Below are 144,179 nucleotides of genomic sequence, written 5' to 3' on the forward strand. Positions count from 1 at the left end.
AGTAAAAATATTTTGCTTGCACATCTATATTCATTGGTGTCTGGGAAAGTGAAAGCCCTCTGTCAAAGTTTTGGTGGCAAAGTGGGTTCTTGGTTCAGTAGCCTCAGTTCTTGAGTATGAATTCAGAGCCAAGACTCTAGTGCAAGAGGAAGTTTATTTAGCACGGAGGCAGAAGAAGTGAGCCAGCTGGGCTGCATGGTCTCAGGAAACAAGTTACAGAGGCAAAAGAAGGGCCGATGTTAGCCTGAGAGGAGCTACTCCCCAGTTTGTAAGTCTTCTAGAAACCTTTAGAGTTTAGGAGAAATACAAGCAAAGAATTGTGCTGAGTAAAAAGGGGCCAAGGAATAGATGCAGATGAGGAGGGGGAGGGATTGAGAGAGAGAAACAAGTGGGGGGAGAGAAAACATGCATTGGGTCTTTTGCCTTAGGGTTTTTATCTATTTTTTAAAGGCCAGAATTTTAGGGGAGGTCTCAGGGGAGGATCTCAATAGATCACTCATCCATTTTAAGGTGTGCCCTTTCTGATTGTGATCTCTACTGCTTGGTTGGGAGTTAGGATAGGGGAGTCACTAGTCATTGCATCTGGTCTTGATGTCAGTCATGATGTTGCTTCCTCTGGTTTTGCTGCTTTTCTGGGCCTGGAGCCGAAGCAAATCTGAGGCTTAGATGTTATCTATAGTTTGACCAAAACTGTATCTCTGTGGTTAACAGACCTGAGGCTTTGTTCCTAAGATTATTTGATGCTGATCAGAACCTCACTGTTTTGAGGGCTTAATGCTTAAAGGAGTGGTAGCGCAAGGCAGAAGGAGGCAGGTTTGTCAGCGTGCTGGATGAGGCAAGTTTGAATCAACCATCTGTCTCAGTTTCCTCATTCCACTTACCAAGGAAATCTCCTAGCTTCTTGCTACCCTGCTTCAAAGGGAGGGGGAATCTTTGCTACCCTTAAAAATATCATTAAACAGTTATATTGACAGAGGAGCTTTGTTTTAACCTGTTTACTAATTCTGCCTCTATGTAGAGAGAATGAAAAGACTTCCCTTTAGAGAATGTATTTGCCTGGATTAGTCATATGTGTTAGAGATTGTGTATTTTGTTTGGTAAAAATACCATTTAACACCCTGAAAGTTCAATATTCTCAAGGAATACTTTTGTTCATCCACCTGGAGCTAAATAAAAGTGATACTTCAAACAAAGCCATGGTATTGGGAAGAGGAACACAAAGATTGGCAGGGCTCCCAAACTATCCTCATCTCATCTTGCTGGATAGTTCAGAATACCCCCTAAGAAGTATACCTTTAATATGTGATGTTTAATTCACCCTCACAGAGTTGAGATCAGAATTAAAGGAGGTGATCATATATATAAATGTACTTTGCTTAATGTAACCTAATAATTTCTCAAGATCTAGCTCCAATATCTCCTGTGGGGTCTCCTTTTTATGGGTGTCCCTGTCATTCCATTTACACCTACAACACAAGGGGTGTATTCATTCACCTGCCCATCCTCAGTCCTCTGCACATAGTAGGTGTTCAATCAATATTGAATATGAAAATCTCCCACAATAAGAATGACAAAGCAGGAACTGGTATAATTCTTCACTGTTGCTTTTGTTCCTAGTATTGTCCTACTCTTAATAGGTGCTAAACTTTCTTGTTGAAAATCAATTTTATACTTAAAAATAAAGGAAACAGAAACAGAAGTTAAACTAGTATCTAGACCCAACCTATATTTTTTTTAGTTTTTTCTCCTATCCTCTTATTATTATTCTAATTATGTTCCAGCAAAACTAAAACAAACACTCTCTGTTTTACAAATATTTGCTTTATTCATTTTGTGACTGAAAAGGCACTTTTCATCCTTTTCTATCTAAACTTTACTCTCCACTAAGACTCTCTCAGATGGTACTGCCTATCTGCACACCAAAGGAGGAACTCCAGTATAAAAATTTCTGTTAATCATCCTCATCAGTTCCTAGTCTACTGCCATCACCATTCATAAAGGCCCCTCTGTAGCTTTATCTAGTTACTTATTCTCTTTACCCCTCTCCCTGTCACTGTTCCTATGCAGCCTCTCAAGAGCAAGCATGACAAGGGGTTTTACATGTATCCTTCTATTCATATGTATTCTGGTCAGGTCATCATTATGTAAATGGCATGCTATGGAACACAACCTATCTTTTCATTTTCCATTCAGATCTATGATTTTTTTTTATATCCAACTACATTTCAGTATGTATATCCAGTCTGTTGCTTTTTATTTTACCAATACACTAATTATGCTAAAGCACAAGAAACCTTTAAGAACACAAATCTGATCATGTTATTTAATTGTTTAATATCCTTCAGTGATTTTTTTTTTTCATTCTAGCCACACTGACTTCAAGTTTCTAGAGCTTATTACACTTTCTCTTTTGCACTTTGCACATGGTATTCTCTCCTCTTTTGGGTATCAGCTTAAATTTTGTATCCTCAGATAAGACTTCTAGAACTATCACAATAAATCAATGGTCCAAGTTTTAAATATTATTTTATACCAAATGCTTTTTATTATACTTTATAGTTTGTGCATGTACTTATTTCTGTGTTCAATTATTTTTTAATATCTATCTTATCCACTATAACATTAGCTCCACCAAAGCTGGGAAAGGTATATTCCTTCCTCAGTCCATCTTGTTTATGGTCCATGGCCCATGGGAAGTCCTCAATAAAAAATGTTGAATGATTGGATGGCAGAAGAAAAGTGACTTACCAAAGGATCCAAAGGATATAAAAGTAATTAAAGTCAAGGTGAAGATAGAAAAGTTGCATCTTTCCCTTTCTTGGACTTGATATTCTTTGAATGGAGTACCATCATATATATCATGATGTTAATATATATATATATTTTTTTTTAACAACTCAATGCCTGGCTCATAATAGATGCAAAATAACTATCGCAGGAATACACAGAAATAGAAATGAATGGAACCATTAAGTATGTGCTTATATATTTACACTGAAGCACTACTGACTATTATGCTAAATCTTGGAACTTAGTGGTTAAAAATAGTTCTGATTGTCATTCTCTTGAGTTTATAAGCAGACACTATATTTTCTTTAAATTTTTACCAGGTTGAAATGGTTTTCTTTGCTGTCATAAGGTCAGAGTTACATTTTGAAGGTGTTGCCAGGAGATTCAAACTCAAAAAATTCCTGGTAAAATGTGTAGAAAGCTAAGTTTCAAAGTGAAGCTGAATAGGATCAATTTATAAATGTTCAATTTGTGCTCATTTTAATAAAGGAAAGGAGACTAATGACCTATCTGCTTAAAGGAAGATGGGTGGGTTTTTGTTTCTAAGGTATATTTCCTTTACTTTAGGAAAACTAGAATAACAAACTGTCATTTTTTCCAACTTCATTTCTGCCTGAGCAGATTTTATCAATGAGCCTGTCACAATGCTGAAATTGGGAGCTTTTGCTGTGTTGTGTCATAAATCTATCTTGAATCCTTGCAATATAAAAAAACAAACAAACAACAAACAACTCTTAAGGAAGGCTCCAAATAGCATTTTTTTTCTTATTTAATTTTAGAAGTATCAGTGAAATTGCCACATCTTTACCAAGTGATAAAATTATATAACTTATTGGATCCAGGCTTTGAAAACCAGGGATAATTTTCCTGTTATACTCAAAAAGCTAAATTACTTAGAAAGGAGTACTGTTCTAAATTTTGGCAATGCTAATAGGTAAGTAAATAGAAAATATATCCCCTATTAGTTTTGACTAGGGGTAGAAATTCATCTCTAGTCCAGTTAGTCTATCTCAGCACCTGTTGTTCCTCTATCCGAGACTTACTCTTTGGCTTAAGGTATTATGTTTATAGGATTTACTGATTGTAAAGCTCTATCCAAATTTCAGTATTTACCCATTAATTATTTTTTTCATCTTTACACCATACTATAGCCAGATACATTATTAATACCCAATAATAAAAAGGAAACTAAAACTAAACAAGGATAAAATATTTCTCTAAGAACTCAATGCAAACACTCAGAAGATTCCAACATGATAGCCAACAGGACAGAGGTGAGGGAAAGCATGTGAGTGAATAAAGGAGTGAGAGGGGAGTGTATGGACATGTATGTTGTGCATGTGGGTGAGTGATGGACAGTAAGATCTCGCAGGAGTCTTGAGGACTGGCACAATGGAATCTCCTGGATGCGGAGCTCCTGCTATAGCAAGGGTACTCCCAGACAAGATGGGCTTGATCCCAGATCACATGCCATCTTGAAGGTGAGAGCAGCAGAGGCCAGAAATATAGCCACATCAACATCCAAGACTTCCCCCAGAAACCACCTGGAACCCTCACAGAGAGCTGCTCGCCTGCCCTCTCTGCAGTGAGTGGTGCCTTACATCACTGCCAACTCCTAGTAGGGACCACAAGACTGAGAGACCTCCCTCATTGGGCCTCCTGACCTGCACACCAAGCACCCCACATACCAGGACCCAGCTTGCCTGGACCCCGTGTACACCCAGTGGCTGCCCAGACTTGGTGCTTTAGGGACCCCCATGTCCCAGTGCCAGGTATTTGCACCAGCAGCCTGTATTCCTGGTCACCACATGTCCAATCCCCACACCTGGAACCTGCATTTCAAGGACCCTGCATGACTGAACCCAGTGCGCTTGGTCATGGTGACCAGAATCAGTGCTTCAGGGACCTTGCTGAGTCACACACTACAAGAAGTGTGCACATGTCCCACCAACCCCAAGCACCTGCATCAGGCAACTGAGGAACCAAAGCCACAGGGGAAAGGAATACAACTTAGAGCAGAGACAGGCATGGAAACTTAAAGCAGACCCAGCTTCAGAGCTAAGGAATCCTGGAACATTGGAACACTAAGGGCTTCAACTTCTCAGCCCTAAAGCAGGTTTCCCAGGGCCAGAAAGTGACAGCAACTCACATTACATAGAAACAAATACAAAGAGACAGAAAAAATGAGGAGACAAAGAAACAATTCCCAAAGGGGGTGGGGGGGAGGAATCACCAGAAAAGGAACTAATGAAATGGAGGCAAGCAATTTGTCAGAGAAAGAATACAGAGTAATGGTTATACAGATGCTGCAAAGGCTGGACAGGAAATTCACCAACATGTGTAAGAATCAAGAGGAAATGAAGAATGACATAGTGGCAATAAAGAACACAATGGAAGTTTTCAACAGCAGATGAGAAGAAACAGGATTGAATCATCAAATTAGAAGACAAGGTAGAAAAAAACACCCAAGCAGAGCAGCAACTGGAAAAAACATGAAAAAGCAGGAGGAGAGTCTAAGGGAACTTTGGACAACATGAAATGAAACAACATCTGCATAATAGGGATGCCAGAAGAGGAAGAAGCTGACCAAGGAATAGAAAACCTATTTGAAGAAATAATGACAAAAAACTTCCCTGACATGGGGAAGAGAAAAGTTAAACAAGTTCAAGAAGCACACAATCCCAAACAAGATAAACTCAAAAAGATTGACACCAAGACACATCGAAACTAAATTGGCAAACATAAACGACAAAGTAAGAATCTTAAAGGCTGCAAGAGAGAGACAGAAGTTACCCACAAGGATCTCCCATTAGACTATCAGCTGATTTCTCAACAGAAACATATCAGTCCAGAGGGGAATGGGATGAAGTATACAAAGTAATACAAAACAAGGAACTGAATCCAAGAATACTTTACCCAGAAAGGCTATCATTCAAATTGAAGGGGAACTCAGGAGGTTCACAGACAAAAAATGGCTAAGGAAGTTTATTACCACCAAGCCAGCAATGCAAGAAATGCTAAAGGGACTGTTATAAAAAGAAGACATAGATAGGGAAGAAGGAACACAGGCATAAAGAATAAAAATGGCAACAAACAGGTACCTTTCAATAATAACATTTAATGTAAATAACTTAAATGCTCCAATCAAAAGACATAGAGTTGTGGAATGGATAAGAAAATATGACCCATATAGTATGGGCTCTCTACAAGAGACTCACCTCAGAGCTAAGGATTGACACACACTGCAAGTGAAGGGATGGAAAAAAAAATTCAGGAAAATGGAAATGAAAAATAAGCTGGGTTAGCATTACTTATATCCGACCAAATTGAGCTCAAAGTGAAGGGCATAACAAGAGATAAGGAAGGCCACTTCATAATACTAAAGGGATCAATTCAATAAGATGATATAACTCTGTGGAAACAACTAAAAATGAAAACTCAATAATCTAAGATCTATGGGACACAGTGAAAGCAGTCCTGAGAGGGAAGTTCCTAGCACTATAGGCCTACCTCAAAAAAATAAGAAAAAAATTGTAATAAGCTATCTAACCCTACAACTTTAGGAACTAGACAGAGAACAACAAGAAAAGCTGAGAGTAAGTGGAAGAAAATAATAAAGATCAGAGTGGAAATAAATGAACTAGAGGGAAAAAAAAAGGATACAAAAGATCAATAGAACCAAGAGCTGATTCTTTGAAAGGATAAATAAGATTGATAAAATACTAGCCAGCCTCACCAAGAAATAAAGAGAGAGGATCTAAATAAATAAAATCAGAAATGAAAGATGAAGTAACAATCAACCCACAGAAATACAAAGGATTATAAAAAAAATACTATTAATAACTCTATTCCAACAAACTTGACAACCTAGACAAAATGGACATACTCCTAGAAAAATACAATTTTCCAAAATTCAAAATTCAATCAGGCAGAATAAGAAAACCAGAATATGCCAATAACAACAGATGAAATTGAAGCAATAATAAAAAAAATTCTAACAAAAATAAAGCCCTAACCCGGATGGCTTCACATTGGAGTTTTATCAAACATTCAAGGAAGAACTAATATCAGTCCTCCTCAGACTATTCAAAAAAATTCAAGTGGAAGGAATACTTACAAGCCCTTTCTCTGAAGCCAGCATTACTCTAATCCCAAAACCAGATAAAGACACTACAAAGAAAGAGAATTACAGGCCAATATCCCTGATGAACACAGATGCTAAAATCCTCAACAAAATTCTAGCAAATTGGATCCAGCATTACATTAAAAAGATCATACACCATTACCAAGTGGGATTTATTCTGGGGATGCAAGGATGGTACAGTATCAACAAATCAATAAACATGATACGTCACATACACACATTGAAAGACAAAAACCACATTATTATATCAATTATGCAGAAAAAGCAATTGATGAAGTCTAATACCCTTTGCGATAAAACCCTCAGCAAAGTGGGAATAGAGGGATCATATCTCAACATAATAAAAGTCTTATATGATAAACCTATAGCCAACATCATACTCAATGGGCAAAATTAAACCATTTTCCTAAGAACAGGAACAAGACAGTGATGCTCACTTTCACCACTCATGTTCTACATAGTATTGGAAGTGCTAGCCATAGCGATCAGACAAGAAGAAGAAATAAAAGGCATCCAAATTAGAAAAGAAGTAAAATAGTCATTCGCAGATGACTTGATAATGTACATAGACAACCCTAAAGACTCCATCAAAGAACTACTAGACTTAATAAATGAATTTGGCAAGGAGCAGGATACAAAATTAACACCCAGAAATCTATGGCATTTGTATACACCAATAATGAACTCACAGAAAGAGAAACTAAACAAAAACAATCCCATTTACCATTGCAACAAAAATTTTAGATATCTAGAATAAACTTAACTAAGGAGGTAATAGATCTGTACTTGGAAAACTACAGTACATTGGGAAAAAAAAACACATAGAGGGAGATATAACCAAGTGGAAGAATATACTGTGTTCATGGATTGGTAGAATCAAAATCATTAAAATGTCCATACCACCCAAAGCAATCTATAGATTCAATGCAATCCCCATCAAAATACCAACAGCATGTTTCACAGACCTAGAACAAACTCTCCAAAAATTCAGATGGAATAAAAAAAGGCCCCCAGAAAAATACAATAATCCCAAGAAAGAAGAACAATATTGGAGGGGTCAAAATACCAGATATTAAGCTATATTAGAAAGCCACTTTTCTCAAAACTGCCTGGAACTGGCACAAGAACAGTCATATAGACCACTGGAACAGAACAGAGAACCCAGAAATTGACCCAAGTCAGTATGCTCAATTAATATTTGACAAAGGAAGCAAGAGCATACACTGGAGTCAAGACAGTTTCTTCAATAAATGTGGTTGGGAAAATTGGACAGATACATGCAAAAAAATGAAACTAGACCACCAATTTATACAATAAACAAAAATAAACTCAAAATGGATAAAAGATTTTAACATAAGACAGGAAACCATAAAAATCTTAGAAGAATCTATAGGCAGCAAAATATCAGACATATCTGGTAGCAATATCTTTACTGATACATCTCCTAGGATCATAGGAACTAAGGAGAAAATCAGCAAATGGGACTACATCAAAATAAAAAACTTCTGCACAGCAAAAGAAACCATCAACAAAATAACAAGAGAGCCCACTGCATGCGAGAACATATTTGCCAATGTTATATCTTGATAAGGGTTTTATCTCCAAAATTTATAGGGAACTCATACAACTTAACAAAATGAAGATATACAATCCAATTTAAAAAAATGGGCAAAGGAACTAAATAGACACTTTTCAAAGGTGGACATACAGAAGGCCAAGAGACATATGAAAACATGCACAAAGTCACTAATCATCTGAGAGATGCAAATCAAAACAACAATGCGGTACCATCTCACACCTGTCAGAATGGCTATCATCAACAAATCAACAAAAGACAAGTACTGGCGAGGATGCGGAGAAAAAGGAACCCTCATGCACTGCTGGTGGGAATGCAGACTGCTGCAACCATTATGGAGAACAGTATGGAGTTTCCTCAAAAAATTAACAATGGAACTCTCATTTGATCCTGTCATCCCACTCCCATAAATATATCCTAAGAAAATTGAAAAACTCATCAGAAATTATATATGCACCCGTCTGTTCATAGCAGAGCAATTTACAATAGCTAAGACTTGGAAATAGCCTAAGTGCCCATCAGCAGACGAGTGGATTGAAAACTGTGGTACATCTACACAATGGAATACTATGCTGTTGTAAAAATGAAAGAATTCTTCCCAATAGCACGGATGGACCTGGAGAGCATTATACTAAGTGAAATAAGCCAGTCCAAGAAAGATAAGTATCACATGATTTTACTCATTTGTAGATTATAATGAAAATATAAAGTGATGGACAAAAATTGATCCAGAGACGTACTGTAGAAGCATTGAACAGAGTATCAAACCTCAGTGGGAAGGTGGAGGTAAGAGGTAAGAGATTAACCTAAGGACTTGTATGCATGCATATAAGCATAACCAATGGACACAGAGAGTAGGGGGATGATGACATGTGCTGGGGGGTGGGAGTGGGTGGCAAGAGATTAATGGGGGAGAAAGGAGACATATGTAATGTGTTCTACAATAAAGAATTAAAAAAACAAAATTCAGGCCTTCTGATGATGTGCTAATGATTATTTACTATAAGTGTTTTGATTGGGACGATTATGAGGTGTGTTGTTTGTTTTTTGTCTAATTACTTTTCCTTTCCTACAATTTTTCATTGGATAGCTTATTTCTTTTTTTAATGTCTTCGTTAATTTCAGAAAAAGGAAGGGAGAAGGGGAGAGAGATAGAAATGTCAAAGGTGAGAATAATTGATCAGCTGCTTCCCACACACCCCCTACTAGGGATTGAGCCAGCAACCCAGGCATGTGCACTGACTGGGAATCAAATGGTGACCTTCTGGTTCATGGGTTAATGCTCAACCACTGAGCCAAGCAGTCAGGCTGGATAGCTTATTTCTTATCTTGTTACATAACTTTTCATTTCACCAATAGCTGGTTTTGTTCACCAAGAATTATTTCTATTTAGTATCATCATAATCTCTCAGTGCTCTTGGAAATTCCTATTCTTGAATTTGAAAACTGTTGACAGTCTACCTGTTGGGATTCAGAAAAAAATAAACAAGTCAAGCTTTATATAATACAATAATGAAATTAAGGACAGAAAAAAAGGCTGTGCTGGGCCTTTGACTCTGACCTCAGGGTGATTTCCAAGAGTAATCAAGGGATAAAGCTGTAGTTATAAATATGAAGCAGGTCTTCAAAGAGTTGGCAGAAAGGAATAAAGCCAGGGAGAGAACTAGAGAACTGGTGATTTGCACTCCTAAAAATTCTTTTTCTGTTGTTGTTTTGTTAATCCTAGGCCAACGATATTTTCCCATTGATTTTAAATAAAGTGGATAGAAGGGAGAAAGGGAGGCAGGAAGGGGGAGGAGAGAGAGATGTGAGAGAGATACATCCATTGCCTCCCACACATGTCCAGACTGGGGCTAGGATTGAATCTGTAATCTAGGTATGTGACCTTGACAAGGAATAAAACCCGTTACCCTTTGCTGTGTGGGCCCACACTCTAACTAATGAGGAACACAGGTCAGGGCTGTCAAAATTCTTTAGTTATAAGTGACAATACCTCAGTACAGTGGTTGAAGTTAAAACAGGAAGTTCATTAGATCATGCCACAAGATGGAAATGCAAAGAGTGGTAAACTAGATGGAAGCTAGCATTAGAGACAGCTTTAGTCAGGCACTTCTATAATCAGGATGGTGTACACTTCTCATTTTACTTTTCTTGGTGAAATTTGATCTTACTCTGCTGCAGCATAAGTGTGATATGGAAGATATGGTCTTTAAAAGTGAACTTCAGTTCCATTGTCAAGAACATTAACTACATTTTTTATTTTTTGAGAGCCCTTCATACTGTTTTCTGTAACAACTGTACCAATTTGCATTTACATTGTAGTTTTTATTTGCATGAAATAGAGATTTTAAAAACAAGAGATAGCTATTTTAGGAGACTATTTTAAAAGTCTAGCTAAGATTCATTGATGGACATAAGGAAGGCAGTAGCAATGGGTGTATAGAGGTGGGGACAGGCCTGAGGAGTGTTATGAAAATAAAATCTATAGAATTCTCAGGGCTTGGGAATAGAGAGTAGAAGAATATGAGAACGAAACTTAACTCCTATATTTTCAGCTGTGTGATTTCATAATGGTACTATAATTAACAATGTATTGCAACCATGAAGAAAAACAGATCCAGTAGCAAATTATTTTAAATCTCAACCCAAGGATATGTTTCTATTGATTTTAGAAAAAGAGGAATGGAAAGGGAGTGCAGAGAGAAATATTTATGTGAGAGAGGAACATTGATCTGTTTTCTCTGTATGCATCCCAACCAGGATCAAACCTGCAATCTGGGTATATGTCCTGACTAATAATCAAACCCACAATCTTTCAGTATTTGGAATGACACGCCAACAAACAGACATACAGGCCAGGGCTAGCAGCAATTTTCGATAAAATCAATGTAATATCTGCCCAATTTCCATCTGTGGGTTACTGGTCAGTAACCACAATGCCCATAGAAAAAATGACTACTACTCTTATTTTCTTTTGTCTTTGATGTAATTGAGCTTGTACAGAAGTTGACATGTGGCCAAAGAGAAGGTATGAACCTTTCCGAAGTGTCTGTGATCAGAGGCTCAACAAGGAGGTGCTTTCAGTAATGGCCTTTTCTCTTCCCATTCACAGAACTTAAGGTCTGTATTCTCCATGGTACCTTTGTGCATAAAGGAGCTAGTTCTTTAAACAGTACATTTTTTCTTACATATATGTATATGTATATATAGGTGTGTATGCATTGCAAATGACTGCGCGCTAATTTTCAGAACTACCAATGTTATAGTAATAGCAATAGCAAGAAATAGTAATGTTGGACATGAGACACGTGTCTGTAAGGGCCTCAATAAAGAACTTATATATTGTCCATATTCACACATTTGAGATTCTAAAATGGTCTCAAATTCAATTAACATATTTCTATGTGGATATGTTTTCTTAAAAAGATCTCCTGTTCATATTTTCATAGTCTCTAATAATTACTTTAGCCCACAAGCTGTGTGATGATATTGTTTTGACTTCATTAAAAACTTCTCATTTTAATTGGATATCACTGCCTCAAGCTAGGAATACATTTTTTTCTGTTTATACCCATAAATAATATAAAATATGTTAGCACATATTTCCTTAGTAATCATTTTGACAAGCTATCTAGTGTGATATTTTAAGATTTCATTATTCAGTACTATCTCTCTCTCTCTCTCTCTCTCTCTCTCTCTCTCTCTCTCAAATACTCAGGAAGATTTGTTTATGAATATTTATCTTCTAGACCAGAGATTGTCAAATGATGGCATGCAGACTGGTTGTCAGTTTTTCTTTTAATACAGTTTAATGAAACATAGTCATACAAATTCATTTATGTATGTCTATGTCAGCTTTTGTGCTCCAATGACAGATTTCAATAGTTGTAACAGAGACCAACTAGCATGCAAAGTCTAAAATATTTACACTCATTCATTAAAGAAAATGTTTGCAAAACTCTGTTTAAACTATAATTTCTTGATAATGGGTGATCCTTACTACAAATAACATTCTCATTAAAATATATATAAGAATGGAATGGTGAGATACTCTTTAAAAACTTTTCCTCCTTTCCTCTGTCATTTTATTTTTCTTCATGCAATACCTACTTTTATATTATGTATGCATGATGTTAAATAGAATAATATTCAACATAACTCATTTGATATACTGCATTATCCCCCAAAATAGTGGTAAAAATAAACTAGCACCACCAGTGTATATGTGTTTTAAATTTTGATTTCTTCAGTAAGATTTTTAAAGCAATTAATAGAATTATTTTTCCTACTGTTCTGCTATACTACCTACTTTGAATAATTTATTTTCAGAATTTTTTAAAAGAAAAATAACAAAATTCAAATATTATGTCTGAGGTAATTCCTTATTGATATTCTCTGTGTCTTCTAATATCAATTTATTTCCAGGGAAACAGAAATGTCACAATTATGTCACCCTAACACGATGAATGTTTTCTTTTTGTATGAATGTATCTGCCTACATATGATTCATAAGGTCTTTGGACTAAAATCACATTTATTGATATGACCTATAAAATATTTCATAAAATGTTTATTTTTATATAATTCTAGTCCTCCCTTAGGGAGAATCAGGTATCTTTCTGAAATAAATACAAGTTAAAAGAGAAATACAAATATAAACTAACAAACAAATAAATTATTTCTTTTCTAAACCAGAAAAGAGAAAAGCCAGTAGTTAGAATTACAATACATAAAAAGCACTTTCACATAGTATTCTGGGATTACCTTGAGTCTCAACTCTATGACTTGGCAGCTGTGACACCTATGATACAATTCTTATTTGTACTATGGTGATAATAATAGATCCTATTTCATAGGGTTTTAATGTATATTAAAAATTAATTGCACGTGAAGCACTTAGCATAGGAGTACCCAGCACAGATGACCAAGGACTGTGCCACTGGGTCCCACAGGACTCCTACTCTATAAGGCCACCCTATCAAGACTGGGAGAAATAGCAGATCTACATAATACACAAACACAAATACAAAGAGGCAGCCAATATGGGGAGACAAAGAAACATGCCCCAAATGACTCATAATCAAAATGACAAAGGTTAAACCCAAAGAGAGAATTTTGAAAGTAACAAGAGAAATAAAGTTATCAACAAGGAAGATCCTATAGGATTGTCAGCTGTTTTCCTAACAGAGACATTTCAGACCAAAGGATTGGCATGAAATATCCAATGTGATAAAAAGCAAGGACCTCCAACCAGACTACTTTTACCAAAAAGGCTGTCACTTAAAATTGAAGGAGAAATAAAGAACTTCCCAGTCAAGAAAAAGCTAAAGGTGTTCACTAGCACCAAACCAGTATTTCAATAAATGTTGAAGAATCTTCTTTAAGAAGAAGAAAGGAAAAAAACAGAGGGACATAGTTAAAAAGAATGAAATGGCAAAAAATATGTATATGTCAATAATCACTTTAAAAGTAAATGGTTTTAATTCTCAAAAGATATAGGGAAGTTGAATGGATAAGAAAACAAGACCCATATTTATGCTGTTTACAAAAGACCTACTTTAGAACAAAAGACCCACACAAACTAAAAGTGAAAGGTATAAAAAGGTATATTATGCAAATGGAAATGAAAAAAATCTGTGATGGTATACTTACATCAGACAAAATAAACTTTAAAACAAAGTATATATTAAAAGGCAAAGAAGGACCATGTGTAATAATGAAGAAATCAATCCAACAAAGGTATATAGCCCTTTCAAACATTAAGCACCCAACATAGGAACACCTAAACATAGAGAACAAATTTGATGGACATAAAGAGTGATATCCAACAAAGGTATATAGCCCTTTCAAACATTAAGTTAAGCACCCACACACAAAAAAAGTAATAAATTTAAGAAGATTGACATCCTCTGAAACTATAGAGAACAAATTTGATGGACATAAAGAGTGATATCAAAAGTAATGTATAACCCCAAATGTATGAGGAACAGTGAATACAGTCCTAATGGGGAAATTCTTAACATTAGGAGTCTACCTCAAGAAACAGGAAAAATCTCAAGTAAACACACTAACCTTACACTGAAAAACTAGAAAAAGAACAGCAAAGTCCAAAGTGTGCAGAAGAAAGGAAAAAATAAGTAACAGAACAGAAATAAATGAAATAGAGTCTATAAAACAAACAATATAAAATATTAATGAAACCAAGAGTTGATTCTTTAAAAGATAAACAAGACTGATAAAACTTTAATCAGACTCAAGAAAAAAAGAGAGAGAACGCAAATAAATAAAATCATAAATGAAAGAGAAATAACAATTGAAACCATAGAAATAAGACTATATTATGAACAACTAAATGCCTACAAATTGGACAATCTGGAAGAAATGTAAATAATAATAATAATGGAAATAATAAAAGCATAATATACTAATGAGACCGGATGTCCTTCTGGACTTCCTTCTGTCCTTCCAGACAAAACCCGGGCTATGAGGGAAGCCTGGGTACCAGGTGCCAGAGGGAAGCTGGTGATGGCAGCTAGGGAAAGGGAAGGCCTACTCTTGCATGAATTTATGCATCAGGACTCTAGTAGCAACATATAATCTAAAACTGAATCAAGAAGAAACAGAAAATCTGAATAGACAATTATAACTAATGAAATTGAAGCAGTAATCAAATAACTTCCAAAAACCAAAAGTCCTGGACCAGATGGCTTCACAAGTGAATTTTACCAAACATCCAAAGATAAATGAATACTTGTCTCTTTCAAACTATTTCAAAAATATCCAGAGAAGGGAAAATTTCCATGCTCATTGTATAAGGCCCATATTATTCAGATAAAAATACTACAAAGACAATGTAGGCCCACATCCCTGAGGAATATAGTTGTAAAAATTCTCAACAAAATACTAGCACACCTAAAACAGCAATACATTAAAATAATCATACATGATGATCAAGTGAGATTCATTCCTGGAATGGAAGGTTGGTACAATATTCACAAATTAATTAACGTGATATACCACATTAACAAAATGAAGGCTAAAAATCATATGATCATGTAAAAAGATACCAAAAAAAAAAGCTTTTGACAAAATCCATCACTCATTCAACATATTACTGGAAGTCTTAAACACAGCAATCTGACAAGAAGAAGTAAAAGGCATCCAAGTTGAAAATGATAAGTAAGTCTGTCATTATTTACAGATGATATGATACTGTATGTAGAGAACCCTAAAGATTACACACACACACACACAACACACACACAAATAAACTGAACTGATAAATAAGTTTAGTAACATAGCAGAATACAAAATAAGTATCCAGAAATTGATTGCATTTATATATACCGATAATGAACAAAAAACAGAAACTAAGAAAACAAACCAGTTTACAATTGCATCAAAGAAAAATACATAGAATAAATTGAACCAAACAGGTAAAAAAACCTATACTTAGAAAATTGTAAGGCACTGAAGAAAGAAATTAAAGAAAATGGATACAAATGAAATCATATTGTCTGTTCATGGATAGGAATAATTAATGTGGTTAATATATCCATTCTACCCAAAGCAATCCATAGATTAAATGCAATTCCAATGAAAATACCAATTGAACATTTAAAGAATTAAAACAATCAATCCAAAACTTTATATGGAACCACAAAAGATCCTGAATAGCCACAACAATGCTAAAAAAGAAGAGCAAAGTTGGAGGAATCAAGGAATCACAGTACTTGATATCAAACTACACAAGGCCATAGTAATCAAAATGACATAGTACTGGCATAAAAACAGTCAATTAGATCATTAGAACAGAATAGAGAGCCCAGAAATAAACCTATGCCTACATAGTCAATTAATAATTGACCAAGGAAACAAGAACATACAATGGAGTAAAGACAGTCTATTCAATAAATGGTGCTGGGAAAATTGGACAGATATGTACAAAAATATTGAAACTAGACAACCATCCTATACCATATACAAATAATAGACCCAAACTGGATTAAAGACTTAAATGTAAGACTCCATACCATAGAAATCCTAGAAGAAAACAAGCAGTAAAATCTCAGACTTTTCTTTTAGAAATATTTTGTCTGATATATTTCCTCATGGAAAGGAAATGAAATAAAAAAAAAAAAAAAAAAAGAAACTATATCAAACTAAAACGTTTCTACACAGCAAAAATACCTTCAATAAAATGAAAGACAACCTACTGTATGTGAAAACATACTTGTCAAATATACATCTTATAAGGAATTACTATCCAACAATTATAAAGAACTTATACAACTTAAGACCAAAAAAAAAAAAAAAATCCAATTTAAAATGTGCAAAGGACCTCGATAGGCACTTAAGCAAAGAGGACATACAGATGAACAATAGACATATGGAAATATTTTCAACATCAAAAATCACCAGATAAAAGAAAAATAAAACCACAATGAAATATCACCTTATATGTCATAATGGCTTCATCAACAAATCAACAAATAAGAAATGTTGGTGAGAATGTGGAGAAAATGGAAACCTTGTGCAATTTTTGATGGGATTGCAGATTGGTGCAGCCACTATGGAAAACAGTATGGAGTTTTCTCAAAATATTAAAAATGGAACTGCCTTATGACCAGCTATGCCACTCTGGGTATATATCTAAAGGAAACCAAAGCACTAGTTTGAAATAATATATGTACTCCTATGTTCATTGCAGTGTTATTTACAATAGACAAGATATGGAAGCAACCCAAGTGCCCATCAATAGGCAAATGGATAGCCTGGCCTGTGGTTCAGTGGTTGAGTATTGACCTATGAACCAGGAGGTCACAGTTCGATTCCAGTCAGTCAGGGCACATGCCTAAGTTGTGGGTAGATTCCCAGTATGGGATGTGCAGGAGACAGCTGATCAATGATTCTCTCTCATTGTTGATGTTTCTATCTCTCTCCCTCTTTCTGAAATCAAGAAAAATATATATTTTAAATAAGCTAGTGGATAATAAAGCAGTGGCACATATATACAATGGAATATTACTTGGCCATAAAAAGAAAAAATATTATTTGTGGCAGCATGGATAGACCTTGGATATACTATGCTAAGTGAAATAAGCCAGTCAGAGAAAGACAAATGCTATATGATTTCACTTATATCTGAAATATAAAGACCAATATAAATGAGCAAACAAAACAGAAATAGACTCATAGATACAAAGAACAGACTGATGTTTTCCATCTGCAACAGGTGGGGTTGAGGGGAGGCAGACTGGGCTTAGGGAGGGGAAACTAGATGAAAAAGATGAAGGGCTGAGAAGTACAGATTGATATTTACAAACTAATCAAGTGTACGCAAAGTATAGCATAGGAAACATAGTCAATAATCCTATATAATAAAAAGCTAATATGCAAATCAACTAAATGGCAGAATGACTGGTCGCTATGACACGCACTGACCACCAGGGCCAGACACAACACAGGATCTGCCTCCTGGTCTCAGTGCACTCCCACAGTACGAGCACTGCTCAGCCAGAATCCCTGAGCCAGGCTCACTGCTGGTGAGCACGGTGGTGGCGGCAGGAGTCTCTTCTGCCTCTGCAGCAGTGCTAAGGATGTCCCATGGGGAGCAGGCCTAAGCCATCAGTTGGACATCACCTGAGGGCTCCCAGACTGTGCGAAGGTGCAGGCCAGGCTGAGGGACCCCCTCAAGTGCAAGAATTTTGTGCACCGGGCCTCTAGTATTGTAATAACTGTGTATGGGATCAGTTGGGTACTAGAAATATCAGGGGGATCACTGTGAAGCATATGATTGCCTATTCACTATGCTGTACACTGTAAACTAATATGAAAGAATATTTAATGTAAACTATAATTGGAAAAATATATAAATACAGATAATTTTAAAAGCACTTAGCTTAGAGCCTGTCATTTACCAAGTGTTCAATAATAATAGCTCTATTAAAAGTAATAATAATATTTATTTGTAAGACTTTCATCCTGTCTTAGTTCTCTTGGCCTGCTATAGCAAAATAGCATAAATGGGTGACTTATCAACAACAGAAAATTATTTCCATAGTTCTAGAGTTTGGAAATCTGAGATCCAGGTACTAGAATGGTCAGATTCTAGTGAGAACCTTCTCTCAGGTTTCAGATGGCTAACTTTTAGATATGTTGCCAAAATAAAGAACATATAAAGAGACATCTCTGATCTGATTTTAATCTGCATTTTCTGATTATATTCAGTGTTGATCATATTTTTATTTTGTTGCATGGTGTTTTAACATATATTCTGAATGTTAAATTTGGTTTCTTATATAAGATTTCAAATTATTAATTTTCTTTTAATTTTTCTATGATGCTTTTCCTCTTACAGAAGTGTATATTATGTCAGTTTTTCTTCCTTATGGTTTTTGGTTTTTATATCTAGTTTAATAAGACCTTCTTTATTTTAAATTATAATACTATTTCCCCATACTGGCTATGCATTTTAAATAACTCTAAAATTACTTTTAATTTATAGTAGTAGAGGCCCAGTGCACGAAATTCATCTCGGGTAGGGTCCCTAGGCCTGGCCGGCGATCAGGGCCGATCTGTGGGGCGACCAGCGGAGCGATCCAAGCCCCTGCTCACACCCGCCTTGACCTGGTGCTAGCCACTCGCCTGCCCTGTCCCCAACCGCCACCTCTGGTCGCCATCTGTGGGGCGACCAGTGGGGAGATGGGGGCCCCCACTCACACCCGCCTTGGCCTGGTGCCACCGGCTTGCCAGTCCTGCCCCCCACTGCCGCTGCTGGTTGCCATCTGTGGGGCAACTGGTGGGGTGGTAGGGGATCCCCATTCATCCCTGTCCTAGCCTGGCACTGCCCGTTCACCTGCCCCACCATCCTGCCGCAGTCCTGCTCTTGTCAGGGCCCATCAGGGCCAGCAGCACCTCCACTGCCACCCACTACCGGTGCCATGTCACCGATGCCCACCATGTTCTGCGCTGCCCCCTGGTGGTCAGCGCATCTTTAACTCCTGGTCAGTTGAACTCTGGCTCATGGGGACAATTTGCATATTAGCCTTTTATTATATAGGATTAAAGAGTAATAAAACTTCATAAGTATTTTTTTTCAACTGGTTGGTCACATACTTCTTTCAATAATTTGTTTTTTCATTGATTTGAATTTCTTTTTTGTTGTTTAAAAGGATCTGATTATACACCCCTTATTTAGTTCAATTGACTTGTAACAATACCACAATTTTATAGTTTTATTGTTGACCTTTGTTTTCATTGTCATGTGTGTTCTTGAGCATTTTATCTTCCAGATGAACTTGAAAATCAGCTCAAGTTGCATAAGCACTCATTTAGAAATTTTCATTGGTATCATATTGAATTTATAAATATATGTTTGGACATTTCACTTTCCTTGTAATTTATTATTATTGAGTCTTCTTTGTCTTTTTCAGTAAAGCTTTGTCATTTTATTATACGCATTATAGCCATTTCTTGTTATATTTATCCCTAGATGCTCATATTAGTTAGGATTTTAGGTTGAAAAGAATAAAATTCCCTGAACAAAATAGGCAATAAAGACTTTTTCTGAGGATATTGGAGGCTCACAAATCACAATAGGAGCTTGGAAGATTGTTAATTGGCAATATCCAAAATACTTTTGGAGTGCTAAGAAAAAGTAAATACCATGACACAGACCCAGCCAAGGAAAATCAAGCATGTACTCTGCTGTTATAATAAATCTAAATCCAATCATTCTTTCTGAACCTGAGTCATGAGCAAGATTCAAAACTCTAGAGAGTCAATAGGCTGAGCTGAGATTGGATACTCATCCCCTCTGTATTACAAGGAGTTCGGAGGGAGAAGTTTGTTTTATTTATTTATTTATTTATTAAAATATATTTTATTGATTTTTTTTTACAGAGTAAGGAAGAAGGAGGGGGATAGAGAGTTAAAAACATTGATGAGAGAGAAACATTGATTCAGCTGCTTCCTGCACACTCCTTACTGGGGATGTGCCTGCAACCAAGGTACATGCCCTTGACCGGAATCAAACCTGGGACCCTTCTGTCTGCAGGCCGATGCTCTATCCACTGAGCCAAACTGGTCAGGGCAAGAAGTTTAGATCTTTTCAATTTCCACAATTGAAGTTGGATTCCTAGGATTATTTCCCACAAAATTACATTACATGGAGAAACATTTCCCTTAGATAAAAGGAGGGTGTGAGCAATAAATGGGAAATTCAGTAAATTCTTATTATGTAAGAATTTAGGTAGGAAAATTGGACAATTTATAACTATAATATTTGCTGTGGTATAGGAAAACTACTAAGTTTTATGTGGCCATCCAATATTTGCTTACTTCTCTTAATGTTTTTATTAATTCTAGGAAATTTTTATTAATTCATTTTGCAGACAAGCTATCATATTATTTAAATATCAATATAAATAATATAGATAACATAAATAATACAAATATAGACATAGATGAAATAGATATAGATATAGATATAGAAATGTATCTCTATTTCTAATACTGCATCTCAATTTTTTTCTGAAATCATTTTGTTTCTTTTTTCTTTTATAGTTATTACTAGAGGCCCAGTGCACAAAATTTGTGCACTGGGGTGTGTCCCTCAGCCCAGCCTGCACCCTCTCCAATCTGGGACCCCTCAGGGGATGTCCAACTGCCAGTTTAGGCCCGATCCCTAGGCAGTCGGATATCCCTCTCACAATCCGGGACTGCTGGCTCCCAACCGCTCACCTGCCTGCCTGCCTGATTGCCCCTAACCGCTTCTGCCTGCCAGCCTCATCACCCTCTTACCACTCCCCTGCCAGTCTGATTGTCCCCAACTGCCCTCCCCTGCTGGACTGGTCACCCCTAACTGCCCTCCCCTGCATGGCTAGTCCCCCACAACTGCCCTCCTCTGCCAGCCCGGTCACCCCTAACTGCCCTCCCCTGCCAGACTGGTCACCCCTAACTGCCCTCCCCTGCAGGCCTGGACTCCCCCAACTGCCCTCCCTTGCTGGCCTGGTTGCCCCTAACTGCCCTCCCTTGCTGGCCTGATCGCCCACAACTGCCCTCCCCTGCCAGCCATCTTGTGGCAGCTATCTTGTGACCACATGGGGACAGTCATCTTGTGACCACACGGGGACAGCCATCTTGTGCGAGGGTGTGACAGTCAATTTGCATATTACCTCTTTATTATATAGGATTTTCCAAGCCATACTTCCATATTGTTTATAAAATTCAAATCTATAATAATAAAAGCATAATATGCTAATTATACCAGACAGCCGAAAGACCTTCTGGACATCCTTCTGGACAACCTTCTAGACAAGGAAACCACTGCAGCAGTGAGAGCTGAGCCCTTGCACAAATTTTGTGCATCGGCCCTCTAGTAGTTCTAAAAGCTTCATATTCTAACAGATTTCCCCAAGTCCTTCCTTCTTATCTTCCAATCACTCTTTGTCCCTAATGATAATCAATTTGATTTTTAATCTATCTTTCCTGATATTTACATCTTTATTTCTGGGCAATATGTCCTCAGAACTTCTGCTAAATTTTCAACTTGAGGCAGAGATTAATGATTTCTCATTGTAGTAGCTGAGGCCTTAGCTGTCTTAAATAATTTATTCCTTATTTCCCTACTCTTATCTTCCCAATATACTTATAGTATAATTAGTTAAATTAGTATCAAGCTCTTACATTAATTTGCCTAGGTGAATCCATTTTTTTTTTATCAATAAGGGAAAAAAAAAGTAGAATTAATCACTGCCTCATTGCTTTTATTTCCATAATTATCTATTTATCCACCACTACTTTTTCCAAAAGCAATAATTTTCCAACCACAAGTCATATTTGTTTTCAGTACCTACACACACCAAATAATATATCTGGTTCTTTTTTAAATTTTATTTCTGGTTCTATCTCTCCCTCAGCAATTTTCCTTTCTGCTCCAGTCTGGACTGGTTGATCCTTAGGTCTGCTACAGGATAGTTATCCTGGAACTTTTAAAAATCATCCTTCTATATTTCAGGCCCACTTTTCTGAATTCCATATCTTCCTCTTGATTTACTTCTCACAGCATACTTGCTAAAACCTCCTAGGACAGGGTATTTGGAAAATTAAATGTTAAAATCTTTATTATGTAAGAATTTAAAAGTGTCTCTAATCTATTTTCTGATTGTAATGGAATTGGATCTGGGTAGAGGAAGAAAAATTAAAAATAATTCTCATTGGTATATAGAAGACATTGTTTCATTTTACTGTAGATCCAGATTTCTATTGAGAAAGCCAATGCCATTTTGATTCCCACTTCTGTGATATGCTCACTTCCTGATCCCACCTCCATATGCTTTTAAAATATTCTCTTTATCCACAAGATTTTGAAATTACATGACAATGTACATGGATAAAAATTTTATTCATTGGTCTTTCTTCAAATTCTTTCACTATTGAGATCTAATGTGTGCTTCTTCACTTCTAGAAGATTTTCTTTCTTTAAAAATATCAAATATATATAATACATGTTAATTTTATAAAGAAACATACATTTTTGTCTCCTCTTTTATACTCATTCTACTTCTCTTGGATTTCTTAGCCACACCTAATAAGTTTTATCCAGCTCCACTGCCTCCCAACTTTGCTCCACAACAATCTTTTAGTAGATGTCATTATATTTTAGTTTTGTCCTTCTCTTTGTCTGCTTCTATGACCTAGACCTTCTTCTATGACCTAAGAACTGATTTTATTATTTTTTGCCAAAATTCTTTCTCTTCTTAAAGAAAAATAACTTTCGTATCTGAGAATATACACAACCATCTTATTAAACTTTGAATCTCACAAGCACACATGGATAAAGGGGAAAGAAGCTATAGTCTGCATTCATATTATTTGTATGTCTTTCATAACATGAAAGTGATTATATTTGTTCTGAGATGAACCTTGGTACTTTAAGAAATAATTAAAGTCCATTACCACACAGTCATTTATTAATGTTTTATTTACTTTTTTACAAGAAAATGAACATGTTCTTAGATTAGATATTAGTAAGCCGTGTCTTTGGTTAAACAAAAATTAAGACATGTTGTCTGCATTTGAGGAGGTTTTTAAAATATATATATATCCTATCTAATAAAAGAGAAACATGCAAGTTGACCATACCTCCGCTACACCCACAAGCCATGACCACCAGCCAATCAGGATCGAGTATGTAAATTAACCCAACCAAGATGGTGTTTAATTTGCATATCCAGATGCAGAGCGAAGACTGAAGACAGCGTAGAAGGAAGCCAAGCACTACAGAAGGGAGCGAAGCTGCAGAGAAGCAAGCGGGGAGGTGGCAAATGGAGGGAAGCAGGCAGGGTGGTAGAGAAGGGAGGGAAGCAGGCGGGGTGGCGGAGAAGGGAGAGAAGCAGGAGGGGCAGTGGGGAAGGCCACAGGAAGCCCTATTCTTGCAGGAATCTTCCTGCAAAGGCCCTCTAGTATATATTGATTTTAGAGAAGAAAGGAGAGGAAGAGAGATAGAAACATCAAGGATGAGAGAGAATCATTGATTGGCTGCCTCCTGCATGCCCCCTACCTGGGATCAAGTTAGGAACCCCAGCATGTGCCCTAACGGAATTAAACAGTGACCTACTGGTTCATATGTCGCTGCTCAACCACTGAGCCACACCTTTCTCTAGAACAGCAGTTTGCCTCTCTGTTGACTAATGAGTTTGCCGACCACTGACCTTGACTCTCCATTCCAATAATTACAGGCTGTTGTTGTTCTTTGTGATTAAGCCCCTATCCCAGTGGTCAGCAAACTCATTAGTCAACAGAGCGGCAAACCGCAGCTTGCGAGACACAGTTTGCCGACCACTGCTCTAGAACAATGACTGGCAGTTGGTCAAACTCTGCACAGTAGAGATAATCAGAATTAAAAGTCACTCTCCTTGATTCTATGGTGCTTAGTCTGGTAAAATGCCCACTAAAATAATCACAAAAACAAGTAAAACGTGTTAGTGTTTAGGAGGCATGTTACATGCTGCTGTCAAGGTATGAGGTAATCGGATTTAGTCTTGTCATTCATTCAAGAACTATTTTGAAGTTTGGCTAACTGCCAGGCATTGTCCTAGCTGCTGGAAATGCCACATGAACAAGCCAGACACAGTTTTTACCCTCATGAAAATTACCAACCAGCAGATTCTCTCAAGGAAATGTGTTGGTAGCATTTTTATTAAGTAGGGGAGCCAAAATTCACATTTATCTCAATCCGATGCCAAATTTCATCATCCACTATATCATTCCACCTTCACAAATGTTATCTGTATCTAGTTCAGTGCTCATTTGTCTCTTCTGCTGTTTGTTTATCTGCCCAATGACAGTAAAAAAAAAAAAAAAAAAAAAAAAAAAAGTCAGGTACATTTTCCGAGTCACCATGCAGAAATTGGTTGGAAACTAATCTAGTATCCTTACCCTGCATTTTAATTAGATTTACGTATCTCAAAAAAGGAGGAGACATCTTTGAAGGAAGTGGCAGAGAAAATACCTGGTGTTCAGGGCTCACAGCCATGGAAGTGCAATCTGTAGCTCCAATATTAACAGTGGCAACAGCGATGGTCTCCGTATGCTGTGGTTTTGACTCTGGTCTTTCATTTTTTCTTACTATTTTCTGAATCTGGTTCTCCCACCTTTCTGTTGACTGATTAAATCATCAAAAATTTCCCCCTATTGCTTGCAACTAAGAGCCCATGCTAATTCAATTTGAATTATTTAATCAAGAGCACTGAACTTGCCTGACCAATAGAGGATTGGATGATAATGGAATGAAATGATCATGTGCTTATGCAAAATTCTATACATCTTCCTCCATCTTCTTCACTGTAGGGAAAGGTAAATTAATAGGAATTAGAATATTCATCATGCTTTCACAACCATTAATAGGTGTGATGGTAAAGACAATTCACTTAAAAATTTGGATTATTCAAACAAAAATTGATTAGGCCAAAATGAATATCTATAAATATCCAGACTCTAATTAATAGCATTTCGAAACACTTGGAAACAGGAATAAAATTGAGATATTTTACTTTTCCTTTTAGTCTACTTCTAATAGTTATCAACCTTTCATTCTTACATTTTATTTTTTCGGATTTTTGTGTGAACATAATTCTAAAAATGTGAACTAAAAAATTCTGTCAAAACATTTAACCCTAATGACCACCAAATAACCAAGTACTGTGTTGTTGTTTTTTCTCATTTTTTTTTTTTTTTCAACTAGTTACTCTGATATCATATGCACAAAATATAAAGAAACAGTTTATCAAGGAATTTGTTAATTCTCAAAGTTGTGATTTTAATCAGAGAGGTTCCCTTACCATGCCTGCATTTGTCTTTGGTGACAATGCTTGTTTTCCTTGTAATTCATGAACAATTTCTGCTTCTCTGAGGTTTTACTACCATTAATGTACACAGACATTTTTTTTCTTGTTAAAGTTTACAAGAGCTTTATGTTTGTTCCAAGAGAACTTTGTCAAATGGATGCATACCTAGCTAAGTAGAAATTTTCTGTGATATTTATTTATGATAGAAATTATTCATGAATCTGTTGATTTAGTATCTTTAATTATAGGAATACATTACCAGTTCTAAAAAGGAAAATGATTCATCTGTCCACATTTTTCATTCTGCCAATGTTTCAAAATTTTCAAGGATATTAGAGAGCTTGGCCATTGCAGATGTAGCTATATCAATTAATACTAATACACAGTAACCACTACATATTAATTACTGAGTGGGTTAACTTTATTTCAGATATCTCATAATACCTGGAAATTTGATGGTTGGCAGATGGATACCTAAGCATTTTTTAAAATTCTAAATAAATATTTATCTTTATTAATATGAACTGATGCCTTCAGTGATTACTCAAACTTAATTGAGAATAAGCAAAGCATTTTATATCTGTGAGAGCTTGTTACATGGACCCACAGTTGGGAAGAGCTATTTCTGTCACCTCTGACTCTAAGTTGAGTGACCTTTCTAGTACACAACAGCATCTCACTATCAGTTGTTATACTTAGAATAAATGTTTATTAAGCCAAACTCCCATATTTCAAAACATTTTTATGATGGTATGGGCCATCAGGTAATCTGAATTTATATTTGATAGTAAAGTATCAAAAATATTGGTGTTAAATAAATGCATGGCAAAAACATTTTGGAAGATGGTGGCATAGGGAAATGCAGTACTCGGAACCTCTAACAACCACATCAAAATTGCAACTAAACGACAGAGCAGCCATCACTCGGAAATGCCTGAAATGTAGATGAACAGAAGTCCTATAAGTAAGGATATAAAAAAGAAGCCACATCGAAGCTGGTAGGAGGGGCAGAGATGCAGAGCATGCTGGTTCCATACCTACGTGTGGTGGTTAAAAATAGGGAGGAATATCTCAGCTGTGAAAATCCTTTCTGAGGAGCCAAGGTCCAAGACTAACACCACACCCACCAGCCCAAGATTCCAGTGCTGGAGAGACAAGTCCCATAACTTCTGGACGAATAGCTCAGTCAGTTAGAACTTTATCCCATTATGCCAAGGCTGGGGGTTTAATCCCTGGTCAGGTCACATGCAAGTACGTATCAACCAGTGAATGCAGAGATGAGTGGAACAATGGGTCGAAATCAATAATTTAAAAACAAAACAAGAAACAGTGGGGATTGTGGCTGAGTGAGACAGTGGCTTAAGAGTCCCTCTGTTCCTCTTAAAGGGCCTGTGCACAGACATATTTGGATTCACTCCCTCTGAGCTGTAGTGCTGGGGCAGAAGCTTGAAAGGCATCAGGATCATATGGGGAGCAGCCAAATCATTCAGAGACAGCTGGAGGGACAGCTTCCTGCAAACAGAAGTGTTGGCAGAGCCAACCGTTCCTTTTCTGAGCCCTCCCCCAACAGAGCCAGCAGGCAGGTGCCATATCTGAGTCACCATAGACATGGATAATACCATTCACCCCTCCCTGGTGATTCCCCAATTGCATGTCCACCCGAACAGTTTCCAATGGCTTTTCCATCCAATGGCCTGTACAGATTTATGTCGAGGACTTTCCTAAAACCTCTTAAACAAGCAGTCTTTGGCCTCTGGATTCCTTCTACCTCTTCCCTTTTATTTTAAATTTATTCTTATTGTTGAGAGTTTTACATTTGTCCCCATTTTCCTTCCTTTGATCCCCTCCACTCAGTTACCGCTACACACCAGGCTTTCATCACACTAATGTCTATGTCCGTGGGCTATGCCTATATGCATGTAAGTTCTTTGGTTAATCTCTTCCTGCCTCCCTGCCTTCACTTTCCCCATTCTCTCTGAGATCTGTCAGTCTGTTACATGCTTCCATGTCTCTGGAACTATGTTGTACATCAGTTTATTTTGTTCATTAGATTCCATATATAAGTAAGATCATGTGACACTTGTCTTTTTTTCTGACTGACTTATTTCAGTTAGCAGAATAGTCTCCAGTTCCATCCATGCTATTGCAAAGGGTATGAGATCCTTTTTGACAGCCGCATAGTATTCCATTCTGTAAATGTACCACAGCTTTTTTGTCCACTCATCTACTGATGGGCACTTGGGCTATTTCCAGATCGAGCCTGCAACCTGGGCATGTGCCCAACCAAGAATCAAACCACGACCTCCTGGTTCAAGGTCGACACTCAACCACTGAGCCACACCAGCTGGGCCCTAATCTTTATTTATGCTCTTTCCACTGCTTAATGCTTTGTCTCTACTCTGGATCCCTACACTTTATTCTTCCTTGAAGTTCCCATTCAAAAAAATCCTTTCTTAAAGTACTTTCTATTTCCAAATAAGCACATCACCCATTTATTTCTAATTACAGACATCTGCAGGAGGTTGCAGCTAACAAGAGTTTTTGTGAGCAATATCTCTTTATTCCTTGTGTCTTACCGAGAGCCAGAATAGGCAAGGACTTCAGGTGTTGGTATCTACAGAGGCAGTCATTTTATGAGGCTGAAAACAACTAACGTGATAGTGCTTCCTTTATGTTCATGGAGTAATTTTTGAGAGCCCAAGTAGCATTGAAGTAGAGTTTTAAAGGATAGCACTACATTTCAGAAAGATACAGGTTGAATATCCATTTTTATTAGCAATATTTTTATTATTTTAATGATTATGAAATCCCTAGGTTGTTTCTGTAAAATGTTCAGGCTCAAATGGTTGCCACATCAAAGACCTTTATTTAATGACGATATTCCAAGAATCTGATGATCCTCGGTATATATTGTTTAGCTCTCACAAGATTTCCATTCTAATTGTTTTTACTATTTTGAATTCCAGAGATTATAAGTAAGTCTTAAAGTGTAACTTTATTAAAATTGAAGGAGATATTTGGATGTTTTCTTGGTTTGGGGATGCGAGAACATATATTCATTTGTTCAGAAAATAAATATTAATGAGCACCCACTTTTTTTTTTTCTTAATATATCACGTATTGTGGGAACTCAAGAAAGGTTTACTTTACCTGGGGAATCTCTGTTTAAATAATTTATTTTTTTTATTTTTCCTTTTATTGAGAAAATTATATGTTCTTAAATAAAAACTTTAACATGACTTTCATGTAAAGTGATTTATAATCTTGTTAAGACATAAAATTTTTCAAGCTTTGTGCTCATATTTGGCCCTGAAGAGTTTACTTCATTTTCTACTTACTGGAACTTTTCTTATCTACAAAATAAAAGGGAATACATGGTATTGCTGCAGCTTGTTTTTTCAACAAGCTTTAGTGAGCACTTACTTCTATGTTTCAGAATTGCTGGCCTCTGATATATAAATAAAAGTAATATTAGCTATTGTAGCTGCTACCCTTTAGAAGCTCAGACTAGTGGGGGAAAATAATAACATCTAAGGTCTAAATAATGCTTTATTGATTATATATCTTACACATTTTGTATTAGTGCTATTTTAGAGATGAGAAGATTGTCTTTCATGAGTCAAGTTATTTGCCAAAAGTTACACAGTAAGGCAATGGCAGAACTTACCTTTAAACCAAGGTCTTATGTCTGAGTCACAGGCACCCCTGTTACAGATTTGATCTCATATTAAAGGGTAGTGAAAGCCTTGAGAAAATTAAAACCTGTCTTCTCTCTGATTTTTTAATTTAGAAATGTTTACTCAATGACAAATTCATTCTCAATAAACAATTATAGTCTTCAAATTATCTTTATTCATCTTTTCAATTTGATCTGAGTGTTTCAAAGATTTTTAGGTAAGGCAGGAACAGAATAAATACTGTACTACCCAAATACTCTGGAAAAGCAGCAAAGAATTATGGGAAAACCCAGAGTTGACCATAAAGGGAGTCCAAAATCAAACAGGTAGCCAGGCTTCATTATTAAATAAGTAGAGGCCCGATGCACGAAATTCGTGTAAGGGGCTCAGCCCTCGCAGCCCTGGCTTCGTCCGGAAGGTCGTCTGGATGGTTGTTCTGCTGTTCTGTCTAATTAGCATATTAGCTCTTTATTATATAGGATGCGTAATCCAATAATCTCTGGAATGCTTGTGAGTGAATGTTAACCTAACTTTCCACTTGCTACAAAAGATTTCCTTTAAAAAAAAAAAATAGGTCTGTGCCCATTTTGGATCTTGCAGCACCAAAAGTGTCACTCACCTCTCAATGATTATGACTGAGGGTTACGTTAAAAACAATACAAATTTTAGTTTTGGAAACTTTATGACTAATATAAAGAGAAGTAAAACTGATTTAGGCCAGTAAATATGCCAGAAATAAATTTGAGTCAGTAGAGCTAACTAGCCTAAATTTAGAAAGTGACAAATTTTAGCTCACTATAAGAAATATTTCTAACAATTATAACTGACTGTGAATAGAATAAGCTGACTTTGAAGTAGTGAGGTTCTTATTATTGGATGTTTGAATAAGGGATATATAAAAGCCCTTGCAGGTGTTGCTAAGTGGTTAGAGCATCAGCCAGTGCACTGAAGGGTTGCAGGTTTGATGTTTGATTCCTGGTCAAGGGCACATACCCAATTGATCACTGACCCAATTGGGGCATGTGAGAGAGGTAACCAATTGGTGTACTTCTCACACATCGATGTTTCTCTCTCTCTCTCTCTCTCTCTCTCTCTCTCTCTCTCTCTCTCTCTCTCTCTCTCTGAATCAATGAAAAAGTATCTCCTCGGGTGAGGATTAAAAACAAAAACTATATACAAAATGGTTTAGGTTGTGGCAGAGGCGGTCATTGTGTATGGTACTGGGTTGAAATAGATGAAATTGAATTCTCCTTCCATCCCACTTTTCTAACCCTTTACCTAAGTTCATGTTTTAAAAAACTATATATTTTATTGATTTCAGAGAGAAAGAAAGAGAAAGAGATAGAAACATCTGATGAGAGAGAGTCATTGATCAGCTGCCTCCTGCACTTCCTCCAACTGCTGATTGAGCTGCAACCCAGGCATGACCTCCGGGTTCATAGGTCAATGTTCAACCCCTGAGCCACACCGGCTGGGCCTATGTTAACTTTTGATCTTTCACCTTTAAAAAGCTGGTGATTTTGAAAGAAGAAGAAAGAAGCCAAAAATGCAAAGATAAAGATAGAGGGAGAAAGAGAGATACAGAGCAATAGAGGAGTAAATCAGTAGACAGAAATAGAAAATTAGGTAAGGGGATGCATAATGTTAAGTCTAATGATACTTGTTTTGTTTTCAAAGCAGGAAGAGGCCAGTACAAAATGACTAACATCTGCTAAATACATTTTGGATGTGTTTAAGCAGCAAACTCACAGTTTAGATCTCCATAATGTTAGGGTGTTAGGTCACTCTTTCCATGATGCCAGCATGACTGCTGACCTTCATTCTGACCCCTTACACATATACTTCTGCATCCATGGCCTGCACAGAGCACAGTATGTGAGTAACGCTCCAGCACATATGGCTTGTTTATGAATAAAAATGCAAGCTTCTGTACACAGTTGTGGCGTGTTTCTCCCCTCTCCTGCTTTCAACTCTCCATTGACTCTCATCCTCCTGTTTTCTTCTGTCTTTTTCTGTTTAATGCAAGGGTTTCCATATCATTCTAACATTTTTCAGAAAAATTCTGCATTTTTTCAGAAAAAAATTATCATTGTTTAGAGAGAATGTTGTCTAAGTTACATCACCTCTATACTTGACTTAGTATAATAACCCTTTACTTGGAAAAGACATGGTCTGATGACCCATCCTCATCACTCTTCAAATTCAAACTCTTTCTATTTCTCAAAGGCCTACAGAAATTTGCTGATCCTCTGCGTCATCCTACTCTAAAGGGGATGCATACCAGACTTGCCCAAAACTTTCTTTGAGACAAGGAAAGTGAAGAAACTCTATTATTAAGAAATTAAGCATTGAAAAAAACCTTTCTGTTCTAGTCTGCTTCTAAAAAACAATATACTGCCTGGCTGTTGTGGCTCAATGGTTGAACATTGACCTGTGAACCTGTCAGGGCACATGCCTGGGTTATGGGCTCAATTCCCAGTAGGGGGCGTGCAGGGTGAGCCAATCGGTGATTCTCTCTCATTGATGTTTCTATCCATCTCTCCCCCTCCCTTCCTCTCTGAAATCAATAAAAAAATATTTTAAAAAATATTAATGTGTAAGGCATTGAGTCTAAGGGTATTATGACATAAATAAAAGAGCATTCACACTTCTACTACTCTTCTTTTCAGTCACATCAATTGATTCATCCTTTGTTGCAAATCATAAAAATAGTATACCTAACACACACAAATACTGAACGCACGTAAGCGCCATGCTGTGGGTGGATTCTATCATGCATCCTAAAGTTTACACAGGGGTTTTAGAATGCTCCTTTTTATATTGCAGCCAACAAATAAACTATTTCAGCAATGTTCCTGAAATTATTATATTTCTGCTTTTGGCTTTTCCTTTTAACCTTTTCTCACTGGACAATAAGAGCTAAGATCTTTCTTCAGAGGTCATAAAATGTTTTAAAAATTGCTATGGTATGTTGCTGGAACCACAGGACAAAACATTTTCTTTGAAATTTGGTATTTTGCTAACAAAACACAAGATTAGCAAATATGTCTAAACTGCTAAGATATTACATTGGAAGCAAACACTCTTACATGTTTTATTTTTAAAACCAGAATTGGAATTTTGTTTCTCTTTTGTTTTGCTTTTTCTAATTTGAAAAAAATCTCAACTCTTTTGATAGATGATAAGCAATAAAATTTTACACATAATTCTTGTATGTCTATATTAATGTTAATATACATCTTTGACTTAATGACAAAACTATTAAAAGATTTACATTTTATCAAAATAAAATGTTCAATCCACCAGAAAGTTATAATAATTCTAAATTTGTATGCATCAAATAATTAGATTCAAAATATATAAGACTAAAAGAAAACTTTAAAAATGTAGAATCATATTAGAAGCTATCTTAGAACAAGAAGAAAATGAATCAAGGTTTGAAAAAAGAAAAATACAGCACTCATAAATGTTGACATGGTAAAATAAATAAAATACTGTATCAAATAATTGAATAACATTATTTTTAAGTATACATAAAATATATTCTAAATAGAGACAAAGAAAATCCTAACACATTTCATAGGGTTGAAACTCTTCAGAGTATGTTCTTGTTCTACAGTTAAGTTATACAAAAAGGCAAAGGCAATACAAGAAAGGTTACTTGAAAAGGTTCAAATACATATAATTAAGCAATAAACTTCTAAATAACCCATTAGTCAAGGAAGATATTAAGTTATAAACCTGTCTGATGCTGTTAATCTGTTCCTAGTAGGAAATATCTAGGTTTAAAAGTTTCTAATAGACCAAAATAAAAACTTTAATATTAGTGGTGAATGTGTACATCTCATAAAGCTAGAAAAATAACAGGAAATTAAATGTAAGTAAACCAACAGAGAAGAAATAAAATAAGAGCAGCAGTCAGTGAAATAGACAATAGAGGCAATTAACAAAGCCCACAGCTGTTTTTTTGAAAACACTAGTACAGTAAACGTAGAAATGTATAGAGGGAGTTCTCCTGCAGAGGACTTTCTGCCTAGCTGTAGGGAATGTGGTAAGTAGAAAGCATTCAATTCTTATCCCCTTTGTGGTCTGCTCAAATGTAGAGAACTATCTGCTCTAAATCATAATTTTCCAGAGCAACCCATATCTGATCAAAGCAGCATATAAAATCTCCACAATTTCAACCTGATATGGGGGTAACTTGGGAAATGCTTAATGCTCCCTGCCCTGTTTTTTTAAAAATATATTTTATTGATTTTTCACAGAGAGAAAGGGAGAGGGACAGAGAGCCAGAAACATCGATGAGAGAGACACATCGACCAGCTGCCTCCTGCACACCCCCCACCGGGGATGTGCCCGCAATCAATGTACACGCGTTGACCAGAATCGAACCTGGGACCCTTCAGTCTGCAGACCAACGCTCTATCCACTGAGCCAAACAGGTTTCGGCAGCTCCCTGCCATATTGATCAAGGTTTTGGCAGGCCAACATCATAATGTTGATCCTTAATAAAGTGTGAACATTTGTACTGGGAATGGTTCAAGAAAGCAGGTGAGAAGATGAATAATTTTTGAAGTTAGGTTTTGAAGTTGTATCATTCACCACCTCTCTGACAATCAGTATCCTAAAGCTGGTAGGTGGAGCAAAGACAAACCTGCCATAAGGTGGTTGTCCAGTTGTTAAACCTTTCACTGAGATGGATTTGGAGGGTATGCTGGAGAAAGGGAAGCATTAGTTAATCCTAAGTATTAGGTCTTTGAAATGTACAGAGGAAATGGTAGCCATAAGAATGACATACTTGCCTGGATATTGCCAAACACCACTGATGTTCCACAGAAAGGCAATGAAGAGCTGAGGGAAGTACTGGGCAATTGAATTCCAGGTGTAAAAACCTTTCTTGCAGTGAGGGGTAGAAAAAGCCAAGGACTGGCTCTCAGTCAGACTGGCCTGGAGATGCTTCTGGCAGTAACATCACTATGGCTGCCCAAGGAGAACCCCAAGTTCAATTCAAACTTGTATTGGTTGGTGACGGTGGGGCTGGGAAAGCGACATTCATGAAACTTCATCTGACTGGTGAATTTGAGAAGTATGCAGCCACTCTGGGTATTGAGGCCCCTGTCCTCATGTTCCAATAAAATGCCTATTAACTTCAATGTGTAGGATACAGCGGGCTAAGAGAAGTTCAGGAAATTGAAAGACGGCTATTACATCCAAGCCCAGTGTGCCATTATAATGTAACTTCCAGAGTTACTTACAAGAATGAGCCAACTGGCATAGAAATCTGGTACGAGTGTGGGGAAACATCCCCATCATGTTGTGTGGCCACAAAGTGGATATTAAGGACAGGAAAGTTAAGGCTAAATCAATGATCTTCCACCGAAAGGAGAATCTTCGCTACTATGGCATTTCTGCCAAAAGTAACTACCACTTTGAAAAGCCCTTCTCTGGCTTGCTAGAAAACTAATGGGAGACCCTTCCTGGGAGTTTGCTGCCATGCCTGCTCTTGCCCCACCAGAGGTTGTCCTGGACCTGGCTCTGGCAGCACAGTATGAGCGCAACCCAGAGGTTGCTCAAACCACAGCTCTCCTGGGTGAGGGTGATGGCCTGGGAGAAAGGGAAGCTAGAGCCCAGCATCAGAAGACTAGATCATAGGCAACTGTCCTGTGATGTCAGTGCAGAGCAAAACTTTTGCTTGATCTTTGGGATGCTGAAAGAGAGGAATAGACTTTGGAATGAATGTGGCATATTTATTTGGGAACGTAGTTGTTTCCTTATTGAGTTCCAAATATAAAACTGCTAGTCACATCACAATATTCAGTGGTAAAACCTTGCTTGTTACTGTCATTCTCATTCCTTTCTCCTTCAGAATCAAGTTGTATTTCAGAAAAAAGAAAGAAAAAAACAGGACCAAGTCTAAAACAAATCAGAGAGAACAAATTTAAAGAGGTTGAATGTCAAGATCATTTACAATGGTTGGAAATCATAGGGCTTTGGATGGAGACACCAGGGTATATGCTTTGGATGGAGACACCAGGGTGTATTTCAGATCAGGAAACAGGTCAAGATGGGGAACTGTGCAAGAGATCATGGCTTTTTATTGAGGCAACTTCCCTCAATCTCCTTCTGAGTCTACAAAAGAAGCACCCCATCGAGAAGCAGCATGCCGCATTCCCCACTTTTCATTTTGAAGATAACTCTGAGGCTCTTTCCTGTCAGTTATAAGATATGCTCCAAGATCTGCTCCCACCTTCCATCATAGCCACTATTTCTATAACTAGGGTTAAGTTGTAGCATAACCTCGGTGGTTCTATAAAAGAGCTGTAGATTTTATATATCAATAGGTACTGGGGAAGTATGAGTGGGACTGTATTCTGATGGTGCTTAATCAAGGGGCAATAAAATAAAATAGAATACTTTTTTTTTTTTTACTTGAAAATGCTCTCCTGTGATGTAGTAGTTATCACTGAGAAAAATACTCCAGGAAATGGGGCAAACTTGCTACTGATATGTTTCTGAGAAGCATGTAGAAAACAATGGTCTATACTGAGTGAAGTTAAAAGGTCAGATTGCCATACCAGAAATGGGAAAAATAAATTAAAATGCTCATGGAAGTGGGAAGCCAGGAATAGATACAGTATATATGGCCAAAACTCTGCCAGATGATTATATTCCATGGGAAGGCTCAGATGACATATCATTCACAAGGGCTATGAGAAGCATCAACAACACTAAAATTTTCAGTGATGGCATTAATCTGTAAGCAATGGCTGTCAGTAAGAGAAAGTATTATAAAATGTGGCTCACTGACAATAATTGGAATAATAAGACTTTCCCCCAAATAGGGGACAGGTGGTAGAGTTAATTACTAAATCTAGTAGGCTACACATATCATATTATCTATCAAGTCAAAGTGGAAGCCAAAAGATCTAACCTACAAAGAATTTTGAACATGAGCATCCTTTTGGGCATAACAGATAGGAAGTCAATGGGGATACTACTTAGCTTGTACCAGCAGAAGAAATCAAGGATGGATGACCAGGAAGCTGAGGGAAGTTGACTCAATAAAAAGCCATGATCTCTTGCATAGTTCCCCATCTTGACCTGATCTGAAATTTCCTGATCTGAAATTCATTGATTGAAGAGGAGACCCAAGTCCTCAAGACAAAGGATTCTTTAAAAACAACAAGTATCTTACCTAATAATAGACAAACATGTAAATTGACTGTACCTCCACTATGCCCATAGCCAATCAGAGTGAGTATGCAAATTAACCCAACAAAGATGGTGGTTAATTTGCATACATAGGCGCCCAGCGCCTGGGTCCCGGGAACATCCTGGCACCAGGTCACTCTGAGGTAAGCCCCGTGTGGGCCCTGAGCAGCCTGGGAAGGGCCTGAGCCAGGGGGCTCCTGGGCAGGGCCAAGCCTGCGATCAGAGCTGAGGGGGCAGGGGCGGAGACAGAGATCAGAGGGAGCTGGGGGTCCCCTGCCCAGGCCTAAAACCTTGGCCAGAGGATTTAGGCCTGGGCAGGGGCAGAGCTGGTGATTGGAGGGAGCTGGGGGTCCCCTGCCCAGGCCTAAAGCCTCTGCCAGAGGCTTTAGGCCTGGGCAGGGCCCAGCCAGCGATTGGTGTGAACTACAGAGGAAACACCTTTTCTGACTGCTCATGGGCTAAGCTTCCTGTATGCCACTGGTAATATTCTTAGTAACTTGGGTAATAAGAATCCAAAAAGGTGATCTAGGGTTTTTCCACCACACTTCTGGAGAAAAAAATGAAGGTCCACTGCTGGAGGGCTAAGAAATGTCATATCCTGCCCTAGCCAGTTTGGCTCAGTGAATAATGCCTCAGCCTGCCGACCGCAGGGTCTGGGTTCAATTCTGATCAAGGGCATGTACCTAGGTTGCAGGCTTCTCGCTGGCTGGGGCCCAGGTCAGGGCTCATGCAGGAGGCAACCGATCAAAGTGTTCCTCTCACTTTGATGTTTCTCTTTCCCTTTCTCTTCCACATTCTCTAAAAGTCAATGGAAACATATCCTCAGGTGAGGATAAAAAAAATAATAAAGAAAGAAATGTCATAGCCTATGAAAGACACATCTTGAAAATGCCTAAAGAAAGTTGTCATTTTTTCATGGTGAAGGGACTGGAGTCGTGTTGATGAAAACACCTTGGTGGCCATGGTGACTGGCAGTGGCTGCAGCAGCGGGGTGATGGGGCTGGTGCCTTCCCCTGATCAGCCCGGTCGCCTCCCACAAAGGGAGGCCAGACTGTGGCTGTCAGTAGGACATCCCTGAGGGCTTCCAGTATATGAGAGGGGGCAGGTTGGGCTGAGGGCCCCCACCCCCACCCCCAGTGCACAAATTTCATGCACCGGGCCCCTAGTATGCAATAAATCTCATAGTCTTTCCCTAAGGGATCTACAGCCATTTACTCGGGTTAATCAATAAGTAAAAAAAAACAAAAACACCAAAAAAACCCTGTATTATTCAAACATTTCAAGGACTATTAGACAACTGTATGCATTGATATGGATCCCTGGATGCCCAAAATATTATCAAGGTACCCCTGATAAGAATTGGGTCATATGGGGACAGGTGATTTTATATACATTGGCAAAGTTCTGGCTTATAATGGATCTCTTGGGTCTGTAAAATAATCCAGTGGCCATTTTTCTGTTTCCTAATGTATAATTAACCCTTTGCACTCGCTTGCTTTTTTCTCGATTCCTTTATTCTACTCGGGATTTAATTTTTTAAATACCCCAGATTTTACAAAGCTTGGCAGTAGAATAAAAAACTGGAGTTTCTTTTCATACAAACTTTTTTATTTAATGTAAGAAAAGCCCAAATAAAGGAGGAGGGATGGAGGGAGGGAAGGGATGGGCTACCGATGCTAACTGTGTTGAGTCACACTCGACATCCGAGTGCAAAAGGTTAAAATACTTGGCAGTTGGTGGAATCTGTATTATGATTCTTTAGACTTTGGGGTAAGAGTTATCAGATGGGGGAAGACCAAGAAGAAGTCTCCATAACTACTTCCATTCCTCAGACAGGACAGTAACTAAAACACAGTATCATACTCCTTATGGTATTGCATCTGCCTTATGGTGAGTTTGTCCTTTTTAAAATTCACTATGTTCCCCTCCTCCCCATGTTCCAGGATCTCAAAGTAATTCATCTAGTCTATTTCAACATACTCCTTAAAGGGTTTTAAGGAAGTCTTACCTCTCTTTATACTACAACTAGAATGATCATTCTAACACAAATCCAATCACGTAATTTCTTTTTTGAAAAATCCATAAATGCTTTACTCTTGGATTAGGTCAAAACTGTATAACCTGGGGTGAGGGGTAGTAAAGGGCAAAGGGCGTGAAATATATGGTGACAGAAGACTTGACTTTAGAAGATGAATACACAATGCAATATATAGAAGATTTATCATAGAATTATATACTTAAAACCTATATAATTTTATTAATCAATGTCACTCCAATAAATTTAATAAAAATAAATTTATAACCTAGCATATGCCAATGCATGTACTTTTGAGGCTTCTCCAAAAACTTCTTGTACTGTCACAGTACCCTCTTTCATATATTTATAAACCCATAGTTTAAGCTTGTGTTACCTTGTCTATTTCCTTCAGCTGTCCTGCCCACAGTAAATTATATTCAGAGGCAAGTGACTATGTCTTATTTTCTTTCTTCCTAGTCACTTATTTAGTGACTGATGCATATAAGGTGGTCAATACATGTAAGACTGGATCAATGTTTATAAGAGTACCTGGCCCACATTAGCAGTAAGAATCCACAATGGCCAGTTAAATCTATTAGTTGAGTGCTGCCAGGAGGCATACCAGGGCAATATTTGCATTAGGGATGCAGGATTGGCTCATTGTCTTTTGCAGAATTTATTAGCTTTTATAATTAATTTTATCCTAAGCTAGCATTAAAATTAGTTGTCATTCCCAAGGGCATAAAAGTGCCAGTAAATGATGTCAGGGATAATTTTCTTCGAGCAGAAAATGCAATAATCCTGCAGTTAAAAATTCACATGCCTATACTGTAGAACTGGCTATCATAGAAATGCTGATCAGTAATAAAGAGGCATCCTTCGTTCTGCTTTTCTGTGCAAATGAAGTTGCCCATAAATTCTTGCCAAGTCAGTATTCAGAGGACATGTACATAGTCCTAGGCTAATTTTTAAGCACGGAGATTGGGCAAATAATCACTTATCCCTCACAAATTTCTGGAAGAATCATATGTTAGAAATGGAAGTATTTTTATATCATTCTTATTTGACCCTGTCATTTATAGCTCAGCAAAGTTAATCTATATAGAGAGGAACATCAAAGTGAGAAACAAACATTGATCAATTTGGATCAACCCACAACCTAGGTATATGCCCTGACTGGTGCACAGGATGACACTCCAAACAATTGAGCAACCTGACCAGGGCCGTAGCGCTGATCTTACTTTGAGATACAGTAACATCAACATCAACCACCCTCTCCATACAATTGTAATGAGCAAAATCCTAAGAATCTATTTATTTATTTATTTATTTATTTATTTATCTATTTATTTATTTTTAAAAAAAAAAATATTTTTTTCCTCTCTGTCTATTTAAAACTGTGGCTTCCATCCCCTTCCCATCCTAGCATAAGATGGCAAGTTTGCTGCCCAGAGAATCTGAGGACACCAAGTGCAGCAGGAAAGAAGTATCTGGAAGGTTATAGGCAAGAAGAGAGGAAAAATAGAAAAGAAAAAAAAAAAATTAAGATCAGTTGCACTATTAATGAGCCACTGCACCAGCTCTGGAATCCCTATTTTGAGATCTCTAGTATATTCAAAATCATTAAACATATTTAATGCTTAACCTACTATTTTCTTTCATTTCTGAACTTCCAGAAACACTTCTGACCAGTTTTGTAGTATCCTACTTGGGAAAATAAAGGACTGGTTTCTTGGGAAATCACAGTCAAAATATCCTCTGTGCTTTGCCTACTCTCCCTCTCTTCTTCCAACTGAAATCCCTGGCAACCACTGATCTTGTTACTATGCTCACAGTTTTGTCTTTTCCAGAATGTCATGTAGTTGGTATCATACCGTGTATAGCCTCCTCATATTGGCTTCTCTCACTTAGTACTCTGCATATAAACTGCCTTCGTGGCTTTTCATGGCATGATAGCTCCTTTCTTTTTGGTGTTTAATAATAACTCACTGCTTCATCCTACTGGAGGCTTCATCTCTGATGGAAGGAACTGCAAAGTGACATTGCAAAATTCATGGATATAAACAAGAAAATAACTGGGATCATCTTCTTTGAATATATTTTAACCCAGCACGGCCAATTTATCTCCTCATATCATTGCTTTGTGTTTTCTAAGAGAAATAATTAATATACAATAAGCTGTTTAGAAAGAATATAATTTTGCTTTAACTGGTTTGACTCAGTGGATAGAGTGATGGCATGTGGAATGAAAGGTCCCAGGTTCGATTCCTGGTCAAGGGCATGTACCTTGGTTGCAGGCACATCCTCAGTAGGAGGTGTGCAGGAAGCAGCTGATCAATGTGTCTCTTTCATCTATGTTTCTATCTTTATCTTTCTCTCTTCCTCTCTGTAAAAAATCAATAAAATATATTAAAAATATAATTTTATAAGTGTAAACATGTTGTATACTCATAAAACCATCACCACAATCACAATATCAAATATATCATCTTCAAAAGTTTTGCTTTGTCCCTTATAATCCCTTTCTTTCTCCACACTCCATCACTCACATCAATTACCAGTTTACCACTGATCCATTTCCTATAACTGTGGATTAGTTTGTATTTTCTATAAGTTTATATAAATTTAATCGTACATGTGTATTCATTTTTCTCTTGCTTATTTCAATCAGCACAGTTATTTTGAAATTAATTAATGTTATTTCTTGTATCACTGTTGGTTTTTTTATTTGTTTTATGTTTTTTTACTTAGGCTGAGCGGTAGTTCATTTTTCTACCATGGTTCATTCATTCATTCACCTGTGGATGAAAATCTGGGTTGTGTTCAGAATGTGTTCATATATTGTTATGAACAAAGTTTTCTATGGACGTATTATTTTACTTATCTGTGCAAATGCTTATGAGTGGTGGATGGCTCCACATCCTTCTCAACACTTGGCCTAGTCAGTAGTTTTAAGTGAAAACATATCTAATTGGTGTGTAGAGATATTTCATTATGGTCTGTATTTCCCTAGTGATCAATAACTTGAGCAGCTTTTCCTGTGTTTATATAGCATCCATATATTTCCCCCCTAAAACAACAGAAATTTATTTCTCACAATTCTGGAGGCTGGAAAGTCCAATATTAAGGTGCTGGCAAGGTAGGCTTTTTCTCAGGCCTCTTCTCTTGACATGTAGGCAGTTGCCAGCTCCTGGTGTATTCACGTGAACTCTTCTTTGTGGGACAGGCAAGCAAGAGAGTGAGCTCATCCATCCATGTTTTGTGGAGAGTCTGTTAAAAAATTTTGCCCAAGATTTAATGTGCTAGAAAGTTTTATATTCCAGATATAAGTCCTTTGCTGACTATATGGATTACAGATATTTTATCAGTCTGTGGCTTGTTTTTTGTTTTTGTTTTCTTTTACCTATTATAAGTATCTTTTGATGAGCAAATGTACTTAATTTTGACCACATATGATTTATCTTTTTTTTTTCTTATGTATATTTGCGCTTTCGTTTTTTTGGTGTGTTTTTCTTTTCTTTTCATATTATTTTTTTTAATTTCTTTATTGATTAAGGTGTTACATATGTGTCCTTATCCCCCATTACTCCCCTATACCCCCCCTCCACTCATGCCCTCACCCCCCTGGTGCCTGTGTCCATTGGTTAGGCTTATATGCATGCATACAAGTACTTTGGTTGATCTCTCTCCCTTACCCCCACCCTCCCATACCTTCCCTCTGAGGTTTGACAGTCTGATCGATATTATTCTGTCTCCGGATCTGTTTTTGTTCATCAGTTTATATATTATTTTTATTATTATATATTTTTTGGTTAATCCTCACCCAAGGATATTTTTCCATTGAGTTTTAGAGAAAGTGGAAGGAAGGGGGAAAGACAGAGAGAAACATCAATGTGAGAGAGACATATTAATTGGTTGCCTTCTGCACGAGGCTCAAGGGTCCGAGGGCTGATGCCCTATACACTGACCCAAACCTGCTAGGGCTATTTTTTATTTTTTATGTAAGAGATCCTTCCTAACCCAAGATAACAATGAATATCTCCTTTTTTCTTCTAGGAATTTTCATAGTTTTAAGTTTACTTTTAAGTCTCTGGCCCATTTATTAAATTTTTTTAGAGAGAGAGGAAAGGAGAGAGAGAGATAGAAACATCAATAAGGAGAGAAACTGATCAACTGGCTCCTGCATACCTCCTACTGAAGATCAACCCTACAATCCAGGCATGTGCCCTGACCAGGAATTGAACCTGTGACCTCTTGGTTCATGGGTTAACAACCACTGAACAACACTGGCCTGGTGTCTCTGATGCATTTTGAGTTAATTTTTTACATGATATGAAGTATGGATTAAATTTTATTATTTTTTACCAAGATGCTATCCAATTGTTCCAGTATCATTTTTTGAAAAGACTATTCTTTCTCCACTGAATTGTCTTTGCACTGTTGTTGAAAATCAATTTCTGGATTCTTTAATCTGTTCCATTGATCTATTTGTCTATGTTGATGCCAAGTTACATTGTCTTGATTACTATAGCTTTTATAATCTGTATTAAAGTCAGTATTGTATAATCATTCAACTACATTCTTTTTCCAAATTAATTTAGCTTTTGTAAAACCTTTCAATTTTCATATAAAAACTTAGAATTATGTTTCCAAGTTCCATAAAAAGCCTGCTGAGTTTTTAACTAAAATTGGATTGACTATGGATCAACTAGTGAAGAATTAATATCTTAAAAATATTGTGTCTTCTGATCTATGAACATGCATTGATGTCTATCTATGAAAATGTCTATTCATTTATTTTTGTCTTCATAAATACATAAGTTTTCAATGTCAAGGTCTACACATTTTTTACTACATTTATCCATAAATACTTTACTTATTTTTATATTATAACAAATCCTATTTTTAAATTTCTGATTGTTTATTTATAGCATATGGAAATGCAATTTATTTATTCATGTTGACCTTACATCTTGCAAATATTCTAAACCTAATTATTAGTTCTAATAGCTATTTTTTCTGTAGATGACAATGAACTTTCTACATAAAGGATGATTATGTTGTCTCCATAGAGAGAGTTTGACTTCTTTCCAATCTCAATATGGTATATTTATTTCTTTATTTACCATCATGCATTGACTAGGACCTCCAGTACATTGTTGAATAGAAGTATTGAGATTTTCTTTTTTATGATCTTAGAATAAAAGCAATCAATTTTTAACACCATGCAGGTTTTATAAGATTTTTTTTTATCAAGTTTATGTCTTTTTCTCAAATACTGAGAGTTTTTTTTTTCTTTTTAATCAGGAATGTATATTGTATTTCACCAAGCATTTTTTTTTATTTACTAGTAATGAGATTATCTTATGGCTTTTTTTCTTTATTCATCTGTTAATGTTAAATTATTAATAAAAATTTAAATGTTAAAGCAGACTTGCATTTTCTGGGATAATCTCTACCTGATAATGATGCATTGTTCCTTTTACATATTGTTGGATTCCATGTACTTATTATATCTATGTTCATGAGAAATACTGGTCTCTAGTTTTCTTGTGGAGTTTGTTTCTGGTTTTGTTCAGGGTAATTCTGTCATCACTAAGCTAATAGGAAAGTATTTCTTCTTTAATTTTTAGAAGTCTTTATAGAACTGACAATACTTCTATCAATTATTGAAAGCAGGGTGTTGAAATCCCCAATTATAATTGTGGATCTATCTATTGCTCCTTGCAGTTATATCTACTTTTGCTTCATGAATTTTGAAGGTTTGTTACTACATGCAGATGTTTAGATGTGTTAAAGCTTCTTGATGAATTGATTCTTCTGTCTGGTGGGAATAGGCTATATTACTGGCTCTGTATGAACTACAGTAGTTGTTCTCCCTAATTCTTTCACATATTTTTTTTTTCCCCTAAGCTACAGGAAGATTCCTACACAAATGTACAGATCAGTCCTCTACTCAAAACTTGAGCCATACCTTCTACATACATCAGAGATTTCTTTCCTTGCAACTTTTTACTCTTTGGTAAGGGCTCTGTGACTCCTCACTGCTTTGGCCTCTGACCTCACAACTGTCTCCTCAAGTCAACCAGAATGTTACACTCTGGAATTGTTTATTCTGGTTCACCAAGGTTAGAAACTATATTTATACTTAAAACAAGTCATGTTAATTTATATTGAGAACTGGAACCTCATTTGAAATTATCTTTATTTAAGAAAATATGTCATAATTCTGTAACAATATAAAATATAATGGTAGAAAAAATAAAGTGATAAATAACATAGGAAATGTGAATACCACTATTGAACTAATTTGTCCTTTTGATGTCAAAGAAATAAAGTTTCTACAGGCATTTTAAAACTTAACTACTCTTACAATGTGATGCATTGTCACCATGTTGTAAAGAGAAGCAGATACAATTATTTTGTGATTGTTAGAGATGCATGTGCTTTAAATAGAAGAGAGCTAAAGAATATTATGTTTTTGTTACTACTTTCAAAAAGTTTGTGGGTCAGTTTACTTCAGATAAGTCCTTCAAACATCTGTCTCCTCATGCAAGCTCACACCAAAGATGTTCAAATGCTTTGACACCTTCTATCTATTTCTTCCCTTTTTTCTTATCACCTTTTGTCTTCTCATTTTCTAAGTGTTCCCTGACTTCACTCTTATTTTCCAATATCTATTAGGCCTTCAATAAGGACTGAACATGTATGTGGAGGCCAGATTTCTGGTGACGTTTTCTCTCTGTAGACTTTTCAATTAAAATTCCACAATGTTCTGGTTTTACTGAGTCAATATTTCCCTAATGTTTCAATTTTTAATATATCTCCACTCGTACGTCCACTTTTTGTAACTTTCCACAACCTCTTGATATTTAAAAAATGTGGAAACTACATCATTTCTCATTTCTGCCTAAGATGACCTCAAAATAAGATATGTCTATAAATATTTTGATGGACAAATATAGACATTTATTCCAAATTAAATGAATGGTCTTTTTCAGATTTTATCTCAAATGATAAACTATAAAGGATTAATTGTAAAGATAAGAAAATTCTTTCGTGAAAATAATTAAGTTGTCATGAACATAAGCTTTTATATCTTAAAATAATAGAAATAAGTTCTATATTCAACATATCTTAACCATGATGTCTGCAATGCACCATCTCAAAAAGCAACTTTTCTAAATACCTTGACGTAGGATACAGACAGGTAACCAGAGTGGCATAGATTTCTCTTTGCTGCTGTTGGAGTTACTCTTGAATATGTTGATTCTGTATTAAGATATTGTGAACGAAAGAAGCCACCTGCTAACCTGACAAGCTCAGGGGAGGCCTGTGTGGCAGTCTTGAAAACTCAGAGACCTAAAATAACCACAAAAGATGGTCTGAAAATTAAATATTTAACTACAAACAGGTTATAGTGGGCAGTCATTCCTCGGCTGATATTTTCCCTGACAAAGATCAACTTAGATCTTTCCTGAGCCCATTTGCCTTTTTTTGCCTCTAAGATAACATATCTGTGAGATATCTGGGTAACTTGTAACTTCCTCTTTTGCTGGAGCCCCTGGGGCACAACCAAATGTGGTGGGCGCCAGGACAGATGCCTCAAGTTCCTTCATTATCATGTTAATTGTTCCTGTACCCACCTAAGTATGTGTCCATCATTTTACTTTTTATCCAATCCCAGGGGTTTCCCACCATTTGACTTTATCCCACCTCCTTAATTCGTCACCAATGAATTTCATGTAACCCACCTATGTCCCTCCTTTGATGGCAATGTATAAATACAGATGTAACCCGCCATTCTTTGGAGCATTATCTCAATTCATTGAGGTTCTGCTTCCCGGCATATGTCGACAGTTTGGCTCAAATAAACTCACTAAAATTCTTTACTGGTTTCAATGTGTTTTTTTTTCGTTAACAATATTAATCTTATTCAATTTTTCTCATCAAAAAGAGGTATCTTTTAGATACATTTCAAGTATCTAAACTCAACTTTTTTCTTTAGAGACAATGAACTAAGTACAATGATGAGCAACAGAGCAAGGCAAACATCGTAACTTTAACTCAACTATTTTAATGAGATTAAATAAATAATTGTGTTCACTATAACCTAGTTAAGTCTGAAATACATTATCCTACATAAAACGCAGGCAGGATGTAAGGGGTTGGTGTGGTAAAAGAAGATACTAACAGAGTTACTTGGAAAATAATAGCTTGGCTCTGAACAAAGGGAATCTTGTTGAAAATATATTTAGAATCACGTTCTCCTATTGTTAGAGCCCTTTCAGGACATTTTATGGTATCTTATACAAGCACCGGTCTGTGGCTATTTATGTTGGTTTCCTATTCCTTTCTTAGTACCATGCAGGATAGATAACTAGCACATCTCCTAGAACCCTGGTAAAAGACAATATAGACAACACAAACATGGTATGGCATTGCTCAAACTCATTTTTTTTTGTGTGTGTGAAACAAAAAGGTTATTTTAGAATATTCAAACCCTTAGAAGAGTATGTCAAAATAAAGAAATGGGGAGGAAGATGACTTCAAGGATATTCTGTGCATATACAACATAGCATATTGTTGCATTGTTGTATAGATATTAAGAATGTTAAGTATACTAATCCATTGATGGGGAAGGAAATATTCTAAATATGTTTATCTCTTACATTACTCTTCTACATAGTCCAGGAGACACAGCTCACTGATCCTGGAGATGGACTTCTGAAGGGAAAGCAGTGCCTTCCTTGGTGGGTCAGTAGATGGCAGTATGTCTGAATCTAGTCTTGTAGTAAGGGAAAGCTTTTTAGCATTTTCCAAGAAAATGAAGGTTTTGAAAGCTGTGAGGCAGCATGGGGCCTGGTGCATGGGCCAGGAGATTTGATCTTTATTTCTGGCTCAACTCCTGAATAGCTCTATGTGAATAAATGGAGAATAGCCACTTAACTTTTGTGTTTCTTATTTTCTTGAGCTTGAAATTAGAGCAAATACTCTGCCATTTCCCGTCTCCTTCACAAGGACACTGAGTATTAAATCAGACTTCAGAATCCCTTCTGCTCCTTGAAGAAAGGCTTCTTTATGAATCTGCTATGCTATTTCTTAATGTGGGTAGCAAAGCTGATCTGGGTTGTCCATCTAAGACTTGAAGTAAATAAACATAGAGGCAATTACAAGGAGGGTCTTTATTTCAGTGCCATAAATATTGGTGTATTTTGATTTATTTAGCAGCTTTTGACCTCAGGATGCCAAGTAACTCCTGTTACTTGGAATTGAAATAATTTCTTCAATGACATGAGACTTGACAATTATGGAATAGAGCCAAAGGTCCCTGGCAACTTCCCAATTTAAATGTCCACTCTTCACTGCAAGTACAGATTCAGTCAGATACAATCATTTTCACTTGTGCTGCTATTGAACATGATAATTTTTACTTTGGTATTTTACTCCATAGCTGGCACTGTGATAAATATGAAATGAAAATATAAATTTGAAATAGCATGGGCTGACTGAACAGTTATTCTTTTTCCCACTGTGATTTGGCTATGCGTGAAGTTAGAATCCTCAACTGTAACATCCCTGTAGATGCATGGAACCAAATGGGTCAAGACAAGATTATGTTGGGCAAAACATCTATGGCATCTGACCTGCCATTCTGGCTCTGGCCATGGTTACAGGCTAAGTTCTCTGCCAGAAACCTGCTAATCTGAAGCTGGCAACATTGATCAAAATGGATGAAGATTGGCAATACTCTTCTGGACAGGTGGGTTCTGTAGAGTGAATAATAGAGTACTGACTTCTATCTCATCTGATTTTATTTTTGAAGCAAAACTCTGTATTGTGTAGGATAAACAGAAACTACCTGCCACACAAAAAGTAAAATTATAAAACTAAATGGATGTCATGACTTGAATACATATTATACCATCATTTTTACCTAGCACTCATTTAGTATGGACAAATATTTGAAGCAAATTCTTGCTGTATAACCAGTCAGAAAACCTGTGTTAATATCAGAAACTACTGTCAAATTGTTAGCAAACAGCTAAGTTTTTTGGAAGTCTCTTGTGCATTAGCATAGATTCAAAACAAGTGATTTTTACTCTGTGTCATCTTATTTGTCAGGCATGCCTCTCTAGCTGGATGGTGAATGGCTTGTTGGTTTGAATGTCAGGAGGTTAAAAATTTAATTTAAATATGCATAAGCATTAAAATATGTTCAAGGGGATGTCACATCAACCTCAATCTCAAAGTACAAATTATGTTGTTTGGGTTCCACGTTTGACACTGTTCTGACTCAACTGATATCTCCAGCTCAGAATTTCTGAAAATGTTCAGATCTAATTTCACTATACATTACATTTAATGTAGAAACATGAAGAAGAATTGAATTATAGGAACATTATTTCATAGTTTCAAGAACATAAAATCCAAAACATATTGTTTGCAACTAATGAACAATAATAAAGATATGCAAGCCAGCATATAATTTATTATCATCAAGATAGAAGAAATATACTTGGACAATTCTGTACCCTCTTAACAGGATGAATTCAAAACAAATGAATTTTTAAGGTTGGAGTTTAATTAGAAACACTAATTTATAAATTGGATGAGAACCTATTACCCATACTCAGTAAGTTGAATTTTATCTGAACTACTTATTTAAGAAAAGCAATGATGCAAGAAAAACAAAGGGAGTAAATATTAATTAACATTTGTATTATATATTAATATAGAGAACTTAAGTGAAAAAACTGGATGATAGTAAGTCAATTTAAATAGATAAAGCTTTACTTTTCTAAGCAGTCAACCAGAATTCTCTATTAAGAATTCCATTATAAATTAATAGTAAAATGCTAATTGCTGTTCATTGATGACTCTAAAGCACTTTCAGATTCAGAAAAAAAGTTAAAGTATGCACCATTTGTTTTTAATGATATGTATACTTTATTATAGTTTATAATTTTGAATTTGGTTATTCATACCAAATTTGTGGAAATCCTGAGTTTTATCAGTGGTAAATTGTTATACTTTTTTCCAGATCATTTTTTAAAATAATTTCTATATTAATGTAAATTTAAACTTTGGTACAATGATGTTTAGAGATGGTTGTTTTCACAGTTTAGTAGTTACCTAAAAACATGGGTCACAAGAATATGTTTCTACATTTTAGCTTAACACATCCATAAAATAAATCTAAAATAAAAGTGGTATAAATAAGATAACAAGAAACTGAGGAACTGAAAGCCAGCAGGAGACCCATGGAAATGGAAATTGGCTTTCTGAGTCAGAGAGGAAAATTAGTAAAATGAAGGAAGAAAAGCAAGTTGGCAACAAGCATCAACAAACATTGCACTTACATTCTCTCAGTTATGTGGATAATGATGCCTGAATTGGCCTGATTTTGTGAAATGGGTGGAGAGTTAATAAAAATAGACTTTCTACAAACTGAAAAGGTCACAAAATTTGGGAAGTCAAAAGTTACAGACTCACACCAAGGACGAACTGCAATTAGTTGACAAAAAAGATAATGGTATCTTTCAGACCAGATACTTCTGCTCTAAATGGTCAACAGTTAAACTTCATTTGGAATAATAAACTTGGAGTCTTATTGGTTAATGCAAACAAATAGTTTAGTTTAATTAGAAACTAGAATCCTCATGATAAGAATTTCTCCTTTACGTTGTCCCCTGCTCTCTGGGCTAGCTCAGCTCTCAGGACGTTGCCTCCCATGGATGTTAATGGCAGTAGCAGCAGCAGCAGGCCTAACATTCTCATACCAGCCATTGCAGAGAGAGAACTGTTGTCTGGCATGCTTAGTTATTGTTCTGAGGAACACTCTTATGAGACCAGAGTAAATTACTGGCCAATGCCTGAAACAATCCTGATGGCCAGGAGAATTATATTGTCCCTATTGGCTGAAGTCTGTATTTATCCATTGATTTATGATCTCATCCAATAATTAAATCAATATATTGAAATCTTTCCTTGACCTCAGTCACTATGGCCAAGGGAAAGAGTTGCACCTATAAAATCCTATGAAATGCCACCAACATTGCATAACCAATAATGGGAAAGTGGTAGTTTTCCAAAGGCAGATGACATGTTGTTATTTGAAGAATGGAAAATGGATACTGAAAAGCAAGAAACTGCAGGGGAACTCATAGCTGTTTTCATGATTCAATATGTTTATATATATATATAAATATACATATACATACACATACACATACACATACACATACATATACATATACATATACATATACATATACCTGTACATATATATTACATATACATCAATATATACAAGCTGCAAGGAAGCTGAATATAGAAAGAGAGTTCAAGTCAATATTTGCAATGCTGTCTCAGAAGAAGGGGGTGTATCTGTGGTTGCCAATAAGTTGAACTATTTGGTTAAATCCAGGTCACACCAATATTTTTGAGTCTGTGCACTGTCAATGCCATCTATGAATTCTTTATTATTTATGGTTCAGTAAGCCTCTACATATAACTGTGAGGCAGTCCTGTTTCAGATCTATCCAGGTGTGGCCCTTATATTGAGAACTTCTGCCTGTCCTCTCAGAGCCAGGCAAGTGTCATTTTTTCTGTGCTGACTGAGCTGAGTTACCTTCACATCAGTCACAAGTACACATTACACATATGTATATGTGTACAACATGGTCTGTTAAAATCATTTGTTTCAGTTTCTGTCTTCCCTACTTAGCATTGAGTTAGTGCATGATATGGTTATTCATTTTGGCTCCAGAATATGGAACAATAGGATATACTGCTTATCCAATGCTTGGTTTAAAAAAAACAACAGACTGCAAGTTAGGACTCCAGCCACCTCTATAGTATTTCTTATCTTATTTGGGGTCTTCAAACTGAGCTCTTGTACAGTTATAATTACTCCAATCTCAGAAATTTGTGTGGGAAAAACTCTTCAAATATGGAAGCTGATGCATATAACCTGTGGCAATAATAAATAGCTTTCATTGATTTAGTCCCAATTAGATATCAGTTATATGCTTTACATATATTATATCACTTAATCATCCTATGAAACTTGGTTAGTAGGTGTTGCTATTGCTTCTGCATAGATATGAACCTGAAGTTAAATAACTTGCACGACAGACTGCAAGTTAGTAATTGGCAAAAGTTGGATCTAGCTCATTGACCTTGTCTGAATTAAATATAGCTCCTAAAATTTCCTGCTTTGAAACTTTGCAGAGAGGGAAAATCCCATCTAATCTAATAATAGACAAATATGCAAATTGACCGCACCTTCGCTACACCTAAGCCATGCCCACCAGCCAAGCCACGCCCACCAACCAATCAGGATGACTATGCAAATTACCCCAACAAAGATGGCGGATAATTTGCATATCAAGACAGCGTCCAAAGAAGAAGGGAGTAAAGCTTCGAAGAAGCAAGCAAGCTGGGGGGGAGGAGAAGGACAGGGCGGAGGCGGGGCCGGGGGCTAAGGGAAACGTGGGCGGGCTGGAGGAGAAGGCGGGGCAGGTGACAAGGGCGGAGCGGAGGCGGGGTAGAGTGCAGCAGGAAATCCTATTGCAGGATTTTTCCTGCAATGGGAAAGCTAGTAGCAAAATAAGCAAATAAACAAACAAAACCTTTCACTCTGAAACCAGTGAGAAAAGTAACAAACACAAATGGAAAATCATTATGTGAATGTAGAAACTCATGGTATATATATAAAGAAACTTAAAAATCCAACTAATACTGAAAGCATGTTTAGCTTGTTATTAAAATTTTTTTTTTTCTTTTGTGATTTTGCCTGTGTGAGCTGTTAGCTACTCATGTTCACATTGATCATGGCACTGCTCAGGAGAGCTGGCCTACTGCTCAGACTATGAAAACTAGAAGGGGGTCTAATAAAAATTTCCAGAAAATAAGCAATAAGGGAAATTGTAAACATTTTTTTCTTTTCTGAGTTCCTTTGTACAGTATCTCCCTCTATGTATATTAATATAGATAGATACACCTATAAAGATATACTATAGATAAAACTGTATAAAATGCAGTGTTTAATGGAAATGAAATTCCTCAAGTTAGTGTGAAAACTGAAACTGCTTAAATCCTTTTTCTTCCTTAGAAATCATGTTGATTTCTTAGGATTTATTTCAAAAGTGACCTCTTGAGAAGAAAGTGAAATATTTTGTAGGTTTTTTGGAGAAGATTGTGGTTATATAAAACCTGCAGTCAGAAAGACTATATGTGAACTGAGTATAAATGACAGCTTTGTGAAGCAATTATAACAATGTTTGGACAGACTTATAGATAGAGGGCAAGCAGACAGCTCTGGGGGTTGGGAGTGGTGGGGGTGAAGGGATTGAGCAAAAAAGAAAAAATAGAGAACTCACGAATATGGACAACGGAGTGGTGATTGCAGGAGTAGAGTGGATCGGTGGAACTGATAGAGGGCACAGAGGGAATAAAAGGTGATGAAAAAATTAAAATAAAATAAATTTTTAAATAAGAAAGAAATAAAACAAAAGGATAGAAAGAAAATCAATAACAATAAAAAAAAACCCACAAATAATATTTGGTCCTTTAGGACTCCCAGGGACCTCTATAGTATTTATTATCTTAACTAGAGGCCTGATGCATGAAATTCGTGCAAGGGGCTTGGCCCTAGCAGCCCCAGCCGGCCCTCACAGCTCTTCACAGCCCCAGTTGGTCCTCGCAGCCCCTCGCAGCCCCAGCTTCATCTGGAAGGTCATCCGGAAGGACATCCGGAAGGTCATTCAGCTGTCCGGTCTAATTCGCATATTACGCTTTTATTATTATAGATTGGGGTCCTCAAACTGCACTCTTGCTAACTGATCTTGGTGTCCTCCCTTTTTCTTGCTGTGTGACTTTTCAATCTGCTTGTCAGTAAACCTTCTCTTCCAGGGTAAGTTAACCCAGCTCTCAAGTTGGTGTTGGGTCTTAAAATTTCTTATCACATATAGCCCCCAACTAACAAACTATAATAATAAAAGCATAATATGCTAATTAGACTGGATGACCTTCTGGACAAAGCCGAGGCTGCGAGGGAAGCCCGGGTCCCGGGTGCCAGAGGGAGGCTGGTGCCAGCAGCTGGGGGAAGGAAGGCCTACTCTTTTTTTTTTTTTATTTTTTTTTAATATATTTTATTGATTTTTTACAGGGAGGAAAGGAGAGGGACAGAGAGCTAGAAACATCGATGAGAGAGAAACATCGACCAGCTGCCTCCTGCACACCCCCCACCGGGGATGTGCCTGCAACCAACGTACATGCCCTTGACCGGAATCGAACCTGGGACCCTTCAGTCCGCAGGCCGACGCTCTATCCACTGAGCCAAACCGGTTTCGGCGAGGAAGGCCTACTCTTGCACGAATTTTGTGCATCAAGCCTCTAGTTAGGTTTACAAGATCCAATCTTTGTAATTGCTTTTTACTCTTCCAAAAAGTGGTAAAATTATTAAAACTGCTCAGTAAGTTGCTGATGTGTTTTTTTCCTCTTTATTACTCTGACAAAGCAGTTTTCTGTTTTATTTCATGTGATTCTAATTTTGCACAATGGACATGGAAGAGAGAACCAACTCATTAGAAACTGTTAATAAAGCTATCCTTAGAATAGACTTAGTAATAGCTACCTCATCTTGTCTGGTTAAGAGAAAAAGTTGACCTTAGAGGATGATGGGAGCTGGCTGGGCCCCCTTGCAGTGACTGATTCTGCTGTGTGGACTGAGTGGATTTACTGGCAGGGGTGGAATACCTCCAGATATTTTCTCAACCACACTGGGGTGAGCCTCCTTCTCAGCTTCTGTTCCAATGCATCCACTGCTCCTCTATTGGTATATTACTCCCAGATGAAATCTTGTGTTATTGCACTGGTCAAAGGCAATGTAATATCTGCAAATTAGTGCTAGGGACCAAGTGGAGGGAAGAAAAGAAATTAGGTAGCAAGAATGAAGGCAAATATAGGGTTAAAGAGGAATATGGGCTAAATTTCAAAAATTATGGGATGATGTGGCCAAAAAGGACACCTTGATCCTTCTTTATTTTTTCATACCTCATATCTTTTCCCAGGGCTATTCACTGGCTTAACCACCAATTAGTCATACACAAGCAAATTCTCATTCATGCCAAGGCTGCCAGCTCACAGGCTCACATCTTTAAGACAATAACATTTTATGACATTGAAAACTGGCTAAAGGGTGAAGAGATTTATAAGGCATCCACCAGGGAACTGAAAATTACACATTTTAGAAGGACAAGGTAAGGACTTGGTCCCTCGGAGCAGAAAAGAGCTAACTAGATAGAGAGAGAGATACCACATGAGAATCGGGGTGGAATTCAACAGAGAGAAAGGCCGGCAAACCGATGGGAAGGAGGGAGAGGGCAGGAATTAACCTAAGTCTTAAGAATTAGCTTGGACAAGAGTAAGAAGGGAGTGCCACTGGCATTAAAGAGCAAGCTCAGGGAAAATCCCTATTTTCTACTGATAATGAGAGGCTACAGGTGGGCCTTGAGATAAACAGAATACCTGATAGTATGGAAATTTGATGGAAATGAGTCATAGCAAATATATTATTGCTACAGCTAGTTAGAAGGAAGGAAAAGTGTAATTATATTTGTATATGTATTCTTAGAGATTTCTATTAGGTCCGTTGGAATAGTATGTGAAACTCCTATTAGCTACCTATCACATACGTTAAGTTTGGAGGAGGTAAGCAGTGGAAAGGGTCATTCTTTTTTACACTCTGTGTCCAAGAGAATTACTGGAGGGAAAACTGGTGCAACTAAATATATGTATACTTCCTCAATTCACAGACTCTTCCTTGGACGGGAGAAAGAGTTCTACTTAGCAGGAGGATGTTGCTAAGGCTCACATTTGGTTTCACCCAATGGAGTCTCCCCTGAGGACATCGCATGTCTAGCAGAAAATAAAGCCTTCCTAAGAAGCACATTTCATACAGATGCTCAATTCCTGACCTGATCATATGTCCCAGAACTTCTCCCCGTCTAATGCAGGAGGAGAGGCTGGGAGTCCAGGACATATTACAAACCTCAGTATCCCCCAATCTCAGTATAGGAAACAAGCAAGAGGAAGACAGGGAGAATGAGTGTTTGAAGGAGGAAGGGGCAGAGAAATATTCCAGCATCTGGTGCAGCAGGAAGACAGTGTAACACACAGAGTTGGGAACAGCCTTTGTTGAAAATGGTTTAAATAGAGAAAATAGAATAAATTTTGGCTCTCAAACAGAACTTCCCCATTTGCGCCGGATGTTTGCGAATCTCTCAAAGACACTATTCATCTCCTCTTGGCAGCAGCCTATGAAAAGGGGGGAAAGTTTCAAAGGCTTTTTTGTATTGCAGTCATAAAAAAGTTATTTTCATAAATTTTAAATAAGTATGTGTGTTAAAATATCCCTCCTATTACTTTCAAGGACCTGTAATTCAAGGAAAAATATTTCAATTTTTTAGTTGTAAGAGACATATTAAATACATGTTAAAACCATAAAAATCTTAACATTATCAATTTTAAATACTACCAGTTTGCTTTTGTGTCATTGAATTAGTTTCCATAACTAAAATGCTGTTACTATTTTTATAGAAAACCAATATACTATCTTTCATATCAGTATGGATTTGTGGTTTGTTGCCTTCTGGGGACAGTCTCCTTTTACTGAGGAGTATCTGCAGTTATTATGGTCTTTCATTAGTCTTTGTGATATTCTTTATTGCATCTCTTTGTCAGAGAATGCAAATGCAGGGATCAAAGGGCATAGCAGGGTCTAAGGCTAGATTAAGTCTACGAATCATGTAATTCCAAAATGATTTTATGTCCATAGAGAAGCTAATACTAAATGTACCAAACACTAAAAATTCATTATGACATTATTAGGTGATTTTCCTTGAGTGCATAGTATTAATTAAATAAGTCAACAGAGTTAACCAGCCAGAGTTTTCTCATACACCCAAGAGCTTTTAAAGGGATATTCTCAGCTAAGAGGAAACCTTTGTGGGAAACCTCCAAGCAGTCTTTGCCCACCTAGCACTAAAATATCTACAGTGGCTCAAATGACCAGCAGAGTCACAAGACTAGTGGTCAAATGATTGTCATATTTTAAGAGATATTTTTACCTATTTTCAGGACAATGCAGTGGGACTGAGGCAAAGACTGTGGTCCCATCTTGTTTTACTCTAAGAAATGCAGCAGCAAACACTGGCCACCTGGGAGAAGTTAGAATGACAGTCCATTTCTCCCTGTCTGGCCAGTGACTCAGCAATGTGGGAGGGCATTTAGCTCTCTCCTAACTTGTCAGTAACCTAATGAGCACCATTTTACGGGCATAAGGGGAAGTCACATGTAAGTGGATACAAAGCTCTGACCCAACCCGTGCTTTCTATTCTCTCCTCCAAGCCTTGCTGAGACTGGCTGCACTGGAGGCAGCATAACATGTCAAAAAAAGACTGTCTTGTGCCCTCACTTGATTATTCACTAACTCCATGACCTTGGGCCTCTGTGTCTTAGTCCCTATATGTAAAATAGGAATAATAAAAGTGATAGTACCACCTCCTGGAGCTGTTGAAAGATTTTTTTTAGCCAGAGGGGAGATTTTTGTAGTGCTTTGAAATATAATTTTATGAAGTTACTTAATCCTAAAGTACTTCCCTTCACCCCACCCTATAATAACAAAGGCCAGAATAATTTAAGTAATTGTTCTGCTGTCTCAGTGGAGAGGGATAAACCAATTTTACACAGTTGTGACAGGGATTTGGGCAGAGGACAGGCTGAAGGAGAGTTAACATTGTTAAATCCTGTTATCACAGATATCTATGTGGGGTGGGAGCAAATTCAAGTAAACAGCTAGAAAAATAGAAATACAGTCCATAAAGAGAGTACTTTAAAGTCTGAAATTGAACTACTGCATACAGAGACCAAGAATGCTGTTGCTGCTGCTTCTCTTCCTCTTCCTCTTCCTCTTCCTCTTCCTCTCCTCTTTCCTCTTCCCCTCCTCTTCCTCCTCCTCCTTTATCTTCTTTTTCTTCTCCTTCTCCTTCTTCTTCTTCTTCTTCTTCTTCCTCCTCCTCCTTTATCTTCTTTTTCTTCTCCTTCTTCTTTTCTTCTTCTTCTTCTTCTTCTTCTTCTTCTTCTTCTTCTTCTTCTTCTTCTTCTTCTTCTTCTTCTTCTTCTTCTTCCTCTTCTTCTTCTCCTCCTCCTCCTCCTCCTCCTCCTCCTCCTCCTTCCTTCTTCTTCCTCTTCTTCTTCTTCTTCTTCTTCTTCTCCCTCTTCTTCTTTTTAAATTTCCTTCAATACAGGAAGTCACCAGGTCATAGAGGGATGTGGGCCATTGAACCCTGTGAAGTGCAGAATCAGGAAGTGGTCAGCATAGTTACCCCAGCAAAGGCAGGACTGGAATATCTTATATGCTACAAAGTAATATTAGGTCATTGAGATAAAAATGTAACCTTTAGAAAAATATATGAGTTATAAGTTAATTATGAAACCAATATTTACCTTTCTAAAGTATTTACTTTGTCTGGAGGCAGACATTCTTTTAGAAAAAGGGAGTAGTTATCACAATAATCTTACAAATTAAGTTTGAAGCATGAGTAACTTCTCCTTTAGATGTTTATATGAACATCTGGATCTCTAATTTGATACTCTAAATGATAATTAATATTGAAGATACTTTGAATATCATTAGATATTCATAAATCTAGTATACTTCATACTTAATTTTAAAGTTTAAAATAATTGGTTATTAATTATGATGATAAGATTTATATAGCAGAAGAAAAATAAATTAGATTGCAGAATAAAAATGCAGTTGAGACATCAGCTAAATAACTTAATTAGCATCTTAAAGTTAATAGTTAATAAAATTATTTATCAAAAATGCCACAGCCATTCTAGACACATCCATAAATCTGTCTTCACTCCCCTTTTCTCTTTGCTCTTTTCTTCCTAAGTCTCTATCAATTTTTTTTTTATCCCTCCACACTCCCTCAAACCCCCTTAAGAATGAATGGACCGTCCTTCACCCACTGATCTTTTTACTCCCATGATGTCCTTGAGAAATCACATCTACTCTCAAATTTTTAACTATTGTCTATATCAGTGATGGGCAACCTTTTGAGCTTGGTGTGTCAAACTTCGCCAAAAAACTGAGCATAACTCAGGTAGTGTGTCACTTTGAGGAAAAAACATTATTTCGCAAATGTTTCATCCTCAGGAGCAGCAAATGTTTCATCCTCGGCATGCGGCCGCCTCAGCAGCCGCGTGTCATCAGAAATGGCTACGCTTGTCAGTGCTGACACGTGTGTCATAGGTTCGCCAGCACTGGCCTATATGCTTAAATTTCCAAATTCAAAACTGATTTTTTTCCTAAACTTAGGACTCCTGTATTCAACCGGACATGCCCACCTAGAAGTTGTGTAGGTGACTCAAAGTCAACATGTCTAAAAGTAAACAAGAAATGATTTTTTCAGTCAGGCTTTGTCATCCTTCCCTGTTTCCTAGTTCATGGGACCGCAGTTAGCTTCTGAAATTCAAGCTAATTATACTGTATTTATTTCCTACTTGCGTGTCCATTTATCTTGGTTTGACTCCTTTTTTAAAATTCTGAATGTGCTTATCTCCCATCCATGCCTCTTTTCCTTTTCAACTAGAATGACATTGGATTAACACACAACTATTTTTTACTCTAAAATCTGTTTAGTTTTTCAAAACAACTGGCTCCAAATATTTGGTTTTCTAAGGCCCAAATCTTGGGTTTTAATTAGTGAAGACATCAAGGATCTGAAACATATTCTTCAGGTTTCTTCAATTCCCTTGACCACCCTGGACTTCAGGAATGTTTATTCTTTGAATTTTCAATTCAGAATCCATTCTGGACAGTAAACCTACTCTGTTTAAGAAAACTTTATGAATATGCCGATCTGATTCATTGAGGAGTAAAATTGCTCAATGTAGATGAATCTTTAAAGTGCACAATTTTTTTATACATTGCTAATGGGAATGTAAAATAGTACAACTTTGGAAAACAGTTGGGCAGTGTCCCAAGAATAGCAGTATTATCATAATCCAGCAATTCCATTTTTAGGTATATACCCAAGAGAAAAAAATATTTTTTTCTTAATCCTCACCTGAGGATATTTTGTCCATTTTTTTTGTTTGTTTATTTTAGAAAGAGTGGAAGGGAGGGGGAGAGACAGAGAGAAAGAGAAACATCAATGTGAGAGAGGAAAAGATTGGTTGCCTCACACACACACACACACACACACACACACACACACACACACGCGCGCGCGCGCGCCCCAAAGCGGGGGTGGGAGGGTGTGTGGGGGAGGGGCTGAGATCAAGCCTACAACCAAGGTACGTGCCCTAGACCAGAATCAAACCCATGACCCTTCAGCCCGTGGGCCAACACTCTAACCACTGAGCAAAACCAGCGAGGACTCAAGAGAAATTAAAATATACATTCACACAAAAACATGTACACAATTGTTCAGAGTTGCATTATTCATAACAGTTTAAAAATAGATACAACCTAAGTGTCCATTAACGGATGAATGAATGAATAAAATGTGATATATCTATATAATGGAATTTTATCTGGCAATAAAAATGAATGAAATTCTGATATATGCTACAACATGGAGCAACCTTGAAAACATTATGTCAAGTGAAAGAAGACACTCTCAAAAAACATATTATATTCTATTTTTATGAAATGTCTACAATGGGCAAATCTATAGAGACAGAAAATAGATTAATGGTTGCTGAGGATGGAGGAGGAGGGTGTAAGAGTGACTGTTCAGGGTATAGAGTTTTTTGGAGGGGATGAAAAAATGTTCTGATATTATATTGTGGTGATGGACCCACAACTCTGAATATAAACCATTAAATTGTACACATTAAATGGATAAATTTTATGGTACATTAATTATCTATATATATAACTATCTATACATTAGGTAATATGCTAATTTGTCCGTTATGGTGTCCCAGTTATGAACAGTCTGTGGGCGGGGATGAGGGTGGGGACTTCCACCCCCAGTGCTAACATCACGCTGCCTGCCTGCGTCCCCGCCCAGCACCCGCCCAGCACCCGCCCAGCACTGAGATGAAGCTGACTGCCTGCATCCCTGACTAGGGACTTGAACCTGCCTGCGTGCATCCCTGTTCAGCACTGATGTGACCCTGCCAGGGGAGGGGGGGAAGAAGAGAGGAGGGACTGAGCTTGATGGGGGACCTCAGGCCACATCCCCTGCCCCAGCATCAGGCCAGCAGACCGCAGGCCTTGCCCCCCACCCTGGAATCAGGCTAGGAGACCTCAGGCCACACCCCTCACCCCGCAGGGCTTGATGGGAGATGTCAGGCCACATCTCCCGCCCCTGCACTGGGTGGGGGGACCTGAGGCTGCGCTCCCTGCCTGGTGGGGCTTGACGGGGGACCTGAGGTTGTGCCCCCCCGCCCAGTGGGGCTTGACAGGGGTGGGGCTGGGTGGGTCTGGGTCTCACCCAATTGGGGTGGGGCCGGCCTGGTCTGCATCTCCTGCTTTTTCGAAGTGTGCGCAGGTGGTGGGCAGGAACTTGACTCTAGGTCCTGCAGTGTGTCCCAGATTCTGACAGGAGGCAGATTTTATATACATTTTACTAATGTTCTTTTATCTCTGACACTTCTATTATAGAGAAAGGGCAAATAGCAATATTAAAATATTTCTTCTAATTAATTCTCTTTTATTATTCACAAATTTCATGCACTAGGCCACTAGTATCTCAATAAAACTATTTAAACAAAAAATGCACAATTTTATTTTACATCATTCTTTCTTCAATCTCTAACAGTTATACACTTTCACTTCTCAGTTTAAACTGGTATCTTCATGTCCAGTATCACCTCAACTTTTATTTCCCACAGAAACAAAATCTAATGCGTGCCAACTCTCTTGATTTCTTCTCCCCCCTCAAAGCCTATATCTTTATTCATTCTTATACATATTAAAGAAATGAATGGAATGTTCCTGTTTCAAGGTGTTGCTAGGGCCCAAAGTTAATAACAGAAATTCCTAAATACCACACATTCCAAACTCACTGACCTTCTTCCCTGGGGGTTCCTGAAAGATGCCACCGGAAAACCATTCTACTTTGCCTCACAAAACCCAGCTAATAACTTAAGAAAATTGAGAAGAGAGAGATGTGGATTTTTCAGAGTGCAATGCTCTTTAAAAGAAACTGCTCCCTTTACCCTCTTGCCTATGGAGAGGCAAAGCGCTTGCTTCCCTTCCCCAAACAGGGAGAGAAAGGGCACAAGAAAATCACTCACATAATGGAGAGTACTGTAAATGTAGCACACTAGCATTTTGTTTCCAAACGGGAAATTTCTTTATCTTTTGGACATATTGATTTGCTTTTTGATGCTGGAACAGAGAGAAAAGCCCTGGAGAGACAGGAGATGAAGAAGAGAGAAGAGAGCAAGGAGATTCCCTATATATCCTAGTTTTTAAGAGATCTAAAAAAATGCCAATCTGGCCTTTTGATCCTGAAATTGGAAGTCCTGGGAGCACAGTGAGATTGTGGACTCAGTAATAAATAACATGGATTGACGCAGATTCTGGACAAACAAGGAGAGTAATGATCTTTAACCACAGCCTACAAGCAAGTGGATAACCAGTCTTTTCCTCCTCAAACTAACAGCAGTGGTGGAGCTCAGAAGAGAAGGTAGTCAGAGTAAACTACACCCACTTCCAAGCTGATAGAGCTACCAAGGATCCTTCTGTTGGCAAGAGAATACAAAAGTTCAAAAATACATATATTTAAATAAGTAATTACATTGATGATTTTGAATGATCAGTTATCAAAATTAAAATTAAAATTTTAATAACAAATTAACTAGAGAGGGCTTAGAATTGAGCTAAATTTTTTAAGGGGACCACTACCAATCAGAAAGAATATAGTTGAAAGCAGATTCAAAAAATTTTAAGCTGTGTAATGTTTACGTGGTTAAAATATTTTTTTAAAATCTTATTTTCTTCAATAGAGAAAGACTTTTCTCTAATTCTTAGATTCAGGCTATTTCTGACATTTGTGATTGCCATCCTAAAATATTCTTTCTAGACCTTGCATCCTTTCGGTGGGGCTTCTACTCATTAGCCAAACATCTACAAGCTTCACTCTTAAATTCAGTATAATACAACGCATAATGCAATGCAATACAAAGTAACCACTCCATAACTCTACCTTGTACTCAGATTGCTAATATATTCTATTATGATGTTCTTGGTAATAAAATCGACAAATATCTATTTTCAAGATCTCTTGATCATAAGCTGAGGGGTTTTATGAGCACATTTGTTGTATTAAGGAAATCTACTTTAAAGCTTGCTTCTATTTTATTATTATTATTATTGCATTAAGATCTGGGTCTACAGGCATTTTGAATTAGTCTAATATTGTCTGGGTGATGCCATCTATTTCATAATTTTGGTAACTCTTTTATGCTGCCATTTTCCAAATCTACATCTCCAGTCTTGACCTCTATTCCAAGCCCTACATGGATATATATGGTTTTTGTATTCATCTTCTCTACCTGAATCTTGCATAAACAACTCACATTTAATATGTCCAAAATTGAACTTAGTCACAGAAACTAAACCATCTCTTTCTGAGGTTTGTATATCAGTAAGTGGCAACAGCACCTATTTTTTTCTAACTTGTTATTGGCATTTAATAGGTGCTCAAAAAAGTGATTAAATGAAATTAATAGATTAGTGAAGATTCAATTTAAAAAATCATATATAGCATGATGACCTACAGCTGTATTTTTGTTAACATTTCTCCTTAAATTCTGATTTCCATTTCTTTGAACAAAGATCTGAATCATTTTTTTTAAATTCATAGAACATTTAAGTATTCTATTCATCACTATTTCATATTTTATATTTAAAATTATAGACTTTAGTTTTCCTCTTACATCAATGCAGATTATTACTACCTATGCCTATCACACTCTCCACATTTTCTTTTCTTCCCAAAGTTTGTACATCTAGTAGGATCTAGTTCCAATCCTTTAATTTTATTTTTTAATATATTTTTATTGATTTCAGAGAGGTAGGGAGAGGAAGAGAGAGATAGAAACATCAAGGATGAGAAAGAACCATTGATTGGCTGCTTCCTGCATGCCCCTTACTAGAGATTGAGCTCACAACCGGGGCATATGCCATGACCAGGAATTGAACCTTGACCTCCTAGTTCATAGGTTGACACTCAACCACTAAGCCACGCCAGCTGGGCTCAAATCCTTTTTAAATTGAATTTGTTGGGGTGACATTGATTCACAAAACTATATAGGTTTCAAGTGTACAACTCAACAAATCATCATCTGCACACTGCATTGTGCACACATGGGTTCCCCAAGCAAAGTCTCTTTCTGTCCTCCTCTATCCCTGCCTTGCCCACCTCTACCTATCCCCCACCCCCATTCCCCTTTGGCTATCATAACACTGGTGTCTGTGTCTATCTGTTTTCTATGTTTTTTGCTTATTCTCTTCACTTTCTTTCATCCTTCCAACCCCTCTTCCCTATGACAATGGTCAGTCTGTTCCATGTATCCATGCCTCTGCTTCTACTTTGTTCATCAGTATATTTTGCTCATTGGATTTCACATACAGGTGAGATCATATGGTATTTGTCTTTCTCTGGCTTCTTTCACGTAGCATAATAATTTCCAGCTCCATCCACGCTGTCACAAAGGTAACATTTTCTTCTTGTTGGCAGCTGTGTAATATTCCACTGCATAAATGTACCACAGCTTTTTTATATACTCATCTACTGATGGGCACCTGGGCTCTTTTCAGATCTTGGCTTTTGTAAATAATACTGCAATGAACACAGAGGCACATATATTCTCCCAAATTAGTGTTTGGGGTTTCTTCAGATATATTCCCAGAAGTGGTATTATTGGGTCAAAAGGCAGTGCCATTTTTAATTTTTTGAAGAAACTCCATACTGTTTTCCACAGTGACTGCACAAGTCTGCATTCCCACCAATAGTGTAAATCTTTTAAACTCTCAGAAAATTCACAAATTTTCCCTCTTTGATAATTGGCTTTTAAAGTTCATCCTTATTATGCTTATTATTTAATATTAAATTCAATGCTTAATTATTGTTCTTCACTATTTTATGTGGGCTTGTCATATTTTCCATTCAATTTTCAACTCTTGGGTGTGAAAAATATAATTTACATGTCTCTTAGGACAAATCTAAATATGCAAGTAGGTGTTTAAAAAAATGCATGACTAGATCATGCAAATAAGATCTATTTTTTTCCAGAATTGCTTAATGTTGTTTCATTATACACCCTTTCTTGAAGGTTAAGAGTTACTGTTGTAGACCAAAAAAGTCATGAAATATGTTCAAAAATGTAACTATAACAATAATGAATAATGCCATTGGCATTCATCTGACATACTGACTCACTATTTTAGCTGAAGGAAATCAGTTCACATTCTTCACAGCAACATTACCTTAAGTGCCATAGAGCCAAAATAAGATGAATTGAAATAGATATATACACAGAACTCATCCAGTCTCCATCTAAAGGAGGCTTACTGAAAGAGAGATCCCTTATTCAAGGGTAAATTTATCTTGTTAATTAAAATATTAATAAACTGTATTCAAATATTTTTCTGGGGGTTGATACCAGTTTGATGCTCTATTAAAAAAAAAGTCTTTGCACATGTAAAATGGGAAAATTGTATTGCAGTGTACAATGACAGTATGTGTTAAAAGAAGTGTCTAAAATATCTGTAGGACAAAAAAAGTAAATGGAAATAAGCTGCTTTCTAAATTAATGATAAGCTGATCACTTTTTGACACATTTTTAATGATGTATTTCTCTTAGGGTTTGAAAGAACTTATAATCTAGCTGCTTTCAACTCTAGGTTGCAAAAGATTCAAAGCTCTATTAGTCCTGGTTTCCAATATGTTAATTCAGAAGTAAATGGTAGTTTCATTTCTAGGTGCTCAATTTCCGTAAGTGATGTGTAGGCAAGTAGGCAGACTCATTAAATGAGCAATCTGTTCTAACCTCCCTTGATAATTGCTACAAAGCTTCTATCTTTGCTTTCCTTCTAAAGATTCTCTCTGACCCTTCATCCATTCTGTTCTATACAGGTCAAAGGTATGTTTATTTTTCCTAGAAATGCTTCTTTGGGGGATCATTTTAATTTGTGTTTTAGAAGGCATAGAAGGGAATCCACTAAACAGCTCTTCGCTGAATATGATCATAAGAGCAATGCAAGCCACCTCAGCAAATCACATAAAGCAGCGACACATCCTCACTAAATCCTGGCCAGACTGCAGAGTAATGGCCCAATAGTTCTTGCTGTTTTAGGGTGTTTTGTTATACAACAATAAATCACTGGATTGCAGGAGCTACGGTGTTGTCAGGATATTGGTGCAGGGTAAATATCATTGGGGTAAAAACAAACATGGGAATGTTGTAAGTGTAAGGATAAAAAAATTATATTATCAGAGGTAATGAAGAAAATGTGATTTTTATACCTGAAATTAACTTTATATGTAAACCATGCTTTACCTAGGAGGAAATTGATTACAGATTAGATGAAGGGACTAGCTATGTGTCAGCATGTTAAATTTCACAATAATGGCTGCTTTCTGAATTCCTGTAAATGTTCTATGTGGAGGAAGATAAGAATTAAAGCTCTAATCTTAGTAACAAATAATATAAAGGTTAATACAGATTTAAAAGTCATGGGTTATTCAAATATGAATTTATATTATGTCCACTATAGAAATATAGGCATATACCATGTTGTTTAAAAGGAAAACCAATACAATATATCTTTAGGCAGTGTATCTCTATTTTGACACTCATTACATATTTTGGAGCACATCCTCATGGTACCTTCATCATACACTCATAGAGTAGAAAGACGTTCTCAGGCGTCAGGCGTCCGTACTGTCTTCTTCACCACGCTAGCAGTAATCAGCTGTACGGTAATATTACCTGGGACAAATGTGGAAGTGTTTTGGACTTATGTTCCTGACCCTTCATGGGTAAGACCCCTTACGTGGGCTGATTCCCCCGCCTAATGTAGTCACCAATAATACCAAACACCTTGGTCATCCAGGAGGAAAATGGGTGGGGCAAGGAAGTTTAATTACACAGGTGCAGCCACCCAGCCTCCCTTTTGTATGACACAAAATCAAACCACTGCCTCTTTGTGTGTAAAATTAAAGAGAGGTGCAGAAAATGTAACTAAGACCTTTGTCTATACAAAAAGAAACTGACAGCCAGTTTGAAATTGAATTGCCATGCCTAGAGCAAAGTATCCTTACATGATATTTTCTACAATGTCATTATAATTTTTGATATTTTACAACAGCATATTGTACAATTATCCCAAACAAACTTAAAAATCTAATTTTTTGAATGTTTGGCAGCAATTTAATAAGGACATGAAAGGATTTAATCCCTTCCACTGTGTGGAAGGCCCCTGGGAAGGCACTTGAGCATTCTATATTGGCCCCTCTTGCTCTTTTTGCCAAGAGGGACCCTCTTCTCACAATCCAATTGCCCACAGCTGTTGCCTGAGCTCTCTGTTCCTGCTGAGGTTGAAGCCTCGTGGTGGCTGGTACCATGGATCTGTCTCTTGCCCAATGGCGTGAGCTGGGCCCTCCCTGGAGAAGAAACCTGGGTTCCCCAAGATATGTGATCAATGCTGGGGCCCCGCCAGCAGGCGAGGGGATCCCAAGGCAGGTGCTGGGCATGGAGGCCACGGGGGCATAGGCGACCAAGGAGACAGAACTGAACCTCACGTCACCCTGCTTGGCCCCAGAGGATGGCTGGTTAGTCAATGACGGGTAAGATTCCTCAAGGGAGGAACAACCTAAGACAGGCACAGTCACAGAGGGGCCATCAGGAGAGAACTTGGGGGTCAATAGAGGTGGGGCACAGATCCTCACCCCCCCAACATTGCAGGGGCTTGAACACTCGCCCCTTCTGAGGGAGGTCTCCTGCCCCATGGCTGCTTTGCGCTTCCCATGCCAGCTCAGATTGGGACCCAGGCAACATACAGAGACTTGGCCCAACTCAGATCTGGAAGAGACCCAGATAACAAGAGACTTGGCCCAGCTTGGATTGGGACCCAGGCAACAGAGAGTTGGCCGATGGCAGCTGCCCTATATCTAAATCCAGGAATGCTCAGGGCTTTCTCAAGGATGCAAAATAATCCTTTCCATTAATATTTACAGTGTAAACTAAGATTTTTGTTAGAGTATTAAATTTGACAGTAAAATAGTCAAGTTTTCAGATTAATTTAAATTGGCTAAATGAAATAAGTGAATATTTAAGAAAATTTAATTGTACAAAAAGCTGTTCCTAAAGTATTAACCAAAATTTCTATTGGTAGTTTATTTCATGGTAAAATTGCTTAACATGCAATGAACCTAAAGCAGTCATATTTTTGCAATTGTACCATTTCATGTTTTCAGGATTATATGGATTCTAGAGTCATACTCCCTGAGAATTAGCCATCTGACTTTGGCAAGATACTTCTCTATGACTCAGGTTTCCCCTCTGTCAGGTTAATATATTGATATATATTTTATTGGGTTGCAGTAAATATTAAACAGGTTATATGTATAAAGCATTTGGAACAGTGTAACATTTTAAATGCAAAGTGAATATTATTTATCAAGCCATTACCAGCAGCATAGGAAAGTTCCAATGTTTAGACTGAAATTGATTCATTTTTCCCAATCATTTTGTGTGAAATAATACTTCATGTTTGCTTTAATTTGCTTTCCTCTGATTACTAAATAGGTTAAGTTATTTTGGAGGAGCCTGACTTCACCTTCTGTTTTCCACCACACAGACAATGATTTTAATCCTTGAACTGCTCTGAAACCAATTCCTGGCCAAACCTCCTGCTTCCAGCTGACCAGAGGATAGATACATCCTTATTCAACTCTTTCCTCTCCATGCAAAATCATGTATTCATTTAATGTGTTTTTTTTTATATATTATATTTTCATACAATTTTTTGTCACTGTCATCCCATTTCTTTTGTATTGAGACCAGAAGGTTTGCTCCCAATCAAGGATTTACAGGCTATCATGACTAGAAAAATTTTTTTCTTGGAAAAATAGTTTGTGTTCACTATAATCAACATGGAAATAGATGACAGGCATCAATAAAATAAATAATTGCTATTCATATTTATACTAGTCAGGAAACATTTCTTTACACTATTTTAAATTTTTATAAAATGAGTTCTAACTACAATTATGTAGATATTAATGGTTCTACATATCATGCAATATGAATTGTAGAAAAGCATGTTGTCAGAAAAAGTCTCTCTTCTTAGACAATTTGATTATATAATAATATTAAAATAAATTGAATCAGAAATAAAATTTATTGCAAAGATAGCCACAAAACTAATATAAGAAAAAAATCAATAAGTAAAACAATTAAAATATATAAGTATCTAAGTAGAAGATAAAATATGTTTATACTGTTAAATGTAGCTATGGGTCAGTTCCTTATAAACAATAAAACACATAAACCGATTGCTACCATTAAGAAAAGAAATAGAGAGTAATTGTAAAAAATTTAGCATGAGCAAAGAGATATAAAGACACTTTGTATTTTACAATGCTAATAAAATTGAATATGGTTGAAATTATTCTCTTGGAAATATAAATTATCAAAATGATCACAAAATTAAGTAGTAAGTTGAATAGACAAAGAGCCTTGGAAAATCTTGGAGATAGTTATTAAAAACAACCAACATAAACAGCAGATTATAGAGTTACATTTATTGTAAACTTCAAGCAAATAATTCTGTGCTATTTGACTCTTTAAAAACTGAAGAAAAAAGAATTTTGAAAATAATTTAAAGGTATATAACAACGTTGATGCAAAATACTGTATAGATAGCATTTGAAATAAATTTCATTCATAAATAAGGATATAAAATCTTGAATAAAATTTTTATCAAATCATGTATAGTAAATTATCAATTGAATGATAAGCCATTAGCAAGTAAAGAATGAAATAATGTTTGAATTGTCAAAAAACCTAATATTTCATATTAATAAATCAAAGAGAGAAACCCTATGCTTATCTCAGGACAGAAGTACTTATGGTAAGTTTTCACACCTGTTAATATTTTTTAAATCAAAGAATGTGAAAATATTTTTAATTTAACAAAAGTAATTCTCCTTCACTCTCTTTTTATGCACCTATAAACCTGTATGGACATATACTTTTGTTGAAATGGAAATAAAACACCATTCTACCCCTAAATCTTCTTTATATCTTTAGTTGAACTGCATTAAGTAGATAAATTATTTAGGAAAAATAGCTGTAATTAAGCAATATTATTACATATTCTAAAACTATGATACTTAGCATGCTGGTTATACCAGCCATTAATAGATGGCCCTCAAATGAAAGATTCTTTGGCCAAATACGTTTGAGGCACTCTGGGTGACACAATTGAATATATTTTTGCTGCAACACTATTTGGAAGAGAGAGAGAAATTCTATATGATTTCTAAAAGATATTTGGCCATTTTCTAATCCCCGCTCGTGTATACATTGTCTTTCATATTTCTTCAGGGCCCAATGGTGAAATGGACAAGTAAATATTTGTAGCTAATAAGAACTTAATTATGACTCTCACTCTATTGGTTTTAAGATTCTTGCAAATGAAGTTGAATTTTATTGTGTATTAAAGTATCTCACCCCAATATTGCTTGTATTATTTTCTTAAGCTGTATTTATAATTTTGTCTATTTAATAGTCAGTAGCCTTAAAAATATTTTTAATTTTTCATTCAAAATGAAATGTGAACAATATTTGTTTCATGGGTATATACTTTCTTTACTGAATGAACTTTTATGGAATGTTTAATAAGTGTCAGACACCCTCATGAAAAAGAGTATTCAGAATTGAATAAAATAGGCAGAAAGAGGCCTAACTATAATCATTGTAGATCATATAATTCAAGATAGTAATTGCATAATTTGCCAGAATGCATTTCCCTTCACAAATTTTTTTTAGTATCCAGCTTGAAAATACATACATTGGCTTATTTAAAGTAGTATTCATTTACTGTTGTGTAAATATATTAAATTACAAAACTTAAAATTCTCAAACCTTGAAGCTTTAAAAGATTGGGAATCATTTTGACACAAGGTAGAATACCTAACACATCTTTTTATAGGTAAAAATTCTTGGTTCATAGTTTCATTCTTAGAATGAAAGCACAATTAGATTTCACAGAAACTCTAAAGTCACTTTGACCCATCACATTGGTCATCATTACTAACATTTATTGAGTACCTGGTGGAAAATAGCCTGTATTGAATAGGAATTTATCATTTGAAGGTCTCAGACAGAATCCTTGGTCATTTCCTAACCACCTACATAAAACATTAACTTTAGATCTTAGGAAATAAATAGGTAACTTTTATTCTAGTATCTTTTTTTGTGGAAAGTCTTAGAACAAATAGTATACTCTCTAATCTCTACATATAAAACCCTAATATGCAAATAGAGCAAACGGTGGAACAACCGAACAACTGAACAACCAGTCGCTATGATGTGTGCTGACCACCAGAGGGCACACACAGAACATGGTAGGCATCAGCTGTGGCAGGATGGTGGAGCAGATGAGCGGGGACGCCAGACCAAGGCAGGGAGCTGATCCCTGTCATCAGGGTGAGCCTCTGGTGGTTACTGAAAATTCTTTGCTCCCGCGTGCTGGGGTCCTGCCCGGCACTCGCAACTGCTGCCAGCGCCACCGGCCCCGCTCGCACCCACAGCTGGTGGCAGAGTCGTCTCTTGCACCCACTGCTGGTACCATCCCTGCTCACACCCGCTGTCGGCACCGGCGCCAGTCCCGATTGCTCGGTGCCATCAGTGGGTGCATGCAGGAGCTGCTGGCCCCATTTGCCCCTGAGGGCTTATCCACCTGCCCTTGCTCCTGAGGGGTGATTGGGGCAGCAGCCACTGCTTGTACCCACTGACGGCGCCAGACCCACTTGCACCCACGGCTGGCACTGGCCCCAATTATTCTGCACTGTCAGCAGGTGCGAGTGGGGCCTGTGCCATTGGCACATGGGAGGGGTGGAGGCAGGAGCAGGGCTGCTGGGAGACAGGGGACCTGGGGCCATGGCAGGAAGTGTCGGGCAGGGATGCAGAGGATGGGCCGAGACCTGCCCCTGTGCCCACGGTTCCTTTCAAGGTGCACGAATTTGTGCACCAAGCCTTTAGTATTATAATAAACTGACTGCTGGTTTATAATAATACTAGGGGCCCGGTGTACGAATTCATGCATGGGGGGGGGGTTTCCTCAGCCCAACCTGTACCCTCTTCAATCGGGGACCCCTTGTGGGATGCACGACTACCAGTTTAGGCCTGATCCCTGGCAATCGGACAGACCTCTCACAATCTGGGACCACTGGCTCCTAAACGTTCACCTGCCTGCCTGCCTGATTGCCCCTAACCTCTCTGTCTGCCTGCCTGATCGCCCCTAACTGCCCTCTCCTGCTGGCCTGATCTCACCCCCAAATGCCCTCCTGTGCCGGCCTGATCTCGCCCCCAACTGTGCTCTCTGCCTTGGCCCCCACCACAATGGCTTTGTCCGGAAGGAAGTCAGACTTCTGGAAGATGGCCAGTCAACCTGGTCTAATTAGTATATTACCCTTTTATTAGTATAGATAGATTATATATGATAGGATTGCTTAAATGGGGGAGAGGGTATATCTGGACTGATAATCTTTATATCTGGACTGATAGCCAGCCATATGCACTATAGTGTTAAACCAGTCATTAAAAAATTGAACCGCTTTCTTACACCTTTCACCAAACACATGTTGCCCTTAAACCCTCCTCAGCCCCCACCTTAGGTTCTGCCTTCACAGTTTACCCAGATTAGGTTTTGAATGGTCAGTTTCTATGCCAGTCAGTGTCAAAAGTTCTGCCTCCTACAAGCCATTGGCTCCTTACAGTTCACACAGATTTGGTTTTGATTGGTCAGTTTCTATGCCAGTCAGCTTCTCTGGGACTATCTCCAGGCCTGAACAAAGAGGCAGGGCTGATCAACAGCCCCTGCAGAGGCCCAGAGAGAAAGAGAGGCATGGCTGCTGGCCAGGCACGGAAAGAAAGAGAGAGGCAAGGGCTGATCAACAGCTGCCATGGAGACTACAGATCAGACCCTGCCTCTCTCTCCAGGCCTCTCTCTGAGCATGATCCACAGCCCCCTTGGCAGTCAGTCCTGGGTCTCTGGGCCCTCAGCAGCGACAGTCAGTGCTGGGTCACTATGGCAACCCAGCACTGACTGCAGGACTGACTTCTGGTTGGTGGAGCCTTCAGTAGTTACTGATCCTGGGTTTTTATATGTTAGGATACATCTGCTGGTCTCTCATTTTATTAACAAATAATAAATAGCCTAATATGGTTTTCTTTTGGGCTAACTTATATGTCATACTAATCTGATAGTAAACTAGAGGCATGGTGCACAAAATTCATGCACTGGGGAGGGGGGATGTCCCTCAGCCCAGCGTGCACCCTTTCCAATCTGAGACCATAGCTACCCTCCCCTTGGGGATGTCTGACTGCCATCCCTCTCACAATATGGGACTGCTGGCTCCCAGCCACTCACCTGCCTGCCAGCCTGATCACCCCCTAACCACTCCTCTGCCAGCCGGATTGCCCCAACTTCCCTCCCCTGCAGACCTGGTCGCCCCTAACTGCCCTCCCCTGCATGCCCGGTCGCCCCCAGCTTCCCTCCCCTGCCAGCCGGGTTGCCCCCAACTGCCCTCCCCTGCCAGCCTGGTTTCCCCCAACTGCCCTCCCCTACTGGCCATCTTGTGGTGGCCATCTTTGACCAAATAGGAGCTGCCATATTTGTCCACATGGGGGTGGCCATCTTTGACTACATGGGGGTGGCCATCTTGTGCAAGGGCATGAGGGTCAATTTGCATATTACCTCTTTATTATATAGGATTAGTTTGCTATTTCATATCATGGAATGAAAAAAACAAAAGTATTAAGAGACCAAATGTAAAAATTTTAGCTATTCTGTAATTGTGATACATGTACTCCTAGTTATACAGCTGTATATTTGGAGGCTCCTACATCAAAACAGCTTGCTAGGAAAAACCTTTCAATAATGCCCTCCCATTTTGAAATGTACCATAGGCAAACATGACAATTTTATACAAAATGTAATAAAAATCCATGGAAGCACACATGAATGATTCCCATTCATGGGAAAATGTGGAGGATATTTTCCTTAGCAATTGACCACCCTGAGGCAAAATAAGCAGTGAGCGAATATTCAATGGTCCATGGAAGGAAGGCAGAAATGCAAAAACTTCAATATGCCTGGTTCTAATTACCATTGCAGTTTTTAAACTATTCCTATTCATTTGGAATAATAGATTAAAATGTTTCCACCTCTTTAAGTGAATGAAGTGTCAGTTTCTGCAAAACCTATAATGAAACTACTGTGGATTTTTTCTTCCTACTTTTCCCTATACCCTAAGAAAAACCTTTTTCAATGGTGGCAATGAATATTTTTCAAAAGTAGCAAAACCATGATCTCAAAGCATTCTTATATTGTGACTATATTTCAATCTTTATGCATATTGAAAGCCAGATTCAGAGCAAGGCCATAAGAGTGCTTTCTTTAAAATGCATTTATGATGTTGAAATTCTTTATCAAGCTGTTTTTTTTACTTGACATTACATCTTAGATACAGAATTGAGCATGGCTGAACCATTCGGGGTCTTGGAAACTCTAAGCATAAGTTAAGATTTAGCAGCAGCAAATCAGTTTTCTGCTGCTCTAAGCATTTTGCTATTTTACTTGGTATTATAATATTAGAGCCCCAGTGCATGAAATTCATGCATGGGGGTTGTCCCTCAGCCAAGCCTGCACCCTCTCCAATCCAGGACCCCTCAGGGGATGATTCCTGTGTGATTGGGCCTAAACTGGCAATCAACATCCCTCTCGCAATCTGGGACTGCTGGCTCCTAACCATTAGTCTGCCTGCCTGCCTGCCTGCCTGCCTGATTGCCTCTAACCACCTCTGCCTGCTGGCCTGATTGCCCCTAACTGCCTCTACCTGCCAGCCTGATGCCCCCCTAACTGCTCTGCCCTGCTGGCCTGATTGCCTCCTAACTGCCTCTGCCTTGGCCCCTGCCACCGTAGCTTTGTCTGGAAGGACGTCCGGAAGATGTCCTGAAGATGCCCGGTATAATTAGCATATTACCCTTTTATTAGTATAGATTTGACCATGGATGTTGCAAGTGGATGGCAAGTACAGCGATATTATAAAACAACAGTTTGGGTGCCAAAAAATAGCAAATGAATTGTTTTAGATACTAAACTTGCAAATTGGAAATTCTGAAGTAGTTCAATTTGACATGGAAAATAATTAGATCTAACAAATTAGTAAAATAATATTAGAATCTAGCTACATAAAGAAGCTTTATTAAAATGGGAAGGGGTAAGATGGAATAGAGGTTCAATGGGGGGAAAAGGGGACATCTGTAATACTTTCGACAATAAAGATACATTTAAAAAAATCAGGACAAAGGACAGTTTTTGCTTCAATATGAATGCATTGTTCCATGCAATTTCTCTGCTTAGAATCAGTGACAATTTATTCTGCAACTATTATAAATTGAATGTATTTTATTTATTGAGATACATTACTCTCTTTCATATAAATATTTAACCAGCCATGAAGGAAAAACTATTAGATCCTTTCCTTCATTTGCAGCAGGGTTTAGTGAGTGATTCGGGCTTCATTGAATATGGCAATTTCCCAGAGTTTACTATTAGCTTATCTATTTTCAGTCCTTCCTCAGAAAATGAAAGAACTAAAAATTTGTTCACTGCAAGCCATCAGAAAAAATGAAGCCAATAATTGACAAATCAAATTCTGAAGATGGAGAAATGATTTCTATTTTGTTTATCTACTGTCATTTAAATTTTCTTCTTTGAATATTTTATAAAAAGATCTTGGCGATGGTTCTGTTTCTCTAGAGAACCCTGACTGGTATAGTCTTTTAAAGGAAGCTCCTTAAAAATAAATCCCAGAACATTCTGTTCTTTCCCTCTTCAATGATCCTTTTGTTTGCCTGTATTAAAATGACATGCAATTATGAAATGTTTCTTCAGAAAAAGAGCAAAATTATTACAGAGGCCAAATGTTCGTAAATTTTTCTTCTCTCTCTAACATCATTTTAATAGTCACCACACTCAAAGAATAATGAAATTCAACTTTAATTTTTTCTGTCTTTCCTCCATTCATATACATCTTTCATGATACTCATTATTTCAACACATACATTCTGAGTCTGTTTCATTTATTATGGCTCCATGTGGAAACCTGATCAGGTCAACTATTTCTGTATTCCTCTTTGACTTGGTTTTATTTCAAATTATTTCATCTTCAAAGTATCCTAGATCTGGAGCAATAAAATCAGTGCATATTCCCTTGCTTGAATTATATGAACTTACTTTCTTTTCATTTAATCAGATAAATGATGGTTTGAAAATCAAACCAGAAATGTCTACTCATTTAAAAATTTCCCAGATAAAGTTAAGTATGTATATTTTTTTTCTACCCATGACTCTACTGCTCTTTCACACAGCTCACTATTTATGATCACTTCTCCCTCCAGCTCCTTTACCCCTCAACCTTGCCACAGACATGGCAATATAAAATGTTGCACAGAAGATCTGGTATATATCTGCAAAATCTATGACGCACTCTTAAGGTGGCATCTGTGGTATTATCAGACCTATTCTTCCTTCTTATCTGGGGCATAGAGCCCTTTAACTTAGCAGGTTAGAATGATGGGAACACCACAGGCCCTTGTGCTGCACAGTTTGGTCCAGCTGTAATTAAATGTCCTGTGTTTTCTGAATTATTACCTTCTGATTGTTTCCAAAGCTCTTCAAAACTGGCTCCCCTAAAATCTAAATGTTCCCACTTCTAACAAGCACTCTCTATTTTAAAAAGTTGATTTAAAATATTTGAGTAAAAAAACCCCATTGTCTGATTTATAGTAACACTAAATTCTAGATATTTAGTATGCACATTTTTTAGCTTAGGGAACACAAGGAATTTATTGGCTTGTAAAACTAAAAAGTATAGACATGACCTTTATCGTCATCGCTGTCTGCTGCATGCATGGCTGGATGCAGGCCAAGTGGAACTCTCTCTGTATGACTCCGTTCCACTTTCTCTGTGTTGTATTTACTATCAGGCAGGCTCTCAGGAGCTCGTTTCAATCTTTCCAGCTTCGATACCATGGGAAAAGAGGCCCTCATTCTTAGTTGGAATTAAAGTCCTAGTATTAATTTTCATTATCCTGGCCTGGGCTAAGTAATCCTAGGCATACTTTATAAGTAATTTGAAAGAAAAGTAAATGCACAGGGCCAGCTAATTCAGAAAATGTGAATTCTGACTTTTAAGCCTTACGTATACTAGTAATGTTAAAGATGCAGACATAGACTCCAGAATGACAACACTATTTCTGAGATATTTTTTTCATGTGGATCATGGGTATAACCAGTTAATAATATCAATTGGTGCTGATCATAAGATTCCTGAAGTAAACAGATGACCTTTACTCTTCTGCGGTTGAAAAGGTCTTAATCACACTATAAGATCAAACATAAACCTTCATTTGAAACTATATGATAATATGCATGTATTGCATAGCATGTTTTTTAAATTAAATTTATTGGGATGACATTGGTCGACATGATCATGTAGGTTTCATGTATGGGTTTCTATGTCACAAAATCTGTATATTGCACCATGAGCTCACCACCCAAAGTCAGATCTTCTCCTATCACCATATATTTGTACATCTTTAAAATGATATAAATGTATTTGAAATTAGTGACTTGATTATTAAGAGTATTCTAGTTTGTTCCATTATATTTTCTTTATTATCCCTGGTGTACCATTAGGTCCTTGAGGTAATAGATTGTGTTTTTTATTTCTTTATCAACTTAAGATACTTTGTAAGCTTTATAGTAACAAAGTAAGGGAGAAGTTAAAGACAAGTTTTGAATTTTTGTCTTAAGTTGTGAGTCTGTGCATGTATACACGTGTATGAAAGGAAATATTCATAAGCATTGCATATCTTGGTTAAAATGACTATGTAATGAATATTTAATATCCCCTTATGCAGATTTTAATATTCCTAGTTGACAAATACAATTATTTTCACTTATGGGAATAAAGTTGATAATCACATTTACTTAAACACTTTTCAGTCATGTTTTTATATGCCAAGCACTGTATTAGCCACAGTCTTTTGTGAAGGGCTTAGGATATAATAAACATCTCATTACTAAAGAGTTTACTTACTAATTGTTCTTATATATTAATCAGATATTAGTCTAACTGTTGTCTTGTATTATAAGACTTATGCTATGCTACATATCAGAGACAAAAGGATTAGAGCCTGAATTTTCTTGCCTCTTTATGTAAACTGCAATGCCATTGCCTTCAATGGTCTTTCATTTCACAGGCAGTGCCTGGCATGGAATACTAACTTCTATTTAGTATGCTTTTTCTAATGAAGGATAATGAGATTCTGTAATGCAGCAAGTATAATTTATGAATCAGCATCAAATAAAGCTTTGCAAGCAAACTAAAGACAAATCTCACCAAGTTAGGTATTCATAGCCTGCTCCTGGAATTAAATCAAAAGCACTGAGTAAACTAACATCTAAGGATTGTGGGCCAACTGTCTTTCACAGCTGACAATATGCTTGGCACTACTGTGCAAACAAAAAATATTTTCATTTATCACTTGCATTGGTCTTGTAAGATTGTGCAGAATACCTGAGAAGGAACGCTCAGAGGCCATTACCGGGGCGTATCTGTAGGTGACATTACAGGGGCGTATTTGTAGGGCGTATTTATTGTAGATGTTTGTCTGGATTTTAAAATGTATAATAATGTATATATATAATTTATTTTTTACAGAGAGGAAGGGTTAGGGATAGAGAGTTAGAAACATTGATGAGAGAGAATCATCGATCAGCTGCCTCCAGCACACCCCCTATTAGGGATGTGCCCACAACCAAGGTACATGCCCTTGACCAGAATCGAACCTGGAACCCTTCAGTCTGCAGGCTGACGCTCTATCCACTGAGCCAAACTGGTTAGGGCAAACATTTATATTTCCTATATATGTCATTAAAATCTCCTCTTTTCTTCATTTATCATATTATCACTTCATTTATTCCCATTTTGTCTCTTACCTGTATCAAGGAGGAGACCATGTGTAGGGAAGAGGAAGCAGAACAATGTCAGTGAAGCTGGAACAGAAGATATGAGTGGAAGACTGGTGCAAGTTATGGATAGAAATGGAAATCTACTGAGTAGTGACCTTCGTGATAAGATCTTGGATTTTTACTGAAATTTATGGGAAATCACTGAAGGATATTAATAAATGTGTGCAATTATCCTAAAACAAAATTAGTGGTAAGATATTGTTTGGAAGGAAGACATGATAAACAAAATCATGGTTTCCTGTCCCCCATTTCATCCCCCAAAGAAATCAGTGTCCTATACCTGGGAGACAGAGAGAGAGAGAGAGAGAGAGAGAGAGAGAGAGAGAGAGAGAGATTTGAAGATGATATCTCGCTGCCTTAAAGTTGAAGAAACAGGCCATCCATTAGCCAGAGGGTAAAAGTGGCTTCTAGAAACTGTAAAAGTCAAGGAAATGGCCCTGCTGGTGTGGCTTAATGGTTAGATGTCCACCCAGGAGCCAGGAAGTTACTGGTTTGATTCCCAGTTAGGGCACATGCCCGGGTTGCGGACTTGCTAGATCCCCAGTGGGGGCGTGCAGGAGGCAGTTGATCGATATTTCTCTGTCATCATCTATCCCTCTACCTTCCTCTCTCTAAAATCAATAAAAATCTATAAAAAATATATTTTTAAAAGTCAAGGAAATGGATTTTTCTCTAGAGCCCCCAGAGGGAATGCCAGCCTATTGACACTTTGATTTTAGCCCAGTGAGACCCATTCTGGACTTCTAACTTACAGAACAAGAAAACAATGCATTTATGTTCTTCTAAGCCACTAAGTTTGTGGTGATTTGTTACATAGGAAACTAATATAGAAGGCAAAAAAACAAACCAAGCAAACAAACAAAAAAAGGAAAATGGAGAAGGCAGATTCTCGGGGTTCACATGAATGTGTTTCCTATCAACTGCAAAAGTCCAGAAAACCCAAGTTTAAAAGCTACAAGATTAAGTAAATGCTTGGATCAGAGTGCCTTGGGGGAAAATTGACATATTTGAAATAAGTATACAGTTAGGCTAAGATATAGATTCTATGTATATCTATGTATAAGCCCCTGTTCATTCCAGGATATTATTGTATAAGCCCCTGTTCATTCCAGGATATTTTTCTTGTTTAATGGGAGGAATATAAACTCAATGAAGACGATTTAATGCTATTATTATAAGACTTGTAACATTTATCCCTGACTGGTTTGGCTCAGTGGATAGAGCGTCGGCCTGCGGACTGATGGGTCCCAGGTTCGATTCTGGTCAAGGGCATGTACCTTAGTTGCAGGCACATCCCCAGTGGAGGGTGTGCAGAAGGCAGCTGATCAATGTTTCTCTCTCATCAATGTTTCTAACTCTCTATCCCTCTCCCTTCCTCTCTGTAAAAAATCAATAAAATATATTTAAAAAAAAAGACTTGTAACATTTTAAATTAAATTATAAATGATATAATCATCAGAACTTGAAAGATTTCTTGTTAAATCCAATGTCAATATCATGAAATCCTATCTAATAAAAGAGTTATATACAAATTGACCGTACTTCCACTACACCCACAAGCCATGCCCACCAGCCATTCAGGAGCAAGTATGCAAATTAACCGAACCAAGATGGCTGTGGCCACGGAGCAAACAGGAGGCTTGGGTTTCCCTGGCAATGGAGAAAGCCAAATTTCCTGCACACCCTAGCTGGCCCAGGCCTCCACTCAAGGCTACAAAGTTTCAATTATAGAAGATAAATAAATCCCAGCTACCAGGGCCTCCTCTTGGGTTTCTGGGGGGCATGGCTGACCTGCAAACCACCACAGGCCCCTCGCCCAAGGGAACCCTCACCCGGATCCAGGACACCCTTCAGGGCAAACCAGCCAGCCCCCAACCGTGCAGCAGACCTCTATCCTATCTAATAAGAGAGTAATATGCATATTGACCATCACTCCAACACACAAGATGGCTGCCCCCATGTGTTCAAAGATGGCTGCCCCCATGTGGACACAAGATGGCTGCCACAAGATGGCCAGCAGTGGAGGACAGTTGAGAGGGATCAGGCCAGCAGGGGAGGGCAGTTGAGAGGGATCAGGCCAGCAGGGGAGGGCAGTTGGGAGGGACCAGGCCTGCAAGGGAGAGCAGTTGGGGGGACCAGGCCGGCAGAGGAGGGAAGTTGGGGGGACCCAGGCCTGAAGGGGAGAGCAGTTGGAGGGACCAAGCCTGCAGGGGAGGGCAGTTAGGGGTAATCAGACTGGCACGGGAGCAGTTAGGCATCAATCAGGCTGGCAGGGGAGTGGTTAGGGGGTGATCAGGCTGGCAGGCAGAAGGAGTTAGGGGCAATCAGGAAGGCAGGCAGGTGAGCAGTTGGGAGCCAACAGTCAGTCCTGGATTGTGAGAGGGATGTCTGGCTGCCTGTTTAGGCCTGATCCTACTGGGATTTGGCCTAAATGCACAGTCAGACATCCCTCTAGGGGTTCCAGATTGGACAGGGTGTAGGCTGTGCTGAGGGACACCCCCCACAAACCATGCACGAATTTCGTGCACCGGGCCTCTAGTGTTTAGATAATCTAGGATAACAGTACAGCTGAAATCACTTTTCTTTCACCAACTAAATGGTGAAGAATATAAAAATACAGCAAGTATATAAATTTTAAACACCACCTCATTATTTCTTAGCTCAGTGGCTAAGTACTGCAAACTAGAATCAAAATAGAGTTGAGTTGCACTTGTGTGTTCGGGGAGTGGTAGTTTTTGTTTGTTTAGTTTGTTGTTGTTTTTCTGGTTGCATCCAACATTGAAATATAAATATTTCATTATGTATTAGGCATATAAAACAATTTCACTAGGTCTATGGTCGGCAAACTGTGGCTCGTGAGCCCCATGCAGCTCTTTGGCCCCTTGAATGTGGCCCTTCTACAAAATACCACGGCCTGGGCGAGTCTATTTTGAAGAAGTGGTGTTATAAGAAGTTTAAATTTAAAAAATTTGGCTCTCAAAAGAAATTTCAGTCGTTGTACTGTTGATAATTGGCTCTGTTGACTAATGAGTTTGCCGACCACTGCACTAGGTAAATCATTTTTCACTTGAGAAAACAGACCCAGAAATACTAAACAACTTGCCTAGATGATATACCCATTAGTAATGATCAAGGACTGAGTGCTTGTTGTGTTGACATGAAGACCCAGATCGATTCTTATCTTTTACACTATAAAAGTTACAATCATGACATATATAAGTGTATATCTATTCTTTTGCACTTGTGAATACTACCCAAGTGAGTAAATATAAGCCACATATTGTGAATACTAGATAAATAGTGTTCAATGCAATATTTATTATTATTACTGCCTTATTGCAGTTTTTTCTAATGACCAGTGCTGTAATAACCATCCCTCTAACCAATTATTTTTACCTACATTTATTTATTTACCTTCAGTTTCTAGAAATGGAATTTATTTTAAAAATTGTATGTATGGTTTAAAACTTTTCATTTTTCAATGCTTAATTGACCTAAATAAATGATTTATTTATTTATACCTGTACTTACAATTTATCTTCAGAAGTGATTCTATAATATGGATGACTTTATAATTACTTGTAATGATGGTTTATTGATAGTGTCAAATGTCCATCTTTTCTCTGATCACATGGATGCATTTCTGATGTTGCTAAAAGTATATTGGTGAATGCAGTCTGTCAACATTGAATTTGAAATGAACCAGTGGTATTTGATATTTCACTAAATTCAGTGAGAGACGTAAGTTACAAAGAAAAGGATTTCTTCTATCCATAAGTAATTATTAAAAATGACTAACATGTTAAGGTCAGAGCCTACTCAAGGTGTTAACATGCTATAAAAATAGTCTAATTAGAAGTATTGTTGGGTTAAATTTCCATGCCTCTGGGAGCTGGTCCTGCACTGAAGTAAGTAAATTTTCTTCTTGTCAGAAAATTATTCAAAATACACTTTATTCTTTCCCCCTTTTTCTCTTTCTTGTGTCTAGCTTTGCATAAGATTTAGAAGAAATGAAATTTGTAAAATGACACCTATGCCTAATAATAGTAATAAATGTATTTTCTGTAATTTTTTGGTTTTGTTCTGCGTTGCTACAACTTCTGATTTTCCATAATTTTTAAAAGATTTTGAATACCCCTTTTAGTCATTAACAATGACCCAACTGCCTATTAATTGCTAAACAGTTATCTTTTTTTATATGATAGACTTAACTGAAATTCTCAATGAATTACTTATTTTTAAAAATGGCTCAGAATGTGCAGTACAGAATCTCCATAATTAGGTTATAGCAATCAACTTGGTATACACACAAATACACACACATATACTTATACACCTATACTAACTACTTATTTATTATTCATTCATTCATTTATAATTTCATACAACAAAAACTTACTAATCACTTGTGATGTACAATATATTGTAAGAAATAAAAATTAATGTGTGGTTCTTGTTTTTAATTAATCCCATAGGGAAATGAGAAAATGACTCTAAAATTAGTGAAATAAAATTAGATATGATAAGATTGGCTATGCTTTTTCTAGTTAGTGTAAATTCTATATATTTTGTTGTTTTAATCCTCACCCGTAGACATTTTTTGATTGATTTTTAGGGAGAGTGGGAGAGAGAGGGAAAAACAGAGGGAAACATCGATGTGAGAGAAACTCATGGATTGGTTGCCTCCTGCACAAGCCCTGACCAGGGCCCAGCTGGGGAGAAGCCTGCAACCAAGTCATGTGCCCTTGGCCAGAATTGATCCTGGGACACTTTGGTCTGCAGCCAACTCTCTATCCACTGAGCCAAACTGCCTAGGTCTCTATAATCTATACATATAAAAGCCTAAGTGACTGGCCTAGGCCAGTAGCTACAATGCACACTGACCTCCAGGGGGCAGATGCTCAATGCAGGAGCTGCTGAGCTGCTGTCACTTGGCAGCTGTGGTTCTCAGGTGATGCACCCAGAACCAGAGAGAGAGAAACCCGATTCCAGGGTGTGTTACCTGAGAACTGCCCTCTCGCAATCCAGGACCCCTCGGGGGATGTCAGAGAGCTGGTTTCAGCCTGGTCCCTGCAGGCCAGGCTGAGGGTCCCCACAGGTGCAGGAATTGGTGCACTGGGCCTCTAGTTTTTAATAATGAAGAACACTAAAGGCACAAGGGATGCATGAACAAAGATTTGAAGACAAAGATGGGCATAGGTTGTGTAAAGAAAGGGAGTAATTATATCTAATTTACTTGGGTACACCTCATCTAAAAAAGAGCTTTTCAAAAAACATGGAAAAAGAACTATTGAAAGGCACACTTAGAGTTTATTTACTTGGCAATGAGAAGTGTTTTAAAAATGTTAAATAGGAGTAAAATGCTCAATGAGTTACTTTCTCAAGATAAATATGAAATCAGAGCAAAGGACAGAATTAAAAAGAAGACTTATCTTGAGAACAGTTGTTATCATAAAATCTACACTAATAAAAGAGAAACATGCAAATTAACCATCACTCCACTACACTCACAAGCCACGCCCAGCAGCCAATCATGAGCGAGTATGTAAATTAACCCAACCAAGATGCGATGGAGGAAGCCAAGCTTCCTGCCCGCCCTGGCCGGCCCTGGCCCTGTTCAAGGCTGCAAAGTTTCAATTAAAGAAGATAAATAAATTCTAGATACTTGCTTCCAGCTGGCTCTGGCCTCTGCTCAAGGAGGTGCTGAAAAAAAAAAAAAAGAAAAAGAAAAAATGGAGGGGCTGGGACCTTGGTTCCCCAGGGGTTGATCAGGCCAGGATGGGATGGCAGGTGCCATTGGGGGTAAGCAGACCAGCAGGGGGGCCAGTTGGGGGTGATCAGACTGGTGGGGGGGCAGTTGGAGGTGATCAGGCTGGCAGGGGGGCATTTGGGGGCGAGCAGGCCAGCAGGCAGAGTAGTTAGGGGCAATCAGGCAGGCAGGCAGGCAGGCAGGTGAGTGGCTGCAGCCAGCAGTCCCAGATTGTGAGAGAGATGTCTGACTGCCAGTTTAGGCCTGATCCCTGTAAATTGGCTGGTTTAGGTCTGATCCCTGTAAACCGGCAGTAGGACATCCTTCGAGGGGTCCCAGATTGGAGAGGGTGCAGGCAGGGCTGAGGAACACCCCCCTCCCCCCCGTGCATGAATTTTGTGCTCCAGGCCACTAGTGTTAATATATTTAGTGAACATTTAGTGAGTTTCTATTATATCCCAGACAGAGTACTAGACACAAAGCTATATAGAAAATTAAGGCAATAATCCATGTCTTTAGGAGCTAAATCTAGTGGAAATACCACTAACAAAACCAATAATTAAAGTGAAACAGGTTAAAGTGAAGGTAGAGATTTGCTTAGATACAGAGAATACAAAGACAATTATGTTTACCTGGGATGGTTCAGAGAGGGTAGGTGGTTGAAAACTTCCAAAACAAAGTCTCCCAGAAACCTGGTTCTAAAAATTATGAGCAGTTAACTTGTTTGAAAAGTTGAATATTGCAAATGGAAAAAAGTTATATATAATAGCACAAAAATGGCAATTTTGAAGAACAAGTGATGATCAAAGCTAGAAATGGTTTTGCAGACATGGTTGGAGATGACGAGAAGAAAAAGCAGGAGTGATGTCATCAAATATCTAACATACCAAATTATGAAACTCAGATATTTTTCTGAAGACAATGAACAACTATTGAAGAATTTTAGGCAATAAATGCAATCATTATATAAATATATAAATCACACAGAGTATATGATGGACAGGGTGGGATCACTGCTGTAGTAAGGGAGACAAGTTCATAGTTAGTGCATTAGACCCCATTAGAAACAATGTGAGCCTATAGCAAACCAGAGATAAAAGGAGGGGATATTATGAAAGAATCAGCAGGTTCAACAGCTCTTAGAACAACTTGAATTTAAGATGGTATTGAGAAAATGGGAAGATACAAAATTAAATAAAATATCTTGTTTAGCAGAAATAAGTCATTTTCAATTAGTTCCTGGTTGGTGCTTTACATAAGATTTTACTATAGAGAGAGGGCATTTCGAGGTAGCTGAGTTCAGGGACTCAACATTCAAACAGCTACATTAAATTTTTATAGAGTAAAATATGTGACTGTGAAATCATTAATAACTCATCCATATTATTGGCAGCTGCATTTTCTGCTTGAGCTGTACCTCGCCCAAGATATTTAGTACTCTGTCTCACCCTCAGGCATACAGGAAATGCTGAGTGATGACCTTGATAACCATGAGAATTTGCTAACTGGACTGGGGTCCCAAGACAGTAACTCACTATTAGATTTCTTACCTACTTCCTTTCCTTTGCCAAGAATAAAGTGAATCTTATTTGTCACTTTCTCAATATAAAGCATCTGCAGTAAAGAGAAAATGTTAATCTAGTTGCAGGAAGTAAAGCAGTTTTATTTTACAATAAACAGAAATATTCTGACCTTATGATGAGATTATTATTCTAATGTGTTAAATTATTCATCTTATTGAGCAACACAGACTCCATGCAGGTGGCTCTGGTTGACAAAAATTTTGATTATTCTGCCAGTTTACTGATTACTTTGCGTTTATTCATTTGTTCTCTATTAAGTTTGGGAAATATTGTGTAATTGCTACAAATGCATCATGATTATCATTGTTCTAGTACTCTTTAGAACCTGATGATAAATATTATCATTCTTTTTACCTCCTCTCTAAGTTCTTGGTTGAAATGTGAAAAAAATGTGATAAATCCAAGATAATAAACAATGAATACGTCAATGAAAGGTCTTGATACTCTGATGGTAGGCAGACCAGTAAAAATTCATTGATATTCTCAATGTCAAAGGAAAATGTGAAACATTTTATTGGGGAAAACTTAGCAAATAAAACTGTAAGGAGCAGGGTGTTATGAAATCACATATATCCAGGACACAGCTTTAATAAATACCTACCTATGTTACAGAATTTACCAGGTTACCAAAAAATACACAGGAGTACTTGGAGATACAGGATAACACCATTTATTTTCAGATGTTTTGCATGTGCTACCACAGTGACTCAGGGGAGACTGTTTCTCTCCAAATCCTGAGCAAACCAATATGGAGGAAGCTCTCCTTTGGTTATACCCTTTGGATTCTTTGTCCCCCAAATATGGATGGGACTTCCGGACCTTTCTCGGGCTTTGCAAAAAGCCTCGTTGTTGGGATGGGGGCCTTGAGACCACACTTAAAACCTGGCTTGGCGCCAGTGCTGATAACGCCCTCTAAAGGTTGTGTATTGTTCATGGTTTATGGCTCTGTAAAATGGGAGTACTTAGGTAAACATGCCTCGCAAGACCAGATTGTGGAGAAAGGGGCAATGACTTAAATTATAGGCTATATCGAATGTGCATTAGGTAACTGGCACAGATTCAGATTGCTAGCCCCCCCAAAATGTCTTATTTTCCCCATCGCCTATAGCCAATCCTATTTCATCTATCTCTTTACATACTTCTGACCCTTTCCTTGATGATGTACCTGAAGTAAATATTGCTGTTTCTGTATATTGTTTAACAACAATGTAACTTTAGCAGAAAATCAAGGAATATATAATAGCTCTTAAGTCACTGCAATGACTGCAATGACTTTGTTACAGCGGCAGCTAGTTAGATATTAATGAAAGAGAAGGGAGCCAGACATCTAATTAAGCAGGATTAAATTAGGAAGCCACAGCTTCACAGTCACCCCAGGATATAGCTGCATCCTCACCAAAGGGACTTAATTCCCAAGCAGGCAGGAAAGACCAGCTTTCCAATCTCTGCTGGGAACAACTGGTCTACAGACTAGCAGGTGGACCAAGAACCAGCGATGGGGGGAATTCTGCTGAGGCATGCACAGTAGAAGGCAGATGACAAGGCAAACCTCTGAGGTATGCTAGGTAGGAGTCCAAATGAGGACCATAAAGGTGAGGAGAATAGCCTGGAAAAATCTTGGCCAAAGATTGGATAGCATAGGGCACGAAACCCCCAGAAGATCTGAAAAGGGGATTGCATAAGGGGAGGATTAGGGAGACCATAGGTTAGTATGAAAGAAAGCCTGCTCTCCCAAGCCCATGAAAATATAATCAAAGCTTAACAAAGGCCCATGGTAGGGGTGGGGTGGGGATTGCTTCTCTCTCAGTATTGCAGCCAGGAGGCCTGGGGCGACAGAGACTAAACTAAACTATTAAAGCCCCCGAGACCAATGCCTGGCTAATGGCACAGCAGCTCTGAGTCCTCCTGGGCTTGGTGGGGACAAGTGCGGGCCTGAGGCACTGGAGGCAGGATTGCTTCCACAAGGAGGTGGAGCTAAGCCACCTAGTCGTGGATGAGGTAATGCAACAGCCTCTTCAGGGGCATCTATGACCTGCGCACCCACATTACATCTCCCATCCTCCTAAGCATGAGTCCCCGAAATACTTCTCAAAAGAATGCGTTTCCAGACTCCTCCAGCCGGCCTGCCTTGGTCTCGGTCCAGGTCAGACAAGAACTTAACTTTAATACACTGAGCTTTGCATTTCATGGCTTCTGAGGGTTGGTTGGCATCTGAGTCCACCCCTCTCTAATTTAGCTCTTGTTTCAACATCTCAGTCTTTCCCTCTAAATGTGTAATTTCCCTCTATATTTATCCTGCAGCTGCCGTGTCATTCATGGTCGTTAAATTTGTTCGCGGATCCATAGAGGCACTTGTTCTCTATGTGTGTGTTTTTTTTAAAAAACATTTCTACGGTTTCTGAAATATTATTCACCTTCAGAATAAATCACTTGTATTAACCTTGTCAGATGTTATTTCTTCAAACCAGTTAACACAAGTGTAGTCACTGAGTGAGTGGTATAGCCATGGCCACTATCTCTGTTTGCTTTTTAAAGAAAACTTCTCTTCACCAAAAGATTATTTATTTGCCTTAGGAAGAAGGGGTTTAGACATTTCTTTTTCCCAAGAAAATTAAATAATCCACCTAATTGGTATAGTTACACATGAATATTATAATTTTATAAAAAATGTTGTTTTTTAAATTATGGTTACTTAACTGGGAAGGTCAATCACAAATTGCTATAGATGTCAGCAAACATGTCCTAGAAATGTTTTGAGATTCAAATATAAAAAAAAAGATACATTGTCACTAAGAAATGTTGCAAATATTTATTAATCCTACCTTTTATTACTAATTTGCTAGTTTTAAACCAAAATGAGCCAATCATGTGCTGGATCAAAGTCGGCCTACTTGGTTTTTCCTTGCCTCATGCCCTGAAACTCTTGTTAAAAGCCAGACATGATATATCAAGTAACAGGACCTGTGCAAGGAGGCCCCGGTGTGAGGTTCCATGCGGATCCTGGAAGGAGTTGGGCTGTGTTTAATATTTGCAGCACCTGTGGGTGTCAGTGGCTCGGTTCCTCCTGCTGTCCTTGCTTTGTCTCTCCCATTATTTTTGGCAAAGAGGGACAAAGAGTTCCTTCTTAAGTAAAGTCTGTGTCTTGTAGCTCTTCCAGCTGTAATCCACTACCCTATATAATAAAGAGGTAATATGCAAATTGACTGTTATGCCATCACACAAGATGACCACCCCATGTGGTCACAAGATGGCCACCACAAGATGGCCAGCAGGGGAGGGCAGTTGTGGGCGATCAGGCCTGCAGGAGAGGGCAGTTGGGGGCGATTGGGCCAGCAGGGGAGCAGTTAGGCATCAATCAAGCTGGCAGGGGAGTGATTAGGGGATGATCAGGCTGGCAGGCAGAAGCGGTTAGGGCCAATCAGGCAAGCAGGCAGGTGAGTGGTTGGGAGCCAGCAGTCCCAGATTGTGAGGGGGATGTCTGACTGCCAGTTTAGGCCCAATCCCACAGGGGTCCCAGATTGGAGAGGGTGCAGGCTGGGCTGAGGGACATCTCCCCCCCAGGGCACAAATTTCATGCACTGGGCCTCTAGCCCTACCCATGTGGTGGTAAAGTGTGGGGGAATAGTACATAATTTTATGATTTAGTATCATTGATTTTTTTTTAAATTTTAGACTAGTTTTATTTTTACATCAAAATTGTGAAGATTGTACAGAGATACCATATATCCCACACCCAATTTCCCCTACTACTAGCATTTTATGTTACTGCTAGAAGCCTGTTGCATGGATTCATGCACCGGTGGGGTCCCTCGGCCTGGCCTGCACCGTCTCTCAATCTGGGACCCCTCAGGGAATGTTGGAGAGCCAGTTTTGGCCCTATCCCTGCAGGCCAGGCTGAGGGACCCCATGCACTGGGCCTCTAGTATGCATATAAGATCTTTGGTTAATCTCTTCCCGCCCTCTCCCTCCCCCCTTCCTACTGAGATTCATCAGTCTGTTCCATGTTTCCATGCCTGTGGTTTCTGCTCCTTCATTGAGTGTCTACCCCCTGGTGGTCAGTGCGCATCATAGCTACCAGCTGGTCAGCTGGTTGGCCAGTTGGCCGGTTGCTTAGGCTTTTATATATATATATATATATATATATATGGTTCACTTATCACAATTCATGAAACCCTATGAATACATCATAAATCTCAATTTTTTAATGGACTGGGCTCCAGAGCTGTGACCTTCACAAGTGTTACTTAACATGTTTTCTACCCTTAGAGAGACAGGAAGACTAGATAGGCCTAGAGCGAGAAAACTGCCCTTACTCAGGTCAGAAGAGGATCTGGCAATTGTTTTGTTTGTTTGTGGGTGTTTTTGTTGCTGTTGTTGTTGTTTCCTTAGAAAGTAGGCTCTTGCTATGAGGAATGTTCTGAGAATATTGAGAATATTTCAAAATGGTTAAGTTTTTTTTCTTTTTGTGACAGAAACTAAAGTGAATGTTTTGGGGAGATTTTCACATGAGGACCTGATGGGGTTCTTGACAGTAAAAGCCGTGAATGTATGATTGTCCCTTCACACTCAGCCCCCAGGAGTTTCTCACTCTCTTCAGCAATTCATCAAAATTACCACTTACATTTCCTTCACAGTTTATGGTCCCAGTGGTTTCTACTCCAAGTAAGCTGATCTCTTCTTTATTCTGAATATATTTTGGTTCCACTTTGCACTGTGTCCTTAATTCCCTGATAGTTACCTCATTTTCAGTTTGTTCAGCATTTTTTTTTTTTCCTGTTGGCAGGACAGAAATGATGACTTACAAGATATTTTCATGACAGAATTCAAAATGTAAGTCCAGAGCCATTATTTTTAAAACTATCAAATATACACAAATTATTAAGAGTAGTATACAGAACCCTAATAGGCCCATTACACAATCCATCACAAATAGCAGCATTTGTTGTTTTGTTTCATCTTTGCCTCCCATGTTTTTATTTTGGCTGCATATTTTAAAGCAAATATCAAGTAGCATTAAATTTTACCCATAAATATCTCAGCATATATCTCTAATAAGTGAGGCAATTTCAAAAACATAACTGCAATAAGACCCAAGAAAATTAATAATTCCATCTAGTACTCAGCCCATGTTAAAATTTTCCTAATATTCTCAAATATCTATTTACAGATAATTAAAATCAGGGTCCAATGAAAGTCTAGGCATTTTTCTTAATATATCTTTAAACCTAAGATTTCTTCTCCCTCCCCTATTTTCTTCAGGAGAATAGTTCATCTAAAGAACCAGGTAATTTGTCCTGTAGAATTATCCATCATCTTGTTTTGGTACTTTGTACCCTCATAGTGTTTTTAAAAATGTGTTCTTCCATCTTATCTATTTCCTATAATGGGGAGTTGGAGCTATAGAGACTTGGTGAAATTCAAGTTCATGTTATTTTGATTGTTTTTTGAGGGTTTTTTTTTGGGGGGGGGGCATTGTTTGTTTGTTTTTTGGCTAGAATACTTCACAGGGGGTGACTTGTATTTCCTGTGGATCATACCAGGTACTTTATATTGTCTGATTTCTCCACTCTTGATGAGAAATTGATCAGTTCAGGTAGTGCTAATTTAATCCATCCTTTATAAGTAGCAAATAAAAGCAAATCTGACCTTTGGTAAGGAGAGACTTTGTTGATAAAGACTATTACAACAGAGGGTGAGACAATATGGTAAAAGGTTAGGAGGACTGTTATAAAAAGGAGAGCACTCTTAATATAAGATTTGTAAGTGTCTCAAATATCAGACAGAATGGCTTTTCTTTTATGAAGTAAACAAAACTAGAAATACCTTTTTTTTTTTTTCTCATAAGATGGGAACTATTGTTATTGATCTGTATACATATCAGACATTTTCAACAGGGGTTTGAAAGTTGCCTTTGAGGAGTTATAAATTAAAAAAAACACAAAAAACTTGGTTGTTGAAAGTATTGCAAAGGTCCGCCTTTTTTTCCCCCTTAACCTCTTCCAGCCCGCTTCCATCCTCCCCACTCCCAGGCCCTCACCACCCTGTTATCTGTGTCCACAGGTTATACATATATGCATACAAGTTTATTGATTGATCTCCTGCCAGCCACCCTCCGCTGTCTTCCCTCTGAGGTTCAACAGTCTATTCATGCTTCTATGACTATGGGTCTATTTTTGTTCATCAGTTCAATTGGTTCATTAGATTCCACACATGAGTGAGATCAAGTGATGCTTATCTTTCTCTTATTGGCTTGCTTCACTCAGCATAATACACTCCAGGTTCCTCTATGCTTTTGCAAATGGTAAGAGTTATTTCTTATTATTGCCACTTAGTATTCCATTGTATAGATGTACCACTGTTTTTTAATCTACTCATCTGCTGATGGGCACTTAGGCTGTTTCCAAGTCTTAGCTATTGTAAATTGCACTGCTATGAACAGAGAGGCGCATATATTCTTTCTGATGAGTGTTTCAGGTTTCTTCGGATGTATTCACTGGATCAAATGGGAGTTCTATTTTTAAATTTTTGAGGAAATTCCATGCTGTTTTTCGCAATGACTGCACCAGTCTGCATTCCCACCAGCAGTGCACGAGGGTTCCTTTACTCCACAATTTCACCAGCACTTATCATTTGTTGATTTGTTCATGATAGCCATTCTGACAGGTGTGAGATGGACCTAAATGTTGTTTTGAATTGCATCTCTGTGATTATTAGTGACTTTGTGCATGTTTTCATATGTCTTTTGGCTTTCTGCATGTCCACGTTCAAAAAGTGTCTATTTAGTTCCTATGTCCATTTTACGATTGGATTGTTTATCTTCATTTTATTAAGTTGCATGAGTTCCCTATAAATTTTGGAAATTAAACTCTTATCAGTGATAACATTGGTAACTATTTTCTCCCATGCAGTGGGCTTTCTTGTTGTTTTGTTGATGGTTTCTTTTACTGTGCAGAAGCCTTTTATTTTGATGTAGTCGCATTTGTTTATTTTCTCCTTGTTTTCCATTGTCCTAGGAGATATATCAGTAAACATATTGCTATGGGATATGTCTGATATTTTGCTGTCTATCATTCTTCTAAGAACTATTGTTATTGATCTGTATACATATCAGACATTTTCAACAGGGGTTTGAAAGTTGCCTTTGAGGAGTTATAAATTAAAAAAAACAACAACACTTTGTTGTTGAAAATATTACAAAGGTCCTCCTTTTTTTCCCCTTAACTTTAATTCCTTTATCCATTTTGAGTTTATTTTTTGTGTATGGTGTAAGTTGTGGTCTAGTTTCATTTTTTTTGCATATATCTGTCCAATTTTCCCAACCCCATTTATCGAAGAGACTGTCTTGACTCCATTGTATGTTCTTGCCTCCTTTGTCAAATATTAATTGAGCATAATGGCTTGGGTTGATTTCTGGGTTCTCTTTTCTGTTCCACTGGTCTATGTGTCTGTTCTTGTGTGAGTACTAGGAAGTTTTGAGAACCATGGCTTTGCAATATAGTTTGATATCTGGTATTGTGACCCCTCCAACTTTGATCTTTCTCAGGATTGCTATGGCTTTAAGGGGTCTTTTTTTTATTCCATATAAATGTTTGGATAGCTTTTTCTAGGTCTTTGAAATATGCCATTGGTATTTTAATGGATATTGCATTGAATCTATAATTGCTTTGGGTAGTATGGACATTTTAATGATGTTGATTCTACCAATCTATGAATGCAGAATAGTCTTCCATTTGTTTATATCTTTCTCTATCTCTTTTTTCAATGCCCTGTAGTTTTCCAAGTAAAGGTCTTTTACCTCCTTAGTTAAGTTTATTCCTAGGTATCTTAATTTTTTTGTTGCAGTAGTAAATGACATTGTCTTTTTAGTTTCTCTTTCTGTGAGTTCATTATTGCTTTATAAAAATTCCATACATATCTGGGTCTTACTTTTGTGTCCTGCTACATTGACAAATTAATTTACTAAATCTATTAGTTTTTTGATGGAGTCTCTAGGATTTTCTATGTACACTATCATGCCATCTGTGAATAATGGCAATTTTACTTCTTCTTTTCCAATTTGGTTATCTTTTATTTCTTCTTCTTGTCTGATAGCTATCACTAGCACTTCCATTACTAAGTTGAACAGGAGTGGTGAAAGTGGGCATCCCTGTCTTTTTCCTGTTCTTAGGAAAATAGTTTTAGTTTTTGGCAATTGAGTATGATGTTGGATGTAGGTTTGTCATATAAGTCTTTTATTATGATGAGGTATGATCCCTCTATTCCCACTTTGCTGAGCGTTTTTATCAAGAAAGGGTGTTGGATTTTGTCAAGTGCTTTTTCTGCATCAATTGATATAATCGTGTGGTTTTTTGTATTTCAATTTATTTATGTGATATATCACGTTTATTGATTGTGGATATTGTACTAGCCTTGCATCCCCAGAATAAAACCCACTTGGTCATGGTGTATGATCTTATTAATGTATTGCTGGATACAACCTGCTAAATATTTTGTTGAGGATTTTAGCATCTATGTTCATCAGGGATATTGGCTTGTAATTCTCTTTTTTTTTGTAGTATCTTTATCGGATTTTGGAATTAGAGTAATGCTCAATTCATAGAAAGAGCTTGGAAGTGTTCCTTCCTCTTGAATTTTTTGGAATAGTCTGAGGAGGATCGGTGTTAGTTCATCTATGAATGCTTGGTAGAACTCCCCTGTGAAGCCATCAGGAACTGGGCTTTTGTTTGCTGGAAGTTTTTTGATTACTGCTTCGATTTCATTGGTAGTTATCTGTCTATTCAGGTTTCTGATTCTTCCTGATTGAGTTTTGGAAGATTGTATTTTTTCTGGGTAAATGTCCATTTCGTGTAGGTTGTCTAGTTTGTTGGAACAGAGTTGTTTGTACTATTTTTTTACAATCCTTTGCTGTTCTGTAGGGTCTGTTGTTACTTCACCTCTTTCATTTCTAATTTTGTTTATTTGGATCCTCTCTGTTGGTTTCTTGGTGAACCTTGAAGATACTACCCCCTGTCCATTTTAGGGTTGAATGAGAAACTCATGCTTTCCTTCAACAGACCCTTGAGGGCATTTGCAAAAATTTCTTTCATTTTATGCCCAAAAGCCCCTGACATTCATCAGGGGATTACATCAGATTGATACAGAATGATAAGATCTCCTCTTTTATTCTAGTTTTCATATCAAATCAAGCTGAGTTAGGTTAGTGAAATAAACTGACCAGATAGATTACATCAGACATTATGCCACATCAAATCTCAATTTTGAACAAAATACATCTCTCCTCCTTGGATATCACACAAAAATTCAGGTCCCAAAATACAGGCAGTATCATCTTCCACCTCTTCTTCTATTCACCAGTCCTAGCCAGAACAGCCTCACTCACAGCCCTGGTTAAAGTCCTATAACTGCTGTAACAAATTATCACAAAGTACTGGCTTAAGACAACACAAATTCATTATTTTACAGTTCTGTAGGACAGAGTCTAAAATCAAGGTGTTGGCAGGTCTGTATTCCTTCTGGAGACTTTGAGGAAGAATCCACTTCTTTATCTTTTTCAGCTTCTGAAGGCCACCTTGCTTCCTTGGCTCATGACCCTTCTTCTCATCACTCCTGTTCTTGTTTCCATCATAACATCTCCAGTCAGACCATCATTAGAAACACTATTTACAATCACTAAATTATTTTAAAAATCCAAATCCAGTGAATGGATACATTATAGTATATCCACACTATGGTATACTACTCAGTATAGGAACAACCAAATTAGGATAAATTTTTAATACATAATACTAAATTAAATTAGTAAAATACAAGACTACAACTGTATGAAAATTCCATTTATAAAAAATTCTAGAAAGCTTAAACTCTTTCAACACAAGTAAATTATTGTTCGCCTAGAGCCAGGAGTTTAGTGAGGAGATCAACTGTAAATAGCAGAGACATTTTTAGAGTTAGGGCAATGTTCTATATCTTTATTTTGGTTTTTACTTATACAACATTGTAAAATTTTCACAATTCATCACCTGTATACATAAAATGGTTTGATTTGAGCTTATGTAAATTACTCTTCTATAAAATTGTAAAATTGGAAATAATATTATAAAATACCTAGCTTATTTTACAATTTCTTGTTTGTATGTTACACCACTAATTTTCTAATGATTGAATTTGCCAAAGATATAAACCTTATGAACTTATACATTAGAACAGTGTTTCCTACCTTATCCATGGTACAATACAAATAGGATTAGAGGTCATAAAAATTTGAATACACTAATAGAAATTAAAATGAGAAAATTTTTCCTTAAAACAAAAACCTGAGATTGAGCATTCTGAAGTATAAAATAAAATGTCACTGATAAAATTTTAAAGCTTCTTGGATAATTTTATTTTCTTCTCAGCAGCCTAAATTCCTGAGCCAAACAATGAGTAGAAACTTGTCCCAGGAGAGCTATGCCAAGGGTTGAAATTGAGATTCAAAGCATTATTTTCTGTAAAGCTCATTCTGCAGATGGTATAAGCACAGAGGAGCTAAATAAACGTTGGTGCAGATTCCTCAGTGATAGCGATTTCTACAAAGGGGAATAACCCTCATGACATCTTCATTTGTAAAATGGTCCAAGGATGTCGTTTTGATATGGGGAAGTTAACTTTGTGTAGTGCTTTTTGCCAACAACACATCAAAAGGATTTTTTTCTTAACTATGGTTTTCATGATAACCATAAAATGTACATATATGCCATGTTTTGCATAAGCTAATAGATCAATTTCCCTCCGTTCTGCCAAATAAACTACAGAACACTTAATTTAATTCATCTTTCTGTAGAATTATATGAAAAACAGGAGCAATTAATTTGTGAGTTATTTACAAATGCTCCCTGAATCACATATACTGCTGATTTATGTGGCAGCTAAAGGCCCATGAAGCAGGCAATGCTCACTAATCACAGGTGCCTGGGACAGCATCGCCATAAAGTAAGTGGCATCCTGAGTGTCTTAAAACTGTCACAGAAGAGTTTACATTCATTAAAGACAGCTCACAGTCTTTCTTAGAACCCTAAGCACCAATGACTGAACCACCTATTTCATCCAGGGATAAAGCATTACATAAATATTAATTTCAATGAATTATCCTGTTTCACTCATCAAGTATTATCTTCAACTCATTCTTTAACCCATACGTCTAAAAAATAACACATCTTGGAATTCTACTGCATGCATATCTCTCAACCCTGTTCTTCTTCCCTTCTGTTGTGTCTGGGCCGTTATAAAGACCTCCTGTGCGACCTCCCTGTCCTTAATCAGGCCTCACTCAACATGCTCCTCTACTGTGATCTATCTAAAACCAAATCTGATCAAACCACCTATCACTTATTTAATTCTCTCCCCTACCTCTTGATGCTTCCAGTTTTAAGTTGGAATATTTTGGCCTGACATATAAGAACTCAGATGATCTGGCTCCTACCCACCTTTCCAACCTCCTAACCCAGCAACCATCTCCTTGTATAAACTGGTATAGGTGCATACAAGTATGTTACCATTCAGAGGCACTAAAAAACACTTTTCTCAAATACATCACTCTATTTTATATCTCACACTAGCATTCCCGTTGCAGGAAAAATCCTGCAATAGGGTTTCCTGCTGCACTCTACCCCACCCTGCCTGTTCTCCTCCTTTGTCCCCCGGCCCGCCTTCTCCGCCAGCCCACCTGCTTTTCTCCCTTCTCCCCCAGCCCCGCCTCTGCTCCTCCCTTCTCCTCCCCCCGGCTTGCTTGCTTCTCCGCAGCTTTGCTCCCTTCTGCAGCTCTTGGCTTCTTTCTACGCTGTCTTGATATGCAAATTAGCCACCATCTTTGTTGGGGTAATTTGCATACTCGTCCTGATTGGTTGGTGGGTGTGGCTTGGCTGGTGGGCATGGCTTGGGCGTAGCGAAGGTGCGGTCAATTTGCATATTTGTCTATTATTAGATAGGATATTTGCTGATCCCATTTATTGCTGCCTCTTCCTGATAAGTTTTTATAATACTTCTATAACCCTCTCATTGTTACCTTCATCCTGACGCCTTCTCTGACCTATCATAATTATTCACTCCCTCTTCTCTGGTATTGTTGGATTACTAGGGGAAAATTAACATATCCTACAAGCTATTTATTTTCCTGATCTTTGTACTTCTATACTGTACTTTTCTTGAGCGTAAGAAACATCTTAGTTATCTTGCAAATTTGGGAACTAGTGCACAGGAGGTGGTTATTATATGTTGAAATGGACACTGTAGAAAAAATTCTGTATCTGTGACAGGTTAGATGAGATAGTTCCTAATGTCTTTTCCAAAAGACATTATACCTCCCGAATCTTTGTAATATCATTCTAGAGCTCCAATTTGACAAACCTTGTCACTTTTTACTTGGATTCTCTTGATTAGGAAATGTTTGTACATTATATAATACAACTATTTATTTATGAGATAGAACAAATACAACATTCTCTTCTATTTATTTAACAGCATATAAATACTGTATAATGTTTTTCTTTTCCAATACTTCTAGATATTTTAGGGTATGCATAATGCAAAGATAAATATGAATTTAAATCCACTCATACCTTTATTTACCCTTACTCTTTTTTTAATTCAAGAATTGTAATAAAACAGAGTACTGACTCTAGTGTAAAACTACATGTCACAATGTAGTTCAGCAATATTGAATCAATTACATTTGAGAAAGATACATTTCCAATGGCTTTTAACTGAAGTTTTTTTTTTTTTTTTTAATGTCTTTCCCTCAAGCTCTTTTTGTAAAGGTTAAACATACACACACTGTACAGTGGAGATCTTGGTAATGCATTTTGGGAACACTGATTTATCCAGTTTTCTATGTGAATAGCAGACTGAGGATCCTTGCTCCCATAAAAGCCATCAAAAAGACATTATGCTAAAAAAAAGGTTTCAATACCTCTTCTGTTCAGCAAGATAAATGTTTAGAGATGTGTTTAAACAAGCTGATTTTTATGGCTCTCCCACTCATCTATACACATAGATATTTATGACTATTTCCTAACTAACTCCATGGTTCATAAATGAAGTTTATAGGTACTGTCGAAAGTTGTATATGAAATTCTTTAAAACAGACTCTTACCCTTGAAAATATAGATATCAGCTGTATCAAGATGTTCTGAAATCAACTTGAAATATACAAGTAGACTGCTGTATTTTAAAATACCTAGATTTTCAGTGTGATTGCTAGTTCTAGTCTAATGATTAAATGGTAGATTCAGACAAATGATCTATTCTGTGTAATACCATTTTCTCAGTGTGTGCCCTTCTTCCTGTCCTCTGAGAACTCCTATCATTGCTTTCTTTTACATTTTTTTTCTCTCGGTGTCTTTAATTTCTTCCTTACCACTAGCTTTTTCCTTCCTTACACATCCACTTTCTTCCTTCGATCTGCTTGACTATTCCCTTGTCTTTCTTTAACTGTCAATGCAAAAAATAATTTATTCTCATTGTCTTCCTCTTTCTTCCACGCCAACCTTAACCTCTTGCAAAATGGCTTCCTACTCATTTTCGGTAAGAATGTTTCTTCCTCACTGCCCTGGAATGCGCTGCTGAAATTATAAATTCCCTTTTCTTTCCTTCCTGGAACGTCTTCCTCCCCCACATTGCAAGCAGCTGTGCTCTTTTGGTTATCTTAGGTGATCTGAATCTTGGGCAGGCATCAGATTCTGACTGCTTAGGTCAAATTCTTACTCCATCTTCAACTGTTGTGTGACCCAGAAAGGTTAATGCTTCTCCTTATGCTTTAATTCCCTCATCCCCCTGCAGGTTTTATCATTAGAGTAGGTCATTTGTCATGTTCTCTAAAGACAAAGCAATTTGGATTAACCTTATAGGTCTTCTCAAATCAAGACATAGCCATAAGAAATTTCTCAAGCAATAAAGTTAAATATATAGCTATTTTAAAAAATGAATATTACACCACTTGTAATATGCTATAATAAACCCAGGGTATTTGATGACCAAATAAGATAATGTATATGAAACTAAAAAATAATAACTAGGCATGCTCTTATTCCATATTTAACAAATATTTGATCATCTTAAAGTACCATAAATTTTACCCAGCGCCTAGATTTACAACAGTGAGTAAAACATATCATAGAATAGATATTAACATTAGACTTATTTACTCATAATTTAACTGGTGCCACCAGAATTTAAGCATTTAAAACTTTGCTTGAAGATTGTGAATATGTAGGTTAAGACATAGAATTTTTTGTTGCAATGCAGAAATCCTTTCAAATCCCTAACATTAATAGTTTAAAAGTCTGAAATTTATGTTGACTAATATTTTACATAACTGTATCCATTTGTTCTAAGATCTCTGAAATATGAAGACTTTTAGATTGTAAGCCCTAACTTAACATATGTACTTCCATTTTAGAGAAGTGTATATTGACTTAAAGTCATATTAAAGACTGGAAATCTTATATTACACATTTTTTCTGAGAGCAATCTATGGGGAGGAAAGGGTCCTAAGCATCACTAGCATTTGGCATAGAAAATACTAACTTGTTTGCTATTAATACTGTTAATGAAAATATGTACAAATATGCAAATAGCAATTTGAGGTTGGAGTGAGGGGAGCCGCAGTTTGCTGACCACAGAAAGGTAACAGGAGAAAACAGTCTCCTATTATGTGCGCTAAACTGTAATGCATTTATTCTGTGCGGTAATTTTGATGACAATGTAAATATATATTTTAATATACAGGATATTCTCTGAGAAATACATTATAATAGATGTTGCTTTTATAACAGTACCTATTATTTTTTATATAAAGTAATATCCCCTTGTCTCTTACTTTATATTAGTTCAAAATATTTATTAATCTGCTTACAATCGCCTGCTGGTTGGCATATTGGGATGTTCTACATAGTTTATGATATAATTTTCCATTTCCTCTGTATTTTCTACATTTAGCCATTATGCAGAAAACTCATTATGTTTTTGCTAGAATTTCATTACAACTGCTAATAACTGTGAGGGCACCAGACAAGTTTTCTGTAGGGTTGATATGAACATTTATTTTATTTTATTTGTTTTATTATCAATATACCCTTTTAGCAATAAGTGTTTCTGATCTTTTATTAGTCTGTTTAATTCAGTATCTTTGCTTTCAGATGGGACAAACCTCTCAGATACTGCCTTTTATTTCTTTTTTCTTTAGTGTCCTTCTCTCCTTTTCTGTCCTCACCTCGATAAGTCAAGGGGTACAAATGAATCTAACCAAAGAGCAATTTGTGTGAAAATTCAATTAGAATGCATAAGGTATGCTAATTCTATTTCTCCTACTACTCCTCTCTATATGTCAAGATTTTGATCTATTGTTTAACTGCAGAATATCATCTACTATTACTATTTTTATTTTCCATTAAAAACCAACAACAAAAAACACCTTTAACTGGTTTTGGGTATCAATGTTCCCTTGATCCCTCTGCAAAAGTGAAGTCTGATGTCATTTTGCCTACAAAACACAAACTATTCAACCTCAGAAACACAGGCCAGAGCAGTGGTTTTCAAACATTATGCTAGAAAAACAACCACCTGGGTTTGCTGTAAAATATGCAAATTCTTTAAAGTAACACTCAAAGACACTGATTTAGGGAGTCTGGATGAATTCAGGAGTATGTATTTTTATAAATAGTCCATGTGATTATGGTTCAGATAATTCAAAGAGCATGGTCTGAGAAAATTTAGCCTGTATTTTGGATTTCTGCAATTTTTTAAAAGATCCAAATTGCCATTATTCAAATTATGTTACTAAAATCTAAAACTTTAATGCTATGAAATTATTGGAGGAGGCAAAGGCAGGTTTCTCATCATGTCTTATGTGGAGCCAACAGATGACTAACCGACCTAATGATGTCTATAGAGTCCAGTAAATATTTCAGGGACATTGTCACTGTCCACTAATTCAAGGGACATGGAACAAATGCAGCCAACCCCAATCACCGGCTCACTTTCTGCACTCTCAGTTACCTGCTGTTTCTGTCACCCTCAGCAACTGTGTTCTGAAAATATTAAATGGAAAATTCTAGAAATAATTCTGAGTAGCTGGATGAAATCTCTTAAGTCCTGCCCAGGACCTGAATCATCCCTTTGTCCACTATCTCCTCGCTGCATAAACTCACTGTATATACTCACTGTATATACTCGCTGTATATACTCGCTGCATATACTCGCTGCATATACTTACTGCATATACTCACTGCATAAACTCACTGCATATACTCACTGTATATACTCACTCTATATACTCGCTGCATATACTCGCTGCATATACTCACTGCATATACTCACTGTATATACTCACTGTATATACTCACTGCATATACTCACTGTATATACTCACTGTATATACTCACTGTATATACTCACTGTCTCACTGTATATACTCGCTTTATATGTTCCCTGCCAAGTTGTTACTTAGTAGTTGCCATCTTGCTTATCAGAGCAACTGTCCCAGGATCACAGTTCAAGTAATAACAGCCCTAAGCGTAAGAGTTAGTTCGGATAGTTCAAAGAGACATTGTAAAGTGCTTTCTTTACGTGGAAAGGTGAGTACAATACAATAAAATATTTTGAGAAAGAGAGAGACATCACTTTTACATAGGTTTTATTACAGGACTAGTAGCCCTGCGCACAAATCCGTGCACCAGTAGCTCTTTGCAGGGCCTGGCCACTCCATGCCCACTGCCTAGAGGCTCCCTGTAGCCCAGAGGCTCATCCACGGACAGGTGTGGAACACTTGCCTCGTCACCAGAGCAACAACGCAAGCGTTCCATGCCCCGGCTTGGCCAGAGGCCCATTTGCGGCTGGGAAATGCAAACAACTTCCCTCCCTGTCCTCAGGAATTCCAATAAAGGGTTTCCTTTCTCTTTCTCAGCTGGCTTTCACCCCTGTGCCTCTGCCACCAGCCCCTCCTGTCATGCTATCCTCCACCCCTTCCACCCTCTGGCTGCCCAGACTTGACCTTGCCTGGGAGTCGGGGGCCACTTGACTCTGCTCAGCTTGCTGGTTCCTTCTCTTCTTATGCAAGCGTTCCACGCCCCTGCCTGGCCAGAGGCCCATCTGCAGCCTGGTGGAATGCTTGCTTCGTTGCCACGGTGATAAAGCAAGTATTCCTCCAGGTTGCTCATGTTGCCCACTCTCAGTGACCATCCCCCTCCGGCAGGGCTGAGAGGACTAGGCACTGCCATCTTGTGGTTATGGGCACTGACATCTTTGTGACAAAGTGATGGTTAATTTGCATATTACCCTTTTGCTAGATAAGATATTGCTATAATTCTTCTATTTTATTATTTGTTATTGTTAATACCTTATAAGCCTAACTGATAAATTAAGTTATTATGGGTATGTGTGTATAGTATAAAACATAGTATGTATAAGATTCAGTGCTTTCAAAGTTTTCAGGCATTTAGGGGCTATTGGAATGCACCCCCATGATCAAGCTAGAGGCTACTGTTTTATAAAGAGCTGAAGCATGGTGGAGGTTGAGGGGCATTCTGGGAGTGAGATTTTCACCAGATTTCCCAAAGGAATTATGCTGAGTATTATGAGACATTGTTTGATGAGTACTTTAGGAACAAACTAATAATCAGAAAGTATCTCTTGATTTATTAGGCAATAGGATACTGTTGAAGGTTCAGCCATAGACTTTCCCTGATTACCCACAGATCTCCAGAGTAAGAAAAGTATGTGACTAGGAAAAACTAAAACCAATGTACAGACCTAGTTGCATAATCATATTTTTGTGAAATAAAATCTTAATGTTAGACTAAGGATTCTAAACAGATTATCTGTGTAGGCACACATGATATTGTCATCGTATGTCTTTTATAATAAAACTAGAGGCCCGGTGCACGAAATTTGTGCACAGAAGGGGGTTGTCCCTCAGCCAAGCCTGTACCCTCTCCAATATGGGACCCCTTGAGGGTGGGATCGGGCCTAAACGGGCAGTCAGACATCCCTCTCACAATCCAGGACTGCTGGCTCCCAACTGCTTGCCTGCCTGCCTTCCTGATTGCCCCTAACCGCTTCTGCCTGCCAGCCTGATCACCCCCTAACCACTCTGCTGCCAGCCTGTTTGCCCCCAACTTCCCTCCTATGCCAACCTGGTCACTCCTAACTGCCCTCTCCTGCAGGGTGATCACCTCCAACTGCCCTCCCTTGCAGGCCTGGTCCTTCTCAATTGCCCTCCCTTGCAGGCTGGGTGCTTCCCAATTGCCCTCTTCTGCTGGCCATCTTGTGGTTGCCATCTTGTGTCCACATGGGGGCAAGATCTTTGACCACATGGGGGCAGCTATATTGTGTGTTGCAGTGATGATCAATCTGCATATTACTCTTTTATTAGATAGGATAGAGGCTTGGTACAGGGGTGGGGGCCAGCTGGTTTACCCTGAAGGGCATCCCAGATCAGGTGGGGGTTCCCTTGGGGTGTGGGGCAGCCTGAGCAAGGGGCCTGTGGTGGTTTGCAGGCTGGCCACGCCCCCTGGCAATGCAAGCAGAGGCCCTGGTATCTGGAATTTATTTTCCTTCTACAATTGAAACTTTGTAGCCTGGAGCGGAGCCAAGCCTGAGGCTCCCTCCGAGGCCGGCAGCCATTTGTGTTGGGGTTATAATTGAAACTTTGTTGCCTTAAGCAGTTGGGCCCAGCCAGGATATGCAGAAAGCTTTGCTTCCCCTGTTGCAGGTGGCAACCCTGGCCTGCTCTCTCAAGCTCCATTCTGCCGCCATTTGTTTGAATTTGTTTACCTTCTATAATTGAAACTTTGTAGCTTGAGTGGAGGCTTAGGCCTGGCAAGGGCTGGCGGAAAGCTTGGCTTCCTCTGTTACCTAGGAAACCTTGCTCTCTGTGGCTGTAGCCATCTTGGTTTGGATTAATTTGCATACTCACTCTGATTGGCTTGTGGTCGTGGCTTGTGGGTGTGTCGGAGGTATGGTCAATTTGCATATTTGTCTATTATTAGATAGGACTAGAGGCCCGGTGCACGAAATTCGTGCACTGGGGGAGGGGGTGTCCTTCAGCCCAACCTGCACCCTCTCTAATCGGGGATCCCTCGGGGGATGTCTGACTGCCTGTTGGTTAATTTGCATATTACTGTTTTATTAGATAGGATTAAGACTAAAGTATGTAATGTGTTATTAGGTGAGGAAATTTCAAGGTGTCCCCTCTGATTTTCTATATGTATTTTGCCCCTGAAGAGGCTTGTAAAGATGATAAAGAAAAAATACAAATATAGTCATATATAAGTTAATGACTGAAATTGGTAGAATATTGTCAGAAATTCTAATGCCCAGAGTGAGAAAGACTTGAAAGTAACGTAAACTATTCCAAAAAGTATTTATAAAGTTTATTATCTATAAAGTTACTTTCAATGTAGTTTAATCCTGCTGTTGAGGCAGATGGTCAATATGTACACATGATGGCAAGAGATAAAAGGTTGTTTACATTTTACTTACAATAAGTTTGTCAACAAACACCTTTTTGAATGATGACTATATGTCTAGTGCTATTCCTGTTTCTGAACATATAAAGAAGATTAAATATAATTCTTAATGTTGAATAAATTGTAGTACAAAGAAATAGTCTAAAAAAACTACTATTTTAGTTAGTGCCTTAGTATTTTCATTTATATTATTTAAAAATGTTTATTTATTTATTTTTTTAAATATATTTTTTATTGATTTCAGAGAGGAAGGGAGAAGGAGAAAGAGATAGAAACATCAATGATGAGAGAGAACCATTGATCGCCTGCCTCCTACACGCCCCACACTGGGGATCAAGCCCACCACCCAGGCATGTACCCTTGACCAGAATAGAACTTGGGATTTTTCAGTCCACAAGCCAACGCTCTAGTCACTGAGCCAAGCCAGCTAGGGCTAAAATGTTTTCAATTACAGTTGATGTACGATATTATATTAGTTTCAGGTGTACAACCCCATGTTTAGACATTTATAAGTTATCTGAAGCCATACATAGTTATCTCTATACTAGAGGTCCAGTGCATGACATTCATGCACTGTGGGGAGGGGGGTGTAGGAGGGTTCCTCAGCCCAGCCTGCACCTTTTCGCAGTCTGGGAGCCCTCAGGGGATGTCCCACAGGGAACAAGCCTAAGCTGGCAGTCGGATATCCTTAGCACTGCCACAGAGGCAGGAGAGGCTCCCACCACCACTGCTGTGCTCGCCATCCATGAACCTCGCTTCTGTCTGAGCAGCACTACCCCTGTGGGAGCACACTGACCACCAGGGGCAGCTCCTGTATTGAGCATCTGCCCCCTGGTGATCAGTGCACATCACAGTGACCGGTTACTCCACCGTTCACTCAATTTACATATTAGCCTTTTATTATAGAGGATGTGAAGTCTAAGCGATCGTACAACCACCTGACCAACTGACCGACCAGACAGTGCATATAACATGCACTGGCAATTTAAAAATAAATGTTGACTCGTGTGTGCCTGGTACATATAAAGCTCTCACTGGCGCCAATCGCACATGACTCCAGAATGTTTCTGAAGACCAATTATTGGCACAATGTACCTCTGAAGCTGAAAGAAAGTGGCATTGTTGAAGACCAACTATTGGCTCAAAAGATTGCGACCTAACATTATCAAAGCTGAAGTATTAACAGGATCTGCGAAAGGAGAAGTTGTTCTGATTCCAAGAATTGATTTATCCCTGTCTGACACTGGTCTCCCATTTAAATTAATTTGAAGACATTTTCCCATGATGCCAGTATTTGTGTTGACTATTAATAAATCACAAGGACAAACTCTAGACAGAGGAGGAATATTCCTACCTGAACCCGTTTTCGGACATGGTCAGTTATATGTTGCTTTCTCTCAAGTTCAAAGAGTATGTGACATTTAAGTTAAAGTTAAAGTTGTAAATATTTCATCACAAGGGAAATTACTCAAGCACTCTGAAAGTGTTTTTACTCTTAATGTGGTGTACAGGGAGATATTAGAATAAGTTTAATCAATTTATAAGTCATTGTTTTTATCAATGTTGTTTTTATATCATGTTTTTGTTATTTTTATATCATGTCTTTGTTGTTTTTATATAATATTGTTATTGTTTATTTATTAATCAACTAGAGGCACAGTGCACGAAATTCATGCACTCAAGTGTGTGGGGGGGGTTCCGTAGCTTTACTTGTGCCCTCTCACAGTGCGGGAGCCCCGTGATCAATCACCCCAAAGAGGTAGGGCCCGCCCACCCATCCAGGGCTCCTCGATGGATTGCCACAAAGAGGTAGACTCCGTGCAGAGCCATGGGAACCCCCCTGCCGCCTCACCGTGCGGAGCTGCAGGACCCCCCACCTTGCTGCATGGAGCTGCAAACCCTGCCTCTATGCCACGCACGCAGCGTCAAGCCCCTGCCCACCCATGTGCGCATGCAGCCCCACCCACCTTCATGCACCCGCTGTGCGCGCAGCCTCCTGGTGATTGTTTGTTGCAGGGTGAGGGCATCATGGCGTGAGGGCATAATGACCACATAGGCTTTTATTAATAGGATTTATATATTATTTTTATATACATTTTACTAATTTTCTTTCATCTTTGACACTTCTATTATAGAGAAAGAGCGAATAGCGATATTAAAATATTTTGTATTTTAATTTTATAATACTATATTATATTTACTATTTTGACATGTAATTTTTTGCAGTAATGTAATTACTGCAGGAATCTTTCTTCTAATTAATTTCCTTTCAATGTGCATGAATCTGTGCACGGGCTTACTAGTGAAAATATGATTGACTACATTCCCTATGCTATACTGTACATCACGCTGATGATTCAGTAAAACTACAAATTTATACTTCTTGATTCCTTCACCTTTTCACCCATCCCCCTGAATTCCCTCCTATCTGGCAACTGTCAAAATGTCCTCTATATCTATAGTCTGTTTCTGTTCTGCTTATTTATTTTATTTTTAGATTCTACATATGAGTAAAATTATCTGGCATTTGTCTTTCTCTGTATGACTTATTTCACTCAGAACAATACCCTCTAGGTCCATTCATGTTGTTGCAGATGGCAAGATTTCATTCTTTTTTTTTTTTTTTGGCTGAATCTTATTGCGTTGTATATATGCACCACTTCTTTATCTATTCATCTACTCTTTATTCATCTACTCATCTCATGAACACTTAGGTTGTTTCTATATCTTGGCTATTATAAATAACTAGTAGCCCGGTGCACGAAATTCGTGCACATTGAAAGGGAATTAATTAGATGAAATATTTTAATATTGCTATTTGCCCTTTCTCTATAATAAAAGTGTGAGAGATAAAAGGAAATGAGTACAATGTATATGAAAATAATACATAAATTTATTAATAAGTAAACAATAACAAACTGATATAACAATAACAAACTGATATAACAATAACAAACTCGTAATATAAAAACAACATTGATGCAAATAATGATTGATAAAGTGATTAAACTTATTCTAATATCTTCCTGTATACCACATTAAGAGTAAAAACACTTTCAGAGTGCTTGACTAATTTCCCTTGAGATAAAGTATTTACAGCTTTAACTTTAACATAACATGCTCTTTGAACTCAAGAGAAAGCAACAGCCGTACCTGGTTTGGCTCAGTGGATAGAGCGTCGCCCTGTGGACTGAAAGATTCCAGATTCGATTCAGGTCAAGGGCATGTACCTTGGTTGCGAGCACATCCCCCGTAGGAGGTGTGCAGGAAGCAGCTGATCGACATTTCTCTCTCATCGATGTTCCTAACTATCTATCCCTCTCCCTTCTTCTCTGTAAAAAAAAAATCAATAAAATATTTTTTTAAAAATACTTTAAAAAAAAGCGAGAGAGAAAGCAACATATAACTGACCATGTCCAAAAATGGGTTCAGGTAGGAATATTCCTACTCTGTCTAGAGTTTGTCCTTGTGATTTATTAATAGTCATCACAAATGCTGGCATAACAGGAAAATATCTTCGAATTAATTTAAATGGGTGGCCAGTGTCAAATGGTGACAAATCAATTCTTGGAATCAGAACAATCTCTCCCTCTGCAGATCCTGTTAATATTTCAGCTTTGATAATATTAGGTTGCAATCTTTTGATAATAAATCTGGTACCATTACAAAGACCCCATTTACTATTAAGATTTCTCAATAGCATGATGATTGCACCCACTTTCAATTTTAATTTATGACACGGCATTCCAGAAGGAGTAATACTATTAAGAAATTCAATAGGAAAATTTTCCTTTTCAGCATCTGTTGAGTCAATGGAATCATCACTCAAATAGGCATGAAAATCTCCATCAAGTATATCCAAAATTTCTTCATTTAATTTTTGAACGTGCTCATTTTTTGAACAAAGAATTGCATGTTTAGATATATTTCCAAAGATGGCTTAAATAATAGATCCATTAAAAATCATTTCATGGGGAATTTCAATAATATCCATTCCTAAATGAAAACTGCTATCAAGTTTGCCATCTCCAAGTTTTACTAACCATTCACTATAAGCAGAATCCTCTGATCTCATATTTGTTTTAAGAGACAACTGTCTGAAACATCCCCAAACACTACAATACTTTAAAACTTATTTGTACTATGGCCAATCGTATAGCATGGCAACACAAAAATTCCCTCTGAAAAGAACTTTCCCACCAAATGCAACATTCAAATTAGCGCCAGCGAGAGCTTTATATGTATGGCACATGTGCGAGTCAAAGCTTATTTTTATATTTCCAGTGCGTCATATGTACCAGTTGGTCAGACGGATGGACAAATGTCGGTCACTTAGCCTTTTATCTATACAGATTATAAGTCATGATTTTAACTTTTTAAAAAATTATCCTTTAATACCTCCAAAGCACAATGAGTAAGAATCTGAAGGTTTATGTGGCTTCTATTTGGTTTCTAGGACAAAGTTCTTTCCTTTACCCACCACTCACTTCTCTCCTTTTACTCTTGAATGTTAATTCCAACATAATTTTTGTAACGCCTCTTGAAAAGAATCCCACCAAGTTTTTGATAGTCCACATGATAAAACTTACAGAAAAATACAGCATGAGACTTTCATTCTCTCACTAAGTTCTTCATATAACTGTAATTCCTCAGCCTCTAAAGAATGAAAAAGGAAAATAAAAGTGCCTTCTCTCATTCCAAGGCCTTTCTCAGTCAGGCAACCACAAAAAGAAAGAATGAGCCTACAATTCATGCCACGTAATCTCTATCAGGCATAATTCAAATCAAATCCCATCAGGCAAAGTCTGGGATAATTAAAATGTGTAAGAGAACAGTGGTGACCTGGGGGAGAACTTATGAAACCTTGTCTCCTGCTTTTGCTGACTATTCTTTTCGTTATGCTAGACTCCAAGTCCCTATAGGGGACCTGGTCAGATGGCTGTGGGTGCTAACCCATGCCGTCTGCCCTGGTCCGTGATCCGTGATCGTGGACCTGGTCAGATGGCTGTGGGTGCTAACCCACGCCACCTGGATCCGTGATCGGGGACCTGGGCAGCCTGCTGCAGGCATTAACCCACGCTGCCTGCCCTGGCCCATGATCCCTGATAGGGTCTTTGAGTCAGCTGCTGCTGGCGGGAACTGACTCGAAGCCCTTATCCCGGACCTGGTCAGGTGGCTGCCTGCACTAACCCACGCCGCCTGTCCTGCTCTGAGATCGGTGATCACGGACCTGGGCAGCCGGCTGTGGACTTTAACCCACGCTGCCTGCCCTGGTCCATGATCCCTGATAGGGGCTTTGAGTCAGCTGCCACTGGCGATGGCTGACTTGAAGCCCTTATCCGGGACCTGGGCAGGCGGCTGCGGGCGCTAACCCACGCTGCCTTCCCTGGTCTGTGATCCCTGATCGTGGACCTGGGCAGGTGGCTGCAGGCCTTAACCCACACCGCCTGCCCTGGTCCATGATCAGTGATGGCGGACCTAGGCAGCCAGCTGCAGGCCTTAACCCACGCCGCCTGCCCTGGTCCATGATCCCTGATAGGGGCTTCGAGTCAGCCTCTGTCAGCAGCAGCTGAATGGAAGCCCTTATCCAGGACCTGGTCAGGCGGCTGCAGGCACTAACCCATGCCAACTGCCCTGGTCCGAGATCGGTGATGGCGGACCTGGGCAGGCGGCTGCCCTTTCGGCCCCGGTGGGCAGGCGGCTGCGGGCGTTAACCCGCGCTGCCTGCCCAGGTCCGCGATCGGTGATGGCGGACCTGGGCAGGAGGCTGCCCTTTCGGCCCCGGTCCGCGATTGGTGATCGTGGACCTGGTCAGGCGGCTGCAGGCACTAACCCATGCCAACTGCCCTGGTCCGAGATCGGTGATGGCGGACCTGGGCAGGCGGCTGCCCTTTCGGCCCGGACCTGGGCAGGCGGCTGCGGGCGTTAACCCGCCACGCCTGCCCAGGTCCGCGATCGGTGATGGCGGACCTGGGCAGGCGGCTGCCCTTTCGGCCCCGGTCCGCGATTGGTGATCGTGGACCTGGGCAGGCCGCTGCGGGCGTTAACCCGCGCCGCCTGCCCCGGTCCGCGATCGGTGATGGCGGACCTGGGCAGGCGGCTGCCCTTTCGGCCCCGGTCCGCGATCGGTGATCATGGACCTGGGCAGATCGGTGATTGGTGATCGTTGACCTGGGCAGATCCGTGATTGTGGACCAGGGCAGCCGGCTGCGGGGTTAACCGCCTGCCCCAGTCCACCATCATGGCTTGGATCTCACAGGCATAGGTGCTGCCCTCTCCCCCCGCCATCTTTGCTGGTTTAACGTGTATATTTGCTTCTGATTGGCTGGTGGGAGTGGCTGGTGGGCGTGGCTTATGGGTGTAGCGAAGGTGCGGTCAATTTGCATACTACTGTTTTATTAGATAAGATGCTGCAATGGACATATAGATGTTATGGCCATTGTTTTAAAGTCTATTTTGTCAGGTATAATTATTGCTAACTCAGTTTTTTTTATTTTTTGTTTATATTTTATGAAATATATTTTTCCATCCATTTACTTTCAGTCTATATGTGTCCATTAATCTGAATTTTTTAATAGACAGCATGTGTAAGGGTGTTTTGGTATTTATTCAGCCACCATATGTCTATAAATTGATTTCAGAGAGAAGGGAGAGGGAGAGAGATAGAAACATCAATGATAAAAGAGAATCATTGATTGCTGCCTCCTACATGCCCCTTACTGGGGATCAAGTCCACCACTCCAGCATGTGCCCTGACTGAGAATTGAACAGTGACCTCCTGGTTTATAGGTTGATGATCAATCACTGAGCCACACCAACCAGGCCACTGTATATCTTTTGATTAGTACATTTTATTCATTTGCATTTCAAGTCATTTTTCATAAGTAAGTATTTATTGCCATTTTATTATTCACATTTTTAAACTTTTTTTTCTTCCCTTTTTTAAAGAGAATACTGTTTAACAAATCTTGTAACACTGCTTTGCTTTGTGGTGATAATCTCTTTAGCTTGTTCTTGTCTGGGAAGCTCATTATCTAATTTTCAAATCCAAATTATAGCTCTGCTGAGAAAAGTAATTTTGGTTGTAGATCCTTACTTCTTATCACTTTGAATATTTCTTGCTAATCCCTTCTGACCTACAAAGTTTCTATTGAGAAACCAACAATCTTATGGGAGTTCTCTTGTTGGTAACTAACTGCTTAACTTTTGCTTCTTTTAAAATTCTCACTGTGTATTAACCTTTGACATTTTACTTATGATTTGTCTTGGTGGGACCTCTTTGCATTCATCATGTTGAGACTCTCTGTGCTTCCTGGACTCTCTTGCTTCTCCTTTAGTCACCCCACAATGCAATGTTGTCTCAGAGGATGCTTACACTATCCTCATTTGTGGGGATTCTTTTTTTAAATTTTGTTTTGCTGTTCTGATTGGGTGTTTTTTGCTTCCTTATATTCTAAACTAGAGGCCCGGTGCATGAAAATTCATGCACTGGAGGGGGGTCCCTCAGCCGGGCCTGCCCCCTCTCACAGTCTGGGAGCCCTCAGGGGTGGGAGGCAACCTGGTGATCAGGGGAAGGCGATGCCCCCTTCACACTTCTGCTGCTGCCACTGCTGGAAGTGCAAGCCTCGGCTGCCCTGGTTACCTGAGCCTTGGGTGGCTCTGGGCAGCTGGGTAGCCGCCATCTAAGGCTTGCCTATGCCTCAGGCTTTGGATGGGCAGCCTCCATCTAAGGCTTGCCTGTGCCTTGGGCTGGCCCTGGGTGGCTGGGGGGCTGAGGGCGGGTCCGGCCAAACCATGCGCCTGCCACCCCCTGACCCCAGCTGGGCTGAAAGGACTGGGAAACACTGGCAGGGCTTAGGGGACTGGGTGCCACCATCTTGTGGCTATGGGTGCTGCCACCTTTGTGATGGCGTGATGATCAACTTGCATATTCCCTCTTTATTATATAGGACTAGAGGTCTGATGCAAGAAATTCATACATGGGGCTAGGCCCTCGCAGCCACAGTGGCTTACTTCAGCCCTTGTAGCCCCGGTTTCATCTAGAAGGTCATCTGGAAGGACGTCTGGAAGGTCGTTTGGCTGTCCAGTCTAATTAGCATATTATGCTTTTATTATTATAGATTGCTGATTTGATCCTTTGGTTTATCTACTATACTGTTGATTTTCTCTAATGTATCCTTCATGATTTTTTATGTTTTCTTTTTAAAAAATATATTTTTATTGATTTCAGAGAGGAATAGAGGAAGAGAGAGATAGAAATATCAATGATGACAGAGAATCACTGACCACCTGCCTCCTGCATGCCCCGGGTATATGCCCTCATTGGGAATTGAATTGTGACCTCCTGGTCCATAGGTCAACACTCAACAACTGAGCCACTGCAGCCAAGCTGTTTTCTAGTCTTATTATATTTCCTATCTCTTTGTTGAAGTCATCACTGAGTTCATCTTCTCTTCCCCTAATTTTATTGAGCATCTTTATATCAAGTGTTTTGAGCTCTTCATCTCCTGGATTTCTTATCTCCATTTTGTTTAGTTCTGGTTCTGGAGTTTTGTTTCTTTCTTTCATCTGGGACATTTTTTTGTCTCCTAATTTTGGCTGCCTCCTTGTGTTTGTTTCTATGTAATAGGAAACAGTGGCACATCCTCCATGGTTACTTGAGCTAGATGCTACAGATGTGCCTCTTATGTGAGCTTTGTGCACCCTCCTGTTGTAGTTGAGCATTGATTGCTGTCAGCATGTCAATGGGAGTTATTTACACTGAGAACAATTAGCTGCAAGGACTGGTTGTGACCACAGTGGAGGATCTGCTTTGCAGGGGATGACCAGAACTCACTTCAGTGAGGTTTAGGTACCTGCAGAGACCACCCCTTGAGTGTGTTTTTCATGGATATGGTTGGTTGGTGCTGAAACTGTCCACAGGGGTGCTGGCTCTGGCTCCTCCTGCTAGGTGCAGGCCAAGGTCAGCCACCACTTGTGTTCTGCCTGGGGCCACCTGGCAAGAACTACAAAATAATCTGCAGATGGCTGCTACTTGTGCTGGACTTGGAAGTGCCTGAGAGAGGCCAAACTGCAAACCTAGGCTGGCTGTTGCTAGTGCCCATCCTGGGGTCATTTAGCAAAAGGTATAGGGTATGAGGAGGTCAGATGCTGCTTGTTTAAGAGGTTTTTATGAATCTCCACAGAATAAGCCAAGACAGGCCATTTGTATGGAAAAGTCATTAGAAAGGACATGGGTGGGCGCACAAATTGGATGGAGCAAGGTCTCAGGGAATCAGCAGAGTGGAGCAAACAGGTTGATGGAGATTCAGATAGAGTGCCCACCTGCAGGCTCTGCAGAGAGAGCCCAGCAAAGGAACAATGGCTTCTGCCAGCACTTCTGTCTGAAAGAAAACTATCTCTTTTGCTCTTATCTTGAAGCCACACAATTCAGTTCTTTCCTCATGTCCCAGATGCCATTTGATCTGCTGCCCAAGCACTGGAACTCAGAGGGAGTGAGGCTGAGTAAGTTCATGCATGGATTCTTTATGGGAAATGCCTGGGATTGCAGAAGCCTTCTGTATCACTGAGTCACAACCCCCGCTGTTATGGGGACTTCACAGCCAGCAGTTATGGGGACTTCTCTTCCTGGCACTGGAACCTTGGGCTGCGGGGGGAGAGGGAGTTTGGAGTGGGGCTGGTGTACCTCACTCCTCAGGGGGACCTCTGCAGCTGAGATGTCCCTCTCAATTTTTAAACACCACAGGTTTTTGTGAGACCGGCCTATTCTGAGTCTCGATATCTCCCATCAGTCTCAATGTGGCTTTTACTTTATATTCTTAGCTATAGGACTTCTGCCCATTTAGATTTCAGGCTGTTCTGAATGATGATTGTTCAGTAGTTTAGCTGACATTTTGATGTGGTTGTGAGAGGATGCGATTACCAAATTTACCTGCCTGTCATCTTTTTTAGTGCCTTCTTTATGCTGCTCCAAGTTAAAGAAAAAAAGACCTAACATAGTAGTATTCTTTTGAAGGCCTCATTTTTGTTAGTAGAATTTCAGCAACAACTCTATTACTTAGGTGTTATTCTTAAATAAAACTAAAGAGTTGCTTAAGGACACCAAGGTTCAAAGTGGTAAATTATAAGTGAAATATGTATATATGGCCCATGGACTTTCTGTAACACTGAATATAATGACAATAAAGTAATAACAACAATTGGTTGAGAAGGAATTACATTTTTTAAAATATATATTTGTTGATTTCAGAGAGGAAATGGGAGAGAGAGAGAGAGAGAGAGAGAGAGAGAGAGAGAGAGAGAGAGAAGCAACAATTGATGAGAATCATTGATCGGCTGCGTCCTGCATGCCCCCAACCAAGGATTGAACCCCCAACCCGGGCATGTGCCCCTGACCAGAATTGAACCTGGGACCCCTCAGTCCACAGGCTGATGCTCCATCCACTGAGCCAAACCAGCCAGGGCAAGAAGGAATTATATTTGAATACATGAGAGAAGATTGACTATAGGTATAAACATATAAGACCATGAGCTTCATTGGTCCTATACTGTGCTGCATCATTCAGAAATTGTTTCCTGATAGAACATTAGAATGACTTAATAAAATATATCTAAATTGAGTTCTTTGGTATGAATCCTTGTGGGTTTGGAGTTTAAGCCAACATCTATGAAGTATATGGTGAAGTATCCTCAATGGTAGAATAGATGTCTCTGAGAGTAGAAGTAGAAGTATGTCCCTTTCACCATCACTGAAAGTCATTGTCTCACTTGGATGATTTTTACCACCTTTCTTCAGACATCAGGTTCTGCCTGATTTGAGTTCCAGTTTTGAAGAGAGAGTTCTTATACTAGTGGACACAAGAGGGTTCCATTAAGCCCAGAGGTCTATTTGCCACTGAATATTTTGTCCACTCCTATGATAGTGTTCTATCAGTAAAGAAAGGAGTTGCTATTCTAGCATAAGTAATTGACTTGTTATATTAAGGTGAAAGGGTTGCTGCTACTATGTTATTGGAGTAGGGAGGAGTGTGTCTGAAATCAGGGATTTGTTAAGGTTCCTCTTGATTCTCTATGTTGGTAATAACTATAGTGGGGAATTGAAGTAAGCACAGTCTGAAAGGGCATGGCAGACAGGATGAAGATTTAAGTTATCACACCAGGGATGAACATCTGGCCCTCTAGTTCAGCAGAATTGTTGGCTGAGGATGAGTAGCATCTAGAACAATCAGTAGAAGAAGGAGATGATGAATATCAATTACAATCTTAGGACCAATTGCTGCAGCAGAGACAGTAATAGTGAATACAAAAAAAAATTTAGATAAATGGAGGTAATATATAAACAAAATTCCTACCAGTAAAACCTATAGATATATTGGATATTAAGATTATGGCAAAGATAAATATAGTTTTATCAAATATTGTTTTATTTTTATTTTTCTGAGTCTATTCTCTAAACTCCCAGGCATTTAGGTTGAATGACTTGGCTACTAACAATGAAAAGGAAGTGAAAGTCAGGCAGGACTGGTTCTTACATGCATTCATTCAGCACCTCTTTCTCTGCCACTATGACAGTGAAAGCTACATGTTTCTGATTTCATAGCCCCCAAATGGAGAAAAGTTCCCTGATTGTCAATATTTATTGAGTAAATAATTAATTACTAATGTGTTAAGCTACTAAAATTTCAGGTTTAATTTGCTACCACAGTATAGCTTAACGTGACTAATCCTCATTAAAAGAAGAAGGATGATGAGAAGGAAAATTGTCTTAATAGATAGATTTAATAAAATGGACACAGCAGGAAATTTCATGAGGCAATAAAAAATTGACCTAAGAAATCTTCAAATTATAAAGCAAAAGGACAAAGATATCTGATATAAGGGAAAATGTTGTGATATACAGAGAATTGACCCAGAGATTCTAATAATATCTAATGAGTATTTAGGAAATTGGATAAAGATAAAAATTCTACAATGACCAAAGAATAGAAAAGCAAACGTCTGTGCTGAAGGCTGCCTCAAATATTGAAATTAAAAAGGATCACAGAATGGCAAATACACTGTATCTTATAGGGAAAAATCATGGGATGAGAAAGGAAATCAACCTGCTGTCTGGACCTGATAAATGATCTGTTCTTATATTCAAAGAGCCTTCTTTTTATTATTCCCTCAGTTTTTCTACTTAGGATTCTCTATGCCTTGCAACAAAAGAACAATGTCTAGAATAGGCATACACAATATTTATCAATTTAATCTATATCTAACTCTTCAGTCTTATATACTGTAACTTTCCTCAATGTATTCTTCTTTAGTTATTTCTAATATTTCATCATTTTCCCATATACTTAATTTTATAAATGCCATTTCTTCTGCTTGAAATGCCTTTTTTCTCTTTCTCCACCTGGCAAATTCATATTTATTCTTTAAAATTCAGGTCAATTATATTTAACTTCTGTGAAACTTTTCCCAATGCCTTGAAAAAGATTTAGTTGCCTTTTTTTGTGTGTTTCTTGGTCTAGTGTTCAGATATCTATAAAAAATAATTCATTAGGCAGCAATGTCTCAGTATTGTTATATATTTATCCTGCCTATTAGATGTTCAATTATTGAGCACAAGGCCCAGGCCCCTTGTTCACTGATGTATACTCAGTGCTTACAACAATGATGGACATACAGTACCTGCTCAATAAATGAGCAATCAAATAAATGGCCCTGATTCCATAAATAGCAAAACAAATGGTTCACTTTCAGTTATCTGACTCTCTGACACACCACACACCAATCTGGGAATGGTTATAATTTTATTTTATGAGACTGCTGAAATCATAAAATTACTTCAATTTTATTTCATTTTTATTTATTTACTCATTTAGCTTGATAATCTAAGCAAACTAAAGAATTTGGGGTCAGGATTGCGGAGAGGACCAATTCAACCACCACCAAGGCATATGACAGCCCTCAAGGCAGTTCAAGAGGTGCTAGTCTCACCAACTGGCTCTGGGAGAGTCTGCCAAGCAGGCAGACACTAGACAGAGTAGTGCTCCTGATATGACATCTGTGGTTTCAGGTGGGCCACCGGGTTCTCTTGTGCCAGAATAGGAGCAAAGGTGTCCACTTACTGTTCTCTTCAATGTTTACAAAGAAAGCACATTACTGAAATCTTTTTTTTCCCTCCCTCGTAGCAACAGTCCTGGTTACATTGCTTCATGCAAATTATAACCAAGTAAAAAAAGTATAGATGGCATATGTACCTATTTTTGAGAAGATCAAGGACACTGCCTTTTTTTGTATAAAGGTAGGCATCAGTAGGCTTACAGTTTAGAGTATGTGGAACACGGAATTTATTCTTGTACTATTATTTATTAATTATTGTGTTTTTCCACATGAACAACCGTAAACCTACATTTGCCCACCCCTGTATTTCACAGCAATTTTAACCAGTTAGCAGCTTATGAAAATCTGAGCTAATCACAAATACACACACACACACACACACACACACACACACACACACACACACACAGCTTTTTTGGCTTGAATTTTACTAGAATAAAATATTTTCTCAAATTACATGGGAATAGCACATATTCAAGGTCAATTATTTGTCCTAAAAATAACAGGTTGATTAAAAACTAGTATAGAATACTTATTCATTTTTTGTTATAAATAATAGGCACTATTTTGTTTTGGAGTATTTTATTTTATTTAGAGTACTGTTAGAATGTTGCTGCGAATTTAAACATATAGGCATAAAATGCATTCCCAACAAATTCCACTTGCTGTTTTGAATTCAGCTTTCCAAATAGGCTGTTCAGTCACTTACAGCTCGGTTTTAAAGAAAGGAGACCAGAATTGTGATGACAAATGGAACTTGGGTATTTGGCTGACCCTGGAAACTAAAATCACCTTGTGGCTTCTCTTCTCACTTGTCAAGACAGGGTCAATGGCTCAGTTTGCAAAGCAGGACGAGGATTCATTATTATATTGTATTTTCATTACGGTATAACTTTCATACAGTAGAATTCACCATTTTTAGTGCATAGTACTATGATTTTGACAAATGTAGACAATCCTATAATTATCAATGCAACAAAAATTTAGTTTCATCTCTTCAAAAAAGTCGTATACACTCCCTTCAAGTTAAACCCTAATCCGCCCCAGCCGAAGGAAACTGCTGATCTGTTTTCTATCTCTATATTTGTACCTTCAGGGTATAATATAAATAAATTTGTTTCAGTGTGTAGCTTTTCCATTCTGCTTTCTGGAACTTGTAGTGAATGTGATATTAACTCATGTTAAGTGTTTTAGAGATTTATTTTTGTCATTGACTAGTCTTCCATTATATGGATGCAACACATTTGTTTATCCATTCACTATTTGATGCATATTTGTTTTTGGTAGTTATGAATAAAACCGATATATTTAACTTCTGGTCAAGATGGCAGCATAGGCAAATGTGGCACTCGCATCCTTCCACGCCACCTCAAAATTACAACTACACTACAGAACAACCATCATTCAGAACCACCTGAAATATAGGTGAAGAGAAGTGCTGTAACTAAGGCTATAAAGAAGAAGTCAAGTCCAGACTGGTTGAAAGAGCAAGGATGCAGAACGGGCTGGGCCCACACCCACATGTAGTGATTAAAAATTTGGAGAGTTATCTCAATTGCGGACTTGGCCTCTGAGCAGCAAGGGGTCCCAGGCCCACACCCACACCCCCTCCCCAGTCCAGGGGGTCACTGCCAGGAAGAGAAGTCCCCACAATCCTGACTGAAAACCAACGAGGATTGTGGCTGAGTGACATGGAAGGTTGCTGGAGTCCAAAGTGTTCCTCTTATTACTCCTCAAGTGAGGATACTTTTTCCCATTGATTTTTATAGAAAGTGGAAGGAAGCAGGGGAGAGAGAAAGAAACACTGATGTGAGAGAGACACACCAGTTTATTGCCTCCTGCATGTACCCTGACAGAAGCTGGGGATCAAACTTATAACCCAGGGATGTGCCCTTAACCAGAAATTGAACCCATGACCCTTCAGAACAATGGCCTGTGCTCTAACCACCGAGAGGCACTAATCTGGGTCTTGGGTGCCTGCGGGCAGCTGGAGGAGGAAACCCCAGTCCCGGGTGCTAGAGGGGAGCCGGTGCAGCAGGGAAGCCAGGGCCAGCAGCCGGGGGAAGGAAAGCCTACTCTTGCATGAATTTTCATGCATCGGGCCTCTAGTACTATAATAACTATGAATGGGGTCAGTTGGGTACTAGATTTATTGGGATGATCACCTGGTAACTTATATAAATGTCTAATTATGGGGTTGTACACCTGTAACTAATATAATATTGTACATCAAGTGTATTTAAAAAATTAAAAATATATATTTACAAAGAAAAAAAAACACTGCAAAGATTCACATATAGGATATTATGTGAATAAAAGTATTTCTTTATCTTGGATAAATACTTAGGAGTGAGATTGTTCAGTTGTACTTTAAATGCACGTTTAACTTCATAAAACTTGCTGAATTGTCTTTGTAGGCAGACATCACCAGGGGCTCTGCCTGGTCCCAGTGTTTCTGTTAAGCATGCAGTGGAGGTTGGTGAAGAACTTGTGAATGTGAATGGAATACTTGTGTGTCTGTGGCTGCCAGGAATTCCTTTCTGTCATACTCTTATGCTAGCCTGCAATCAACTTTAGGAGAGTGTTAAAAATGTAACTGAATTATTTCTGCTTTTTATGGCACCTGGTATATTTTCCTTCCATGTTCTGCCACAAGTAATCCTGGGCACATGTCCTGTCTCTTCTGAGAAACTCCTATCTTTCTTTTAACTTCCACTCTACATTTTGCCATGCAGCCTCAGGTTCCTGATGGATTCAAGACAACCTCTGATTGTGTAATCCGTTTTTCTTGTTGTTAACATGGAAGCAATACTTCTTCCAGTTTTCTCCATCCTGAATGGGAGCTTAGCTAAATAGAGGTTTTTAATGAGATAAAATTGTAAGTTTTGATGCTCTTAAGCACATTTCAATAAATAATGTTTAGGTATGTGAGCTACCTGATGAAGGTGAGCCTTGCCTTGAATATTTTAAATGCAAATTTATCTCTTTAGATTAGTCATTCTTAAGAAGATAGCCTCTGGAGTTGACTTGGAATTCTACAAAATATAATAATGTAATAAAGAATTACTACCATGCTCATTGTTTATTCATATAGTTAAGACAGATCTGCATATAAAAATAGAGATATTTTTATACAAATTGCCCCCCAAGACTTGTTAAAGGTAGTGAGGAAAATTCATCCTCTCACTGGACTTGTTGCCTCCTTGTCATGTTATCAGTTATATATGATTACTTGTGTTTGTTTGTTTTTCTTTTTATATTATTTTCCTAATTCCACATCCATGCTCTACTGGTGAACTTCTCCATATTCCTTTGGACCCAAATTGGCTTGTTATTAAATCAGTCTCTTTTCCTCAACAGAGGCAGCCAATGTCTTGCTTTTGATTGCAATTGACTTTGTACGGATATTTTATATAGTTTATGAGCAGATTTTATTTGTTATGTAGGCTTTATTTCCTCTGCCCTTCTTTCTTAATCACATGTTAATTTTATTCAGATAAATTTTTGTCAAGTATTCTCATGTATCACCTCTCAGATTCATTCTAGTTACCCCACAATCTAATTACAACTATCCCTTCAGCCACATCTCTTGTCATCCCCTGATTTAAATACTAAAAGGTTTAGGGTCCCCCTCACAAACCATGCTATTTCTCTTGTCCATATCTCGTCTCAAAATGACCTCTTTTTCTGCAAAGTCTTTTCCTCACTCACTATCTAACATACTTTAAATGTCATGCTTGAATTTACCTCCACCAAGAAGCCTTAATTCTGTATTACTTTTTATGTTCATGCTGAATATGATGCCTTTATAACCTCTGTAATAACACGCATTATGGAGTAATCTTTTTTATTTTTTTTAATCTTTTTCTCAACTTTCTCCTTGCATACTGGGCTTCTAACATGCAAAGATCATCTCATTCAGCACTATTTCCTTTGCACAATGTCTGACACATTCAATGAATGTTTCTGTTTGATGTTTTCTTTAGATAATGGTACTTTCCATGAATGAAAATTCAGTGCATTAAGAGATTAAAAATATGACTCACAGACTGGGAGAAAATAGTTTAAAATGTATATCTGATAAAGTAATATTATCTAAAACATACAAAGAACTTTTAAATTCAATAATAAGAAAACAATTCAATTTTTAAAAATGGGTCAAATACCTTAACAAACACTAGATAAAAGAAGCTATAAAGATGGCAAGCAAGTAAATGGACAAATGCTCAACATTCTATGTCATTATGTAATTGGAAATTAAAAATTGAGCTACCACTCCATACCTATTAGAATGGCTTAAACCCAAAACACTGACAACACCAAATGCTGACAAAAATATAAAAGGAATTCTCATTTATTGCAGGAGGGAATGGTATAGTTTCGTGGTCGGCAAATTGCGGCTCGCGAGCCACATGCGGCTCTTTGGCCCCTTGAGTGTGGCTCTTACACAAAATACCACGGCCTGGGCGAGTCTGTTTTGAAGAAGTGGCATTAGAAGAAGTTTAAGTTTTAAAAAATTTGGCTCTCAAAAGAAATTTCAATGGTTGTACTGTTGATATTTGGCTCTGTTGACTAATGAGTTTGCCAACCACTGGTATAGTTAATTTGAAGACAGTTTGACAGTTTCTTAAAAGCTAAACTTACTCTTACCATACAATCCAACAATCATGTCCCTGGGTATTTACCTAAATGTGTTATAAACATATGTTCATGAAAAAAACCTACATGTGGATGTCTATAATGACAGCTTTATTTATTCATAACTGCCCTAAATTATGAACAACCAAGGTGTCCTTCAATAGGTAAATGGATAAAAAAAACTTGTTATATTCATACAATAAAATACTACATATATATATATATATATATATATATATATATATATATATATACAAGGCTAATATGCAAAATGTCCTCTCAGGAGTTCGACTGGGAGTTCGATTGCTTGCTATGATGTGTGCTGACCACCAGGGGGTGGCATGGAACATGGCGGGGGACCAGCGGCAGTGGAGAATGCTGGGCACAGAAGGATCGAGGGAAGGAGGAGGTGGGGAGGCAGGGAGGCGGGAAGGTGGGGAGGCGGGGAGACAGGGAACCTGATCGGCCCTGATCGCTGGCCAGGCCTGGGGATCCTTCCCATGCACTATTTCATGCACTGGGCCTCTGGTTCTGTTATAAAAAGAAATGAGCTACCAAGCAACAAAATGACATAAAGAAAAATTAAATGCATATTGTTAAGTGAAAAAACAGTCTGAAGGGGCTTCATTTGGTATGCTTCCAACCATGTGACATTCTGGGAAAGGCAAAACTATAAAACAGCAAAAAGCAATTGGTTGTAGGGGAGAAGAGGAAGAGGAAGAAATTAATAGACAAAGAGGATTTTTAGGGTAGTGAAACTGTCCTGTATCATACTGTCATGGTGGATACATGTCATTATTCATTTGTCATAATTCATAGCAGGACACCAGGAGTGAACCCTAATGTACACTATGGACCTTAGTTAGAATGTGGTTAAAGGCAGGTATGCCGCTAAGGCACAGTCTCATCATTCAGAATGAGATGAATTAGGAGAGACAGAAAACCAAAGAGCTGGTTTACTGGCCTCCTCATGACTTTACAGCCACGAAAGGCTTCCTTATTCAATCCCATTGGAACCTAAACATAACCTTGAGACCTATATAGGACAGAAATTATTAACACCATTCTAAAGATGATGTGACTGGGACTCAGAAAAGTTGCAAAATCGGTGTACAGACTCCATTCCTACAACTGATTCATTTCTTCCTGATTGTTAATATATATAAATCTATGTATGTGTTTCTCTCTCTCTCTCTCTCTCTCTCTCTCTCTCTCTCTCTCTCTCTCTCTCTCTCTCTTTCTCTCTCTCTCTCTCTGCAGCTATTATACTTTTGGAAAAAGAGTTACTATAATATAAACTTAAAGTTTTAGGAAAATTTATATTCCATTATTGAAAATTGATCATGGGCTTTAATAATTTTGTACTGGGTTTGGTATCATAATTTATTTTCCCATCTACATTTTTGCTCCAATGTACAATGAGAGTTCATCTCTTCAAGTCCTCCACTTTGCCTTCTTCCTCTTTGTTTTCTTCTTTATCCAACCTTGGTTATTTAAATAAAAAATTGCATTTCATTTTTAAGTATGCTTGATTCGGAGATATTTGATTATGTAAATTTTGTCCTTATCAATGTCCTTTATGTATATACACATTGTCATATAATTCCAATTTAAACATGATTTGATATTAAGTGAAAACAAGTAATTCAGATTTATATCGACTCATTTTGGACTTGATGAAGTATTTTGCCATGTAGAGAACAACAAGGTATTTGACCAAAGTAAGTTTTTGTGCTACAATGTAGAGGTAAGGGAAGGATTAGGAGAGAGCCTAGAAACTAAGGGGTTAACTGGCATTGTTAAATGCCTTATGTGCACAGCAGCAGTGTTGAAAATTTCATAAAGATATGGAGACTTTGGTTAGCTCAAACATTTTTTTTAATGTATCCTCCAAGAAATTTGAAATCAAGTTTAGCTGATAGATGTATTTTTACAATATATTTGTAAAGGCAGCTGTTTGAAACCCAAACCACTTATGTGTACAAAACATTCATATTTCTAATGCAAGCTTTAATTATAGGTTGATCTAAACTGTTAAGATCTATGCAGAATATAAAATTACACTAATGTGCTCACTATTTTTATGTTGATTGTAAAATTATTTTACACCAGAGATCTGTTCCATTTAACAGGACTGAAATTAGAGTATATCAATTAAGTATATTACCCAGTAATTAAATGGAACTGATAATGAATTACTATGTTTAAGGGAAATACTTTGTAAAAGCCAAGATAATATCCTACCTTGAAAGCATAACAATGTGCAGCATGAGTGTTTGTTGTGTGTGGTCTGGAAATTGCATCTCTTATTACTTGTAGTTTTGCATTTCTCCATACTTATGTATGATGGTTCCTTTGTATATTCTATTATGAGCTAAATTAACTAGGACACATTTTTAAAACCATAACTAAAAGAATAAAAACCTAAAGCTCCATAAAACCTAAAGAATAAAAACCTAAAGCTAACTCTCAAATCTCTTTCCCTCTCCTTGTGTTGACTCTCATCTCTGAAACCAGTGGCCTCCGTACAGAGAAAAGCAGGACTCCTGAATAATCCAGATTTAGCTCTAACACCAGTCTTTCATTAACTAGCAAATTACAATCCTGGTCATGAAGTTTCCCTATTATCCATTCTTTCATTTATTCATTCAACAAATATTTACCAAGTACTTGTTGTGTGTGAAACAATGATACGGACACTGGGAATAAAACCAGTCATCAAAAGCAACCAAGTTTACATATTAGTTGGAAGAAGATGAAAAGAAACAGGCAAACCAATTAAAATTACAGCATGAAGTGATCAGTGCTATGAAAGGAAATACACAAGTGTAAGGATGACATCTCTGATGGAGTGACATTTGGTTAAAGAAAAAAAAGGAGAATGTCATGCAGCTTTCTAGTGAGGGCACAAAAGTAAGAGGGAGCAACATGAGCAGTGACCCTAAGGGAAGAAGTGTCTTGGATGCAAGAGGAAAAGCAGTAAAGCCCATGGACCTAAAGTGGAGTAAATGATGGGAGGGAAGCAGGAGATAATTACAGAGCATTAGTGAAATGATAAATCATTAAGACCTTGTTGATAGTTAAAATGCTAGGTATTTAAAAAATTTTTAATTTATCCTAATAAGACTCTAGCCTGTCCTTGAAGTTTCCAGCATGTTCTTCATCTTCCCACTTTATATGCATCTTCTTCTCCCAATTGCCTTCCCAATGGATTTAAAGTTCCAGTGTTAGGTGAAAAGACATAATGGCTGCTTAACTAGCTCCCACAATTGATTAAGGCCAAATTCCAATAATAAATCTATAGGCTTATTCTAGTTATTTACTTCTCTTGAACTCTGATTAATACAGAAGTGGTCAGCATGTGTTGCAAGAAAGGCATGGACAGTCTATTCTCTCATATGGAACAAAATGTGTAAGCTTTTGTGGAAAGGTAGAAAAGAATGTCACCTGCAAGGAAGAGTTAAATAGCTGTTTTTGCTGGGAAAAGGTAGGAGAAAGAACACTCTCAAACCCTGAAAAATTTAATTAGAGGTATTTTATTGGTGTAGGAATAGAAAACTCTCAGACAAGGTTCACTGCAGATACAAAGACAGCATTTGTCTGCCTTGGAGAAGAGTGTCAGGAATGCTGCCAACTGCCCACCACCAAGAACCAGATACACAGTGCTTATATAAGACTGAGCTTCAATAACAAGAGTGAATATCCTACCTCTTAACAAACTACCTGGAAAGCCCTTGCTAAGCAGTAGGTAGAATCTATTGCTCTGGGAGGGTAAGAGCACAGTGAGAGAATCCTATATGGTACAGGTATTCAGGTTTGACTAAAATCGAAAGATGGAGCACAAATATAGTGAGAAATCCTTCAGCACTCAAATCCCAGTACAAGAAAGCCATTTGATGAATTTAAAACTACATTGCACTACAGGTAATCAAAGCAACCACAACTCAAACTCACCTCAAATCCTAAAACATTGACTCAATACTGTTAATAGCTGCATGATAAAATAGTATTTGCAGGTATTAACATGATTTGCCACAGTCTCTAGTCTTTTACACATGATGTCAGGTATTTGACCAAAAAAATTACAAGATTCACACTAAAGCAACAACAACAACCTCCCTATCCTACATAATAAAAAGGTAATATGTAAATTACCATCACTCCACTACGCCCACGATTGGGCCAGCAGGAGGCGCAGGGGGCGGGACTCAGGGTGGCCGAGGTGGTGATTGGGCCGGCAGGACGCTGAGCTCGAGTCGCCAGCAGCGGCTCGAGCTCAGCGTCTGTGCCTTGGCTGTGCTGCAGCACAGAAGGGGCCTCTGGGGCAGCGAGCTGGGCGTTTGCAGGCCCCGGCTGACGAGGCAGCACGGCTCCCAGGGGAGGAGTCTGGCGGCAGTTGGGCCGCGGTGGTGTCCGCAGAGGACGTGGGTTTCCACGCAGCCCGGGCCAGCCGAGGGAGGGCTCATGAGGGAGCCGGAAGGCAGAGGAGACGGCAGCGGTGGCCCCAGCCTTCCTGGGTGGGAGGCGAAGGCAAAACCCTGGCCTGGGCTCCGGCCAGAGGACCACGCCCCCGCCCCGCCTCGCCCTAGGGGCCCAGGGACTTCGGAGCTGCCGGCCACACCGTCCGGACCAGCGGACAGACAGCCTACACGTGCATGATTAAATCATGCACTGGGCCTCTAGTTATATAATAACAAAGAGATCAATTCACTAAGAATTAAAATAAAATAAATTAAAAATAAAACATATATTGCCGAAATTGGTTTGGCTCAGTGGATGGAGCGTCAGCCTATGGACTGAAGGGTCCCGGGTTCGATTCTGGTCAAGGGCATGTACCTTGGTTGTGGGCACATCCCCAGTGGGGGGTGTGCAGAAGGCTGCTGATCGATGTTTCTCTCTCATTGATGTTTCTAACTCTATAGCCCTCTCCCTCTCTGTGAAAAAATCAATAAAATATATAATAAATAAATAAATAAATAATAATAAATAAATAAAAAAAATAAAACATAACAAAAATTTTGAAACATATTCAAAAAGGTGCCCAAACTGAAACTTATAGTATTAAATGATATATCGGAAAACACGTAAGATCTCATTTAATTTATTTATGTAATCTTCCACCTTAAGAAAATAGAAAATAAAAGTGCAAACTAAATACAAAGTAAGCACAAGGAAAAAATATAATTAGGCTAGGAACAATAACCAATGAAATAGAAAGCAAACAGGGGAGAAAATTAATAAAATAAGAAGCTGGTTCTTTAATAGGAGCAAAAATATTTACATATCTCCAAAAATACTGATAAAAATAGAGAATGTAAAACAAATATTTTCAGAATGCAAGTGTGATGTCACTACTAACATTAAAATACCAACATATTACTGTGATGAATTACATTCCAAGAAATTTAACAACTGGGATGAAATGGGGAAATATCTTAGAAGACACCAATTACCGAAGCCTATTCATGAAAAAGTAGATAATGTTGAATTTTCATCAATTAAATTGCAGTTTAAAAATCATTCCAAGAAACACTCTAGAACTGGTGGCTTCACTATTATGTTTATCAAATGGTTATGGAGTAATTAATACCAATTCTATACAAACTCTTCCTGAAAATATAAAATAAAACATTTTCTTCTCATTTATAAGGCTAGCAAACCATAAAAAGACATAACTAGAAAAAGGAAGTGATAGACAAATATCCCTCATGAAATACTCACATTCATGATTCAGTCACGGCATTAGAAATAAGCATATACATCTCTGACTTCAAAGACTATACCAACTTCGGGAGAGGTAACTGTCAGAGTTCTAAAAATATCTTCCTGCAAATACTTTATTAGGAGGACGGTATGTATAGGTATGGATAGGCCAAGGCCAACATGTTGTACAACTAAATAGCACCAATCACGATTGTCTGTGATTGGTGCCCATGGAATTCAACTGCCACAAATGGCCCATGGATATCATGAGAGAAGGGAGACTTGCCCAAAGATATCAGGCTAATAAAAGCATATGGCCAGGGATGATGAAGAATATATTAAATTACACAATTGGAAAACACTTTCTGATATAAAGATTGTATATAATTGAAAACATAGTTCAAACAATTTAAGGACAAGCACAGAGTATGTTCTGATAATATATCTTAATTTTAGGCATGCAGATGGTAAAAAGTCAGTGATGTACAAGAAAGATTAAGTTTGCTTCAGACATCTGCATAGTGATATTAATGCCAGAAGAAATTTTCTGCAGATATGTGAAATAGAAAAAATTATATTTTATACATATATGCATTAATTTAAAGTTTAAAGTCAAGAGAAAATGATTCTTGGTTTCCCAAAAATTAAAATAATAGTACCTGTGACTTTTGGGTGAATATGATGTGTAAATGTAGGTTCATGCCTGGCTCGTGTGGCTCAGTGGTTGAGTGTCGACCCATAAACCAAAAGATTTTCGGTTCCATTCCCAGTCAGGGCACATGCCCTGGTTGTAGGTTTGATCCCCATGTGGGGGGGCGTGCACGTGGCAGGGGATCGATGTTTCTCTGTCATGGATGTTTCTGTCTCTATGTTCTCCCTTCCTTTGTTTAAAATCAATAAAAAATAAATATAGGTTCACCCTTAGTAAAAAAATGTACCATTCAGATGAATTATGTTGACAATGGGGAAGTCTATGGGGTATATGGGAAATCTCTGTACCTTCCTTCAAATTTTTTGTAAACTTAAATCTGCTTTAAAAATGTAGAGCCTTAAAAAAAAACCAACTCAACTACATGAAGGGGTGGTGGAAAATATATCAAAGGAAATTAAAGCTAGAGTAAAGATGCAAAAAGGAAGATAGATTTTGGAAGCTTCCTGTCTATGTTATAGAATGAGATTTCTTTTTCAGGAGGCCAGGCAGGATGAGAGAAGTAGTTAAGAAATAGGGTTGTTCTGGTAAAAGGAAAGCGAATTTGGAAAATGGAACAAGTTTTCTGAGGCAGGAAGAAGTTCAGGATAGTTGATGGCACAGAGTATCTTGAGAGTCATATACAGATTTGGAGAGTTGGGAAGAAATAACAGAACTAAAGTTTCCAAATGACCTAATTATTTAAGAAAGTGTGGTGCAGAGTAGTTAGTTGAGTGTGAAGAATTGCGTTGAAACAGCTTTTGGAATGAAAGAATTTGCTATTTGCAGTGAAAGCCAACTTGTAGTTAGCAGGGACATAACATCCAGGAAGCTTTGAGATCTTTATTGATTCCCCTTAAAATTGCTCTGATTGTATCACATAAAGTGACTGCTGAAGAAAAAGACAGCCCTTCTATAAAAGCCCACTCTCCCAGTAACTAGCCGCCTCTGTCAACTAGTTGTAGCTTTAAATTTACCAACCACTTTTGAAGAAGTCTTCTAAATTTGTTTCTTTTTACTTTGATATTTCAAAATTACAGAGTAGTTGCACGAATAAAATGAGGATCTTTTATACACATGCTCAGATTCACCAAATATTTACATTTGCCATTTGTTTCTTAGTCATTATGTGTGTATATGTAAAAATAATTTTAACCATTATGATCCTTACTACTCCTAAATATTTTTGTGACTATTTCCTGCGATCAAAGAAACAGCTTTATAAAACCAAGGAACAGTTACACATTTAGGAAATTTGACATTGACATATCATTATCTAAACAATATTTTATATACATATTTTATTACTTACCATAATGACATTTATATTTCATGTTTATTCCTGTTTCAATATCCAATATCTGATCATATTTAAGATTTAATCGTATGTTTCTTTAGGCCTTTTTCAGATAAAATAATTCCTCAGGTTTATTTTTGCTCTTGATCTATTTTTTGGAGAGTTCTATTTAGAAGAATATTCCTGAATGTGGGGTTGTCTACATTTTCCTCATAATTAGATTCATATTATGGTGAGGGTAGCACTGAGGAGATGGTCTGGCCTCCCCAAAGCCTCACATCAGGAGGTACACGACGCAAGTTCATGCTAATAGTGCCCATGTTAGTTCTGTCACATAGTTATGGTGGTGTCTCCATACTAGCAATTTGTATGAAGATGCTTTGATATAATGTAAATATCTGACTCCCATCAAATTTCTGGCCACTGCTTTTAACATCAATTGACAAATATTAAATTCCATTATTCTTTATACTAGCTTTCCCGTTGCAGGAAAAATCCTGCAATAGGATTTCCTGCTGCACTCTACCCCACCTCCGCCCCGCCCTTGTCCCCCGCCTCACCTTCTCCTCCAGCCCGCCCGAGTTTCCCTTCGGCCCCGGCCCCGCCTCCACTCCGCCCTTCTCCTCCCCCCGGCCCCGCCTCCGCCCCGCCCTTCTCCTCCCCCCTGGCCCCGCCTCCGCCCCGCCCTTCTCCTTCCCCCGGCCCCGCCTCCGCCCCGCCCTTCTCCTCCCCCCGCACCCCCACCCCTGCTTGCTTGCTTCTTCGAAGCTTTACTCCCTTCTGCAGCTGTTGGCTTCTTTGGACGCTGTCTTGATATGCAAATTAGCCGCCATCTTTGTTGGGGCAATTTGCATACTCATCCTGATTGGTTGGTGGGCGTGGCTTGGCTGGTGGGCGTGGCTTAGGTGTAGCGAAGGTGCAGTTAATTTGCATATTTGTCTATTATTAGATTAGATTATTTGTTAATTAACATTTTATTAATTAATTATTTTTATATCAGTATGGACTCATTGGTTCTTATTTTATGCAATATATATATATATAAAAAGGCTAATATGCTAAGCGTCCAACCCTCCTACTGGTCCCTATGATGTGCACTGACCACCAGGGGGCAGACACTCAATGCAGGAGCTGCTGTGACACGCACAGAGAAACATCACCACAGACCTGGCACCCACAAAGCAACACTCCGCTTCCCCCAAGTGGGGCACAGGCCCCACCACCACCCCAGAGCTACAGCCTATCTAATTGCAGCCCATGCTGCCAAGACTCCATGGCTCAAAATGCAGACCACAGCTCAGCCCAGAAATGGTCATTGTGGGCGCCAGGTAATGATGTCATGTAGCAACGCCTCTGGTTTCCTTTCCTTAGTGACGACTAGCCTCCTTGCAGTTTCTTCAGCCTGGGAACATGACTTGCTTTATAGCCAGGTGCAAACATTTCACACTTTAACCAAATGTCTGTGAAGTGTTTTCCCATGCCTCATCTCATTTGATCTTCATAGAAGTCTTAGAGTGGGTAGATAGGAGACTCGGTGGAGTCCTATTTTCTTTTTCATTATCTGGAAAACAGAGATTTAGAAAACTTGACCTGACTGAAAAAGAAGTAAGAAATGGTGGACCTTGAAAATGACTTCAGGTTTTCTCACTGTGCAGAATTTAGTCAAATACTGCTGCAGTTAAATATTTTACCCTTTGTTCTCCCTGTGTGATCTGCAATAATAATCTGCTTCATGTTGATATTTACCGCTATGTTGCTGACAATCACCTGAAAGAGAAGTTGGGGTGCTTCACTGGGCTGGAAAAAGTTTAGCTACATCTGAAAGCAGGTCTAATTAAGCAAGTTTATTATATATACTAGAGGCCCGGTGCATGAAATTCGTGCACGGGAGGGGGGTGACCCTCAGCCCAGCCTGTACCCTCTCCAATCTGGGACCCCTCGAGGGATGTCCGACGGCCCGTTTAGGCCCGATCCCAGGATCGGGCCTAAACGGGCAGTCGGACATCCCTCTCACAATCCAGGACTGCTGGCTCCCAACTGCTTGCCTGCCTGCCTTCCTGATTGCCCCTAACCGCTTCTGCCTGCCAGCCTGATCACCCCCTAACCATTCCGCTGCCAGCCTGTTTGCCCCCAACTTCCCTCCTCTGCTGGCCTGGTCACTCCTAACTTCCCTCTCCTGCAGGGTTGATCACCTCCAACTGCCCTCCCTTGCAGGCCTGGTCCCTCTCAACTGCCCTCCTTTGCAGGCCTGGTCCCTCTCAACTGCCCTCCTTTGCAGGCCTGGTCCTTCTCAACTGCCCTCCCTTGCAGGCCGGGTGCCTCCGAACTGCCCTCTCCTGCTGGCCATCTGTGGTGGCCATCTTGTGTCCACATGGTGGCAGGATCTTTGACCACATGGGGGCAGCTATATTGTGTGTTGGAGTGATGATCAATCTGTATATTACTCTTTTATTAGATAGGAAAGAGGCCTGGTACAGGGGTGGGGGCCAGCTGGTTTGCCCTGAAGGGTGTCCCGGATCAGGTGGGGTTTCCCTTGGGGTGTGGGGCGGCCTGAGCGAGGGGCCTGTGGTGGTTTGCAGGCCGGCCACACCCCCTGGTAACCTAAGCGGAGGCCCTGGTATCTGGAATTTATTTTCCTTCTACAATTGAAACTTTGTAGCCTGGAGCCGGAGCCAAGCCTGGGGCTTCCTCCAAGGCCAGCAGCCATTTGTGTTGGGGTTATAATTGAAACTTTGTTGCCTTAAGCAGGTGAGCCCAGCCAGGGTGTGCGGAAAGCTTTGTTTCCCCTGTTGCCAGCAGCAACCCTGGCCTGCTCTCTCAAGCTCCATTCTGCCACCATTTGTTTGAATTTGTTTAACTTCTATAATTGAAACTTTGTAGCTTGAGTGGAGGCTTAGGCCTGCCAAGGGCAGGCGGAAAGCTTGGCTTCCTCTGTCACCTAGGAAATCTTGTTCTCTGTGGCTGTAGCCATCTTGGTTTGGGTTAATTTGCATACTCGCTCTGATGGAATGGTGGGCGTGGCTCCTGGGCGTGGCTTGCGGGTGTGTCGGAGGTATGGTCAATTTGCATATTTGTCTATTATTAGATAGGATATAAAAGGCTAAGTTGACTCGTGCATGTACAATACATATAAAGCTCTCACTGGCACCAATTTCACGCACATGTTTCGATCTGTCATTGTTGATCATAAATTTGGTTGACATTTCTATTATTGAGAAAGGGCGATTAGCAATATTAAAATATTTATTCTACTTAATTTCCTTTCAATGTGCACAAATCCATGCATTGGGCCACTAGTAGTTTATAATTTATTACTGTCATTACTTATTTCATTGCAAAAATTTTCCCAGATTTGGCCAGAGAAAGTCCTCCCAAGAAGAATTCTGTGTCATTTTGCAATGTCCCTTTGATTTCTTGAGCACTACCTCACTCTGGCAAAAGATGATCCAAGCTCATCTTGAACTTTTCCTTCCCCAAACCTGCAGTCAAGCATTTCTGCAAAGAGCCTTGATTCCTTTTCATGCTGAATGGTATGTGCAAAACAAGATCTGGGTCCTAAGTATGTTCATTACTATGGGCATGCCATTATTTCTAGGCCTTCTCATAGAGCTAACATATACACACACATATGCACACATTAAGCATATGTTCATACTTATTTTTACATTTTCATATACATCTCTAATTTCAGAGCATATCCAGTTTCAGTCCAACAGTAGTGGGAACATTCTAGTTGCAATTTCCACATTTTCACCTTCATAATTGGGAGAAATCTGGCTTCCATAATTCTCAATGGATTTGTTCTTTTGCTTAAGGATAGAAAACAGAAGTTAGTTTCAGCTTTTCTAACCCATATCACTGTGAAAACAAACTTATTGACAATCAATATTTGTTTAGAACTCCTTTTTTGAGATAAAATTAACATGTAGTGAAATTTTAGAATTTATAGGTCAATTATAGCTCTGTACCTCACATCCCTTATCTTGTTCCTGACATTAGTGAAGGTACATTCAATATTTTACCAATAGTTATTTCTGTTAGCTATAATTCTCCTCTGATTCCTTTTATTGGACTTCAAACTTCCCTTTGCTTCCTATTTTTCCAATATGTTTCCCCACATTCATCTTCATTTTTTAATTCTGACAGGTTTTGCATTTTGTCAGATGTTTTATTCTGAATCTATTGAGATGATTTGAAATGAAATCCCCCCCCCCACACACACACACACATTTGTTCTGTTCTGTTAATGTGGTGATTAATCTTAAATGGTTTTCATTTTTAACAAATTTTGCATTTTTTCATTCTTATAAACTCTACAGTGATAAACTACTCTTCTATATATTATTATGCTTTATTGTATGTTAGTTGCTAATATTTTCTTTAAAATGTATAAATCCTTCTTTTTAAAAATTTAGTCCAATTTTTTTAAATTTTTATAATGGTAAGTGTTGGTATTAAGGTTATGCCAGAGAAATAAGATCAGCTGGGAAATGTTCCTTATTCTGTGCAGTCCGAATGTTAATGTACAACTGGTAATCATTTGTTTTTTTCTTAAATGTTAGAATTTACCAGTGAAACCATCTGAGCTTGAAATTTTCTTTATAGAAAGCTTTTTGATAATTCAACCTTCTTTTAAAAAAATTTATTCAAAATTTTTTATTTTACCTTTTTGTAAAGTTATTTTTAAAAGAAACTAATTTGTCCATTTCATCTGAGTTGTCAAAATCATTGACATAGTTTGTTCATCATATTTCTTGTTCCAAGATCAGGAGTTTCAGTCTTATCTCCTCCTTTATTTCTTGACATTAGTAATTTGTTTTCTCTATTTTGTTTAACCTTTCTTTTTTTTTTTTTTTTTTTCTTTTTTTTTTTTATTGAGGTATTATATGTGTACATATCTTACCATTACCATCCCCCACCCCACACCCATTCATGCCCTCACCCCCCAGAGTTTTGCATCCATTGTTTATGCTTATATGCATGCATACAAGTCCTTCGTTTGATTTCATAACTCCCCTACCTCTCCCTAACTTTCCCCCTGTATAGGTTTATTGGTTTTAAAACTTTTTTTTTCCTTAAAATCTACTTTGGCTTGAACTCTTTTTCTGTGAACTACTTTCTGTTTCACTGATTTCTGTCTTTATAATGACAATTTTCTACCTTCACCTTATAGTGAGTTTACTTTAGTTATCTTTTACAAACTTCATTTTGGTAAAAATGTAGATCATTGCATTCAAACCTTTATTTTCTTATATAGCTCTTCAGGATGTAAATTTCCTGTTTAATCACTGCTTTATTTGCATACCATAAAATTTGATGTGTTAAACTTTTATTATTATTCTGTCTATATACTTATAATTTTCTTTTTGATAATTTCTGTTTCTTCATCATTGGTCATGCTGAAGTGAATTATTTAATTTTCAAATATTGTTTTTTTTAAGATATTTTGTTTGGTGGCTTCCTTGTATAATTTTACGCTAGTCAGAGACCATACATTGATGAACATCCCACATGTCCTTGAACAGAATGTATATTCTGCAATTGTTAGATGTAGGGTTTCATTTTTAAATATATTTTTATTGATTCCAAGAGGAATGAAGAAGGAGAGAGAGATGATGAGAGAGAACCATGTATTTGGTAGTGTTGTTCAATTCCCCTGTATACCTTTTGCTTTTTGTCTAATTGTTCTATTAGTTTCCAAAAGACAAATACTAAATTCTCCAACTATAATTTTGGATTTATCTTCTTCTTTCTCACGTTAGTTCTGTCTATTTGACTTTGTATATTTTGGAGCATGTTTTAGTGCACACACTTTTTGGGGTTTGTGACTTCCATTTGGATTGGTGATTTTATCTTAATGATATGTCCTTCTTTATCTCTAGTCATGTTTCTTGTATTAAAATTTATTTTGTTTGTGTTTACATAGGCATGCCAGTTTCTTTATGCATAATACTTGCATAATAGATCTGTTTCCATAAATTTGCTTTTAAATGAACTTGTTTTATATTTAAAGTTCATCTCTTATGAAGAATAAAATGTTGAATCTTAGTTTTTTAATCTCCTTTTAAATTTGTTGAATTCATTCACAATTAATCTAATATAAATAAAAGTAATCTGATATACTTATCACAATGATCCTCAATTTATTTTAATTTGTCTCATATGATATTTTATCTATTCCTTTTTGTTCCTTCTTTTACATTCAATAATTATTTTTATATTCTTTTATTTTTATTTCCCTATTGGGCTTTTCAAATATACCTCCTTGCATTATTTTTTAAAGTAGTCCTTCTAAGGATTAAAATAGGCTTCTTTAATTTATTATATTCTATTTACATTTAATATTGTATCACTTCATATGAAATATAAAAATCTTGTAAGAGAATAATTCCATTTAACCACAATTCTTTATGTTAGTTCTGCTATTGATATTACTAATTCAATCAGTAATTGTCCTTCTTCTGTTGCCACCCTATATTTTGGATGTGAAAATAGCAACAGAATCTCCTACCTAATAATAGACAAATATGCAAATTGACCGTACCTTCGCTATGCCCATGATTGGCCAGGAGGTGCGGGGGGGGGGCAGGACTCGGGATGGCTGGGGTGGCCAATTGGGCTGGCAGAACACTGAGTTCACTTCGCCAGTGGCACAGAAGGGGCCTCTGGGGCAGCGAGCTCACATCCCGCCGCGGACCATCAAAAGCGTGGGAGCTGGGTGCCTGTCCGCTGGTGCACCAGGCCTTTCAGAAGCCTCCACCACACCAGAGGCTTCTGAAAGGCCTGGGGCCTGAGCCGACAGGCACCCAACTCCCCCGCGATCGAAAGTGAAAGCGTGGGAGCCACCAGAGGCTTCTGAAAGGCCTGGTGCACCAGCGGACAGGCACCCAGCTCCCCCGTGATCGAAAGTGAAAGCGTGTAGGGGACCCTACACGTGCATGATTTAATCATGCACTGGGCCTCTAGTATAGGAATAAACATATAAGGCTGCAGAATGATCTTAACATTCATTCCCTGTCCTCAGTATTCCATCTGATATCTGGAAGTAGGGGAGGATCTCTTTGTCAGCACATGAGATAGGATGAAGATTGATAAGTGTTTATGAACAAAATACAGAGGCATGGATACATGGAGCAGACTGACAGCTGTCAGAGGGGTTGGAGGTTGGAGAGCTGGATGAAGGAAGGTGAAGAACACATATATAATGAATAAACTAACAACAATGTGGTCTTAGCCAGAGGTAAAGGGAGCTGGGGGGTATGTGGAGGTGATAAAAGTGGGAGAAAATGGGGGCAGAAAGAGACTTTGCTTGGGGTGAAGGGCACACGATGCTGTGGGCAGATGATGTTTTATGGAGTTGTACACTTGAAACCTGTATGGTTTTGTGAACCAATGTTACCCCTAACACATTCAAGAAAGAAAGCAAGAAAGCAAGAAAAAGAAGGAAGGAAGGAAGGAAGGAAGGAAGGAAGGAAGGAAGGAAGGAAGGAAGGAAGGAAGGAACAGAAACAATGACAAAGAAAATGAATGTGTGAGAATGAAAATAATACAAATTTGGGAAGAATATTGCCAAATTCTGAGTCTTGACACTTTAAATTTTAGTGATATTATTGAAAGTCAACCATTTCCCATTATTTCTTTCTACCATCCCTCCTTCTTGTCATTTTTTTCTTTCTTCCTTTTTATTTTTTGGATTTCTTCTTCTTCTTTCCCTTCTTCTTTGTTTCTTTTATTTCTTCTCTCCTTCCTTTTTTTCTTTCACAACCATCCCTTGAACTCCTACTGTATCTTAGGCAATGGAGACACAAATCTTAAACCTTGGTTTCCTCATCTATAATATTGCATAGAATAAATATCATACTTCTTATGGAGATTAAATTGGGGGCAAAAAATCTGTGTGTCTTGCTGGCTATAGACCCTGAATTTAGTGATGTATCAATCAGTGATATTGGCCATGATTATTGAACAAATATTAATTTCCTCTCCAGCCCCCTCATGCGGTAAGTAATGTGGGGTAAACTTTGCTAAGTAAAATTCTCTGGGCAATTGTTATTTTCACTGTGCCACTCAGAGGTCAAAAAGTTTTCATAATAGCTAAAAAAATCAAAGTTCTGAACAAGACAGCTCATTCCAGTTTAAACCTTAAAATCCAACCAGCTTAAAATCCAAAGGTATCATCTTCCACAAATAACAGAGCTCCAAATGTTTGGTCAACAAGCAACTCTATGGTTTCATTCTTGTTCTTATGCCTTCACTATATATTGCTGGTATCACAAATGTTAGATTTGGTGATGATTCTTAGGATTTTAATATCTTAAATTTGAAGAACAATGTTTAAGGGTATCTAACTATACATACTAAAACATAGGCAACCAAACTTAACATAGCACTCTCATTAAACCTGCTGCCAGCAATTCTTTTCCAACCAAAATTTCCTTACTATTATCAACATAATGGATCTTTAGTCCTCACATAAGATAAAAAATACTTTACACTAATGTTTCAAGAAGGCAGAGAAAGCAATCTGAAGGAAATGCCTAAATAGATTGGACTGTAAAACCCAGGCTTATTTCAGGTTTTTAAGAGACAGTATGTATTATTCAGGATTTAAAATGAGACTTATCAACATACATGTTAGACAAAAATAATCAAGCTGATTATTTGCAATTCTGAATCCTATATAGACTACACCATGGAAATCATCAGTTAATGTTCTGTGGGGGTAAAAAGAGATTGTAGAAATCACTCACAAGATATACTTAATTCAAATATTTACCTCAAATATGTTGCCTCATGTTCTCTGTACTCAACATAGTCATTGTTAATGCAAACATTTTTATATTAATCACTTCCAGGCAGACAGTTCTGCCACAGAGGCCATGCCATCTTGAAGGGGAAAGATGCTGTGACTAGGAGACCAGCCTCACCACCACCCAGGGTGCCCTCAGACACCACCTGGGACCCTATAGCCACTCTGAACAGGGAACAGCTGCCTCTGCTGCAGACCCACAAATACCAGGACTCAAGCCTCCCTGGCAGCAGGCTCCTGTGTGTTCCAGAGCATGCTTCCTGTCCACTGGCCCACCACTTCAGCCATGGGCGTTGCAAATGAATGAGCCACCACCAAGCCCACTGCTTTAACCCTGGGCCTGGTGACTGAACAACTTGCCTTCAAGTCCGCCACTTCAAATTTGGGCCTGGTGCCACATACAACCCGCCACCAAGCCCACTGCTATGACCCCAAGCCCAGGGACCATGAGCCTGCCATATCAACCCAGGGCCTTGCAACAATGCAACTGCTGTCAAGCCCGCCACTGCAGCCCAGGCCCCACACAAGTCTATACATACTTCCTTTGGTGAGAGAAAAAATGGGGAGACAAAGAAACAACCCCAAAGGAAAGAAAAGTAGGAACTGCAGAAAAGGAACTAAATGTAACAAAACATCCAATATGTGAGAAAAAGAATTATGAATGAGTGTTATTTGTTCATAAAACAGATGAATGAGAAAATCAACAACTTATGTAAGTTTCAAGAGGAACTAACAAGTAAAATAGCTACAATAAAAAACACAATGGAAGGTTTCAACAGTAGACTAGAAGAAGCAGAGGACCAAATTAGTGAATTAGATGGCAAGGCAGAAAAACATCCGCAATCTGAACTGCAATTGGAGAAAAAAATTAAAAAGCAGCAGGAGAGCCTAAGGAGCTTTGGGACAACATGGAACAAAGTAACATACATATAATAGGGGTGCCAGAATGACAAGAAGAGGAGCAAGAATTAGAAAAACTATTCAAAGAAATAATGTCAGAAAACGTCCCTGATTTGGGGAAGAAAAACGTTTCAAGCACAGAGAGTCCTAAACAAGATGAACCCAAAAAGACCCACACCAAGACACATCTTAATTACAATGGCAAACGTTAATGACAAAGAGACAAACTTAAAGTCTGCAAGAGAGAGACAGAGTTACTTACAAGGGATCCCCCGTTAGATTAGCAAATGATTTCTCAACAGAAACACGTCAGGTGAGAAAGCAATGGAAGTTTTCAAAGTGATGCAAAGGAAGGAACTGAATCCAATAATACTTTATCCAGCAAGTCTATTATTCAAAATTGAAGGGGAAATTATGAGCTTCACAGACAAAAAAATCTAAGGGAATTTATCACTACCAAGCCATCAATGCATGAAATGCTAAAGGGACTATTGTAAAAATAATAAATAAAAAGAAAAGAAGGAACACAGGCACAAAAAATAAAAATGGCTACATACAAGTACATATCAATAATAACCTTAAATATAAATGGACTAAATGCTTCAATCAAAAGACATGGAGTGGTTGAATGGATAAGAAAACATGACCTATATATATGCTGCCTACAAGAACCCACCTCAGAACAAGAGACTCACACAGACTGAAAGTGAAGGGAAGGAAAAATAATTTTCAGGAAAATGGAAATTTAAAAAAAATCTGGGGTAGCAATACTTACATCTGACAAAATAGACCTCAAAGTGAAGGCTATAACAAGAGATAAGGAAGGTCACTTCATAATACTAAATGGATTGATACAAGAGGATATAACTCTGGTAAACATATATGCACCGAATCCAGAAACACCCAAATAACTAAAAATTTTTCTAGAAGTTATCAAGGGACAGATTGACAACAATACAATCATAGTAGGGGACTTTAATACTACACTGACATAATTGGATAAATCCTCTAGACAAAAAAAAAAAAAAAATCAGCAAAGAAACAGCAATCCTAAATGACTCACTAGATCAGATGGACTTAATTGACATCTTCAAAACATTTCACCCCAAAACTACAGTATATACATTCTTTTCAAGTGCACATGGGGAATTTTCAAAGATAGACCACATATTGGGACACAAAGTCTCTTCAAATTCTAGAAGATTAAAATCATATTGAGCACCTTCTTAGATCACAATGGCATAATGTTAGAAATCAACCATAATAAAAACAATAAAAATATTCAAACACTTGGAGGCTAAATAGCATTCTATTAAACAATGAATGGGTTACCAAAGAGATCAAAGAGCTAATTAAAAACATCCTGGAAACAAATGACAATGAAAACATAACAATTCAACGTCTATGGGACACAGTGGAAGCAGGCCTGAAAGGGAAGTTCATAGCATTGCAGGTCTACCATAAAAAATAAATAAATAAATAAATAAATAAATAAATAAATAAATAAGAACTGGCAATAAATTATCTAACTTAGCAACTTAAAGAACTAGGAAATGAACAACATGAAAAGCCCAGAGTGAGTAGAAGGAAGGAAATAATAAAGACAGAGTGGAAATAAATGACATAGAGACCCCAGAAAAGGTACAAAAGATCAATGAAAACCAAGAGCTGGTTATTTGAAAGGATAAATAAAATTGATAAAACTCTAGCCAGGCTCACCAAGAAGCAAAGAGAGAGGATCCAAATAAACAAAATCAGAAATGAAAAAGGCAAAATAACAGACCCCAAAGAAATACAATGTAAAAAAATACTATGAAAAATTATTTTCCAAAATATTGGTCAACCTAGAAGAAACGGACATATTCTTAGAAAAAATAAAAAATAAACCTTCCAAACCTCAATCAAGAAGAATTAAAAAATCTGAATAGGCCAATAACTATGGAGGAAATTGAAGCAGTAATAAATAAACTGCCAGCAAACAAAAGCCCTGGGCCAGAAGGCTTCACAAGGGAGTTTTACCAAACATTCAAGAAGAACTAAAACCTATCCTCCTCAAGATATCACAAAAAGTACAAGAGGAAGGAATACTTCCAAGCCATTTCTCTGAAGCCAGGATTACCCTAATCCCAAAACTAGATAAAGATAATACAAAGAAAGAGAATTACAGGCTAATATTCCTCAGGAACATAGATGCTAAAATCGTGAACAAAATTCTAGCAATTTGGATTCAGTAGTACATTAGATAGATCATACACCCTGACCAAGTGGGATTTATTCTGAGGATGCAAGAACGGTACTATTCAGGGGTCCTCAAACTACAGCCCGTGGGCCACATGCGGCCTGCCGAGGACATTTATCCTGTCCGCCGGGTATTTTTGCTGCCGCTGCCTGTCCTGCTTAGCAGCCGACTTAGCAGTGTGCATAGGAATTTGTTCATAGTTTTTTTTTTTAAACTATAGTCCGGCCCTCCAACGGTCTGAGGGACAGTGAACTGGCCCCCTGTTTAAAAAGTTTGAGGACCCCTGGTACTATATCAACAAATCAATAAATGTGACACATCACATAAACAAATTGAGAGATAAAAATCACATAGTCATATCAATAGATGCAGAAAAATCATTTGACAAAATCCAAAACCCTTTCTTGATAAAAACCCTCAGCAAAGTGGGAATAGAGGGATCATAGCTCAACAAAATAAAAGTCTTACATGACAAACCTACAGCCAACATCATCTCAATGGGCAAAAACTAAAACCATTTCCCTTAAGAACAGGAACAAGACAGGGATGCCCACTCTCACCACTCCTGTTTGACATAGTACTGGAAATGCTAGCCATAGAGATTATACAAGAAGAAAAAATAAAAGGCATCCAAACTGGAAAAGAAGAAGTAAACTGTCATTATTTGCAGATGACATGATGTTGTATATAAAAAAAATGTAAAGACTCCATCACAAAGTATTAGACTTAATTAATGAATCTGACAATATAACAGGATACCAAATTAACACCCAGAAACCCATGGCATTTTTTATACATCAATAGTGAACTTTCAGAAAG

General features: G+C 38.1%; 1 pseudogene; it reads left to right on the top strand.

Moving 5' to 3' along the window:
- Positions 1–34,514: 34,514 nt before the first annotated feature.
- On the top strand, positions 34,515–35,190 carry LOC103303782 (GTP-binding nuclear protein Ran-like; annotated as a pseudogene).
- Positions 35,191–144,179: the final 108,989 nt, after the last annotated feature.

The sequence above is a fragment of the Eptesicus fuscus genome, chromosome 13, assembly GCF_027574615.1.
Source record: "Eptesicus fuscus isolate TK198812 chromosome 13, DD_ASM_mEF_20220401, whole genome shotgun sequence".
Classification (NCBI taxonomy): domain Eukaryota; kingdom Metazoa; phylum Chordata; class Mammalia; order Chiroptera; family Vespertilionidae; genus Eptesicus; species Eptesicus fuscus.